Source organism: Mobula birostris, chromosome 10, assembly GCF_030028105.1.
Source record: "Mobula birostris isolate sMobBir1 chromosome 10, sMobBir1.hap1, whole genome shotgun sequence".
Classification (NCBI taxonomy): Eukaryota; Metazoa; Chordata; class Chondrichthyes; order Myliobatiformes; family Myliobatidae; genus Mobula; species Mobula birostris.
Window position 1 is genome coordinate 44,095,381 of NC_092379.1, and position 129,063 is coordinate 44,224,443.

The 129,063-nt window shown below is 44.8% G+C and overlaps 1 protein-coding gene across 1 annotated transcript; it reads right to left on the reverse strand.

Moving 5' to 3' along the window:
* Positions 1-33,186: 33,186 nt before the first annotated feature.
* On the reverse strand, positions 33,187-121,611 carry LOC140203644 (serine/threonine-protein phosphatase 2A 65 kDa regulatory subunit A beta isoform-like). The gene is made up of 16 exons (XM_072269692.1): positions 121,248-121,611; positions 88,853-89,010; positions 82,914-83,004; positions 82,722-82,822; positions 79,095-79,327; positions 77,180-77,327; positions 74,199-74,354; positions 71,019-71,133; positions 68,571-68,641; positions 67,522-67,656; positions 62,272-62,445; positions 54,932-54,992; positions 52,993-53,147; positions 41,170-41,312; positions 38,184-38,275; positions 33,187-33,521 (listed from the first exon to the last, which is right to left on the reverse strand). Exons 1-16 carry the CDS (start codon positions 121,609-121,611, stop codon positions 33,187-33,189), a joined length of 2,532 nt encoding a protein of 843 aa, XP_072125793.1.
* Positions 121,612-129,063: the final 7,452 nt, after the last annotated feature.

Genomic DNA, 129,063 nt, shown 5'->3' on the forward strand with positions numbered 1-129,063 from the left:
CTCCTTTGTCTACCCTGCTTGCAATCTCCTCAAAAATTTGCAGTAGATTTGTCAGGCAGGATTTTCCTTTCAGGAAGCCATGCTGGCTCTGGCCTATCTTCTCATGTACCTCCAGGTGCTCCGTAATTTCATCCTTAACAATCGATTCCAACAATTTCCGAACCACTGATGTCAGGCTAGCAGGTCTGTAGCTTCCTTTCTGCTGCTCCGACCCTTCTTAAATAGCAGAGTGACATTTGCAACTTTCCAGTCATCCAGTACAATGCCGGAATCTATCGATTCTTGAAAGATCATTGCTAATACCTCCGCAATCTCTCCAGCTACTTCCTTCAGAACCCAAGGGTGCATTCCATCAGGTCCAGGAGATTTATCCACCCTCAGGCCATTAAGTTTCCTGAACACCTTCTCAGTCGTAATTTTCACTGCACATACTTCACTTCCCTGACACACTTGAGTGTCCGGTATACAGCAGATGTCTTCCACTGGATTCTAATTCTCGATGTTCCCACACTCTGAGACTCCCACCTTGCATTGTTATCTCTGCACCTCCTTCCAAAAAATGTCAAACCACCTGCCCAATCTCCTGTTCAGTGAGTAACAATTTTTAATCGCCCAAAACACCGCTGCCTTGTTCTAACATGCACCAAGACCTTTCATCCATCTCTTCTGTCCTCACCAAACAACCCAAACACCTGGTTAAACAACATTTCAATCTTAAGACTCTTGCTTCCAATCCCGTCTCCTGTTTCTGCATCCTCTCCCACTCCTACAATTCACCCCAGCCCCAGTCTCTGCACCTCCAATTCCAGCATCTTGTTCAACCATGACTTTAAGCACTCTGCTATTGATGACTGTGCCTTCAGCTGTCTGTGTCTCAAACTCTGGAATCCCTTCCCAAAACCTTTCTGCCTCTCTCCCCACCTCTGTGATGCTCCTATGAAACTTCCCATCGACCAAACTCTGGTCACTTGTTCTAAAATCTCCTTTCATGGCCTGGTCTCAAATTGTATTTGATGATGCTGCTGCTACCAGAGTCTCAGGACCTTTTGCTGTGTAGCTGTCAGTTCCAATTCCGTCATAATTCACCTTTAGGCTCATAGGCCACTACAGCACAGAATCAGGTCCTTTGTCCTGTGCAGTACATCCCAAACTATTATTCCGCTTAGTCCCAGCTGCCTGCACCTGAACCTTGCCCTCCGTACCCCTCCTATCCATGTACTTATCCAAATTTCTCTCAAATGTTGAAATCAAACCCTTATCCACCACTTCCTTTGGCAGCTGATTCCACATTTGCACCACCCTCTGATTTAAGGTTCACCCTTAAGTATTTCACCTTTCACCTTTAACCTATGACCTCTAGTTCTCGTCTCACCCTGCCAGCATGGGAAAAGCCTGCTTGCATTTATCCCATCTACATCCCTCATAATCTTGGATACCTCTATAAAATCTCCCCTCATTCCCCTACACACCAGGGAATAAAGTCCTAACCTATTCAACCTTTCCCTATAGCTCAGTTCCTCAAGTCCTGGCAACGTCCTTGTAAATTTTCTGTGCGCTCTTTCAATCTTACTGATATCCTTTCTTTCAGTAGGTAAACAGGACTGTACACAATACTCCAAATTTGACCTTACCTTTGTGAAAGATTGTTTCTTTACATTATAAACACCAATTGTGTTTTTATCAAACGTATCTGAAAGTGACTTCAGGCATATTACTATCTTTACCTGCTTTTTATTAATTATTTTGGTCGGTTTCCTCTTTTGTGTTCCCATGTCAGGTGGGTGTCACTTAAATGTTCCTTAGGCCAAAGGAAAGGAGTTAAGGGCAATTTATACTTCTGCATTGAATTAGTGCCATAGGTACGGCGTAGCCACGTACCCTACGCTGTAGCCTGACGTACACCTCCCCAAAAATGTAACCACGCGTTGCGGTGACGCAGACAGCAACAACTGATTGGTTGGCTTGATAGCATCGCATTTCCTCCTGTGCATTTCTGGTTGCTTCTTGTCTCTCAGTGGCCGGACAAGCACAGAAAATTCACCCTCCTTCTGCCTCAATCCATTCAATGCTCGTACACACCATCTCCTCCCACGTCTTCCCTCCTTTCTGCGTCGCAGTAACTTCAATAAAAGGAACTCTTGTTCAACATTTATTAGCTCCAACTGCAACATGATGCGCTCAGTTTCAGTCGCCACTGCTTGAAGTACACGAAGAAACTCAACACGGTGGCATAGAAACCCCATCGCCAACTAGCGTTTTGGCGGTGAATTGCAGAGCGACGCGGACACACCAGTGCAGAAGTATAAATGCTCACAAGGGCATAGACCACTTGCGTAGGCTACGGCATCGGCTACAGGTTAGAGCCGATGCAGAAGCATAAATCAGCCTTAACGGTGGGGCGGGTGGAGAAGGGACAAGTGGAGGCCAAGTCAGTCAGATGACGTCTTGCATCTGGCTTCGATCGGCTGTTTCTTTGTGGCAACTATTCACCTGTCTCTGCTGAGTGCACAGATTATTCTTATTAGCACTTGTTGATGTGGAAATGTCTTTGGTACCATAGTATTATATGGGAGTTGAATTCCAAAACAGTCCAATTGGCTCAACTAATCTGTCTCAATGTTTTGCCCCCCACCCCATACAAGAAAATAGTACTGATCATATTTACCCAATCAGCTCCTATCTGTCTTTAGACTTGTTTCCATCATGCACCTGTCCAGTCTTTTTGCTGCAACTGTGAACTGTGAAAACAAATTCCATGGCTTCTCCAATATCTCCGGTCTTTTGTTTGAAGTTTCTTGCATTTACTGCTGTATCCATGGGCCTTTGCAGTCGATCCCATGACTACTACTGGTCCATCTTTGCAACATTTGAGAAAACACTGTCATTGCAGCACACTGGGTTCCCTTTGTCCTTACCTACCAGCCCACGAGCCTCTGTATCCAGCACATTACTCTCCAAAACTTCTGCCATTTACAGTGGGATCCTACCACTAAACACATCTTCTCCCTCCCCCCACCCCCGACTCTCACTTTCTGCTTGTCCACTCAACCCTCCCCACTGATCTCCCTCCTCCACTTATCCCTGTGAACTGCCTCTAGACCACCTCCCTCACCACTATTCAGACCCTTAAACAGTCCTTCCGTGTGAGGCGATAGTTCACCAGCAGGTCTGCCTGGGTCACCTGCTGTAACTTGGTGCAGCCTCCTCTACATTGGTGAGATTCGGCGTAGATTGGGGTATCAAATATTTGAGCACCTTCACTCTATCTGCCACAAAAGGCAGGGTCTCCCAATGGTTATCCATTTCAATTCAACTTCCTATTCCCATTTTGGCGTGTTGGTTGTCTCCTCTACTGCTTGAAGAGGCCACACTCAGATTGGTGGAGCAACATCTCATATTCGATCTGGGTAGCCTCCAGCCTAATGGCACAAACACCGAGTTCTCCAATTTCCAGTAATCTTTCCCCACTCCCTCCTTCTGTCTGTTTCCAGCCCTCATGCGGGCTCCCCTCTTACCCTTCTCTTCACTTCCTCTGGTTCCCCCCTCCTCCTTCCCTTTCTTCCATGGTCTCTATCAGATTACCTCTTCTCCAGCCCTTTACTTCTTCCACCTATCACCTTCCAGCCTCTCACACCCCCCTCCCCCTTCCCCCTCACCTGGTCTCGCCTATCACCTTCCAGCTTGTACTCCTTCCTGTCCCCGCACCACTTTATTCCAGCTTCTGTCCCCTTCCTTTCCAGTCTGTCCTGATGAGGGGTCTGTTTATTCCTGTCCAGAGATGGTGCTTGACCTGCCAAAGTCCTGTGTTAGTGTGACCTGTGCTGTTCCAACAAGAAAGATTCCAGTTTCAAGGTCACTCAAGTTAAGAGCAGTGGGGTAATCAGGTTGTTCTCACTGAATCCTGGTCTTCATTGGTGTGTTTTCTTGCAGGGAGTGCTGTTGGAGAGAAGTGGAAACACACCAAATAAGGAGAAGTATGTGACCTAGCATGGAGCAGTGTGCAGGGGAGCCGGCTGGATTCGAACTGGGGACCTTTCGTCCCCAAGTCCGACTCTGATGCCACTACACCACCAGTCGGGTCACAGAAGGAGTATAGATGGGGAAATGCAAGCAGGCTTTTTCCACTGAGGTTGGGTGGGACTACAACTAGAGGTCGTGGGTTAAGCGTGAAAGGTGACAAGCTTAAAGGGGAACATGAGGGGAAACTCAGAGGGTCATGAGTGTGTGGAATGAGCTGCAAATGCAAGTGGTGCACGCAGACATCCCACCCTGCAAAAACTCATTTCAGGGAGGTAGCACCATCAATTTGCGAGAGACTCCTGGAACTTTCCAGAGAGGTGGGATAGCTGCAATAGAGTAGCTCCTTAGCAGCTAGCCTGCTAGTTTAAATAACGTTAGTTATGATAATGAATGAATGACACCTGTTAAACTCACCTCAACATGTCTTTTACAGTCTTAACCCACCATGGGCAATAGAAAAGTCACTGTTGCAAGCAGTGCAGCAAGCAACACTGTCATTATTTTTGACACCTGTTAGGCAGGGGTACACTTTAGTGTAGTCTGGGGTGAAGTACGTTTTATATTTTCTTTTTGCTTTTTTTGGAACACTCTGCCATCCATCCATCCTCTCTCCCTGCGCCCCCTCTCCCCCCTCCCTACCCCTCCGACTCTCTCCCCCCTCCCCCATCTGTGTGTGTGTGTGTGTGTGTGTGTGTGAAAAAAAATCGATTTCCAGGATATTGTACATAATTTGCAGCCATCAGGGAGCCGCTGTCAATGTGCGGGTGACTCCTGCAACTTCCGGGAGAGGCGGGATGTCTGTGCATGTGAGCTCAATTTCAACATTTAAGAGAAGTTGGGATGGGTACCTGGGTGGCAGTGGTGTGGAGGGCTATTAACCCAGTGCAGGTTGCTGGGAGTAGGCAGCTTAAATGGTTTTCTATGAAATAGATCAGCCTGGGGCCTGTTCCTGTGTTGTATGACCTATGGAAGGCTATCTTAAGTATGAAAAAACAGTTCCAAGGGAAGCTAGAGACAGAATCGGATGCACCTTAGCTTTGGCAGAGTTTGCATGCTATTACTTCCTACAAGGTGAAACCTAACATCATAAATGGCTGAATTAAGATGAATGCCTTTTATGTACACTTTGAAAGGCAGAATAAAATAATACATGTGTAATTCCGTGCAGCATCTTATATCTGTCTCAGAGGCCGACATCTGAACAGCTTTCCAGAGGGTGAACCCTTACAAAGCTTCAGGCCCAATGGTGCACCTGGCAAGGCACTGAAAACCTGTGCCACCCAACCAACCAGTTCTATAGGAAATGTATCTGATTGGCACTGAAAACCTGTGCCACACAACCAACCAGTTCTATAGGGAATGAATCTCATTGGTACTGAAAACCTGTGCCACACAACCAACCAGTTCTATAGGGAATGAATCTCATTGGCACTGAAAACCTGTGCCACCCAACCAACCAGTTCTATAGGGAATGAATCTCATTGGCACTGCACTCACCCTTGCACCAGCTGGTCAACAACAATGCCTACGTCAGCCTACTGTTTATTGATTATAACTCAGTGTTCAACACCATCATTCCTTCATTACCGATCAACAAGCTTCAAAACCTGAGCTCCTGTACCTCCATCTGCAACTAGACCATCGACTTCCTGATCGGGAGATCAAAAATAACATCTCCTCCTCCAAGACAATTATCAAAGAATTATTGTAACTTATTTATTTTGTTTTCTGTATTGCAGCCACAAACAACAAATTTTTACAACATATGCCAGTGATAATAAACTTGATTCTGATTTTATAATGAAGGTCCACGAACAATGCATCATTATGCATTTTAAGCACTAGTTATTTTGAAATTTGTAGCAATTTACTGTCTTTGGGCTGTACTTTTGCAACTTTGCACTTTAAAATTGCTGCAAAGCAGCTAATTTCCTGTCATATGAGACAGCATTAATAGACCTGGTTATGGTGTCATTAGAGACTTTGCTCCAGGAGGTCATCATGCCCTTAACAATAAGTACTGTAGAACTGGTGAGTAAGGCGAACAGATTGAAATTACAAATGAGGCTAGTATCTGGATCCAGACAGCACCAAGGAAACTCCAGTCCTTGTATCTATTCAAGAGACTGCAGAATGGATGAGCAAAATTACCATAGTACGATGGTAGAAAGAATACATTTTCCAAAATCCCACCTCTTTCTTCTTGAGGTTCCCCTCAACTGGAAGGAAGTAAACGTAACCCCACTCTTTAACAAAGTTGGGAGAAGACAATTGCAGAGAAAATACTTAAAGCCTATCATTGAGTGAGTGGCAACAGCACATTTAAAAAAATAGGACTGATCAGAATTGGCGTGTAACTTGTTCAAGTTTGCTGAGAATTGATGAGGAAGACAGCTATGCTGCTCATTAGACTTTCAGACCTTGAATAAAGTGCCACAGAAGAAATCATAAAGCACATGGGATTGAAGGAAATATTCTTGTGTGGGTTGAGGATCAGTTAATAAACAGAAAATAATGACCAGGAATAAATAGGTCACTTTGAGATTGGGAGGTTGTTGACTAGTGTTGCAGGAGTTGATGTTGAGCTCTCATATTCAGTCAATACCAATGATCTTGTTGAGAGGGTTTACAGTAATATACAGTATCCATGTTTGCTAATGATACCAAGTTGGGGTCTGATGATGCAGAGAAGTTTTAAATGGATGTACACACAAAATGGTGAAGGGACTCAGCAGATCTATGGGAATAAATAAACAGCCGATGTTTTGGGCCAAGACCCTTTATCAGGGCTGGAGAGGAAGGGAAAGATGCCAGAATATGAAGGGAGGAGTAAGGGAAGGAAGACAAGTTTGAAGGTGATAGGTGTAGACAGGTGGGTGGAGGAGGGGTGAGGGAGAGAGGAAGTAACAAGCTTAGAGATGACAGGTGGAAAAGGTAAAGGACTGGAGAGTGGACCATGGGAGACAGGGAAGGAGGAAGGGCACCAGAGGGAGGTGATAAACAGGGAGGAGAGGTAGTAAGAGGCCAGAGTGGGGAATGGAAGGGGCAAAATTACCGGAAGTAATTCAAGTAAGAGAAATCAATGTTCATGCCATCAGCTTAAAGACTACTTAGTTGGAATACGAGGTGTTGCAGTGTGGGATAAGGGAACAATGAGGGTTGGTGGCAGTGGTTGGGAGATCTCCAGAGCCGGTGAGGTTGCTGGTGGTGTCAGAGACAATATCCTGATGGTCCCAAGTGAGGTCCTTTTCAAGGGGTCAGTAAGAGGAGGTGTCCAGAGAATTGACACCTGGTCCCAAGATTCACAAAGCTGAATGGTTGGGTAGGCCCATTGTTTCTGCCTGCTCTCGCATCCACATACCACAACTCCATTTTATCCCTCTTGTTTCAGTTGCGTCCCACCGACATCTGCAAGTCACCTTCCAGCTTCTTACATCATTCCCCCCTCCCCCATCCACTTGGCTTCACCTATCACCTTCAAGCTCGGTCTCCTTCTCCTCTCCCTACACTTTTATTCTGGCATCTTCTCCCTTCCTTACCAGTCCTGATGGAATGTCCCAGCCTGAAGCATCAACAGTTTATTCATTGTTGGAGCGTGGACGAAATCATCAGAGAGACAGAGTCACTGGTAGGTACAAAGCAGCCTCTGTATTCGACACAAGCTACAGCAGGCATCTTACGGACGGAGACACCTTCCGCAGAAAGGTCTGCTAGGCCAATGCGGGCTCAATATTTATATGCTAAACACAAAGGCAATCGCTACTTAAAAAGTTATAGACAATGCTTCCTTTTGAGGCTACATACAAAATATCACACCATCCTTTCCTTCCAACGCCAACATGTCTGGGTTGGTATCGACAGCCTTTAGGAATGTAAATTAAGTCTACGATACATTTATTTGGCATTTCCCATGCTAACATAGAAAACAATTAATATTTATAATGCATAGATAATACTGTCTTCAAAACTACAGCATCAGGTCAAACTACGGCGCCAGAAGCATAGGAAGTGCATTGTCAAGTAGAAGTCTGGTGGCCAAAGTCACTTAAATGTAAACAAATCATTACCCCCAAAAAATTCACTCTAACATTCATTTCCATAGATGATGCCTGACCTGCTGAGTTCCTCCAGCGTTTTGTGTGTGTTGTCCTGGATTTCCAGCATCTGCAGTATCTTTTGGGTTTTAAATGGATTCATGCAGGTTATGTGAATCTGCAAGGTCACAGCTGATGGAGTGTAATGTGGAAAAGTGCAAGAGGAAATTTGGTAGGGAAAATAGAAAAGTAGAGTAGTTAAATGATGAGAGACTGTAAGGAGTTGGTGCTCAGAGTGACCTGGGTACCAGTGTACGTGAATCACTGATGCCAAAATACAGCAAACAATTAGAAAGACAAATGGTTTGCTCGTCTTTATTGAAAGAAGAAGGAGTACAAGAATAATAACATTCAAGTACATTTATATAAATATCTGGTAAGATTGTGCCTGGAATATTGTAAAGAGATCTGGTCTCTCGAGCTAATAAAGGATATGAAAACAAACGAGACTGTAGATTCTGGGATCTGCCAGCAAAAACAAAACTCTGAAAGAACTTAGCTCATCAATTAGTATCTGCAGAGGAAGAATACAAGTTGATATTCCAGGCTGAGACCTTGCACCAGGAGTGGACTGGGTGTGAATAAATGATATACTGTACAGTGGATTCTGGTTAGTTATCCTATCAGTTAATCCAGACAGCCACTTATTTGGGACAACTCTAAATCAACATAAACTAATCAAAAAAATAGCCAGAATTTCCTCACTTATTTGGGACACTATGTCTCTTAACTGGGACGGGAGAGTATTGCCAAACAGTTTCTAACTAGTGTCAGTTGTGTGCACTTGTGTGTCATTAAATAGTACACCGTGCTTAGAGTGAACAGTTTTTAAATATCATCAGCTTGTGTTCAAAAAAGCAGTGGTTTATGTCAGGGATAGGTAGAGAGAAATAAGCAGTAAGACAATTCAGAACTGTTTTTCTCACTACAGTTTCAAGCAGTCAGGCTTGGAGATGCAAGAAATGGCTGGGAATGAAAATGAAACAATTTCACTGCTTCAACAAATTAGAAACCACGAAGAAAGTTAAGATATTGACAATCATCTTGAATGCTACAATGAAAATGAGGATTTGGAGAATGCAACAGTTTCTAACTAGCATCAGTTGTGTGCATGTGTCTGGCCATGTGACACTACAGCATGCTTAGAGCACATAGTTTTTAAATACCATCAATTGCGTATGCTTGTGCTATGGTATTCATTTGAGCCGACTGATGCCAAGTGACAAAGCAACAATTTTTGACATGACTTCAACACTGATTTTGTTCATTTACAGTCAATCAAAAAGAACAGAGCAGCGTACACTGTATGAACTCTGCTGTCGAGAACTATTAGGTGTTATCATAGTACTACAGTTATATTGGTAATATTCTAATTTGTTCTGTATTTATTTAAATACATAATTTGTTACTCAGTTGAACATAGTTAGCCTTTTTAAAACTATTTTCATGAAACTTTGGCTAATTGTGGCAGCCACTTCATTGGGCCAAAATGTACTGATCCTGATGTGTCCCCATTAACTGGAATCCACCATTCTGATAAATGGATGCAGGGTTAGTAAGGTAGAAGATCAGCCATGATTGCACTGATGGTAGGACATACATGAATAGGCAAAGTGACCTAATTCTGCTTCGATTTTTTTAATGATCTCAAAAGAACGGTCAAGATCAATAAGCCTACCTTCAAAAGTCATATTCCATTAACTGCACCAACAGCCTAATTGACTAGTAAATCACCAGTTTTGCATCAGACTATAAATCAGGCCTCATATGTAACATTAGAGTACATCACCTGTTCTATCCATGCACCAACATTTGACCCCCAAATCCAAATCTCACAGGTTACACAAACTGCTCGTTTCAACCAAGATAACCATGTCAACCGGGTGACACTTACCGACAAATTGTATTGCCCCTTGCAGAACAGGATGGTGCAGGGTCAGAAGCACTGGGTGCTTACTAAATGGGATAGGTGGACCACCACAGAATGAATGTATCATGACTGTATTTAGTATGCTGGGCACTGACCTACATGATTCACTGCCAATGGTCACGTCAACTGGATCTTGAGGAAATGCTATGACCTTCTAAAATATACCAGTGTTGCCTGCAAATTATGTGCATGCAGTAATTGTGCCCTGTACCCTAGTTCGGCTTGCAACTCCAGTGAAATTACTGCACATTCTCAGTAAATTTGAACAGTCTTAATATCTCTTACACAAGAGGACAACTAACTGTGAGTTATTAAAAACAGCTCCAATCTGAGAGAAGCCAAATGCTAAAGAGTTGTCACCACATTAAAAGGCAATGCTGTTCTTTCCCTGTTGTTGTAATTGTAGCTGGTGATTTATTTCAGTGAGGACTTTGTGTAAGGCAACCTGCACCTCAACTAGGTATCTTACTGAAGTTCAGAGAGGAGAATGTTCCATAAAGATTCTGGGCGTAAACAAACTTCTGCAATGAGCCTTTCTCCACTTCCTCTCATGTCAGGATGAGTGGCTGTCCCAGCTCTGCTTGGCCCCTGTTATTAGTCACAGAATTGTACAACATAGGGACCTCGTACATTTGACCCATTGTGTCCGTTCTATCAAAGAGCTCATTTACACTAATCTGATTTCCTGTTATAATAATCAATTAACCTAGTAACTTGCACATCTTTTGAGTGTGCCTCAGTAGCAGCACAGCAAGTTCCTAATGGGAATGGATGCATCTGGTGGGATCTCAGAACGAATGTGTAGACTCCACAGACAACACTAGAGATCAGGAAGGAAGCTAATGTTTGTACCAGACCTCCAAGGTAATCAGTTTCTCTCTCTTTGATCCAATACCATTCCCTACTACCATAACACACATCAAAGTTGCTGGTGAACGCAGCAGGCCAGGCAGCATCTCTAGGAAGAGGTACAGTCGATGTTTCGGGCCAAGACCCTTCGTCAGGGTGAACTGAAAGAAGAGCTAGTAAGAGATTTGAAAGTGGGGAGATCCAGAGTGATTGGAGAAGACAGGAGGGGTTGGGATAGAGCCAAGAGCTGGACAGGTGATTGGCAAAAGGGATATGAGAGGATCAACTGTCCAGCTCTTGGCTCCATCCCTCCCCCTCCTGCCTTCTCCTATCATTTTGGATCTCCCCCTCCCCCTCTCAAATCTCTTACTAGCTCTTCTATCAGTTCATCCTGACGAAGGGCCTCGGCCCGATATGTCCAACTGATCAGTCCTACTTTTTTAAATGTGCTGTTGCCACTCACTCAATGATAGGCTTTAAGTATTTTCTCTGCAATTGTCTTCTCCCAACTTTGTTAAAGAGTGGGGTTACGTTTACTTCCTTCCAGTTGAGGGGAACCTCAAGAAGAAAGAGGTGGGATTTTGGAAAATGTATTCTTTATACCATCGTACTATGGTAATTTTGCTCATCCATTCTGCAGTCTCTTGAATAGATACAAGGACTGGAGTTTCCTTGGTGCTGTCTGGATCCAGATACTAGCCTCATTTGTAATTTCAATCTGTTCGCCTTACTCACCAGTTCTACAGTACTTATTATTAAGGGCATGACGACCTCCTGGAGCAAAGTCTCCAGTGAGACCATAACCAGGTCTATTAATACTGTCTCATATGACAGGAAATTAGCTGCTTTGCAGCAATTGTAAAGTGCAAAGTTGCAAAAGTACAGCCCAAAGACAGTAAATTGCTACAAGTTTCAAAATAAATAGTGTTTAAAATGCATAATGATGCGTTGTTCGTGGACCTTCATTATAAAATCAGAATCAAATTTATTATCACTGGCATATGTTGTGCAATTTGTTTTTTGTGGCTGCAATACAGAAAACAAAATAAATAAGTTACAATAAGCCTTTGATGATTGTCTTGGAGGAGGAGATGTTATTTTTGATCTCCCGATCAGGAAGTCGATGGTCTAGTTGCAGATGGAGGTACAGGAGCTCAGGTTTTGAAGCTTGTTGATCAGTAATGAAGGAATGATGGTGTTGAACACTGAGTTATAATCAATAAACAGTAGGCTGACGTAGGCATTGTTGTTGACCAGCTGGTGCAAGGGTGAGTGCAGTGCCAATGAGATACATTCCCTATAGAACTGGTTGGTTGGGTGGCACAGGTTTTCAGTGCCAATGAGATACATTCCCTGTGGAACTGGTTGGTTGTGTGGCACAGGTTTTCAGTACCAATGAGATACATTCCCTATAGAACTGGTTGGTTGTGTGGCACAGGTTTTCAGTGCCAATCAGATACATTTCCTATAGAACTGGTTGGTTGGGTGGCACAGGTTTTCAGTGCCTTGCCAGGTGTACCATTGGGCCTGAAGCTTTGTAAGGGTTCACCCTCTGGAAAGCTGTTCAGATGTCGGCCTCTGAGACAGATGTAAGATGCTGCACGGAATTACACATGTATTATTTTATTCTGCCTTTCAAAGTGTACATAAAAGGCATTCATCTTAATTCAGCCATTTATGATGTTAGGTTTCACCTTGTAGGAAGTAATAGCATGCAAACTCTGCCAAAGCTAAGGTGCATCCGATTCTGTCTCCAGCTTCCCTTGGAACTGTTTTTTCATACTTAAGATAGCCTTCCATAGGTCATACAACACAGGAACAGGCCCCAGGCTGATCTATTTCATAGAAAACCATTTAAGCTGCCTACTCCCAGCAACCTGCACTGGGTTAATAGCCCTCCACACCACTGCCACCCAGGTACCCATCCCAACTTCTCTTAAATGTTGAAATTGAGCTCACATGCACAGACATCCCGCCTCTCCCGGAAGTTGCAGGAGTCACCCGCACATTGACAGCGGCTCCCTGATGGCTGCAAATTATGTACAATATCCTGGAAATCAATTTTTTTTCACACACACACACACACACACAGATGGGGGAGGGGGGAGAGAGGCGGAGGGGTAGGGAGGGGGGAGAGGGGGCGCAGGAAGAGAGGATGGATGGATGGCAGAGTGTTCCAAAAAAAGAAAAAAGAAAATATAAAACGTACTTCACCCCAGACTACACTAAAGTGTACCCCTGCCTAACAGGTGTCAAAAATAATGACAGTGTTGCTCGCTGCACTGCTTGCAACAGTGACTTTTCTATTGCCCATGGTGGGTTAAGACTGTAAAAGACATGTTGAGGTGAGTTTAACAGGTGTCATTCATTCATTATCATAACTAACGTTATTTAAACTAGCCGGCTATCTGCTAAGGAGCTACTCTATCGCAGCTATCCCACCTCTCCGGAAAGTTCCAGGAGTCTCTCGCAAATTGATGGTGCTACCTCCCTGAAATGAGTTTTTGCAGGGTGGGATGTCTGCGTGCACCACTTGCATTTGCAGCTCATTCCACACTCTCATGACCCTCTGAGTTTCCCCTCATGTTCCCCTTTAAGCTTTTCACCTTTCACCCTTAACCCATGACCTCTAGCTGTAGTCCCACCCAACCTCAGTGGAAAAAGTCTGCTTGCATTTCCCCATCTATAGTCCTGTGACCCGACTGGTGGTGTAGTGGCATCAGAGTCGGACTTGGGGACGAAAGGTCCCCAGTTCGAATCCAGCCGGCTCCCCTGCACACTGCTCCATGCTAGGTCACATACTTCTCCTTATTTAGTGTGTTTCCACTTCTCTCCAACAGCACTCCCTGCAAGAAAACACACCAATGAAGACCAGGATTCAGTGAGAACAACCTGATTACCCCACTGCTCTTAACTTGAGTGACCTTGAAACTGGAATCTTTCTTGTTGGAACAGCACAGGTCACACTAACACAGGACTTTGGCAGGTCAAGCACCATCTCTGGACAGGAATAAACAGACCCCTCATCAGGACAGACTGAAAAGGAAGGGGACAGAAGCTGGAATAAAGTGGTGCGGGAACAGGAAGGAGTACAAGCTGGAAGGTGATAGGCGAGACCAGGTGAGGGGGAAGGGGGCGGGGGGTGTGAGAGGCTGGGAGGTGATAGGTGGAAGAAGTAAAGGGCTGGAGAAGAGGTAATCTGATAGAGACCATGGAAGAAAGGGAAGGAGGAGGGGGGAACCAGAGGAAGTGAAGAGAAGGGTAAGAGGGGAGCCCGCATGAGGGCTGGAAACAGACAGAAGGAGGGAGTGGGGAAAGATTACTGGAAGTTGGAGAACTCGGTGTTTGTGCCATTAGGCTGGAGGCTACCCAGATCGAATATGAGATGTTGCTCCACCAATCTGAGTGTGGCCTCTTCAAGCAGTAGAGGAGACAACCAACACTCCAAAATGGGAATAGGAAGTTGAATTGAAATGGACAGCCACTGGGAGACCCTGCCTTTTGTGGCAGATAGAGTGAAGGTGCTCAAATATATGATACCCCAATCTACGCCGAATCTCACCAATGTAGAGGAGGCTGCACCAAGTTACAGCAGGTGACCCAGGCAGACCTGCTGGTGAACTATCGCCTCACACGGAAGGACAGTTTAAGGGTCTGAATAGTGGTGAGGGAGGTGGTCTAGGGGCAGTTCACAGGGATAAGTGGAGGAGGGAGATCAGTGGGGAGCGATGAGTGGACAAGCAGAAAGCGAGAGTGGGGGGGCAGGGAGAAGATGTGTTTAGTGGTAGGATCCCGTTGTAGATGGCAGAAGTTTTGGAGAGTGAAGTGCTGGACACAGAGGCTCGTGGGCTGGTAGGTAAGGACAAAGGGAACCCAGCATGCTGCAATGACAGTGTTTTCTCAAATGTTGCAAAGATGGACCAGTGGTAGTCATGGGATCCACATGCACAGGAGGAAATGCGATGCTACCAAGCCAACCAATCAGTTGTTGCTGTCTGCGTCACCGCAACGCGTGGTTACATTTTTGAGGAGATGCACGTCAGGCTACAGCGTAGGGTACGTGGTTACACCGTACCTGTGGCACTAATTCAATGCAGAAGTATAAATTGCCCTTAACTCCTTTCCCATGGCCTAAGGAACATTTAAGTGACACCCACCTGACATGGGAACACAAAAGAGGAAACTGACCAAAATAATTAAGAACCAGCAGGTAAAGATAGTAATATGCCTGAAGTCACTTTCAGATACGTTTGATAAAAACAAAACTGGTGTTTATAATGTAAAGAAACAATCTTTCACAAAGGTAAGGTCGAATTTGGAGTATTGTGTGCGCTTCTGTTTACCTACTTAAAGAAAAGATATCAGTAAGATTGAAAGAGCACACAGAAAATTTACAAGGACGTTGCCAGGACTTGGGGAACTGAGCTATAGGGAAAGGTTGAATAGGTTTGGACTTTATTCCCTGGTGTGTAGGGGAATGAGGGGAGATTTTATAGAGGTATCCAAGATTATGAGGGATGTAGATAGGATAAATGCAAGCAGGCTTTTCTCATGGTGGAAGGGTGAGACTAGAACTAGAGGTCATAGGTTAAAGGTGAAAGGTGAAATACTTAAGGGTGAACCTTCACTCAGAGGGTGGTGCAAATGTGGAATCAGCTGGCAGAGGAAGTGGTGGATAAGGGTTTGATTTCAACATTTGAGAGAAATTTGGATAAGTACATGGATAGGAGGGGTACAGAGGGCGAGGTTCAGGTGCAGGCAGCTGGGACTAAGTGGAATAATAGTTTGGTACGGACTGGACAGGACAAAGGACCTGATTCTGTGCTGTAGTGGCCGATGAGCCTAAAGGTTAATTATGACGGAACTGGAACTGACAGCTACACAGCAAAAGGTCCTGAGACACTCATAGCAGCAGCATCAAACACAATTTGACACCAGGCCGTGAAAGGAGATTTTCGAACAGGTGACCAGAGTTTGGTCGATGGGAAGTTTCATAGGAGCATCACAGAGGTGGGGAGAGAGGCAGAAAGGTTTTGGGAAGGGATTCCAGAGCTTGAGACACAGACAGCTGAAGGCACAGTCATCAATAGCAGAGTGCTTAAAGTCATGGTTGAACAAGATGCTGGAATTGGAGGTGCAGAGATTGGGGGTGGGGTGATTTGTAGGTGTGGGAGAGGTTGCAGAAACAGACAGGATTGAAAGCAAGAGTCTTAAGATTGAAATGTTGTTTAACTAGGAGTTTAGGTTGTTTGGTGAGGACAGAAGAGATGGATGAAAGGTCTTGGTGCATGTTAGAACAAGGCAACAGTGTTTTGGACGATTAAAAATTGTTAGTTGTTAAACAGGAGATTGGACAGGTGGTTTGACATTTTTTGGAAGGAGGTGCAGAGATAACAATGCAAGGTGGGAGTCTCAGAGTGTGGGAACATCTGGAGAATTAGAATCCAGAGCTGGAACAGGGGAAGACAAGATTTGGGATACTTGGCCGGGAAAGGCTAAGTGGGCTAGGTGGGATGAAGCCATGGAAGGATTTGTAAATAAGTGCATGAATTTTGATATCAATTCCCTGTATTGCCAAGTCAATGGAAGTCAATGGGAGTAACTAAGGAGTATGGCATAGAAGCATTTGCAGCTCCTCAGTATGGCCATTTGCAAGGGTGCTACCAGACCTCTTCCTTAAAGCTGTGGATCAAAGTGCTCCCCTCTACCTTTTGGAAGAGGTAATGTGAGTACATCTCCTCCCACTTCATGGAATGGATTCTGAGTCGGAAGATGATCTTGGAGGGTTCTGAGACAAAGACTGAGGCCTGCTGGCTCTCCACTTCTCGGTGTTCCTCCCTAGTATCCACACCCTTGACTGCAACAGGAGAAGATTCTGCAAGCATGTCAGAAGTTGACGCAAGTCCTGCTGACCCTGTCTTGGTTTCTGAATACCTTTTCATATGAAGGATCTCTTGATGATTTCAATGCATTTGTTCTATTATTCATCCAAATCAAACTGGCTTTATGCCAGGTAGATATATGCAGTTTAATTTGCGACATCCTTTCAATACTTTATACACAAAACATGCAGAAGAGGCTGTAGTCATTTCATTAGATGCGCAACATGCGTTTGACCAAGTGGAATGGCCATATATGATGTTTGCACTTAAGAAATTTGGATTTGGACCATCTTTCATTAAATGGATTGAGATAATTTATTCACACCCATCTGCTTCTATTATCACTAATCAGAATATTTCCTCCCCTTTTGCAATTCATCGTGGGACTCGTCAAGGCTGCCCCTTTCTCCATTTTTGTTTGCAGTTATCATTGAGCCACTGGCTGTTAGCATCCGACAGGACCCTTTGATAGCTCCTATTGATATGCATGGACATAAACATCACCTTTCGTTATACGCTGATGATGTCAAGCCAGCGAGCACTGTGAGGGTCATGGTTTTTGACTTCTCCAATGCGTTCAACACCATCCGCCCTGCTCTGCTGGGGGAGAAGCTGACAGCGATGCAGGTGGATGCTTCCCTGGTGTCATGGATTCTTGATTACCTGACTGGCAGACCACAGTACGTGTGCTTGCAACACTCTGTGTCCGACAGAGTGATCAGCAGCACTGGGGCTCCACAGGGGACTGTCTTGTCTCCCTTTCTCTTCACCATTTACACCTCGGACTTCAACTACTGCACAGAGTCTTGTCATCTTCTGAAGTTTTCTGATGACTCTGCCATAGTTGGATGCATCAGCAAGGGAGATGAGGCTGAGTACAGGGCTATGGTAGGAAACTTTGTCACATGGTGTGAGCAGAATTATCTGCAGCTTAATGTGAAAAGGACTAAGGAGCTGGTGGTAGACCTGAGGAGAGTTAAGGTAATGGTGACCCCTGTATCCATCCAGGGGGTCAATGTGGACATGGTGGAGGATTACAAATACCTGGGAATACGAATTGACAATAAACTGGACTGGTCAAAGAACACTGAAGCTGTCTACAAGAAGGGTCAGAGCCATCTCTATATCCTGAGGAGACTGAGGTCCTTGAACATCTGCCGGATGATGCTGAGGATGTTCTACGAGTCTGTGGTGGCCAGTGCTATCATATTTGCTGTTGTGTGCTGGGGCAGCAGGCTGAGGGTAGCAGACACCAACAGAATCAACAAATTCATCCGTAAGGTCAGTGATGTTGTGGGGACGGAACTGGACTCTCTCACAGTGGTGTCTGAAAGGAGGATGCTGTCTAAGTTGCATGCCATCTTGGACAATGTCTCCCATCCACTACATAATGTACTGGGTTTTCAGAGGAGTACATTCAGCCAGAGACTCATTCCACTGAGATCCAACACAGAGCGTCATAGGAAGTCATTCCTGCCTGTGGCCATCAAACTTCACAACTTCTCCCTTGGAGGTTCAGACACCCTGAGCCAAAAGGCTGGTCCTGGACTTATTTCATAATTTACTGGCATAATTCACATATTACTATTTAACTATTTATGGTTTTTTTACTATTTATTATTTATGGTGCAACTGTAACGAAAACCAATTTCCCCCGGGATCAATAAAGTATGACTATGACTATGAGTTTATCTCCAGCCCACAAACATCAATACCCGCCCTTCTGACTCTAATTAATCATTTTGGTAGTTTCTCAGGTTTCTCTATTAATTGGGATAAGCGTGAACTAATGCCAGTCACTGCAGTGGTTTAATACAGCATATTTACAGTCCATTCCCTTTAAAATAACTCATGATAATTTTTCCTATCTTGGTGTGACTAATACAAAAAACCCAGATGACCTTTTGCAAGTGAATTGGCGAAACAAAGGTGAGCAGGTTAAATGCAATATTGACTTTTGAAAAACCCTTCCGATTTCTTTGGTGGGGGGGGTTAATGCAATCAAGATAATTGTACTGTCACGATTTCTTCATCGTTTCCAGTCAATTCCATGATTTATTACTCTGTCATATTTTAAGCAATTGGATTCAATTATTATACCCTTCATTTGGAATTATAAAGCCATTAGAATTACTAAAAAACACTTGTCAAAGCCCAGGGAAGCAGGTGGTTTTTCCCTACTGGACGTTAAAATGTATTACTGGGCTGCCCACCTATCCGTGCTTGCATGGTGGAAAAAAGGCCCACCCTCTACCTCAGCCTCGTGCCCAGCATGGTTACTCAGAGAGCGAGTGCTTTGTAAAAAGACTTCCTTACAAGCTCTCCTTATTTGCCCCACTGCAGTTAATAAGTCACATTTTAGTAACAGCTTCGTGGTTGGCAGCACTACAAGAATTTGGAAGCAGATTCAACTCCACGTTAAGGCCGCAAAAATTTATATTAACACTCCGATTTGTGACAATCATTCCTTTTTGCCTGGCCTGAATGATACTGTTTTTTTCTACCTGGAAACAGAGAGGCATCTGTAGTGTAGGTGACCTATATAGTAATGGAAGCTTTGCCTCATTTGCACAGTTACAAGCAGTTTATAATATCCCTGCATCTAGTTTTTTTTAGATATTTACAAATTCAGATTATGTTAGGAAATATATACCTAACTTCGAAGTTTTAGACAAACATGAGTCCCTGGAGGCAATAAATAAATTTGATCCTGTTACTCGTAGTGCGGTATCCTATCTTTGTCAGATTCTACAGAATGCAGCTCGGATGAATACTGCAGGTCTTAAACAGGCATGGGTGGATGAACTGGGTATAGAACTGACAGAGGAGGTCTGGGATGAGTGTTTAAAGAGTATACATGATTGTTCGGTCAACGTCAGACACACACTTATACAGTTTAAAACAATACATAAACTTCATTGTTCCAAAGTAAAGTTGCACAGTTTCTACCCTGAAGTTTCACCAGTTTGTAATAGATGTAAATCTGTGAGCAGTAACTTGTCACGTTCATTCTGGTCATGTTGTAAGCTTTATGCATACTGGAAAAGTATTTTTCACTCTTTCTCTGCGGCTTATGGGAAGCGACGGGAACCAGACCCGCTCATAGCCATCCTTGGAGCAACAAGCTCCCTATCTTCAGCCAATAGGTATGAAAAAAAGGCTGTATTGTTTGACAGGGTGGTTGCTAAGAAGTTAATCCTGCAAATGCTGAAAATGGACTCTGCGCCTACGTACGATCTGTGGCTGAGAGAACTGGCAAATACTGTACATTTGGAGAGACTGAGACTATGTAATGAGGACAGAGGGGACATCTTTGAAAGGATATGGGGCCCTGTATTGGACTTTCTCACGGGGTGAGGACTGAGGTTTTTTGGTGCGGTGCACCTCTGCTGTGTATGTTTACTTTAGCCTTCATATTTTTCTCCCTTTTGCTGCTCGATATTTAATTAGATTTTGTTAAGGTCGTGGTTTTTGTAGATGTGCTGTTTTTTGTACAATAAAAAAATTAAAAATAATATGAAAAAAAAGAATTTAAGAAATATGTTTTAGAACTTAAGGAAAATACTCAGATTTTAGGGTTGAAGCCCAGGGTGCAGAACTGCAACAACAAATAGAAGTACCCGACAAGAACAACTGTGAATTGGAAAGGAGATTGGGAAATGGAGGAAATTATTACAAGGATACAAAAAGAAAAGGAGTGTGTTACAAAGCGAATTATCTACATTTGGATTATAAAATGAAAACATGGAAGCAAATGAAGAAGAACTCCGAGGTCTCAGTAAACAACTGCAGGCTACGATCCAAGAAAAGGAAAACCTGAAAAAGCAGCAGACTTGGAAAAACAGCAATTTTAAAAGTATAACGTGCAATAATTACTATTCTTTAACAAGACGATTTTAGTCTTACAAGTGATGCAGATGAAATCAATGTAATTGAGGTAATGCAACTACATGAAAGCATGTGAGAAAATTAGGGAGGGATAGCAGTTTGTGGCATTATCTAATGAGCGCATTAAGCAGTCACCAGGAATTGCAACTACAGAGTGATGCTAATAGAGAACTGCAGGCTGAACTAGATTGTCTAAAGTAGAGAACTCCAGGACATATTTGGTTGGAACACCACGAGTCTAGCAGATGGCGGTAATGCACTGAAAAACTGGTTGCCAACTGCCATAAAACACAAAAGAAGAAGAAGTAGAGGTCCAACTACTGGTGAGTCAGTATCCTGGCAAAAACTACACCACGAAGACAAAAGAACACTCCAGGCAACTCCGCGAAAAGGTTATTGAAAAGCACAGGTCAGCAGATGGATACAAGAATATTTCTCAGTCGCAGAATATCCCTTGGAGTACAGTTAAGTCAATCATCAAGAAATGGAAAGGATATGGCACAGCTGTAAATCTGAAGGGAGTAGGCCGTTCTCGAAAACTGAGTGACCGTGCAAGAAGGGGAGTAGTGAGGGAGTACATGAAGAGACCTGTGACAACCCTGGAGAAGTTACAAGCTTCAGAGGCTGAGATGGGAAAGTCTGTGCATACAACGACTGTGCTTCAAAGTTGCAGTTTTATGGAAGAAGAAACGATGAATTATGAAAGGAATCTGGTGACTAACATCAAAGAAGACACTAAAAGCATTTTTAAGTATATAAAGGGCAAAAGAGAGTTAAGGGTAGCTATAGGACCAATAGAAAATGATGCTGGAGATATTGTAATGAGAGACGCAGAGATGGCAGAGTATTTTGCATCAGTTTTCACAGTGGAAGACATCTGCAGTATACCGGACACTCAAGTGTGTCAGGGAAGTGAAGTATGTGCAGTGAAAATTACGACTGAGAAGGTGTTCAGGAAGCTTAATGGTCTGAGGGTGGATAAATCTCCTGGACCTGATGGAATGCACCCTTGGTAGCTGGAGAGATTACAGAGGCATTAGCAATGATCTTTCAAGAATCGATAGATTCTGGCATTGTACCGGATGACTGGAAAATTGCAAATGTTACTCTGCTATTTAAGAAGGGTCGGAGCAGCAGAAAGGAAACTACAGACCTGCTAGCCTGACATCAGTAGTTCGGAAGTTGTTGGAATCGATTGTTAGGGATGAGATTACGGAGTATCTGGAGGCACATGACAAGATAGGCCAGTGCCAGCATGGCTTCCTGAAAGGAAAATCCTGCCTGACAAATCTACCGCAAGATTTTGAGGAGATTACAAGCAGGGTAGACAAAGGAGATGCGGTAGACGTGGTGTATTTGGATTTCAAAAGGCCTTTGACAAAGTGCCCACAAGAGGCTGCTTAGCAAAATAAGCACCCATGGAATTACAGGGACGTTACTAGCATGGGTGGATCATTGGCTGATTGGCATAAAACAGAGTGGGAATAAAGGGATCCAATTCTGGCTGCCGCTTACCAGTGGAGTTCCACAGGGGTCGGTGTTGGGACTGCTGCTTTCTACGATGTATGTCAATAATTTGGACCATGGGATTAATGGATTTGTGGTTAATTTTGCCGATGATACCAAGATAAGTGAAGGAAATAGAGAGCCTGCAGAGAGACTTAGATAGTTCAGGAGAATGGGCAAAGAAATGGCAAGTGAAATACAATGTTGGAAAGTGTATGGTCGTGCACTTGGGTGGAAGAAATAAACAGGCAGACTATTACTTAGATAGGGAGATAATTCAAGATGCAGAGATGCAAAGGGACTTGGGAGTCCTTGAGCAGGATACCCTAAAGGTTAACCTCCAGGTTGAGTTGGTGGTTAAGGCAACGAATGCAATGTTGGTATTCATTTCTGGAGCTATAGAATATAAGAGCAGGGATGTGATGTTGAGGCTGTATAAGGCACTCGTGTAACCACACTTGGAGTATTGTGTGCAGCTTTGGGCTCCTTATTTTAGAAAGAATATACTGACATTGGAGAGGGTTGAGAGAAGAGTCACGAGAATGATTCCAGGAATGAAAGGGTTACCGTATGAGGAACGTCTGGCAGCTCTTGGGCTGTATTCCCTGCAGTTCAGGAGAATGAGGGGAGGGGGATCTCATAGAAACATTCCAAATGTTAAGAGGCCTGAACAGATTAGATATGATAAAGTTATTTCCCACGGTCAGGGAGTCTAGGACAAGAGGGCACGAATTCAAGATTGAAGGACATCCATTTAGAACAGAGATGCAGAGAAATTTCTTTAGTCAGACGGTGGTAAATTTGTGGAATTTGTTGCCATGAGCGGCTGTGGAGGCCAAATCATTGGGTGTATTTAAGGCAGAGATCGATGGGTCCTTGATTAGCTAGGGTATGGGGAGGAGGCAAGGGGAATGGGAATGACCGGAAGAATTGGATGGCAGAGCAGACTCGATGGGCTGATGGGCCTACTTCTGCTCCTCCACCTTATGGTCTTATGATTAAGGGGAGGTTTCTCTGGTGAGGGGCACTAAGGTTGGGCTTGAGGCTTTTGTTAGGAAGAGATGAAGAGAGAAGACGCCAGAGAGAAGAGGTGAAGGGCCTGTTCCCCTGCTGTACTTGTCTCTCCACGTTGACTAAATCTTCAGTGACTAACTCTGATTTGTGTGCAAGACTTTGCTCTCTGAAACCAGGTGAACAGCACAGAAAGCTACCTCAAAAAGAAATTTAACAGAAGGAAAAAATGACAAGGAAATGAAACACATGACATGCTTTTTACGTGTTTCTGCTCTGCAAAAGTCTCAAGGAGGTAAATCCTGCACCTCTCTGGTGTGCAACACAAGGCAGCGTTTACCTTAATCCACACACATAAAAGTTGCTGGTGAACGCAGCACCTGCAGAATTCCTGTTGTTTGCATTTACCTTAATCCACTTTATTAGGGAAACCAGTCAAAACAACGATGTAATGTACAAATTAGGAGAAAGATGTCCACTGGTAACAGGTTAAACGTGCCTAACACAATCTCTAAAATCATTCAGAAAGCTAACAGACATTAAATTACATGATTTGCAATATTGAAATGGCATCCCAAATGTGACTAGACCACTGTAATGATACAATATTGTGTAGTTCTGGTCGGGAGGAGAAGCTCAGCTATTGAAAAATCTACTTTAACTAATACATACAGAAGCAATGGCTGCCTAACCAAACCATCAGGTAATCACAGCATCCACTGGCACTGCTGTTCAAGTCACTGGAATAATGAGGTCGGCATTGAAAGTCATTTCAATAACTGTCTGACGGGCACTCTTTCTTTTAATGTTAAAAATGATTTAAAGGGAAATGAAGGTAGGTCAAAACTTATAGCACATCATTCAGCAACCTGGGGACAATACAGTGCAAACATCCTTCCCCACATGAGGCCCCATTAAATGTGGGCCCCACCTTAGGACCCACCAATGTGGAACCCACCCCTTCACCAGGCCCCATCAAATGCAAAACCCTCTCCTACATCAGGGTCAGGACCCATCAACGTGGACCACTTCCCCAAGCCAAACCCATCCAACGTGGACCCCTCACTGGGCCCCTCCTCTGCCACCCCATCCGAGAACAGTTTCAGATTGGACAACATCTTCAGTTTTAATTTGAGCATTTGCCACTGGATGCTGGGAATACCAGGAAGGGGGGGAAGGGAGGGAAGGGGGGGAAGGGGGGGGAGGAGGAGGAGGAGGAGGAGGAGGAGGAGGAGGAGATGATGATGATGATGGATACAAGTGACTGTCAAGAGAGCAGCAAAGCTAATAACCTCACATCGGGGTTCGGGTTCGGGTTCTAGTATGTCTTTTAAGTTTCTACCCCTTTTGAAGGCTGAGACTATGGTGTATTGTCCCACTGTCCCTACCTTCCACTTTTAGTTCTTCAAAGTGTGTTTTAACTGTCTGTGAATATTCACTGCCATCCCACTGTATCTCGTTATCAAGGGTAGTTTCCGTGTTGTGTTGTCCTGTGTTGGGGGATTTGTGATACTTTTTAAAAAGTCAGATTTGATGTGTCTGAGTCTCTGTCTGCTGCAGCCCCTGTGTCTAAGTGCAGAGAAGAGGATAGTAGTGGCTTGGTGGAAGTCCTCTGCCCTGGTGCAGATGCGGTGAAACCGGGTCAGCTGTCCCTTGACAATGCCTCTGAAGGTGTGTTTGGGATGGTGGCTCCCTGTGTGTAGGAGGGTGTGTGTGTCTGTGGTTTTAAAGAATACTTTGGTGGCTAGTTTCTGGCTGCCATTTTCTGGTGCTAGTTTAAATACCGTAGTGTCCAGGAAGTCAACTTTCTCCCTATTTATTGTGGCCTTAACCTTAATCGATGGATGATGAGTGTTTAGGATTTGAATAAATTCCTCTAATTTTACCTCCGAGTGTGTCCACACTCCCCAGATGTCATCCAGGTATCTATAAAGACACATGGGTATCTTGGGGCACTTTGGATAAACTGTTTCCTCCCATTTTGCCATGTATATTTTGGCATAGGCTGGAGCAAACTTCTTTCCCATCGCTGTGCCCTTGACTTGTAAGTAGAATTCATTATTGAATTCAAAGTCATTTTTAGTTAGGCTGAGGTGAAGGAGTTCTATCAAGGCCTCGTCTGGTCTCTCTAGCTGAGGGTTCTCCCGAAGGGTATCGCTCACTGCCGGTATACCCCTGTCCGTTTCTATATTGGTGTACAGGCTTTCAATGTCCATGGTGAAGAGTACGGCCTCAGGGGACACTGACATGGAATTGACTATCCGGACAAAGTGGTACGTGTCCTTGATGTAGCTGGAGTGTTTCTGCGATAGTGGGTTAAGGAAGGCATCAATGTATTCTGCTATCCTGTATGACTCACTGCTGCAGTCCGACACGATGGGCCTGCCGGGTGGTATTTCTCCCGGAACAGTCCATGAGTCTGGGTTCCTGTGTATTTTGGGGAGGATATGGAACTTTCTTGCTCGTGGCTGTATCCCTGTCAGGTACTCCACCTGCTTCTTCCCCAGGTATCTAGTCCTTTCTAGTTCTCGCAGAATGTTCCTAATTTCTGTGTGTGTTTCCCAGTATATGGGTTCCTTTAGTTTAGTGCAGTGTTCGGTGTTGTTTAATTCTCTGTGTGCCTCAAATAGATATTGCTGTTTGTCCATGATAACTATGCTGCTCCCTTTATCTGCTGGTTTGATAACAATATCCATATTTTCCTTCAGCTCTTTCAGGGCTGTTCTCTCCTTCCTAGTTAAATTGGCCTTATCCTGTACTTCTCCCTCCCTCTCCATTATCTCATCCAGTGTGCTCTCGAATTGTAGGACTGCTTCTGACCTGTACCTCCTCTTGGGGCTCCAGTCTGAGCGAGGGGTGAAATGGGTCTTTCTACCTTCTGCCTCCGCAACAAAGTGGACGAGTACCAATCTCCTATTGAACTTATCCATGTCCTCCTCAATCTGCTCCTTATGGAGTTTTGCAGTTGGTACAAAAGTGAGGCCCCTGTTCAGAACTTTTTGCTGGGTTTCTGTAGGGATGAACGTACGGGAGAGGTTCACGATGGTCTCTCCCAGTCGTGGACCCTGCCTCTCTCGGCTTTGTCTCCACTCTAGTTTAAAGACTGCATCCACCTCTTGACTATGGTCAGGGCTGTGTTCTCTGTCCAATCGATGTGGTCTCTGTCTACCTTAAACTGCCTCGCCAGGACTGCAGGGATATAATTCTTTGTTCTAATAACCTCATTTAGTTGGCCCAGGGTTGCTTGTTCTGCCTCTGTCAAACAGTGGCTAAAGTTCAGTTCTGGCACCCAGATACTGGCATTGGGAAATTTAATATGGGCCATTCTTAATAGTTGCTGAAGCTGTTTAGTCGCTGTTGCTGGTTGATGTGATCTGTTGTTTATTCCAAAGGAAAGGATAACCTTCTTAGTTTCCAGTTGTGGCTTTAACTTTGTCAGGATAGCAGTGGCATGGGTGAATTTGGCTCCCGGAAAGCTGTCCAATTGAACATCCTTATTAGGGCATCTTTTGATCCTGGAAATGTTAGAGTCCCCTATAATTAGTATAGGTTTAAGGGGCCTTAGTTCCCAAGTTACATTTTTCTGTTTAGAGTGAGGATGCCTCCTTACTTGGCCCTCCTGGTTGTTGCAAATAGGGGTTACCTGTCCTCTTGTTTGTCCCACGTCCTCCGACTCTCGGGCTGTGTGGTTCCCTGGGGTGGAAGACTTGCTCGGTCCTCGTGTACTGGCTCCCCTTGTCTGTCTGCCCATCCACACTGGTGTGGGGTGGGGTGCTGATTCCCTGGAGTCTTGGGTCGGGGAGGCCGTGGGGGTGGCGGGCTGGGGCTCCCCTGCTCCTAGGTTGGATTGCGTCTTCTCCGAGGGGCTCATGGCTGGGGAGGGGCTCACCTGGCGTCTTCTCTGCTCCTGTGACTGGGGCAGTGGGGCCGCATCGGCGTCAAGTTAGTTAACTAGCTCCAGCGCCCTCCCGTGGACGATACCGGAACTCCCACTGCAGGCGTCGGCGCCGAGAGGGCTGACCAGCTCCAGCGCCCTCCCGTGGACGATACCGGAACTCCCACTGCAGGCGTCGGCGCCGAGAGGGCTGACCAGCTCCAGCGCCCTCCCGTGGACGATACCGGAACTCCCACTGCAGGCGTCGGCGCCGAGAGGGCTGACCAGCTCCAGCGCCCTCCCGTGGACGATACCGGAACTCCCACTGCAGGCGTCGGCGCCGAGAGGGCTGACCAGCTCCAGCGCCCTCCCGTGGACGATACCGGAACTCCCACTGCAGGCGTCGGCGCCGAGAGGGCTGACCAGCTCCAGCGCCCTCCCGTGGACGATACCGGAACTCCCACTGCAGGCGTCGGCGCCGAGAGGGCTGACCAGCTCCAGCGCCCTCCCGTGGACGATACCGGAACTCCCACTGCAGGCGTCGGCGCCGAGAGGGCTGACCAGCTCCAGCGCCCTCCCGTGGACGGTGCCGGAACTCCCACTACATGCATCGTTCTCAGGACCTGTTGGCCTGAGACAGTCCCGCAGCGCAATTACCAGCCACAACTTCGTTTTACTCGGCGCCGACGGACGGGGTGCAGCGTGGGCGGTCTTTTTCCGGGGCTCGGGTGTGATACGAGTCCGGTCACGGCTGACCCAGAAGCCGTCCCTGAAGGTTCCCCTCTCCCCCTTGGAATGCGGTTTCCATTGTCCGTGGGGTCATTGTGGCCACGTCCGAATTGTGCGGCCCCTCGTGGGCCCGGTCTGCCGTTCTGGCACAGGTCTTGAGACCAGATCCCAAAAATATGCTTTTGGACAGCCTCCAATTTGATTTGAAAATTTCCTTTAAATTTCGTATGTTCCAGATTACGGTTTTGGTGATTGCTTCTGGTAAGCGATCAATCAGATCCGATTCAAGTTCCAATTCTTGCAGGCTACTTTGGTAGTGTCCAATTAAAATTTCTCGTGTTTCTTTAGCCCAAGCGTCCGCATTGGCAGCAATTTTATGAAGCGTTTCTTGGGAGGGGTTTGCCGGCTTTATGAATTTGGTCAGTCTATATGCCTGGGTAGTAATCCCCTTTGGTAGCCTGTTCATTTGTTCCAAAACTCTTAGGTGGTGCAGAGTCTGGATTATTTTATATATTAATCTAACCGTGGTGGAAAAGGAATCCCTGGGAAACCCGAGGTCTCTGCAGTTACCACGGTGGTCTGACGCGCCATGTGCTGACAAGCCCCCGGTCCTCTCTCTCCAATTTCTCCTCCACATCGTTAAAGTAAGACAATAATCACCAAACTTCCCATGAAGTCCGCTTAATTAATGTTCTTACCGCTTGCTCTGCGTCTCGGGTTCAGTGATTTCGACTCCAGCGAATTGCCTTTAATAAAGCGTGTTGCCTTTAATACTCTCCAATTTCTCCTCCACATCATTAAAGTAAGATAATAATCAGAAAACCACAGATGAAGTCCAGTTAATTAATGTCCTTATCGCTTGCTTTTCATCTTGGGTTCAGTGATTTCGACTCCTGTGAATTGCCTTTAACAAAGCATATTGCCTTCAATAAAGCGTATTTCCCGACTGGGAGAGTCACCAATTTCGCCTCTTCTCTGTGGCTTCCTCATGGGGAATTCTGTAAAGACTGAGGTGGTCTCTCCTTTAAAATGTTCCACTCCACCCCCGGCCCCCTCCCACCTCTGTATTGTTTTACCAAACCTGTTTCTCCATTTCTGCTGCAGCCTCTGGCTGTTGCCCAGATCCCGGTCTGCCTTGTTTGTTAAGATTCTTAAAGGCAAATTATCCACTAATCGCGCTGCTCCTTTTTATTGTTCGACCCTCCCCATTCTTTTAGCTCCAAATTTTTCATTTCTATTCCTTTAATACCTAGTTAGAGTTGAGATTCGATTTCATCCTATTTCTCCTTTTAGGGTTACATTGTTTTATTGTGACTTTAGTGTTCAAACTGTGAGTTTACTGTTCTGTGGGTATAATGTGGTCGGAGCTTGTGGCTGATGTATGTTGGGGTTGGGGTTTAACCTCAGTCGTCTGTGCCAGTTTTCCCAGCTCCTTGGATTTACTTTGGCTTATGAGGACCAGGATGATGAGGGACGTGTCACTGCTGGTTAGGATGCGAGTATGCGGGCAGTGGGCAAAATATCCCTCTAGTGTTTGTGGATCTCGTACTGGAGATGCAGTATCACTTTACCCTGCCACTTTGTTTTTAGCCCACGTTGTCATCATCTCGGTCCCCGACTGGGATCTTCCTCCTCTTTAACCTCCATTCTGGCGTTTAAGTTACAATGGAGTTATTGCCTATGGATAGTGTTTTGGATTTGGGGTTTTTTTATAGGGACTGGGTGCTGTGATCTGGGGGTTGTGCGGTAGCTAATTGAGGGGTGTGTGGGGAGGGACATGCCCGGGGGTAGAGTTAGGTAATGGGGGTTGAGGATTCATGGCGAAGGGAGGTGGGGTGGGATGGCAAATGGCATTGCGGGGGGGGGGTCCCCTGCAGTAGGGGTGAGGGCTGAAATAGGATCCTAACTGCCGGTGATATTGGGTGAATTTGGCCCCGTGATGGGGTAAGGGCTTAGGTTTATGGGGGTGTGTAGCAGGGTTGGAGTTGTTAGGTTTAGGGGTAGGGTAAAGGACAGTTATATAAACCCTTTTATGTGGTGTGGTGTGGTTTGGGTTATTTGGGGTGCTGTCCAGTTTAGTTGGGGTGCAAGGTCCATTGGAAGTTATGGTTATGGTGAATGCTAGGGTTGGGGATGTTTGTGGGGTGGCATGGTTCTGGTGATGTGGGGGGAACCTGGCTCCCGGGTGAGGAGAGGGCTAGGGTTTATGGGGGTGTGCTGAAGGGTTGGAGGTGTTAGGCTGAGGTGTATGGCTGGGTAGTGAGGTCACGGGACTTTGCGGTGGTGGGAGGATTAGGGTTAGAGCACCCAAACCGATGGTGTAGTCGGGTGAACTTGCCCCCCCCCAGTGGAGAGGGGGCTCAGGTTTATGGGGGTGCGTAGGATGGGTGAAGTCATTATGTTTCGGGATACGGCCGAGGAATGTGTACGCAGGCCTACCCATGGGGGTGTGGGAAGAAGAGGAACATGGGGTCCATCGTTAAGTAGGCCCCTTTGTGGGGCTGTGGGCAGGGTCCACTTGGGCGCCGTCTGGTTTAGTTGGGGTGTGAGGCCCTTTTGGATGTTACGATCAGGTTGGGGGGTAGGGTTGAGGGGAAGTCCGCTGGGCGGTGGGAGGTATAACTGGTGGTGAAGGGTGAGTTTGGCCCCCTGGCGAGAAGAGGACCTGTGTTTATGGGGATGAAGATGTTAGGTTTCAGGGCAGGGCCATGTGCTGGGGATGCATTCTACCCCATGGGGGCAAGCTGGGAGGTTGGGGCAAGTGCTGTGTCTGGATCAAACTGGTCGTTACAAGTCTATTCTTCCTCATGGTTATCCCTGTAGAGTTATAATCTCTCACATTATCCCTCTCTATTTGGGGAATTAGTTTCTGTTCTGGGGCCTAGTTTTTAGTCTCTATTTCCCAAGAAAGACGTACCTTTCCTATTTAATGGTCACCTGTCTTAATTTTGTTTCAGGGTGGGTGACTGAAGGGGCTCCTCCTCTTCCTCCCTCCCCTCATTTTCTCAATGTTTTTTTTATTATTAATTTTTTATTGCAACACCAACAAATTACATTCAATACAACCAGTTGCCAATTACATTTTGACTGTTAAACCCCGCCACCCCCCAACCTTCATCACCATCCCCCCTCCACCAATCAACTGAATAGTAGTACATACACAGACAAAGCATTCCTATTTTAACAAAAGATCTTTTAAGTTAGATATCAAATTTGTCCACATTAAGATTGTGTTTGGTCGTGCATCATTTACTCTTGCTGATGAAAGTTCCAGGTAAGAAATGTCCAAAAAGCTCCGAAGCCCGTGAGTATTTGAAATATCGTGGGGAGGTTTCCAACGCTGGACTACAATCTTCTTAGCTGCAGTCAGGCCTGCCAGCCAGATTTTGCATGTTTTTTCCGTAAGGGAAAGGTGGGAGACATCATTTAGAAGATGTACAGCGGGGTCCATTGGTAATTGTACCCCCGTTAGTTCTGTAAGAGTACTGATAACCTTCCCCCACAAACCAAAATCCCCTGGACATTCCCATACAATATGTATAAAAGTGCCAATGGCTCCATGGGGCAAAATGAGCAATAAGAGTCAGGAACCAGTCCCATTTGATGTCTAATTCTCGGTGTTAAATATGCTCTATGACAAAAATTTCAAGTGTATATACCAATGATTTGGGTTTTTCGAAGCACCGGCAGCATTATCCCAAATCGCAACCCAGTCCAAGTCTTGTCCCAATTCAGATATGTCCCTATCCCAAGCTTTCATTCCCGATGTGGGCATATATTTCTGGGAGTTTAATTTATCATAGATATACAACACTATCTGTCCTGGAGGACTCTGTATCCAATTTAAAATGGGATGGTCCTTTAAATCTGACCCCCAGGGAACGCCGTAGGCTTTACAAGCTGATCTTACTCGAAAGTAGCAAAAAAGAGAATGTTTATCAATATTATATCGAGATACCAGTTCTTGAAAGCCAAGGATAGTACTTGCCCCATTAATATCTTGAAGAGTAGTAATACCTTTATCCACCCAAGTTCTGTTAGTGAATGGTTTCCCCCCAGATAGAAAACGATTATTGTTCCATAATGGAGATGATTTACACCATACACTTTTAAATTTTAGGAATTTTTCTGCTGCCCTAAACACTTGTAGCATATGGGTTAAAATTGGATCGTAATACAAATCACATTTTTTGGTAGACATACCTATAAGGAGAAAGTCCTTCAACCTTATTGGTGCTATTAGCTCCAGTTCTATATTTTTCCAGGACGAAACTTTATCCTCCTCCATCCAATAGCTAAGACTTTTTAATACAAATGCTCAGTGATACAATTTAAAATTTGGACATGCCAATCCCCCATTCGACTTTTTGAATTGTAGAACTGACCATTTTATATTGGGTCGTTTACCATTCCAAACATAGCATCGTAGTAAGGAGTCCAGTTTTTGCCAATATCCTGCCGGAGGTGCAAGTGGGATCATTGAGCTGATAAAATTAATGCAGGGTAAGATGTTCATTTTAATGACCGAAATACGGGCCGGGACTGATGCTGGCAGGTGTCTCCATCTATTAATATCTTCCTCTTTGTTTTAGAATTAAAGAGTAACTTGTTTCAGCCACAGCTGATATGGAAATATTAACTTTAATACCCAAGTAGAGGACCTCATTTGTAACTTTAATCTGGGGAGGAAGAGACACCTTACTTTTATCCGTATTAATCAGCATCAGGTCTGATTTTAACAAATTAACTTTGTATCCTGAAAGAAATCCAAATTGCTCCAGTGTTTTTAAAACATAGGGGAGAGTTTGTTGAACATTCGCCATATAAACTAACGTGTCATCCGCGTAAACTGATATTGAATGCAATGTTGTACCTATTGTAATAGGGGAGATCTGAGGAGAGTTTGTGCAAGCGGTTCAATAGATATATTAAAAATTAAAGGAGACAAAGGGTCCCCTTGTCGTGTGCCCCGTCCTATGTCAAATAATTCTGAGAAACCTCCTCCCACACATACCTGGGCTGAAGGATTAGCATACCGTGTTTGAATCATATTGATAAATTTATCGCCGAACTTAAATTCTTTTAGAACTCTCAAAAGGTATGGCCATTCAAGGCGATCGAACACTTTTTCAGCATCTAGAAATAGCAGGCCACAGGCAGCCGGGATTTTATGTGTTGCACTCAGTACGTGTAAGAGCCAGCGAATATTATCAGATGCGAGACACCCCCTGATAAAGCCCATTTGATTTGGGCTGATTATTTTCCCAACTACTGTCTCAAGTCTACTGGCTAAGACTTTGGAAAATATCTTGAGGTCGGCATTTATCAAGGAGATTGGACGGTAATTGGCACACTCCAAGGGGTCCTTACCGGGCTTAGGTATAACTGTGATCAGGGCTGTGTTTAATGCCGTTCCATCTCCTCCCGAGGGGCGTGTGGACTTTGCCCAGGGTCTTCTTCCATATCTCCCAGCACCGATGATTTCAGAACTCCTTTTGCTTCCTCTGCCGAGTTAAACGACATCTTCATGCCCTTGATAGTCACTTTCAAGATCGCTGGGTATATGAGGAACGAGTCGATCCCCTTCTGTCGAAGCTTAGCGCGGATCTCCTTGTATCCCTGCCGTTCCTGCATCGTGCCGGGGCTGTAGTCGGCAAAGAACTGTAGCTGGGTGCCATCAGGGAGAGTAGGTTTGGCTTTCCTCGCACCCTCCAGGATAGCCTGCCGGTCGGTGTACCCTAGAAGCCTAAAAACCATGGTCCGCGGTCTTGAGGAGTTGTTGGAAAAGATCCTATGTGCTCTATCGATCTCCAGTGGAGTGCTGTGGGAATTCTTGAGCGCTGGAATCCAATCAGGCAGCATCTTCTGGAGGTAACCTCTTGGATTGTCGCCCTCAGCGCCTGTCGGTAAGTCGACCGGCCGCACGTTGCTTCTCCTGGATCTGTCCTCCAAGTCGTTTAACTTCTTCCATATCTTAGACACCTCCGCAAAACTTCCTCTATTTTATTGAAGACCGTTAAATGTTTTAGCGTGAATGTCCGCTTGCTCCTTTAACGACCGGAGAATGTTGCCATTCTCTGCCATACGCTTCTGTATGGGGTCGTGAGCCTTTTCCAGCAACTCCCTTAGCACGTGGGCTACCATTTCTTGCAGCGACTCCATCTCCCTTACCATTGTTTGTTTAATTAGCATAACTATTTCTTCGGATGAATCGCTAGCTTGTTGTCGCCTGCTGGTATCTTGTTTCCTGGTTGAATTTGTATCTTTTTTTGAAGCCATGTCTTTAGTTAGATCTTTCTCCAACTCAGCCTTGTATTAAGACCGTCTATGAGCCCTGAAGAACTTGAAAAAGGAGGGTTGTATGTCAGCGCTCAGTGCCGTGCCGCCATCTTGCCTTGTGCCTCACCGGAAGTCAATGTTTTTAATTATTGGGTGCAGTGTTGGCCCTCCAGTGGGTATATTTTATATTGTGGGCTTAGCTTTTTAGGCCTTGTTTAGGCTGTTTGGGGAATACGTCTGTAGTCTTTCAATCCATATCCTCTCTGCTCTTTTTAAAATAATAAGAGGAATAGATAGAGTGGATAGCCAGTGCCTCTTTCCCAGGGCGCCACTGCTCAATACAAGAGGACATGGCTTTAAGGTAAGGGGTGGGAAGTTCAAGGGGGATATTAGAGGAAGGTTCTTTACTCAGAGAGTGGTTGGTGCGTGGAATGCACTGCCTGAGTCAGTGGTGGAGGCAGATACACTAGTGAAGTTTAAGAGACTACTAGACAGGTATATGGAGGAATCTAAGGTGGGGGCTTATATGGGAGGCAGGGTTTGAGGGTCAGCATAACATTGTGGGCCGAAGGGCCTGTACTGTGCTGTACTATTCTATGTTCTATGAACTTCTTTACTCAGAAAGTGGTAGCTGTGTGGAACGAGCTTCCAGCAGAAGTGTTTGAGTCAGGTTCTATGTTGTCGTTATTGGACAGCTATATGGACAGGAAAGGAATGGAGGGTTATGGGCTGAGTGCAGGTCGGTGGGAATAGGATTGGGGAAGAGTTCGGCATGGACTAGAAGGACCCAGATGGCCTGTTTCCGTGCTGTGATTGTTATATGGTTATATGGAAGGCATCAATGTATTCTGCTATCCTGTATGACTCACTGCTGCAGTCCGACACGATGGGCCTGCCGGGTGGTATTTCTCCAGGAACAGTCCATGAGTCTGGGTTCCTGTGTATTTTGGGGAGGATATAGAACTTTCTTGCTCGTGGCTGTATCCCTGTCAGGTACTCCACCTGCTTCTTCCTGAGGTATCTAGTCCTTTCTAGTTCTCGCAGAATGGTCCTAATTTCTGTGTGTTTGCCAGTATTTGGGTTCCTTTAGTTTAGTGTAGTGTTCGGTGTTGTTTAATTGTCTGTGTGCCTCAAATAGATATTGCTGTTTGTCCATGATAACTATGCTGCTCCCTTTATCTGCTGGTTTGATAACAATATCCATATTTTCCTTCAGCTCTTTCAGGGCTGTTCTCTCCTTCCTAGTTAAATCGGGCTTATCCTGTACTTCTCTCTCCCTCTCCATTATCTCATCCAGTGCGAGGGTGAGGGTGAGGGTTAGGGTATGCGAGCAGTGGGCAAAATATCCCTCTAGTGTTTGTGGATCTCATACTGGAGATGCAGTATCACTTCACCCTGCCACTTTGAAAACGGAACACATGACATGCTTTTTACGTGTTTCTGCTCCGCAAAAGTCGCAAGGAGGTAAATCCTGCACCTCTCTGGTGTGCAACACGAAGCAGCGTTTACCTTAATCCACTTTATTAGGGAAAGCAGTCAAAACAACAAATTAGGAGAAAGACGTCCACTGGTAACAGGTTAAACGTGCCTAACACAATCTCTAAAATCATTCAAAAAACTAACAGACATTAAATTACGTGATTTGCAATATTGAAATGGCATCCCAAATGTGACTAGACCACTGGAATGATACAATATTGTGTAATTCTGGTCGGGAAGAGAAGCTTAGCTATTGAAAAATCTACTTTAACTAATACGTACAGAAGCAATGGCTGCCGAACCAAACCATCAGGTAATCACAGCATCCACTGGCACTGCTGTTCAAGTCACTGGAATAATGAGGTCGGCATTGAAAGTCATTTCAATAACTGTCTAACGGGCACTCTTTCTTTTAATGTTAAAAACGATTAAAAGGGAAATTAAGGTAGGTCAAAACTTATAGCATATCATTCAGCAACCTGGGGACAATGCAGTGCAGACACATGAGGCCCCACCTTTGGACCCATCAATGTGGAACCCACCCCTTCAACAGGCCCCATCAAATGCGAAACCCTCTCCTACATCAGGGTCAGGACCCATTAATGTGGACCACTTCCCCAAGCCAAGGCCCATCCAATGTGGGCCCCTCACTGGGCCCCTCCTCTGCCACCCCATCCGAGAACAGTTTCAGATTGGACAACATCTTCAGTTTTAATTCGAGCATTTGCCACTGGATGCTGGGAATACAAGCGAAGGTGTTTTGGGAAAGGAGGAGGAGGCATGCTGGATACAAGTGACTGTCGACAGAGCAGCAAAGCTAATAACCTCACATCCTTGTTAACAGTTAAACCCATCGGATACACAATGCCACTGGGTACACTACAGTCAATGAAAATAAATAGGGGGAGTAGACAGCTTGATATCTCAAGCTAAATTGAGACAGCAGAAAGACTGCAGAACTAGAATCTACAAGGCAGCTAAAATCCAGTGACACTACGTATGAGACGTTTACATTTCCAGGGGTAATTCTTTAAAGAGTGTTGTGTGTGTGGCCTGGCTACACAACAATGCTATTAATAAAAATGCTGGAGACAGGAGCGAAGTTTCATGGTTCTTTACTAGTAGAAAATGATGCAGAACACACACATACGTATCAATGTGCGCCTAATAGCGCATGCAACGATGTGTTACTACAACATAAAGTAGTCCCCATATTATACAGTAGGCTGACCCGGCTGATGCTGTAGTGGCGTCACCCCGAGTTTGAATCCAGCCGGCTCCCATGCACGCTTTCCATCCATGCTGGGTTACGAGCTGGTGATCTCTTTGGAAACTCACCCGGCAGAAGGCAATGGCAAACCACTGCTGTAACTTGCCTCGTACGCGGTTCCCCACTCCGTCAGAGAGGCGTGGAGGGAAATCGTCCGGCAACTGGAGAAACTCCGGATGTGACGTAACTTTCCTTTTCCCTATACGGTACAAAGAGAGAGTGAAGAAGGTTTTCAAAGATGTCAGCGGCAGATCTCGTTGCAAGTCTGGAGGGCCGTTTCTTCACTCCTTTCTACGATAAGGCAAGCACTAGATAAGAAGGAAAACATGCAGATTAGATATTAAAAGGAGACAAAATGGGAACGTTTCTGAAGATAATCAGAACACGCATCTATCTGTAAGCTATGATGACAACTTGTGGGAATTCTAGCGATGGAGTATGTCATTTCTAAAATATTGCAAGTGAATTCATACAATTGCCAACTCTTAATTCCTGTTGCTTCAAGACCTATTCGGGGAGATGGGACTCGTCAGCTCATCTAGGAGAAGGAAAATTCTGATCTCAAACCTCTGCTGCCTTGCGGCTGTACCCACTCACAGGGAAGGCTTCGGGAGTAAACCCGGAGCTGGAGTCGCTAAGGCAGTCCTACGCTGAATGACAACTCCTGTGATGCTCCTGGTACCAAACTCAATCTGCCGTTCCTTTGGGTGCATGCAGACGGGGAGCTTGCTACATGGGGCAACAGCTTGCTCTCCATATCGTACTGCTACCTCCCTGAAATGAGTTTTTGCAGGGTGGGATGTCTGGCACTAGATTTTAACACCCGTTCCTAAACCCTAAAAATCACCTAATATAAACACAGAACTCTTTACTGAGGATTGTACTCAAAACTCTGGATTGGTTCTTAAAATATTCAGCTTACAGAAACAGGGAGGCAAGTAAGAGACAGAACTGAGAACTTCATGCTTGGCTCTATAACAAGGTTTATAATTCTGAACAATTAGTAAATCCCTTTAACTGGAAACAGTTCCAAATATCACAGCATTGTTCCAGCAGCTCGAATAACCCTCTTGCTGGTTCAGAGTTTTGAATCCATAATTTGTGTTTTATCCCCTTTAATGAACGTGCTGAGGACTGCATGTTTTTCCCCGACCCTCACTCGTTACACGTGCAGATTACAAAACACACATCTTTATCTTAAGGAGCCTTTTCTACCATCAGTGCCCCCACAGCAGGAACCCAGCAGACACCCATCTTGTCTTGTGCTCATCTTCAGAGACCCAGTGACAGACGCTGGGACAATGCAGGCCACAACTGCTCGAAGGGAGAATGCTCATGCTCGTACCGAGCTGGGTCCAAAGCCACAGCTTACCAGTCATGGCTTCCTGCGCAAAGTACTTTACGTCCATATCTTGGTCCTGACCCAATTTCTCCAATATTGGTTTGAACTCGTTCTGTAAAGTGCTGTGATTTAAAAGCAAGTTTTAGTACCTGTGACCTTCAAAACAAGACAGCAGCACATTCACTTAAATCTAAAGCGATACTGGATATTACCCAGATTAAAATCTCCTCTTTCTGCCTCTCACGCAGGCTCCCACTACAACAACTGATCGTTTACTGGCCAGATACGGGTTAGAGCTCAACTAGCAGAGTACAGTCACAAACTGCAGCTGAGCTCATTTGGGTTAGTGGATGCAAAAGGAGAATAATTCGGATGCCGCATTTTTATGCCGTTGAAGAGAGGGGGCACTGAATGCATAAACTTCCTTTTAATGCAATCCGTCTGTTATTGCTTTCCACACAAATTCCAATCAAATCACAAACGCACAATTTCACAAAAATCGTTCACCGGACGGGTTGGCGGAGATACGTTGCTACCAAAGGAGGTGCAGGGTGCTCCTTCCCTCCGCAGACCTGCAGCTCACCCTTGGGCAAGGTGCAACACCTGCTTAAGACCCCCCACCTGATCAGGGTCACGCAATGCCGTGGGAGCAGATGGTGGACAGTCATGTGTGCAGCCGGTGCAGATCACAAGTCCTGGTTGTGCGACCACTGATGCCGGGCAGACAATCTCTGAAGAGCACTGATAATGGCTGGGGGGTGGGGGGGGGGGGTCACCTCATCTTGTAAAAACACACACGGCCCAGAAGGCGTCAATGGCACAAACCAGTTCTGCAGGATAATTTGCCAAGAACAACCGTGGCCATGGAGAGACCACGATCGCCCACGTCACATGCTGATGAAGATGGTGGTGGCGTTAACTGAAATCTCACTGTGCGGTTTTCACTTCTAACCAGGATTTATCCATCAGTGGTTGAAGGAGAGAGGGAAAATGTATTAAAGAAGATTGGAGGAGCAAACTTTTCATGCAGGAGTTGGTAGCTGAGCTGCCAAAGGAGGTGGTGGTGGTGCAGGCCGGAACAAAAACCTGGACAGTCACTTGATAAACCTCTGGTTAGGTCACATTTGGAGTACTGAATTCAGCTCTGGTCTCCCCTCTAAAGGGCGTGGAAACTTTGAAGAAGGTACAGAAGATGTTTACAGGACGTTGCCTGTGATAAACCTCTGGTTAGGTCACATTTGGAGTACTGAATTCAGCTCTGGCCAGCTCTTTAAAGGGTGTGGAGACTTTGGAGAAGGTATAGAAGATGTTTACAGGACGTTGCCTGTGATAAATCTCTGCTTACGTCACATTTGGAGTACTGAATTCAGCTCTGGCCTCCCCTTTAAAGGGTGTGGATACTTTGGAGAAGGTACAGAAGATGTTTACAGGACGTTGCCTGTGATAAATCTCTGGTTAGGTCACATTTGGAGTACTGAATTCAGCTCTGGCCTCCCCTTTAAAGGATCTGAAAAAGGTACAGAAGACATGCTGGCTGGTACTGCAGATGTTACCGGAGAGGTTGCTTTCTCCAGGGTGATGGAGTCTGAGGGAGGGACGAGTTGACAGAAGTTTACAAAATTCTGAGGCAAAGGCAAACGGCTCACAGTTGAGATGTAAAAGCCAGAAGAGAACAGCTCAAAGATGTGCTGAGGATTTGAGTACCTGGAACACACCGACGGGTCTGGTGGAAGTGGATGCAGGTATGAAACAAGAACAAGTGTTTACGATCCAATGAAGGGTCACGGTCTGAAACAGCGACTGGTTATTCATTTCCATGGACGCTGCCTGATCTGCTGAGTTCCTCCAGCGTTTTGTGTGAGCATTGAAGTATTTAAGACACTGTTAGACAGGCAAATGAACGTGCGGAGAATGGAGGATATCGGCCACGTGCGGGCAAAAGGACACGGTTCAATTAGGCGCTGCTTTATTTATAAAGTCTGCAGGTGTTGGAAACCCAGAGCAACACACACAAAATGCTGGAGGACCTCAGCAGGTCAGGTAGCACCTATGGAAATGAATAAACAGGTGACGTTTCGGGCCCAGACCCTTCGTCCGGACTGAAAAGGAAGAATTAGTTTGGTACAACATTGTGGGCCAACGGGCCTGTTCTACAGGTTCAGTGAGCAAGACAGAGGGATGTGGAGTTAGTGTGGCTGAGTGGGTTTACAATAGCAAGGAGTGATTGTCAGTATAGATGCAATGGACAAGAGGTCATGCTTCTATACAGTACAACTGACTATATCCAGAACCCAAAGGAATATTGCGCATTGCTTGGGAAAGCTGTAGTAAAATGAGGCCCTTGGAATACAAAGGCAGTGGAGAGACCTTAAACAGGTAATTTGGAGGGTAGAAACGGGCTACTAAATGTTCTTGGCGAGGATGTCCTTTCTTTAAAAAAAAGGGGAGAAGGCAGGCGAGTGGGGTTGAGGGGAATAATAAATCAGCCATGATAGAATGGCCGTGCAGTATCGATGGGCCGAACGGCCTGGTTCTGCTCCTGTGTCTTATGGCCTTAACCTCTGGATAGAGAAGAAGATCGTTTAAGGGTACCAAAGGATCAAGGTCAAGCAGGAAAGTGAGGCAAACACCACAGGGGAGGGGGAGGCCCGAGGGTTAAGTTTATGCCCCTCCCCCATGCAGTACATGGAATGAGCTGCCAGAGGAACTGGTTGAGGCAGGCACATTAACAACTTCAATAAGCACAGGTACGCGGGCAGGAAAGGTTTAGAGCAAGGGTGCACAACTATTTTGGTGCCATGGATCATTACGCTAGGGGTCCATGAACCCCAGGTTGAGAACCTGGGACGATGGGACCGGCAGAGACGGTGGTCTTGGCCGGATTGGACCTGTGGGTACAAAAGACGGTGCGACTCCATCACTAAATGCCACCACAGTGGCGTCTCAATTTCCATTCCAAACTGGAGGTGAAACATTCTCCACAGGCCGGGTTATAAGCCCCAACTCAAATACTTACCTGGCATCTAAAACCGGTCCTATTTTCTGCAATGTTTTAGCCACGTTGAAGCGAATGTTTGCCACCTGATCGCCTGCCATCTGGAGAACCGTCGGCAGCATGTGCTTTGCTGTGATTTCTTGGCCACAGGCTTCAGACAACACCTAAAAAAAAACAGCAGAAAATGCAAACGTTCATTCACAGCCCCGAACTTCACGAAGCAAGACTGAAGAAAAGATCATCGATCTGATTTGTGCGACGCTCAGAATGTATTTTGCCCCATGATAAAAAGGCATAGTCCACACTGGCACCAATGATCACCCGCAAGGAGAGAGATGAGGTCCTGCAACGGAGATTTACAGATCAATAGACAAGTTGTAAAGAAAAAGTGCTGGTATATTGTAATCGCTGGACGACCCCTTCTGCCATGTACGAGCGAGTTTAGAAACAGGAAGGCAGGACGGCTGAAATGTACAAAGTGTGGGTGCAGAGCAGACAGCATCACTGGGATCTCTTCCATGACAAGGTGACCCGAGCCAAGAGGGAACCAGGATTATAAGACGCAAGAGCGGAATTCGGCTATCGAGTCAAATATGATGGCAGAATATAGCATTAGTGGTCAGACTCCTGGCACTGTGGAGGATCAGAGGAATCTTGTGGTCAGAGTCCATAGGACACTCAAAGTTGCTATGCGGTTGACTCTGCGGTTAAGGAGGCATACGGTGCATTGGCCTTCATCAATCGTGGGATTGAGTTTAAGACCCGAGAGGTAATGTTACAGCTATATTGGACCCTGGTCAGACCCCACTTGGAGTACTGTGCTCAGTTCTAGTTGCCTCACTACAGGAATGACGTGGAAGCCATAGAAAGGGTGCAGAGGAGATTTACAAGGATGTTGCCTGGATTGTGGAGCATGCTTTATAAGAATAGGTTGAGTGAACTCGGCCTTTTCTCCTTGCAGCGTACGAGGATGAGAGGTGACCTGATAGAGGTGAACAAGATAATGAGAGGCATTGATTGTGTGGATAGTCAGAGGCTTTTTCCCAGGGCTGAAATGGCTAGAACGAGAGGGCATAGTTTTAAGGTGCTTGGGAGTGGGTACAGAGGAGATGTCAGTGGTTAATGAGGTGGAGGATAAATGCGTGGCTGAGAGATTGGAGCAGGGGGCAGGGATTCAGATTTCTACATCATTGGGACCTCTCTTGGGCCAGGTGTGCCCTGTACAAAAAGGACGGGTTGCACTTCAATCTGAGGGGGACCAATATCCTGGTAGGGAGGTTTGCTAAGGCTGCTGGGGAGAGTTTAAACTAGAACGGTTGGGGGCTGGGAACCGAACTGAAGAGACTAGGGAAGAGGGGGTTGGCTCACAAATAGAGAAAGCTTGTAGACAGTGCGAGAGGGAGGATAGGCAGGTGATAGAGAAAGGATGCTCTCAGACCGAATGTTTGAGATACGTCTATTTTAACGCAAGGAGTGTTGTGAACAAAGCGGATGAGCTTAGAGCGTGGATCAGTACTTGGAGACATGAGGTGGTGCCATTAGAGACTAGGATGGCTCAGGGACAGGAATGGTTACTTCAACTGCTGGGTTTTAGATGTTTCAACAAGGACAGGGAGGGAGGCAAAAGAGGTGGGGGCGTGGCACTGTTGATCAGAGATAGTGTCACAGCTGCAGGAAAGGTGGACGCCATGGAGGGATTGTCTACGGAGTCTCTGTGGGTGGAGGTTAGGAACAGAAAGGGGTCAATAACTTTACTGGGTGTTTTTCAGAGGCCACCCAATAGTAACAGGGATATCGAGGAGCAGATAGGGAAACAGATCCTGGAAAGGTGTAATAATAACAGAGTTGTCATGATGGGAGGCTTTAATTTCCCAAATATCGATTGGTGGATCCCAAGAGCAAGGGGTTTAAGATGGGGTGGAATTTGTTAGGTGTGTTCAAAGGTTTCCTGACACAATATGTAGATAAGCCTATAAGAGAAGACGCTGTACTTGATCTGGTATTCGGAAATGAACCTGGTCAGGTGTCAGGTCTCTCAGTGGGAGAGCATTTTGGAGATAGTGATCATAATTCTATCTCCTTTACCACAGCACAAGGCTAATAGGAAGGAGCTTAAGAAGGAAATTAGGAGAGCCAGAAGAGGCCATGAGAAGGCCTTGGCAGGCAGGGTTAAGGAAAACCCCAAGGCATTCTACAAGTATGTGAAGAGCAAGAGGATAAGACTTGAAAGAACAGGACCTATCAAGTGTGACAGTGGGAAAGTATGTATGAAACCAGAGGAAATAGCAGAGGTACTTAATGAATACTTCCGTATTCACTATAGAAAAGGATCTTAGTGATTGTTGTGATGACTTGCAGCAGATTGAAAAGCTTGTGCATGTAGATATTAAGAAAGAGGATGTGCTGGAGCTTTTGGAAAGCATCAAGTTGGATAAATCGCTAGGACTGGATGAGATGTACCCCAGGCTACCGTGGGAGGCGAGGGAGGAGATTGTTGAGCCTCTGGTGATGATCTTTGAATCATCAATGGGGATGGGAGAGGTTCTAGAGGATTGGAGGGTTGCCGATATTGTTCCTTTATTCAAGAAAGGGAGTAGAGATAGCCCTGGAAGTTATAGACCAAAGAGTCCTACCTCAGTAAGTTGATGGAGAAGATCCTGAGAGGCAGGATTTATGAACATTTGGAGAGGTATAACATGATTAGGAATAGTCAGCATGGCTTTGTCAAGGGCAGGTCGTGCTTTACAAGCCTGATTTAATTTTTTGAGGATGTGACTAAACACAATGATGAAGGAAGAGCAGTAGACGTAGTGTATATGGATTTCAGCAAGGCATTTAATAAGGTACCCCATGCAAGGCTTATTCAGAAAGTAAGGAGGCATGGAATCCAAGGGGACATTGTTTTGTGGATCCAGAACTGGCTTGCCACAGAAGGCAAAGAGTGGTTGTAGGCAGGTCATATTCTGTATGGAGGTCGGCCTCAGTTATCTGTTCTGGGACCCTTACTCTTCGTGATTTTTATAAATGACCTGGATGAGGAAGTGGAAGTGGAGGGATGGCTTAGTAAGTTTGCTGAGACACAAAGGTTGGAGGTGTTGTGGGTAGTGTAGAGGGCTGTCAGAGGTTAGAGCGGGACATTGATAGAATGCAAAACTGGGCTGAGAAGTGGCAGACGGAATTCAACCCAGATAAGTGTGAAGTGGTTCATTTTGGTAGGTCAAATATGATGGCAGAATATAGTATTAATGGTAAAACTCTTGGCAGTGTGGAGGATTAGAGGGATCTTGGGGTCCAAGTCCATAGGACGCTCAAAGCTGCTGCGCAGGTTGACTCTGTGGTTAAGAAGGCATACGCTGTATTGGCCTTCATCAATCATGGAACTGAATTTAGAAGCCGAGAGGTAATGTTGCAGCTATATAGGACCCTGGTCAGACCCCACGTATAGTACTGTGGTCGCCTCACTACAAGAAGAATGTGGAAGCCATAGACAGGGTGCAGAGGAGATTTACAAGGATGTTGCCTGGATTGGGGAGCATGACTTATGAGAATGGGTTGAGTGAACTCGGCCTTTTCTCCTTGGAACGATGGAGGATGAGAGGTTACCTGATACAGGTGTGTAAGATGATGAGAGGCATTGATCATGTGGATAGTCAGAGCCTTTTTCCCAGGTCTGAAATGGTTGCCACAAGAGGACCCAGGTTTAAGGTGCTGGGGAGTAGGTACAGAGGAAATGTCAGGGGTAAGTTTTTTACTCAGAGAGTGGTGAGTGTGTGGAATGGGCTACCGGCATCGGTGGTGGAGCCAGATATGATAGAGTCTTTTAAGAGACTTTTGGATAGGTACATGGAGCTTAGCAAAATAGGTGGCTACAGGTAAGCCGAGTAATTTCTAAGGTAGGGACATGTTCGGCACAACCTTGCGGGCTGAAGGGCCTGTATTGTGCTGTGGTTTTCTATGTTTCAATGCAAGTTTTTTTTATGCAGAGAGTGGTGAGTGTGTGGGATGGGCTGCCAGAGGCGGCGGTGGAGGCGGAAACGATCGGGTCTTTGAAGAGACACCTGAAGGGATACATGGAGCTTAGAAAAATAGAGGGCTATAGGTAAGCGGAGTAATTTCTAAGGTAAGGACATGTTCGGCACAGCTTTGTGGGCCGAAGGGCCTGTATTGTGCTGTAGGTTTTCTTTGTTTCTATGAGTCTCCTCTGCCATTCCATCATGGCTGATTTATTTTTCCTCCCAACCCCATTCTTCTGCCTCCTCCCATATCTTTTCACGCCCTTAACAAATCAAGAATCTATCAACCTCCACTTTAGATATACTCAATGACTTGGCCTCCAAAGCCGCCTGTGACAATGAATTCCACCGATTCAGTACCCTCTGGCTAAAGAAATTCATCTTCACTTCTGCTGTAAAGGGACGTCCTTCTATTCTGAGGCTGTGCCCTCTGGCCCCAGACTCTTGCGCTATTGGAAACCGCCTCTGTGCGTCCCTTTTATCCATACCTTTGCTCGAGCACTTTGGGAGGGTTTAAGCTGGTGAGGCAGCAGGGCTGGGACACAGGATACTAGTGTAGCAGGTGTTAACTCAGAATTCTATGTCAAACTCACTGAACAGGCAGGTCCGGTAAGCAGAGAAGGCAGAAATAAGTGGGAAAGCACGAGAGGGCTGGGAGGTTTAACCACATGTTTCCGAACATAGAAATTCACAGCACATTACAAGCCCTTCGGCCCACAATGTTGTGCCGACCAGGTAACCTACTCTAGAAACTGCTTAGAATTTCCCTAGCGCAGCAGTCCCCAACCACCGTGCTGCGGACCAGTACCAAGCCACAAAGCATGTGCTACCGGGCCGCGAGGAAACGACATGATTTGGCGATAGGAGTCGCTGCACCTTTCCTCATTCCCTCTCACCCACTGTTCAGCTTGAACACACGCGAGGTCATTACTCGCACATCATCCATGTCAGCATGGGAATAAGATCAGCTCCTCGAGCTTGCAAATGACGGCGGGCTGAAAAGTATGTTTGACATAAGATCTCTGGCGACATTCTGGATCAAAGTCAAGGCTAAATATCCTGAGATAGCCATGAAAGCACTGAAAACGGTGCTTCCATTTCCAACATATCTCTGCAATGAATGCAACGAAAACTAAATTGCGGAAAAGACTGGACATAAGGAACCCCCTTCGAGTATCGCTGACTCCCATCAGCCCGTGATAGGACCGTCTTGTTGCAGGGAAACAAGCCCAGGGCTCCCACTGAATCAGCGATATTGGTGTGTTGCAATGATTTTATATGCTCATGCGGGGAAAATACGTGCTGTGTGTTTAATATCCAAATGTTACTTAAAATGTTATGATGCTATTGATTTATAAGTCACTTGTAGAACCATACAACAATTACAGCACGGAAACAGGCCATCTCGGCCCTTCTAGTCCGTGCCGAACTCCACTCTCACCTAGTCCCACTGACCTGCACTCAGCCCATAACCCTCCATTCCTTTCCTGTCCATATACCTATCCAGTTTTTCTTTAAATATTTTCTTTTTCTTCCTTCTTGTCATAGGAAGCATGGAGAAGATCTAGAGGGGACACAGGGGAGACTTGCCAGGAGGCTGCCTGCATTAGAGAGCGTGTCTTATGAGGAAAAGTTGAGTGAGTTGGGGCTTTTTCTGTTTGGAGTGAAGGAGGATGAGAAGTGTGGATAGAGTGGACAGCCAGAGACTTTTTCCCAAGGCAGAAATGGCCAATACCAGAGGCATAATTTTGAGATGATTGGAGGAAGGTACAGAGGTAAGATTTTTGTTTCACACACACAGAGTGGGTGGGTGTGTGGAATGCCCCGCCAGGCGTGATGGTAGAGGCAGATGCATTAGGGGCATTTGACAAATTCTTAGATAGGCACACAGATGATAGAAAAATGGAGGGCTATGTAGGAGGGAACGGTTAGATTGATCTCAGAGTAGGTTAAAAGATCAGCACAGCACTTTAACACAGTGCTTTAACGTTCTATGTTCTAGGTACAATTGCTCTGCCTAGTTTGCCAACTAACCAATTCACCATCATTAGCACTAACGCTGCAAGACAAAGCTCACATTTTTATGTCATCTTCTAAACTTCTAGCCACATCCAAATCATTTACAGGAGAGTTCCAGCACAGATTCCTGTGGTACGCCACGGGGTAATCACAAAAGCTGATCAGCAAATCAACTTTGAACCCAATTTGTGAAGTTACTTCGGATCCCTCGGTCTCTTGCTCATTTGGGGATTTTGTCAAAATATTTACCGAAGTCCCTGTAGACAACACCAACTGCATGAGTACACCCGTAACTCCAAGAAACTCAAACTGGCCGACAGAATCACCGCTTGCACGCTGACCATTTCTGATGAAGCTCTGCCCAAGTGCAGCTGAATCCCGTCCCTCGAGACTTTTTACAACACCCTTTCTACCAGTGATGTTAGATTCACAGCTCTGTAGTTACCAGTTGCTGCCTTCGTCGAAGAACGGCACCGTACTGCTGGGATCCAGTTACCTGGCACCTGTTCTGTGACAATTTAGGATTTTAAACAACCAGGATCCTTGAACACACACAAAATGCTGGAGGAACTCTGCAGGCCAGGCAGCATCGGTGGAAAAGAGTACAGTCGACATTTCCAGCCGAGACCTTTCGGCAGGAGTGGAGAAAAAAGATGAGTAGATTTAAAAGTTGTGGGGGGGGTGTGGAAGGTGAGTGGAGAAAGAAATACAAGGTGCTGGGTGAAACCAGGAGGGGGGAGGGATGAAGTAAAGAGCTGAGCAGATATCACAGAGTGAGAGAAGGTTTCACTGACTCCCGTCGAAGGGAAGCAGAGATCACGGAGGGGGAGCAATGAGAGAGGGTTTCACTAAACTCTCAAAGAGACCTTGGGAGCTCAGCCCTTCCTTCCCATAACAGCCAAGGATACATTTCATCGGGCCTTGGAAACATATCCATATCCAACCCCACTAAAGACTCCTAATAACTCGGTTTCTTGCCCTGCTCGAGTTTTCCAGCCACATCCTTCTCTCACTCTGTTTCTCACGAAGTTTTCCTGGATCCCCCCTCCTTTGGGCCATTCCCTTTGAAATCGTTCGTGCTGATATCAGAGAAGTTGAGGTTCTGTACTGCTATAACCTGATAACTCGCACAACTGTGTTTTGCCTTTCTCCTTTGTATCCAGGACATCTTTGAGGAGCGATGCCTCAAAAAGGCGGCATCCATGGTGAAGGACCCCTGCCACCCAGGACATGCCCTCTTCTCACTGCTACCCTCAGGAAGGAGGCACAGAAGTCTGAAGGCACACACTCAGCGATTCCAGAACAGTCTCTTCTCCTCTGCCATTTCTGAATGGACACTGAACCCATGCTCTACTTCACTACTTTTTATTTCTGTTTCCGCACTATTATTTTATATGTTTACTGTAATTCACAGTTTTCTCTATTATTATGTGTTGCACTGTGCTGCTGCCACAAAGACAGCAAATTTCACGACATTATGCCGGTGACGTTAAACCTGATTCTGATATCCTTGCTCCTGTACCTCATGCTGAATACTGGGAGAGCTGTCACATGTGACCACTCCTAGGGACTACCTGTACTCTGTTACTTGAAGCTCTTTTTGCATATTCCTCCAAGGAATGTGTGGGCATCACAGGTTGAAGTGGTATTTAATTCCTTTGTGGTGGGCTGCAGCCCTTGAGGTGTGGGTGCACCCACAATGCAGTTAGGGTGGGTGATCCAGGATTCTGACCCAGTCAGTGTCAATGCCCTGGTTCAGATTTTTACTGCTATGCTGTAGGCATTTCATTTTAGCAGTTCTGTAAGAGCAATCTGTTCTGCTTTCAGCCTGTTTGGGTCTGAGCTCAGGAATGAGGTGTCATCCAATCAGGATGGTAGAATTGGGAGAAGGTGCTAGAGATTACTGGGCAGAGAGGTCTTTGTTTGGCCGGAGCTGGGAGAAGACAGGAGGAAAGATGGTGGACGATGAGGGAGCTTTCTGCAGATGAATGGCTTCAAGGAGGAAGGACCAATAATCCTGTGGGAAAGCCTCTTTGTTCAAGATGGATTTCCAGTTACCTTCGGAAGGTGTTGTGTGCTTTCACGCAGGCCGAGGGAGGGTCCAGTGCGCGATTTACAGAGAAGTTCAAGATTTGAGCTCCACTGTGCAGTTGTGACTTTTTAAGTAGAATGGGCCCTTCTTGTTTTTTCTCTCTTTCTTTCCTTTAATAACTGTTTGCTTAAGTTAACATTCTTAAATATACTCCTGAATAATTCTATGCAGTGAACAATCTGCTATTTTTTGCTGACAGGCGATTGCCAGGGGCAGTAAATCACACAGCATTCACACAAACCGGGGTTTGGGTAGGCGAGACATCCCAACCTCACGGATTTTGCGGGACCAAAGTCACATACACCTTAGATGTACGAAGCCTGAAGTTTCTCCCCGCGGAGTCCGGTGGCTGTTTGCGAGGGGCTAAAAGGCTGCATTTCCAGAGACGCCCAGTGAAAAGGGGGTTTCAGAAGTAATGGCAATATATTTCCAAGTCCGGTTGGTGTGCAGCTTGCAGGTAATATTCCAATGTTTTGCTGTTCTTGGCTGTTTACATCAAGTTCAAGTTTAATTGTCATTCATGAATACCCATGAATACATCCAAACGAAACAGTGTTCTTTCAGGGTCAAGGTACAAAACACAGTACCAACAGTCATACACAGCACGTGGCACATATAGCAGTAAAATATAGTCACACAACAAATATAGTCCAAGTCCCTGAGTCCATGAATGTTGCAGCAGTCTGTAGTCGAACACATACATCCTGCCTTCTGCCAAGCAAACACTTTGGGGGAGAGGGACAGCACCAACGTTAGCTTAAACGCTGCGCTACACCACCTCCAGTGCCAGCTCTTGATGCCTCTCTCCTGGGTGGCTGCAAACAGGCGGCCCCATGGCTTGAGGCCACATCCGCTCACCCTGCAGGGGTGTCAGTCACCCCTGCTGCCAGCCCCTGTAGTCCGCAATAAATCAGAAGACCAGACTTGCAGCATTACACATTAACAATGCCAAACAGGGTTTTGCAATCACAAGAAAACAGACTAAGACAATTGCTCGCTGCCAGTCTGCACGCCAACCACATTGCTGACTCTCTGACACAGGGAGCAGAACGATCTGCCCCAAGTCCAGCTTCTTCAGTTTCTACGCCGTTGGGGTAGGCCGCAGCACTCTTTAAGTGCTTAACTTCCAGCAGGGTCTTGAGATTGTAAAGAAATAAACAAAAGATAGTAACACGTTTGGCTGGCCCTGTAGAACCCGCCGCACCCCAGCACACTGCCATCTTACCGGAAGTTCACCAGTAGAGGCTTGTGGATTAGTAAGGTGTGTCCCAGAATGTCCTCCTCCTTGATATTTCAGTAATATATCAATATTACGGTGCCACGCCCACCACACCATTCACTGAGTGAATCGTTCAGCCATTCAACCCTCTCTATGACAGTAACAATATCACCCTCCTGTGAGCTCATTTGCTTTACTAGTAACGTTGCTTACACCAAAATAAATATAATCTTGCATTTCTTATCAGACTGAGGTTTGCTCTCCTTACTGGGCTTGCTTTGTTTCCCTTCGATATTTAACTCCACTGCCACCTCAACTGTAAATGTGGCCTGTGGCCCATCCCTATGAGTTTGAATCCCAGCGAGCACTCCCGCAGGCTGTTAGCCCTGTTTTGGTCCAGCCCGCGCAGGCATATCTTTCTGAGGTGTTCCTGCTGATCCAGAGGTCTAAATTTCAAAGTACATTGCTACCAAAGTATGAACTCCATATACAAGCAGGAGATTCGTCTTCTTGCAGGCAGCCATAAAGCAAAGAAACACAAGAGAATCCATGGAAAAAGAAAGAATCCTACACAGCAAAGACTGTCAGACACGCAATGTGCCCAAAAAGAACAAATCGGGCAAACAAGAATCAAAAAATAGTAAACCAGTAAGAAACAGAACATGAACCGCAGGGTCGCCGAAATTAGGCCCACAGGCAGGGAGCCAGTTCAGATCAGTAGATGGCTGCAGGCCACAGCAAGGGAGTCAGTTCTGTGCTGAGAGAAGTGAAACCAGTCCAGGGGCCCAATGGTTGCAGTCCACAGCCAAGGAGCCAGTTCAGCATTTTATCTGAGCCAGGGTCCCAATGGTCGCAGGGCACAGCCAGCAAGTCAATTCAGTGCGGAGACAAGTGCTGACAGTGACAGTCGGTTCACTGCTGAGGTATGTAAAGCCTCACAGAGAAGTTAGTCTTTCCCCCTGCGACTCTTTAAACTTTTTAACCTGGCTCGTTGTTGAAATCGACTGAACACCACTTCATTTTCCCCTCTCAGGCCACTCTCATCCAACCTGAAGTCCACTCCCAGCAATGGCCGCGGCCGCTGCACCTGCATTCTTGAGAGTCCAGCTTGCCAAATCCTTGAGGATACCGCAAAAATGCCAGGTTGTGCAGACCTCTCGACACCCTCCAGAACCTATCAAGCTCCACTTTAGATACACCCAATTACTTGGCCTCCTATCGCCGCCTGTGGCGATGAATTCTGTAGACTCACCACGCTTCGGCTAAAGAAATTCTTCATCTCCGTTCTAAAGGGATATCCCTCTGTTCCAAAGGCTGTGCCCTCCAGTCCGAGACTCACCCACTTTAGAAACATCCATTTTATCTGGGCATTTCAACTGAATCTCTCCATCACCTTGTCCAAACTCCAGCAAAGCCCAGGCCCATAAAATAAATCCAGGGAAAGAAGTTAATTCCGCAACTGGAATGACTGTGGGGGCCTTTAAGTACACTTGTAAATTGAAACTAGTTGCGTCAAAAAACTTACAATTCCCTCAGCCAGATAATGTATAATGTCCATTTCAAGGTACTCAGATCTCTAAGCAAAAGACAGAGCCATAGTCCACTACAGCACGGAAACAGACCCTTGTGAAATAAAACTTGAAAGCTGTAAGCCATCTGGTGGGTCAACAGGTCATTAAATCAGTTGTCCTTCAGCTAACACCATCAGTCCATTTCCACAGGGACGGTTAGGAACTCTGCTCCACGAAATCATAAAAAGTCTCACCCTCAACTCAATTTTTACTCCAGACACCTTGCAGATTAAACACAAAACACCACTACACCTCAGCAAATAACGCAAGCACAGAAGCTCGTATCAAGCAGATGTCAATATTGGAAGGAGCAGCTTTGGCAAAGTGTTAATTGATTTTTTGCAGAATCTAAACATTCACAAAGAATATATTAAAAGAACATTTTAAACAAATCCATATTATTTTTGTTAAATTCTTTATTCTTTAGTGTGTGTTCTAACTGTACGTTTTATTCATGAAATATTTTAGCAGCTTGTGAAGTGTAATGGAAGTATTGTCAAAGTTATACTCACGTTATGCAGAACAGAGTGGTCATTCTGCAATGGTAGTCGGAGTCACTAGCCATGGGCAAATACATTGTCAAAGCTATACTCATGTTAATGCAGAAGAGGGTGGTCATTCTGTGAAGGTAGTTGGGGTCACTGGCCATTGCAAGTACATTGTCAAAGCTATACTCATGTTAATGCAGAACAGGGTGGTCATTCTGTGATGGTAGTTGGGGTCACTGGCCATGGGCAAGTACATTGTTAAAGCTATACTCACGTTAATGCAGAACAGGGTGGTCATTCTGTGATGGTAGTTGGGGTCACTGGCCATGGGCAAGTACATTTTCAAAGCTATACTCACGTTAATGCAGAACAGGGTGGTCATTCTGTGATGGTAGTTGGGGTCACTGGCCATGGGCAAGTACATTGTCAAAGCTATACTCACGTTAATGCAGAACAGGGTGGTCATTCTGTGATGGTAGTTGGGGTCACTGGCCATGGCAAGTACTTTCGGCACAATGGCGGATTCTGCCCAGTCTTTGCCAAACTTCTCCACCAACTTGGTCAAGTTGTTGGTCGCGGCCTCGCGAATGGCGTACACTGCAAGACAGCATTGACAGGTCAAGAAATGATCTGATCGCTGTTACTACTTGATTTTCAAATATGTACCTTGCTGATAAAATACAAAGTTCCGAAATGAAATGCTCGTACCACCTTCTTCAAAGTGTCAACCTGTTCCATACCAAGTTACACACAGTGGAGGAAATTATGCACTTGGAAAGTAGCATTTTAATATACTTATTTATCATTGATTATTTATTGAGATACAGCGTGGAACAGGCCCTTCTTGCCCTGTGAGCCACCCCCGATTAACCCTAGCCTAATTATAGGACAATTTACAATGTCCAGTTAACCTACCAACCAGTAGGTCTCTGGGAGGAAACAGGAGCACCCGGAGGAAACCCACGCAGTCAGGCTGAGAACGTATAAACTCCTCACAGGTGGCAGTGGGAATCGAACCCAATTGCAAAGTGTTGCGCTAACCAGACGCCACTGTGTTGCCCCATTAGATACTTAAAAAATACTTCGAATAGATTACCATTATTTATTACTTAGTAGTCTGATTGGTCATTGTAAACTGTCCTGTGATGAGGCGAGGGTTAAATCGGCCGGTTGCTGGGCAGTGCGTCTCGTTGGGCCTGTTCCATGCTATTCTCGAATAATTAAATAAATAAACGTATCGGTCAAAGTCAAGTCTGTTTCTTGTTGCCATGTGTACAAGAGTACGACAAGATTGCTTGCAGCAGTAATAACTGGGGGGGAGGGGGGCGCCGGTGTTTGAACTATGATGGTATTGGACATTGGACAGGAACCTGGGAGTACAAACTGGGATGAATGCACTCAGAAACACACAATTGAAATGTGGAAGTCGTTTTGGGCTTCACTTGGATGGAGCTCTGCAGAGTTTTGTCCCACTGAGACAGGGAAAGAACAGAAGGGTGAAGGAGCCATGCTTGACAAGAGATGTGCAACAGCTAGTCTAGAAGCATAGGATGCAAAGATCAGCCTGGGCTCCAGAGGGTTACAATGTGGCCAGGGAGGGAGTGAAGAATGGACTTCGGAGAACTAGGAGGGGCCACGAGAAGGACTTGGCGAGTTGGATTCAGAAGAACAAACTTGAAGAACAGGTGGATGGCCAGAGTGAGAGTCTGGGCCGGCCAGAGCTAAAAGAGGCAAAATGTTTGGAGTCGGTGGACTTTGGGGGAGATCCGCAATGAATACTTTTCTTTAGTAATCAGCAGTGAGAGGGACCTTGATGCTTGCGAGGGCAGTGATATGCTGCAACATGTTGACATTGAGAAAGAGGATGTTCTGGAATTTTGAAAAGCCCAAGGATAGATAAGTCCCCGGGGCCAGATGTGATATACCCAAGGGTTACTACGGGAAGCAAGGGAAGAGATTGCTGCACCTTTAGTGATGATCTGGGCATCCTCACTGGCCAGTCCTCACCGGAGGAAGTACCAGATGATTGGAAGTTGGCAAATGTTATTTTCTTGTTCAGGAAAGAGAGTGGGGATGACCCTGGGAATTATAGACCAGTCAGTTTTACTTCACCGGTGGGCAAATTACAGGAGAAGATTCCTACAGACAGGATTTACAAGAAGCATAGTCTGATTCGGGAGAGTCAGCATGGCTTTGTGAGGGGCATGTCGTGTCTTGAGCCTGACCCAATCCTTTGAGGATGTGACAAAGCACAATGAAGGATTTTTGGTTCGGCACCTGGTAGGGTCACTCAGCATCATGGAAGCACCAGTAAGATGACATGGACAACTCTGAAGGACTTTCGTTCAACAAAAGTAACGATTCATCAAGGCTTTACTCACCGCGATCCACCAGCCACGTCATGCACAAGGAGTTCAACTTCTCATCAAAAAACTCCACTCCCTAAACAGGTTTTGACAAAAGAAAGAATGTTGATAAAATAACCCCTCGAATTTCTAGTAGAACATGCCAACTTGCCACACTTGCATTCTAGCCGTCTTCACCTTTCGCTACTTACCAGTACAGTTTGCTAACTCCTTTGAGCCAATGGTGAAGGGGTCACACAAGAAAGACTGGCAACGTGCTCTAATAAACTGCACAAAACTAGATTGTGCCGTGGCAGAAGGCTACACAGAAGATACCCTATCTAAGGTACTTGCATCTAGTATTTTGACTATCCTTAATTAATTTCTTTGTGTCAATACCAGAACTATGATCCATGAAAAATAGGAAAAATCTTAAAAGTGTCCGATGGTTTAATGCAGACAGTAAGAACGTTACTGACCACTATCGGTGGCGTAGCAGTTGGCCTGACACTGTTACAGCTTGGGAATTCTGATGTCACCTGTAAGGAGCCAGTACATTTTCCCTGCGGAACGCGCGGGTTTCCTCTCACAATCCAAAGACGCACCAGTTGGGAGGTTAATTCATCACTGTTACCTGTCCCTGTTTAGGCTAGGGTTGGATCAGAGATTGCTGGGCAGCACGGTTCGAAGGGCAGGAAGGGCCTTATTCCTCCATGTACCTTTAAATAAATAACCCAGTGAATCCTATGCTACCACATCCACAGCAGGGTGCTATTTCAACTTCACCATTTAAACGTAATTATGCATGTGCTGGATTATTTAGATTACAGATCCCACACTCCTGACCCGCACAGTATCTCTCTTCGTCATGACAGTGCAGCATTCTACATTCACGTCTCCCATGTGGTTAAAACATTCCACTTTCTACATTCAGTCACTGGGAACAAGTTAGCCTTTGCATAATTCTCAGGTTACTTTGCTTCATATCCAGCACAGCTAACAATTCCCAGGGTAACCACGTGGCTGAGTAGCCCAACCACAACCTCTGCCCGTGACTCTGACTCAGACCTTGACAACTCTTTACCATAGAAAGTACAGCACAGAAACAGGCCCTTTGGCCCTTCTTGGATGTGCCGAACCATTTTCTGCCTAGTCCCACTGACCTGCACAAGGACCATATCCCTCCATACACCTCCCATCCATGTATCTGTCCAATTTATTCTTAAATATTAAAAAAGAACCCATATTTACCACCTCGTCTGGCAGCTCATTCCATACTCTCACCACTGTCTGTGTGAAGAAGCCCCCCCCAATGTTCCCTTTAAACATTTCCCCCCTCACCTTTAACCCATGTCCTCTGGTTTTTTTCTCCCCTTGCCTCAGTGGAAAAAGCCTGCTTGCATTCACTCTATCTATACCCATCATAATTTTATATACCTCTATCAAATCTCCCCTCGTTCTTCTACGCTCCAGGGAATAGTCCTAACCTATTCAACCTTTCTCTGTAACTGAGTTTCTCAAGTCCCGGCAACATCCTTGTGAACCTTCTCTGCACTCTTTCAACCTTATTGATATCCTTCCTGTAATTTGGTGACCAAAACTGAACACAATATTTCAGATTCGGCCTCACCAATGCCTTATACAACCTCATCATAACATTCCAGCTCTTATACTCAATACCTTGATTAATAAAGGCCAATGTACCAAAAGCTCTCTTTACGACCCTATCTACCTGTGACACTACTTTTAGGGAATTTCTATCTGTATTCCCAGATCCCTCTGTTCCACTGCACTCCTCAGTGCCTTACCATTAACCCTGTATGTTCTACCTTGGTTTGTCCTTCCAACATGCAATACCTCACACTTGTCTGTATTAAACTCCATCTGCCATTTTTCAGCCCATTTTTCCAGCTGGTCCAAGTCCCTCTGCAGGCTCTGGAAACCTTCCTCACTGTCTACTACACCTCCAACCTTGTGTCATCAGCAAATTTGCTGATCCAATTTACCACATTATCATCCAGATCATTGATATAGATGACAAATAACAATGGACCCAGCACTGATCCCTGTGGCACACCACTAGTCACAGGCCTCCACTCAGAGAAGCTATTCTCTACTACCACTCTTTGGCTTCTTCCATTGAGCCAATGTCTAATCCAATTTACCACCTCTCCATGTATACCTAGCGATTGAATTTTCCTAACTAACCTCCCATGCCGGACCTTGTCAAAGGCCTTACTGAAGAAAATCTACTTTGTGTTTGCACACCGAAACTGAGAGCGATTTGCTTCCTTAAAACCAAATACATACTAAATCCGGTATGATACAGGAGAGCTTAAGTAAGCTACAGAGAGTTATAAAATTAGTCAGCTCCATTGTGTGCTCCAGCCTCCATATTATCCAGGACATCTTCAAGGAGCGGTGCCTCAAAAAGACACTGTCCATCATTAAGGGCCCCACCAGCCTCTTCTCATTGCTACTACCAGAAAGGAGGGACAATTTGTCTGAAGACACACTCACTGATTCAGGAACAGCTTCCTCCCCTTTGCCATACGATTTTTGAGTGGACACCGTACCCATGAACACTACCTCAGTACTCCTGCTAGTTACCGACACAGAGGAGGAATCTACAACAACCAGTTTACAACCAGCACGTCTTTGGGATGGAGGAGGAAATCGGAGCACCTGGCAGAAACAGAGATGAGGAGTGATTTCTTCAGCCAGAGGGTGGTGAATCTGTGGAATTGATTTCCATGAACAACCGTGGAGGCCAAGATATTGGGTATAATTAAAATGGAGGCTGACAGGCTCTTCATTAATCAGGGTGTGAAAGGATATGTGGAGAAGGCAGGAGAATAGGGTTGAGAGGGATCACAAATCAGCCATGGTGGAATGTTGGAGCAGACTCAATGGGCTGAATGGACTAATTCTGCTCTCAAGGTCATTTGCTTCCAAACAATTGGTTTATTGATCATTACAGAATATCTCTCTGGTGCTTCCCTCTCCCTTCCCCTTTTCCCAATCAAAGATTCAAAGGTTCACTTATTTGTTTTCAAACATCTCTTTATTGCTTTTACAGAATGAAAAATAAACACATTCGATCATCCATAGGTTTGAAAGTGCAACAAGGTTAAAGAAAAAGGGAAAAATAAAATACATCAGAAATAAAAGGAAAAACAACGCACAAAAAAAGCAAACACCCGGCCATTAAAACCAAGCTGTCAGTTCAATTTGTTACTTTCATCATCCCAAATATTGTTCTCCAGAAACTTGTGGAAAATATCCCAAATTTCCCGACATTTGCCAAGTTTGTTTTTCTGTGATGTAGTTGATCTTTTCTAGAGCAAGATACAAAGTCACTCCTTTCAGCCATTGTGAAAGTCCACTGGTTGTGGGTTTCTTCCATGAATAGGCTATGCAACGTCTGGCTTTCAAAAAACAAATATTAAGCAGAGACCTTGCATTTTTGGAGGTTACAAAGTCCTTTGGATGAATGTTCAGAATACATAATTTAGGATCAAGGAGCACCTTTTTTCCAATAATCTGACTAATCAAATCCAGCACCTTCTTCCAGAAGCAGATTATCTGGGGGCACTCGCACATACAATGGAACAGAGACCCCTTTTAGTGATTACATTTAAAGCATGTTTCTGGAATGTTGGGGTTAAAGTGACGAAACCTGACTGGAGTAATGTACTGTCTGGTTATCCGCTTAGAATGAGTGTTCACTGACTGGGTTTGAACGAAGGAACAAGCTTCTGACCACTCTTTTTCTGACAGGTTCTCATGCAAATCAGTTCTCCATGCTTGTAGCATGTTGTTTGATGACTCTTTGCATTTACTTGCAAACAATTTGTATGTAGCCCCCTGGTAAGCCTCAGACTCGCTCAGCTCGCTTTCGTCTAGGGGGAGCAGCCTTCAGCCCCGCCAAACGGGGAGATCAGGTCTGTGTGGATGCTGTGTGATGTACCCCACACCGCCAATTAACAGACAGTACGCCATATGCCATTAAATGATTACACTTTATAAGTATTTCTTGCTGATGGGTTAGTAGAAACAAATAGAATAAAGGTGCCAAGTCAGTAACTATCAGTTCGGTGCACACTCGTTGGAGCTCTTACAGAACCGGGTCCCCCTTCCTCCAATCAACGTCCTCTGAACTCCGCCAACTCACGAATGGGACCACCCTCGGTGATCCACCAAACACTCCACACGAGTCTGTCCTCGTCTCCACTCCTCGCCGAAGACCCTGGGCCTCGGACTCCCGCTCGGGGTCCGTGCCGTTGCCCAGCTTACGGCATCTCTCTCCTCGCGTCTCCTCTCTCTGTCCCCATCACGCCTTCTGCCCAAAGCCCACGAAAAAGAATAGCTTACAGACACACAAGAAAGAATACCATCTATCCCAATTGGTTAGCAAATGAATACAATTCCTGTATCAGTAATTATAACCCAAACAAGCTGCTCTAGAGAACCACTGTCTCAGCAGTTAACAGTACAGAGAAGCCATTTTATTAGCCTTAGCAAGTAACATAAAAGAAGAAACCCTTACATGTATAATTCAGACACTTGTCCCCTAGCTTCAGATAATTTCAGAGTGATGTCTTCTAGGGTAAATAAAGGAGGGAGCTTCAAACTGTAACTTTGCCTGGACATAATAAAACTTTGCAACTAAAGGCATTTAAAAAAGTGTTTTGTTGGAATTCCATATGTGGCCTTGAGTTCTTCAAAAGACATAAGTGAATTGCCATTATAAAGATCAGACACCTTAGCTATGCCTCGGGGCGACCAAGTTTTAAAACTAGGATCCGCTCTGCCGGGCTGGAGCTATCATTACCAAAGGTAGGAGTAAACTGGGATAACTGTGATGTCTCACCCATTTACGCAAGAGCATCGTGCCAAATCATTGTTGTATTTTTTAAGAAAGGGATTTTAGATTGTGTGACCAGGTTTTTCTTATTTGCTGAATACATATATAGTTCTAGAGGGATATTGATCAACTGGGATTCCATTGAGACCCAAGGAGGGGAGTGATCCTTAACAAAATAAAACATTCCTGCTCTAATTTGGGCCGCCCAGAAATACCATATAAGATTTGGTAGCTGTAAGCCACCTCTATCATACGGCAGATATAACAGGGAAAGCCTGAGTCTTGGACATCTATTATTCCAGATGAAATTAGAAAAACATTTCTTTAATAAATAAAAGAAAGAGTAAATAACTACATAGGGATTGGATAATTATGTCTGCGGGCAGGAGCAAGCATGAACAAATTAGGATATAAACACCTGCAATGGTTGATACTTAGGCTTATATACAACATTTTGGACCAGTGGAAATGGTCCAGAAGGGTTATATGGAAACTATTATTACCATTTTTCTTAACAACTAATTCCATTACTTAGCCTAATTGGTTAGATTTACCACAGTACATAATTATCTATTTAAATGTTTATTTTCCTTTTATATCATCTCAATGTGTACTTAATGTATAAATAATTGTAGTTTTATACATATAAAAAAATGGAAAAGGTTATATGTGTGAAAAAAGTACGTGATATTTGTGAATTCCTTATCCAAATAAAAATAAAATTAAAAAAAAATAAATAAAAGAAAGATGATGGAGGAGAAAGTGGGATAGATTGGAAAAGGTACAGGAACTTCAGTAAAATTGACATTTTTAGAACGTTTATGCGTCCAATCAAATTTATGAGCAATTTCGTCCATCTGTTTGTAAGTTGAGTAACTGAGTCTGTGAGAGGTTTATAATTAGTTGGGATAATTTTACCAATAGTAGGAGTAATTTTAACACCCAAATAGGTAAACCCTGTTCTGACAAAATTACGTCATCCATGTACAGGGCTATGCGATGTTCTACATCTCCTATAGTTATTCCTGCTATGTTAGCCTGTTTTCAAATTGCCATAGCAAGTGGCGCAATGGCCAGGATAAGCAGGAGGGGAGATCCCTGTCTTGTTCCCCGTTGGAGTTTAAAAGATGCCGAAAAAAGCAGGTTAGTTAAAACTTCAGCCTGTGGGTTAGAATACAGAAGCTGTATCTTAGAAATTTTCCCCCTATTCCACTCCACTCTGTCGAAGGCTTTCTTGGCATCCAATGACAGAATAGCGCTATCGGAGCTTCCAGATTTTTCATAAAGTATATTAAGCACTCTTCGAATGTTGTGGAAGCCCTGCCTTCCCTTACAAACCCATTTTGGTCAGGGTGGACCATTTTTGGCAAGAGTGGCTCCAGCCTCCTAACTAATCCCTTACAGAGAATTTTGAGATCATTGTTCAGATGTGAGATTGACCTATAAGATCCACAAAGGGATGGTGGTTTTCCAGGTTTTAACAGTAGTGTGATTGCTGCCATATTAAGAGAGGAGGGAAGGGATCCATTGTCAAATGACTCCTGATACATATCAAGCAGAGGTGGTATTAGTTTAGTCTTAAAGATTTTATATATTTCAATCGGAATTTCCATTGGGCCCAGGAGTTTTCCCTCCCTTCATGTTAGTTATAGCTGCAGACAATTCTTTAGCCTCTAAGTTAAACTCCAGTGATGTCAAGGACGTTTCATCTCGGGGTATAAATTGTAACAAGTCGAGAAATTCCGTTTGTATTTGTGGAGCTGAATCTGAATATTCTGAGCTGTACAGATCTTGGTAAAATCTCAAAAAGATATTGTTTATTTCCTCTGCGACAACCGTTGTCACCCCCTCATCTGATTGTATGGAGTTTATTGCCCTTTCTGTTTGTGTCTGTTTGATGTGCAGGCCAAAGGTTCACTTATTATCATGTACAACTCTGAAATTTGTCTTCCCCAGATAGCCATGAAACAAAGAAAAAACATGAAAGTCATTGAATGGCATCCTGATCATCAGCCCCCCCCCCCAAAACCACCCCTCCCTCCACACAGAAAATGGAACAGCAACAATCCCAGCCCACCCCCCACACAAAAACTAACAGAACATTTTACCCTGAAACACCCTCCCCTCGCACAACAAAATGAAAAGAAACAGACAATATAAAAACAGAATATAAAATCCCCAAGTCTGACAAAGTCCGCAGTCCTTAAACAGGGGTCTAAACCTGATTGTCTAAACCAGGGGTTTCCACCCCTACTTGGTTAATGGTCAATTAAAAAAAAGGTTGGGAGCCCCGAGTCTAAAGTAAGACTACCCATGTCAGTGGGCTACAAGTATAATTGTTACTATCGCACATTTGCTTCTGGTGCAAAAGGAAAGAAGATGTTCAAAGTTATTTCCGTCTTTAAACTAAAGTATCAATTTGATATGGGCAATCATTTCCATTCTGCAAATCATCCATATGGAAGCATTGCTAATAGACTATAAAAACATTTTAGAATAAACCACCCACCAGCAGCCCTGCAAGCAGAGGCATGTACTCGATTATCGCAAGGCGCACTCTCCATTTGGCATCTTCTGCTAATTCTACAATGGCTGGCAGGAGAGACTGTGCTAACTGGTGAATTCCAATAACTTCATTCACGCAGTCCAGATTGGAGATAATGTTCAAACGGACCTCAGGGCACTAGGAAGGAAAGGCAATTTTCTGAGTACAGCAAAGGTGAAAAACATTCATACTGCGAACGCTGTCTGACAAACACACTGGCGCTCCCCAGACTCTCTGCTTTCAAAGTATCATCTTGGACATTTATGAAATATTAATCCCACAAAAGAAATATGAATGCCACTTTCACACTTACAGTACTTAGGCACATGCACATCTAGCCAGGGTGCCAATGACTTTTGCACAGAACTGTACTTGCCAACGTGCAGTGGAGAGCAAGTTTGTAAATCTGGCGGGAGCACAGGATGTTGGGAATGGTGAGAGTGGAGCACCCACGGGAGGGGTGTGAGAGAGGTGGCTGAGGTGGACTGCCAGGGGCAGGAGGGTGTGGTGCGAGTGGAGACACACTCAGCCCTAAGAACACAAGCAAGGGCATTTGATTCCAAACAATTGGTCTATTGGTCATTACAGAATGTCTCTCTGGTGCTTCCCGCTCCCTTCCCCCTTTTCCCAACCAAAGAGTCAAAGGTTTGTTTATGATCAAAGCACGTATCCAAATACAACCCTGAAATTTGTCTTCTCCAGATAGCCACCAAGCAAAGAAAGAAGATGAAAGTCACTCAGAGAGAAGCATGAAACCTACACCTCCCCAGCCCTGGTACAAAAAATAATGGCATCCTGATCATCTGATCCCCAAAACTACCCCTCCCGCCACACACAAAACGGAATAGCAACATTGACCCCCCCCAACCCATCCCCCGCACAAAAAACTAACAGAGCATTTTACCCCCAAACACCCTCCCCTCACACAACAAAACGAAAAGAATAAGGCGATGAAGAAAACAGAATATAAAAACCCTAAATCTGAAAAAGTCCACAGTCCATAAACACAAATGCAGAACCAGGATATCATCCTACGCTATCACCGACATTCACCAAAAGAGGGGGACAGGGACACAACTCCCCTCTCCCTGCCCCCTTCCCACTCTCAGTCCACATCAGAGACCCATATCAGACATCTGTGAGGTTTATCATCACTCACAGATGTCAAGAAATTTGATTTTTTTTTGCGGCAGCAGCACCACAGTGCAATATATAAGAATTACTACAGGACCGTGCTAAACTCAGACACCCTAGCTATATACACCTAAGACTTTTGCATAGTACTATACATTATGGTCCAAGTTATGGTCACACGAGCAGTATGCCAGAAATTCGAGAGTCAGTTAGCAGAAGTGAGTGCAGTTGCTTTTATTAAGGAGAAGGTTCTTGGGAAGCTGAAAGTTTTGAAGGTAGTCAAGTCACCTGGACTAGATGGGCTACACCGCAGGGTTCTGAAAGAGGCAGCTGTAGAGATTGGGGAGGCATTAGTAATAATCTTTCAAGAGTCATTAGAATCTGGAATGGTTCCAGAGGACTGGAAATTTCCAAATGTCACTTCACTCTGAAGGGAGGGAGGCAAAAGACATGAAACTATAGGCCCTTCAGCCTGACTTCAGTGGTTGGGAAAATGTTGGGAGTCCATTATTAAGGACGAGGCTCCCAGTACTTGGAGGTGCATGGTTTCCTTAAGGGGAAATTACAGGCAGGATAGACAAGGGAGGGTCAGTGGATGCTGTTTACTTGGAGTTTGACAAGATGCCGCACATGAGACTCCTTAACAAGTTAAGAGCCCATGGTATTACAGAAGATATCCTAGTAAAGATAGAAGATTGCCTGACTGACGGGAAGCAAAGAGTTGCAAATGAAAGGGGCCTTTTCTGGTTGACTGCAGGTGACCATTAGTGTTCCACAGGGGTTGGTATTGTGACCGTTTCTTTTCAAGCAGATGTCAATGATCTGGACAACGGAATTGATGGCTTGGTGGTCACATTTGTGGATGATACCAAGATAGGTGGAGGGGCAGAGAGTCTGTAGAAGGACTTAATAGATTGGGAGAATAGCAAGGCAGTGGCAGTTGGAATATACTGCACTGACCGAAAGTGTTTCTGGTAGGTAGGATTCCTCAGCCTTGGACGGCACCCGCTTAGGAGAGGGAAAACCCTGATTTTAAACCTCCACTGCCTTGCAGTCATGCCCACCCATGGGAAAGGCTTTGGGGGTAAACCCCTAAGGCAGTTTGATGTCGTTTACAGCTTCACTCTGGCAACCTCTGCGATGACACTGGTGCCGAGCTGTATTGGCGCTTGCCCTTCCCTTCGACAACATGAGTGATGTGGAGAGGGGGAGCCTGCTGCATGGGAAGAGCCGGTCCTACAAACCTTCCTGCCCAGTAGAGGACACAGTCCACCAGAGGCACAAACCCATCATCCCCGGGATCGAAGGGTGCCTACTACCAGAAACGTATGGCCATGCACTTTGGTAGAAGGAGTAAAGACATGTACTATTTTCCAAATGGGCAGAAAATTCAGAAATCAGACGTGCAAAGGCAATTGGGAGACCTCGTGCAGGGTTCCCTAAACGTTATCTTGCAGGCTGAGTTGGTGGTACGGAAAGAAAATGGAATGTTGGCATTCATTTTGAGAGGACTAGAAAAGATATAAGGGTAATGCTGAAGCTTTATAAGGCATTGGTCAGAACGCAGTTGGGGGTATAGTGAGCAGCTTTGGGCCCTTTATCTAAGATGTGCTGATATTAGAGAGGGTTCACGAGAATGATCCTGGGAATGAAACATACAGGAGGAGTGCTTGACGGCTCCGGCTCTGTCCTCGATGGAGTTCAGACGGGAAGGAAGAGGGGTGAATCTCATTGAAACTTATGGAATATTAAGAGGCCTAGAACAGAGAGGAGGTTTCCTGTGACCAGAGGGCACAGCCTCAGAATACAGGGACGTCCATTTAGAACAGAGCTGAGAGGAAATTTCTTCAGGAAAGGGCGGTGGATCTGTGGAATCCATCAACGCTGAAGGCTGTGGAGGACGAGTCATTGGGTATACTTAACGTGGAGGGTGACAGGTTCTTGATTAGTCAGGGTGTTAAAGGTTACGGGGGAGAAGGCAGGAGAATGGGGCCGAGAGGGTAATAAGCCAGCCATGATGGAATGGCTAAGCAGACACGATGGGCTGAGTGGCCTAATTCTGTTCCTGAGTCTTAATTTATTGTCCGTTCACTCTCCCTGAGTGCAGGCGAGCTCCTCGGGAGGGCCATGGGAGGAAACAACGGTCATTTTGTGAAAAGCTGCATTTCACAAAAGAAAAACACTTGAATTTCTGTGTTTGAGAAATCTTTCTGCACCTTTGGCATAAATAGATGCAAGATACTAATTACTATTAAATTATCCAACAGTTCAAATCATGATTCGGCAGGCTTTTTTCTTGATTTCATTTCAAACTAACAAATAATTCAAGGCTTGAATTAACAGCTGCCAATTTGAAGATGTACACTTTGAATCTGTCAGCTGTGCCTGGAAAATCGAGGCATTTCTGACATTTGGGGAATCTTTTCGGGTGTAGCACATGAAGGGAATCAAGTCTGCAGACATTGGAAATCCAGAGCAATTCACCCAAAACGCTGGAGGAACTCAGCAGCTCAGGCAGCATCTATGGGAATGAGTAAACAGTCGGTGTTTCAGGCCGAGGCCTTTTATCGGGACTGTAAAGGGAGGCAGAAGATGCTAGGATATAAAGGTGAGGAGAGGGGAAGGAGGCCAGCTGGAAGGTGTTAGGTGAAGACAGGTGGGTGGGAAAGGTCAATGGCTGGAGAAGAAAGAATCTGAGAGAGGAGAGGAGAAGAGAGTGGACCACAGGAGAGATGGAAGGAGGTGGGGACCCAGGGAGAAGTAATAGACAGGTGAGAAGTAAAAGCTCAGAGTGGGGAATTGAGGAAGGAGAGGAGAGGGGAGAGATTTTTTTTACATTTTTAAAAATAATCTTAATTCTGTAAAAATAATGAAAGAATGCAAATTTCCATATAAATTAAAAAAATCCAGAATTTGCACATGCAACAGTTTTGTTTAAGTTCACGCCAAAATAAACAAGGAACTTGATGGATGGAGAAATAACAGCTCCATCACACCATTAACCGATTCATCTTTAATCCAATATGCACTCAGATTACAAACCAGCTCACATCACTGCTTCTAAAGAACGCACTGCACATTTGCTCTTATCTGAAGCTCTCTAACTAAAAGAACAGTTCGAGAGACTCCGGTGGAAGAAACAGTTGTTATTCCATTCATGATTCAGAAAAACATAAGAAATCGGAGCAGGAGTAGGCCATCCGGCCCATCAAGCCTGCCCCGCCATTCAGTAAGATCATGGCTGACCTGTCCATAAACTCAGCTTCACCTACCTGCCTTTTCCCCATAACCCTTAATTCCCCTACTATCTATCCTCTCCAGCCCTTTACCTTTCCCACCCATCACCTGCCTTCAACTCCCCTCCCCTACACACCAACCTTTCCCATCACCTGGTCTACCTATCACCTACCAGCTTGTACTCCCCCCATCCTCCCAACCTTCTTATTCTGGTGCCTTCCCCCTTCCTTTCCAGTCCTGACGAAGGGTGTCAGCCCAAGGGTTCATTCCCCTCCATAGATGCTGCCTGACCTGCTGAGTTCCTCCAGCATTGTGTGTGTGTGTATGTGTGTGTGCACGCGTGTGGCTGTGGATTGCCAGCATCTGCAGAATCTGTGATTATAACACTTTAGAATGCTGGACATCACCGCACAGCTCCAAGCAAACGGCAGTTACAATGTTTGTCAACAGGAAAGAAAGCAGATGAACATGGGCCAACTGCTGTCCCCTTCCAGGAATCGATATCAGTGAGAGTAAAAGCCTAGACACATCAGTCTGTGTTGCAACACGTCCCATTCTGGCACACTTATCCAGATACCTGTATCTTGTGGTGGAGCATGGACTGCTCGTCACCTTCAGCAGATGTACAAGTTCCAGAGATGACAACCAACTTTTTGATCGCCTAATGAACAATAAGCGACCTTTCCTCAGCACTCTGGACTTGACAACAGCTTCCAAACAGCACACAGAAGAAAGCTCTCCATTGGTGTTAGCCTGATTTCGGTAGGCTAATCAAATATTATCCACGATGGCCACCAGTCACGCAAGGGGTATGTTAAAGTTTGTACTTCATGATAAAATTACCTTATCTTTGAGCTGAGCCAAGACCAGGGGAAGCAGGTGCTCAACAGTGCTGTCCTTGCCCAGGATGGTGGACAAGCCCATAATAACAGAGGCCAGAGCTGACTTCACGTGTTGATTGGTGTCAGACACAAGTTCCTGGAAAAGAAACACAAAAAATGATCAAATGAAAACCCAGACAGGTATCTCAGTCAACACGCACAAAATGCTAGAGGAACTCAGCAGGCCAGGCAGCACCTACAGAAATGTCGACTGTACTGTTCCCCATAGAAGCTGCCTGGCCTGCTGAGTCCCTTCAGCATTTTGTGTGTGTTGCTCGGATTTCCAGCATCTGCAGATTTTCTCTTGTTTGTCATTTGATATCTCACTCATGATGCCATCCTGATCCACGTTCTTATGATCCACCTGGTCAGTCATGGATCATTCTTAAATAATTTCTTTTACAGTTTGATATTCTAGTTTATATAAATCATGGAACAGAACCGGCCCCATAACCCACAATATTATACTTAAATTCCTAATCAAGTGGGCAATCTAATCTACACGATGTCCATATTCTTCCGTTTTCCTCACATTCGTGTGCTTATCTAAACGTCATTAAAAGTCCCCGATATATCTGCCTCTACCATCACTCCAGGCAGCCAACACCATGTTAAAAAACCAGCAACACACACAAGATGCTGGAGGAACTCAGCAGGCCAGGCAGCACCTATGGAGAAAAGGACAGTCGACATTTCAGTCCAAAACCCTTCGGCAGAACTCAGCCCTTTGGGAGAGGGGGAGGGAGCAGGAGAGGGGGATGGGGAGGGAGTGGGAGAGGGGGATGGGACAGGAGAGGAGAATGGGACGGGAGAGGGGGCAAGATGTGACTCGTGCTTGGACACTGAGCTTTTCCAGTTACAAACAGTTCACACTGATAAATGGTGCCTGAATCCTCGTTTCAGACCCACCCAAAATACTGAGGGACTTTTTTCTGAAGTGAATGAGATGAGTTGCTACATTAATTTTAGATAGACTGTATAACCAGCCAAGAATTTGAGAAGGCATATTACCTTAACATACGGCAAGATGTGACATATTATGACAGTCTCCCTGCAATCTACTGGCAAGTTTTCACAGAAATCTGCAAGATAGAGTACTGCATGTTAGAGAGTTATTCTCAAACAAAACAATGGAGTCAGAGAAAAGTACAGCACAGAAATAGGCCCTTCAGCCCATCTATTCTGTGCCGATCCATTTAAATTGCCTACTCCCATCAACCTGCATCTGGACCATAGCCCTCAATACCACTACCATCTGCGTACCCATCCAAACTTATCTTAAACGTTGAAATCGAGCTTGCACGCACCACTTGCGCTGGCAGCTCGTTCCACACTCTCACCACAATGATAAATCAATAAAGTTTAACAGATTAAGCAATTGCTGAAAAGCATCTGCCTTAGTATTTGTATCTTCTCACAAGATAGTGGCAAGAGAAAACATACATTCTGAAGCACTATTTAAGTCGCACAAGGAAAAGCAAGGCCAGCACCTACAGTGTAAACATCAAGAGTCAGCACAGGTTCAATTTTGGTACATCTGTACATTTTCCCGGGAGTAAACCCCGAGGGAAAAATCCGGAGCCGGATTCTCCGAGGCAATCCTACGTTGAGTTCAACGCTGACTGGCAACTCCTGCGATGCCACTGGTACCAAACTGTATCGGTCTCTGCCGATCCTTTGGACTCATCAGATGCGTGGAGAGGGGGAGCCTGCTACATGGGCAACAGCTTACTCTCCATATCATACTGCCCTGGCTTACGTATCACGTAGACAGCTGCACGTAACATCCATGGTGGACCCTGACCAACGGAGGGCCTCGGGTTAGGCAGTCAGTGGTACAAACGTAAAGAACAGCATTCACTCTTTTTCACAATCTCACAACCTTTCAAGACTCTGCACAAGCAATGAAGTGCACTTTGTAAGGAGCAGCCACCATCGAAACATGAAGTCAAGTGGCACACAATTCCTTTCCATTTGCTGTCATCCAGTTCTGGGATCAGATCAGGATGCCAAAGGGGAGGCATGCTGGCATGCTGTTCTCACTTGGAGAAGTGTCACCTGGATATGTGGTACCACATTAAATAGAGTCATAGAAAAGCACAGCGCAGAAAAGGCCCTTTGGTCCCTCTTGTCCATTCTGAACAATTCAAACTGTCTACTCCCATCTGCCTGCACCAGGACCACAACCACCCCCCCGCCCCATATCCGTACTATCCATGTACCTATTCAAACTTCTCTTAAATATTGAAATCAAAACTGCATGGGCCACTTGTGCTGGCAGCTCGTTCCACTCTCATGACCCTCTGTGTGAAGAAGTTTCCCCTCATGTTCCCCTTAAGCTTGTCACCTTTCACCCTTAACCCATGACCTCTGGTTGTAGTCCAACCCAATTTCAGTGGAAAAAACCTGCTTGCATTTATCCCATCCATACGCCCCCATAATATTGTACCTCCATCAAATCTCCTCTCAGTCTTCTGCATTCTGAAGAATACAGTCCTAACCTATTCAATCTTTCCTTCTAAGTCAGGTCCTCCAGACCAGGAAACATCCTTGTAAATTTTCTCTGCATTCTTTCAACCTTGTTTACATCTTTCACAGGAGTTCAAAGTTCAGGGGTGTCCAGGGAAGGGGTCGCACCTCTGGTGAAGGGGCTTGTCGTGTCCATTCCGGGGCAGCTCACTCACCTTTGCTCGCCACCGGACACTCATCTCTCCCCTGTGGCTGCAAGCAGCCATTTGCACGTGACAGCAGTCTCATACTCCAGTGAGATTCGGACAAGCCAGTCCTAGCACGCAAAGTCAACCTCAGCGGACTGGGCGGGTGCGATCTACAGTAAAGCCCAACGGCCAGGAAGGTGGCTCTGCATCGCGCTGTGGAGAGCGAGGGGCATGAAAAGACACAGAAAGCGTCCTGGTCATCCACTGCAAACAAGAAGACCCCTGTTTCTTCTGGCGCTTGTTCATACCACTGGACCCGGACTTCTGAGGCCAAGAGAGTGGAACTGCCACAGTGCAAAGGCTTTTCCATTTTAAAAACTCTCCCGCACAGGTTTCCTGTCATCGTCGGACAAAATGTGCAACCACCATGCGTACTATACACAACCTTGACATTTGTCTCCTTACAGGCAGCCACAAAGCAAAGGAACCCAACAGAACCCATTAAAGACAGAAAACCATCAATCACACAATGCGCAGGAAAAAAAGACAAATTGTGCAGACAAGAAAAGTAAGCAAATAATGTTCAGGACTGCACTGCAAAATGCCAGGTTGTACAGCTGGATCAAAGGCCTCGTCTCCACTAGGAAAGTCACAGGCACAGATTGCAGTGTCATTGCCCAGAACAAGAGTCTATTAATGAAGTAATTGATAGTTGTTTCTGCTGCCAGAAAGTTGTCACTGTGCTTCACCAACAACATCTTAAACCGGATGGAAAAGACAAGAATGAGAATTCCCAACCAACCTTTAACTTTGTTGGCCCCAGCTGCTCGCACTTCAGCCTCACAATCTTTCAACAGGTTTTGGAAAGCAGGAACCAGATCATTTTCCACAATTTCAGGACCCACGGTTTTCTGAAGCTTTAAAGGCAAGAGAAACCAAATGAGTAACAAAGATAGAGCGGGTTTCAATAGCAGCAATCTGTGCATTAACACGTGAACAGAGGAATCACAAAGACAACACCATCTTTCTTTTCCACGCTCGTGTCGCTGCTGCCATCAGGTAGAAGCTGCAGGAGCCTCAGGACCCACACCACCAGGTTCAAGAACAGTTATTACCCTTCAACCATAAGGATCTTGAACTACAGGGGATCAGTACACTGAATCAATTGAGATGTTCCCACGAGCAATGATCTTACTTTAATTACTCTTTATCTTGTTATTTCATACTCCTGTTATTTATTGCTATTTATTTATATTTGCATTTGTACTTTATCTTTTATTGATCCTGTTTACAGTTACTATTCTATAGAAATTGCTGAGTATGCCCACAGGAAAATGAATCTCAGGGTTTTATGTGGTGACATGTATGTACTCTGAAAATATGAACTTCAAAATTAAAAATCTGAACTATACTTTAGCTACAGACTTCATTGCAAGATTAGTTTATACGTGATCTTGAGCATAGAAAGTGCCTTTTGTGATGGTCTGTCATTAGCAATGATAGCAGAACTTTATAAATACAATAAACTCTGTATCGTTCTAATGCAATTGTTTTCCAATAATGGGTTGGTGCCAATTTCACAAGTGCTCTGGCAACCTTTATCTTGTTCTGGCATATTTCCCCTTCCTTTCCAGTCCTGATGAAAGGTCTTGGCCCAAAACGTCAACTGTTTATTCACTTCCATAGATGCAGCCTGACCTGCTGAGTTCTTCCAGCATTTTTGTGTGTGTTACCTTATATGGAGCTTATTTTTGAACACGGGTTAGTTATCGTATAAAGACAGACAATATAACGTCTTTGCCTGTTCCAAGGGTAACAATCCTAAGATGACAAAATGGCTGTGTTTTCTGTGTGCTTTTGAACACTGGTCCATCTGTAATTTGCTTTAATTTTCGATCAGGTTTACAGTTTTTAATTATGTAATTTTATCATGGGTGGCAGGGTGGAAATACATCTCTACCAAGAGACATGTAAGGCGTTCCTTCCCTCCGCTAGCCTGCAGGTCACCCTTGGGCAAGGTGTAGCACCTGCTTAGCCAACCCCACCCCCCCAATCAGGGTCACGTGAAGCCATGGGGTAAGAGGAAAGAAACCCAGAGAAATGTTGCCATTGTGTTCAGATGTTTATCAATGAGTGGATACCCCATGCTCTGGTAAAGAAATAAATGAGTGGGGAGAAAAAGGGAATGGTCAGATAAATGGTGTCCATTTAGAAGCAGCAATCTTTAGTGTTACCCAGGTAAAACAGCTGTAATGATCTATCCTTGATAAAATATCCACAGATAAACCAGCTGCTTCAGTACAGATTTTACACTCATACAGAACAGAAAGATTTAATCTCAATGCTTTGGGGTGGGACCAGATTTTCCTGGCCTAAAGAGACGGAATTTTAAATTTTTAAAGAAAGGCAAAGTTGAGAAAATATTGTCGTTGATGGCTCTGAATCCGAAAGTATGGTACACAGACAACAACGTGAGCAACTGTAATCAGCTAATTTCTCAGGTCAAAAGAAACAACTAAATAATGTTATTTAATCATTAAATAATGCTTCTTAATTGTTAATTAATGTTAACCTGATTGTTAATGTTTGCAATTAACCTGTGTAGGCAATGTGCCTTTATTTTGAGGACTTGTATTACATTGTGGTGAGAAAAGCACGGAGATTTCAGTTGATCCGAGTGTTTTCCCAGGCTGGGAAAGTCTAAGACTAAAGGGCATAGATTTAATTGGAGACACAGAACGCAACAAGCTGTTCCGGCCCTTCAAACGGCACCGCCAGTAACCCACCAACTTGTGCAACAATCTACAATGACCCTTTAACCTACTAACCGGAATGCTTTTGGACTGTGCGAGGAAACCGGAGCACCAGGAGGAAGCCTGAGGCAACAAGTTTTATACTGAGAACAAAGACCATCTGGTTCAAAAAACATAAACACACAGGAGATTCTGCAGATGCTGGAAACTTAACACAAAATACTGGAGGAACTCAGCAGGCCAGGCAGCATCTATGGAAATGAAATAAACAGTCGATGTTTCGGGCCAAGACTGCTCTTCAGGGCTATAAATCTGCCGATGACACAACTATTGTTGGCAGAATTTCAGATGGTGACAAGGAGCCGAAGAGGAGTGAGATAGATCAGCTGGTTGAGTGGTGTGGCAACAATCTGGCACTTTGTCAGTCAGACCAAGGAACTGATTGTGGACCACAGGAGGGTGAAATTGAATCACCACCTCCCTACACCATACCTGGTTTGTGTGAAGTCAGCAGTGGGAAGGAACCAGCAAAGTCCAGTCCATCAAAATTTTAATTAAATTAATTAATTAATGCCCTACATCACAAAATTTACCACAATGACAGTAAAACCAATGATTGTGGACGTCAGGAAGGGGAAGTCAAGGGAACATACGTCAGTCCTAATCAAGGGGACTGTGGAAAGGGTGAGTAATTTCAAGTTCCTGAGTGTCAAAGTCTCTGAGGATCGTCCTGGCTTTTCAACCTTTCGGCTCATTTTTAAACAGAACTGAAGTTCCCCTTAACTTCCTCCAGTCAAAAGTGAAAAATATCAGTGTCATCAACCTGTGCACGTGCTGAATCCCCAGATCCCTGGCACTATGCCAACAAGTTTGTTCTAAACCCCTGTCACAGGATTATCCTTCAGATACACTGAAAAAGATCTGAGCTCAATTCAGACCAACTTTGTTCTATTTCAGATCCATGTTTAAAAACAGGCTAATTAAATGAATCTGGAAAGAAATCTCAGCACCTTTTGGCATGTCAGTCAATTATATTAAAAATACGCAGGTGCTTGATTTAATGATTTTTTAAAACTATATTAGAGGAACTAATCGTGTTTTCATGACTTTTGACAGAATCAGAAGGGATTCCAGCTGGAACAGAAAACTTAAAGACTAGCTTTAAAACATAAATGCACCATATCATCATACCAAAGAGATGCATTTTGTGCTTTAGCAATAACACGTACCTCAGAAAATTTGTCTGCCACCACATAGCGAACACGCCAGGATTCATCGTCCACTGCCTGCCGGAGGGTCGGCATCACCAACGCTTCCAGGTCTTCCTGGGGCAGCAGCTGGGCTATGCTCACACAAGCCTCAACTGCCAACAGCCTCACCGAATCCTGTGAAAAAGATGTTCAAACCGGGTTTGAGCTGGTTCTTCATTAAAAAACAAAATTAATTTCCTGAAGTTAACATTAGGAAGAACTAATCTCATCAAAAAAATCATAAAAATAAATACTGACAATATAACAATTGTTTCCCAGATGATATCCGTTCAGATCACCTAGAAAGTAGCAACAGGTTTCATTACTTTGCAATGTGTGCTGGAATCTTCCCAGGATACAAGTACTGGAATGGAAATTTGGAGTGTATCAACATGCAACCTTTGATGGAAGCATTCCTTGGATTAGTATATTAGCAAATGTCATGACAGTGCAAAAATTTATTGATAAATCAATTTTCTTTCTCCTGCTCTTGAAGCACCATTCTCTGCTGAGTGAATCTCCAAGCTAATCACCCAAGTGGTCACTTTTCACCGTAGGATGTAGGAGCTGAATTAGGCCATTTGGCACATCGAGTCTCCTCTGACATTTCATCATGGTTGATCCATTTCACCTTCAGCCCAATCTCCTGCCTTCTCCCCATATCTCTTCATCGAAACACGGAAATCTACAGCACTTTACAGGCTATCCAGCCCCAAAGTTGTGCCGACCAAGTAACCTACTCGAGAAACTGCCTAGAATTTCCCTACCGCATAGCCCTCTATTTTCCTAAGCTCCATGTACCTATCTAAGAGCCTCTTAAAAAACCCTGTATCCATCTCTACCACCTTTGTTGTCAGTGCATTCCACACACCCACCACTCTCTAGGTGAGAAACTTACCTCTGATGTCCCCCTTATACCTACTTTCAAGCACCTTAAAACTATGCCCCCTCATGTTAGCCATTTCAGCCCTGGGAAAAAGTCTCCGGCTATCCACACGATTAATACCTCTTATCATCTTACACGCTTCAACCAGGTCACTTCTCATGCCCTGACTAATCAAGAATCTATCAACCTCTCTGCCCTGAATATACCCAATGACTTCTCCTCTGTGACAATGAATTCCACAGATTCTCTGGATAAGGAAATCCTTCCTCATCTCCATTCTAAATGGACAAACCTCTGCTCTGAGATTGCTTCCTCTGGTCTTAGGCTGTCCCACCATAAAAAACATCCTCCCCATATCCACTCTAGAGGCCTTTTAGTATTTGACAGGTTACAATGAGATCCCTCCCCCTCATTCTTCTGAATTCAAATGACTACAGGAACAGAGCCATCGAATGCTCCTTGAACGACAAGCCTTTCAATCCTGGACCTTTCAATCACTTTCGTGACCCTCCGTTGAACCCACTCCTGTCTTGGCAAACCCTTTGTTAGATAAGGGGCCCAAAACTACCTTCAATATTCCAAGTGAAGCCTTATAAAATGTGAACATTACATCCTTGTTTTGATACGCTAGCCATCATTGGTGGGGTCTGAACCTGGAGCAAGTGTGAACATCTCCTTGGCTACAGATGTGAAGGTTTATTTCCAGGAGTCACTGGACAGTAACCAGAAGAGAAGCTTACTCAACACCAAGGAGCACACGTCCAACCGTTAACCAGAAGCTAGGTGAGGGTCAAAGTGTCCATCCCAGCTCCCCTTCAGCGTACCATTTCTGTACGACTCTGGCTCCTTAGTACACGAGGATACTGCGGACTGCGTCAAGCCTTTTGCCCGGGATACTTTAGGTTGGAGGAATATGAAAGGACACACACTGATTAAACAGTTCGCTCTTCAGGCAAAAGCCTCAAGATAACCACCTTCTTGGAGGAGCATCTCCAGCTGGAGTACTGGAATGGTGTAATCATGCCAATAGATTGACAGGCACTGCTTCCATCTGCTGTGGACAAAGGAAGTTTATAAAGCAGGGGCTCCCAACCTGGGGCCCCTCGGTTGATGGTAGGGGGTCGATGGCGTAAAAGAGGGTTGTGAACCCGGTTACAAAGGTGAACAGATGGTGCAGACTACGACAACAGAAACTTTGCAAGCAGGAAGTGGCATTAACAAGGCGTAGCATATTGAGTACATGGACGTATTAACCGGATGCAACTCAGTTCTTTGCCACGGACACACCATCCGTACTAATCTTTCCCACCTCCAGCTCATCCATACAGTAAAATGCAAGCGGTAATGTGGGGTGGGGGGGGGGGGAATTGCTCCAGTGAGCGGAATGACAGACAGCCTGTTACCGGAACGAGCCAAGTGCTCTCCGTTATTTCACACACTGCCATGACGTGTGGGATACAGAGGCTCCTCAGTACAAGCAATTGATACACATGTGACATAAAGCCAAGGTGACAGCAGCAGCTTCAGCAAGATAAATCATGACAAGCCATGGGGAATAAGATCACCTTTCTTCACTATAATCCACGCTTCCTTCATCCACGTCACCTGCATTTCCACCCCACAAGCCTTTCCAGCGCATCAGTGTCTGTAGCCCCCACCACCCACAATAGACTCCTAGACTAATCTCAATCCTCCGCTATCTGCAAGAGGTCTCTGCCACTAATCACACCCCACTTTCCCCACCCCACCCTTCAGGGTTCCACGCCACTCATTCATCCTTGTCGCTCTCCCCGAAAGCAAGACAAGGTCTACAGTCGCCCATTTGCCTCCGTTCAGGGCTGCAAACAGTTCTTGCAGGCGAAGCGGTGCTTTCCTCTCGGGGCTATTCGCTGTATCTGGAGCTCCTGCCGTGGCCTCCTCGACATCGGAGGACCAACACAGATGGGGTTGGGGGGGCGGCTTCTTCAACGAGCACCTTCTCTGGTTCCGCTGCGACAGCTGGGGTATCCCAATGGCCACCCACTTCAATTCGACTTCCCGCTGCCACCCCAGTACCTGCTCTACAACTACATACCTGCTCATCAGAAGCCAGGGAAGTGAAGAGGGGTATAATGTCACTTTTCAAAAACTCCAGCTCCACAACCTTTGCAAATTCACCCAACTTTGATGCTGCTGCCTGGCGGACCACTGGTGTGTCATCTGAGCACAAGCTGTGGAAAAGTCTGCAGAAAAAATAAAATTAAAGGTCACATAGGAGTAGTCGCCCATTGATGCAGAACTTAACAAATCGCAAGCAGAAATACAAGCACTAAAAATTGACATTTTTGCAATTAATGTTTCTAAATCAGAAGCTACTAAAATATTTTGCTAAACCCATCATCATTATGTGCTGTGTCATATGCTATGGGTGGTCACGGTCTTTCCATGACCCTGATTGTTCTCCGTAAAGTTTTCTACAGAAGTGGTTTGTCATTTCCGCCTTCTGGGCAGTGTGTGTCTTTACAAGGTGGGTGACCCCCAGCCCATTATCAATGCACTTCAGAAACTGTCTACCTGGCGTCAGGTGTCGCATAACCGGGACTTGTGATCTGCACCGGCTGCTCATCCACCACCTGACCCCATGGCTTCACCTGACCCTGATCGGGGCGGGGGCGGTCGGGAGGGGTCGATGGTATCGAAGCAGGAGCTACACCTTGCCCAAGGGTGGCCTGCAGACCAGCAGAAGGAAGCCTTACACCTCCTTTGGTAGAGACGCATCTCCACCACACCACCCAAAAATCCAATATTTGTGGTATTCAGATTTTATCCTGAGAAATACTTCAAGATAGCAACAGAATATAGAAATTTACTGCACATTACAGACCCTTCAGCCCACAATGTTGTGCTGACCACGTAACCTACTCTAGAAGCTGCCTAGAATTTCCCCACCATACAGCCCTCTCTTTTTCTGAAACAACTGACTGTATCTGAAAGTTTACACAAATGACACCACAAAAAATTTTAATTCAGGGAGTAAAGCGGCTGGAAGTGAACCCCAGATGTGAGACTCCTGCACTTGGAGCAGAACAGAGCCATTGGTTGTGGACTGCAGGGGCACACAGTTACCAAAGCAACCTTCTCGTCCGACAAAACTCAAACACCTCCGAACAAGTGAAATCCTCTGCGCGCCAGATTAATCAAAATGGCCCTGAAGCAGAGCAACAGGCTTGACAAGACACGGCTCTCAAAAAGAGCACGCCTTTGTAAATGACAAGGCCACTTCAACCCCACAGCCGAGAGTAAGCGATGAGCACCACTCGACTATGATGCACCTCGGCTTTTGCTCCTTCCTCACTAAAACCACACAAAAAACCTTCAGTTTATGTCATTAAAAACAAAAATGCCACACTTTCTGTGCTATTTTGGGGCTGATTATTCTCTAAACTAGAAACTTCTACCCACTCAGTTAAAACAAGGTCCCGTCCACCATGGTGGTAGCATGTTATCGCCAATAAAACCAAATTATACCGAAATTGGGTGGCAGGAAGGAAATACGTCCCTGCCAAAGGAGGTGTAAGGCACTCCTTCCCTCCACTAGCCTGCAGGTCACCCTAGGGCAAGGTGTAGCACCCGCTTAGCCTCCCCGATCAGGACTATGTGAAGCCGTGGGAGCAGGTGGTGGACGGTTGTATGAGCAGCAGGTGCAGATCTCAACTCCTGACACTGACACCAGGCAGACAGTCTCTGAAGCGTATTGATAATGGGCTGGGGGTCACCCGTCTTGTAAAGACACACGCTGCCCAGAAAGAAGGCAATGGCAAACCACTTGTGTAGAAAACTTCGCCAAGAACAATCCTGTCCACGGAAAGACCCACGATCGCCCGCACCATACGACACGGTACATAATGAGCGATACTACAGGATGTAGATTTTCTACAATAATACTGTAATATCCCTAGCCAACTTCAATCATGTTCATCTCCAGCATTCCAAGGGAGGAAAGTACTTACTGACGCAGCTCGGTCTTTACACAGCTGGATACCCGAGGGTAGCAGACACTGAAAAGGCTGCATGCCGAAGTCCTGGACGTGAACCAGTCACCACAAGTCAGGCGCTTGACCAGTGGCACAAAGTGGACTTCTAGGTCTGCAGGAGAGTGCTCGTGGGAGATGGCTCGCAGTGAATCGATGGCTTTATTTCGTACTACCGATTTTTCCACCGTTGCCAGGTTCTCCAAGGGAGGCTGATTAGTGGGAAAGAATTAAACTGAAACACATCTTCTTTTTACTCTACTTCTAAGAAACACAATATTTAGAAACAATCTTTAAGATAAATTCTTAAATTGCTGAGAATTAGGAATTCTCATAAAGAAAATGAGACAGAGAAACATTTAAAGGCAGAAGAATATAGAGCCGTGCTGGAGGACAAAACACAAACTACCAAAAACTGTATAAATCAAAGGACATATTTTCTCAATCACAGAAATTCCCAAGGTTCCTAACCAGAAAACTCTGTACTAATATTAAATGGAAATTACACTGACACATTCCTAATTACCAGTAATTACTATTTCATCTTCAAATTAAGTACCAATAATTGTTCATCCTATGAGGTTTTAATATGCAAATAAACATGAAGCTGCCTGTCAGAATAATTTTGCCAAAGTTTGAGGGAAGTCCATGGTCATCCACTTTGTTAGAAGAAATAAAAGTGTAAACTACTTTCTAAATTGGGAGAAAATTCAAGAATCCGAGGTGCAAAGGGACTTGGGAGTCCTCGTGCAGCATTCACTAAAGGTTAACTTGCAGGCTGAGGAAGGCAAATGCAATGTTAGCAGTCATTTCCAGAGGACTAGAATATAAAAGCAGGGATGTAATGTTAAGGTTTTATAATGTATTGGTGAGGCATCATTTAGAGTATTATGAGGAGATTTGGGCCCCTCATCTAAGAAAGGAGGTGCTGACAGTGTGCAGAGTTTCAAGGAGATTCACAAAAATAATACTGGGAATGAAAGGCTTGTCACGTGAGGAGCGTTTGATGGCTCTGGGCCTGTACTCGCTGGAGTTCAGAAGAATGAGAAGAGACCTCATTGAAACCTATCAAATGTTGGAAGGTCTGAATAGAGTGGATGTGGAGAGGATGTTTCCTATGGCAGGGGAGTCTAAGGCTAGAGGGCACAGCCCCAGAATAGAGGGATATGCTTTTAGAATGAAAATGAGGAGGAATTTCTTTAGCCAGAGGGTGGTGAATATGTGGAATTCTGTGCCACAGGTGGCTGTGGTGGACAAGTCAGTGGGTATATTTAAGGCAGAGATTAATAGGTTCTTGATAGGTTCATGGCATCAAAGGTTACTGGGAGAAGACTGGGGAGTGGGGCAGAGGAGGCGAAAAAAGGATCAGCCATGATTGAAAGACAAATTGATAAGACTCTTGATTAATCGCAGCATGGAAGGATACAGGGAGAAGGCAGGAGATTGGGGCTGAGAGGGGAAAATGGATCGATGGGCCAAATAGCCTAACTCTGCACCTATATCTTATATAACTATTCAAACAACAACTGTGCCCACGTTTCAGTTTAGAATTGCAGGCATCACAGGGGCTCCGAGAAAACGTTTCTGAATTGCTATTTTCTATAATACAAAGCCACGCCATCTCAGCGTTCTTCAAGAAACACTGCTAAAAGTTTGTGATATTTTATATACAGCCCCCACCCACACATGAGCAAATTGGATTCCTTACGTAAATGCTTTAAGAATTCTCTGCCTGTACTCGCAGGTAATTTTACACAAAAAGAAAACATTTTTGAAAGGAGTATCAATACAAAAGAACGTACACACTCTATACGCAACATACTGACGCTGGAATGTCTAATTTGAAACCACTGCAATCAATAAAGTAAAACATGGAATAGTAAAGTACAGAAACAGGCCATTCGGCCCACAATGTTGTGCTGAACCAGCTAAAAAGAAAATCAAAAACCACCAAGAACTAATCCCTCCTACCTACACAATGTCCATCTCCCTCCATCTTTTTCATACCCATGCGCCTATCCAAAAGTCTCTGAAAAGTCTCTACCATCATACCAGTCAATGTATTCCAGGCATCCACCACTCTGATGGTAAAAAAAACTTACCCCTCACATCCCCCTTGAACCTACCTACCCACTCTCACCTTTAATGCATACCTCTGGTATTAGACATTTAAATCCTGGGAAACAGATACTCCTCTTTACTTAATCTATGCACATGCTCCTCATAATCTTACAAACCTCTAGCAGATCTCCCCTCGGCCTCCAGCGCTTCAGAGCAAACAACATAAGTTTATCCAGCTCTCATGATCACACGTCCTCTAAACCAGGCAACATTCTGGCGAACCTCTTCCGCATCGACCCCAAAGCCCCAACATCTTTCCTATAGTGGGACAATCAGAACTGCATGCAATACTCCAGACGTGGCCCACCCAGAGTCTGATAAAGTTGCAGCACTTCCTCTAAAGCAGGCAGCATCCTGGTTAAACCTCATTGATCGAGCTACTTTGGTGGTTTCATAAATTGATTTCATTGTTTTAATTCTGAATTGTCCTATGATGAACTGATCACTGAAAATCATTTCAATTTGATCTATGCCCTGTAATAGCCTGAGGCCCTCGTTATTTAATTTCAGAATCTTGTTCCCCATTACGGGTATTTAAAAACAATACAAGTATGTTATTTTAAATAAATATTTAATGCATAGGACCATTGCATCTGGGCATTAAAATCTGTGTTTTGTTTCCCCCAGTTGGGCTCATGTTGAACGTATATTTGGTCAATACAGAGCAGAGGTTTCAGTGTTCGGGGGACGGTATCAGTCCGTGTATGTTTTCCAACAGGCTGCGTGGGTGAACCTGGATCAGGGGTAGAGTAACTACACTTCACTGTAGCAATTCTCAATGATACACCCCTCCAATATTTCAACCAGGTCCTGAAGAAGGGTCTCGGCCAGAAACATCGACCGCTTACTCTTTTCCACAGACGCTGCCTGAGCTGCTGAGTTCCTCCAGCGTTTTGTGAGAGTTGATTTGGATTTCCAGCATCTGCAGACTTTCTCGTGCCTACAAATATGTTGGGGTGGCACAAAGCCTCATCTGCCTCAAAGATTTTATTGCAAACAATAAAAGCAGAGAGGGTTCTGTATGTGTCCGTTTACCCCTCATTCATGCAACCCATCATAACAAAGAAAGATTACAGGGCCATTGCCGGGTTTGGAGGACTTGAGTTATATGGAAAGATTGAATATGTTAGGACTTCTTTTTATCTTGGAACATAGAAGATTGCAAAGAGATATGACAGGAGGAGACAAGATTACGAGGGGTTTAGATAGGGTAAATGCAAGCAGTCATTGTCCACTGAGGTTGGATGAGACTGCAGCTAGAGGTCATGGGTTAAGGGTGAAAGGTAAAATGTTTAAGGGGAACATGTGCTGAACTTTTCTATGACTCATTATAAAGTCACTTACTTTATCATTGCCTGTGGAACCCTGCTGCTTTGAGAATCATCTTCTGGAAATTAACCTTTATTAAGACAGTAATACCACTTCAATGGCATTAACCGCGTGTCTGTCTTGTGCAGTGCTTTGTAAATGTACGACCGCTCTTACCAGCAAACAGTGAACATACTCCGGTCCGCCAACGAGCACCGTGAAGCTCCCTAGTTGCTCCGCTAATGCCAGCAGTGCCTCGTCTTCATCGAAAATGGTGTCTGCATCTAGACGAGAAATCAGTGGCAAGGTGACTCTGAGAGGCGATTGTTCAAACCGAAGCAGCCCAACCACACGCAGCTTTGTACCTACCAGTCAGAAGTGGGAGCAGCTCATTCCGGGTATGCTCTACCCCCAAGGCCAAGGCAATTGTGGACAGTTGCTTTATGTTGTTCAACCGTGACTGGGGAAAGGAAAGAAATGAAATTGATCAATGCCATCCAACCCGGAACAGAATTCTGGAAAAAAAAAGATATTACTGGCCACTCCACTGGGCACCGCACAACATTATTCTCGTCAGCACAAGTCCCGAGCCCAGTCATTAAATGGTTTCTCTTTCTACAGATGCCGAGCCTCTGCTTTGGTCATCCATTTCCATGAATACAGGACCATAATTCACTGAAAGTGGTGCCATGGGTAGATATGGTCATGAAGAAAGCTTCTGGCACCTTGGGCTTCATAAATCAAGGTAAGTTTGGATGTTATGTTGAAATTCTATAAGACAGTAGTAAGACCTAATTTGGAGTGTCATGTGCACTTTCAGCTGCCTACCCACAGGAAAGATGTCAGTAAAGTTGAAAGAGTACAGAGAAGGTTTAGAAGGATGGTGCCAGGACTGGAGGACCTAAGTTATGAGGGAAGATTGAATAGGTTAGGCCCTTATTGCTTGGAACATAGAAGATTGAGAGGAGATTTGACAGAGGTATGAAGGATCTAGGGTAAATGCAAGCAGATTTTTGCCACTTAGGTTGGGTGGGACTACAACCAGAGGCCATGGTTTAAGAGTGAAAGGTGAGAGGTTTAAGGGGAACATGAGGGGGGAATTTCTTCACTCAGAAGGTGGTGAGAGTGTGGAATGAGCTACATACTTTTCAAAAACTTGTGAACGTCAGAAGCAATATAGCAATGCAAAGGGCCTTAAGAATAAGTTGAGGGTGATATGAAGGATCTTCCAGCAATGGAACAGAAACAAAAAGAATAAAGCTAGATCAAGTCCTTTGAATAACCATATACTTAATTTCCTCAACAGTTTTCCAAATTAAACAATGAATATTGTGGATAGCAAATTGATTTTGGAGTAGTATATACAGACAACTTTCTTATTGCCCTAATCAAAGACTGGCAGGACAGTCAAGGTAAGAAGGTATAACAATAATCTTACCTCTAGTTTTTTACTGAGTCTGGCCTCCTGTGCCTTCAATCTCTCCTCCTGATACTTTTCATGCACTTCCTTCAATTTGTCTACACTAGATCTCTTGGCAGATGCTGTCCCTGTTAGGGATGCAATCAAATCAAAGTTATAATAGGTAGTAGCTTCCAATTCAACCAATTCTTTATCATTCAAAATATACACCTCAGCAGGGAGAAATCAACTAACAATTTTACTTAGTTTCTATTCATTTATCGCTACCTGAAGCTTAAGTTTCCAATTAAAATCTATCTGATTCAACGCAGTAATAGCTGCCAGAATTAATTGGAAACTCTCACATACCATTTTGTTTTGTTTATCACACATGTACTGACAGCCCCAGTCTTAGAACACATACCAACTAACACATGTAGGGTTCTTGGTAATGTTAACTGCTAAGGCTAATGAAATGGCGTCTCTGTAATGCTAACTGCTGATGTAATAGTTTCTCTGTAGCTGCGATATTTGGGTTTTAACTACAGATAACAGGGAACTAACCAAATGAGAGACACATTATTCTATCTTGTTTGTCTGGGAACCGAGCTTTTGTGGTTTTTCGGTCGAGGCGAGTGAGGAGGTAGAACGAGTGCGGAGAGTGCTCGGTGATCACCGGACGGAGTCTACGGGAATTCGAGGGTCCAGCGGTTGGCAACGTTTCGGCGGAGGTCATTGAGGAGGAACACCGGAGGCGTGAGCTCCAAAGATTTTTGTGCACAAACTGTTAACTTTAACAAGAGTGGCGTCTTTGTCTTTTATATTTGGTTTCTCTACTAACCACACAACAAAATAAGGGTTATAAAGGCCATGTGTCAGTTTGCCATCACCGTGAAGGCCGACGAAAAGGAAAGGGCGGATTGAGCAGTGGATCATTTGGGGGCTTCTGATGATGCCCTACCTCCAGTTTACTGTAACCTGACTGCTCTGAAGAGCAAGCAGCTGCCGGAATTGAGTTCTGGAGGAGTGGCAGCTGCTCAGTGAGGTGATCCGGGCACTGGCACTACCTGGTATGTATTTGGAAAGGGGGATATGGCGCAGGCGGAGAAGACAAAACCAGCTTCAGTACCTCCATTACTGAGAGAATAGCCTCGTTTGAAGTTAAAGAACCAAATTTTATACCGGTCATGTCAGCCCCGGACCGACCTCGGCGTTGCCAGCTGGTTCTGCCTGAGAAGTATCGGAGCATTGCGTTGAGTTCACTTCATGATGATCCTGGACATTTGGGGGTGGAAAAGACCTATGGTTTTTCTGGCCCTGAATGAAGTTGGAGGTTGAAGAGTACTGCAAGTCGTGCATTCGCTGCATACGCTGGAAGACACTGCCTGTGCAGGCAGCTCCTCTGTCATACCTGCAGAGTGCAGGGCTCCTGGACCTGGTGTGTATGGATTTCCTGTCTATAGAACCCGATGCCAGCAACACGGCCAGTGTCTTAGTCATCACGGACCACTACACTGGATATGCTCAGGCTTTTCCTATCAAGGACCAGAAGGCGACTACGGTGGCAAAAGTGTTATGGGAGAAGTATTTCATGCATTATGGCCTTCCCCAGGCGGATACATAGCGACCAGGGATGGGACTTCGAGAGTAGACTCATCTACGAGTTACTGGGCATGCTGGGAGTTGAGAAATTGAGGACCATGCCCTATCACCTGCAGGGCAATCCCCAGCCTGAGAGGTTTAAGCTTGGGACCCTGGAGATCAGCAAGGAGAGCAGGTGGAGTTAACATATCGGGCATCTGGTTCACTGTACCCGAAATGAAGCTACTGCGTGCACGCCATATGCAGGAAGCCAAGGCGTTACTAGTGAAGGCTTGAAACATGGATTGTCCCATATAACTGCTGAAAAGGCATGTTTAATTGGGGCCCATGCAACTGTCCGAGGCTTCACCTTTAGTTTGGAGAAAGTGGGAGAAACCTAAGTCAAACTTGAGAGTAAGAACTAGTTCTACCAGGTGAGGAAAGATGGTGATGAAGGGGAACTGATGAGGTCTGTTGTCTAGAAAGAAGCAGAACATTAAGGACTTCCTGGAAGGGGATGAAAATGTATAAACACTAAACCCATAGTGAAAATAAAGTGATCTGGGCCAAGTAACTGAAAGTGATTGAAGTGATGGAGAGATTGCAGACCAGATAATGTTCTAAGTGTCGGTTGCCAGAAAAACATTGGCAAGAACTGGAGGAAGAACACTTCCTACTTCTTTTTAAAATTAGGACTACATTATCTGTTACATTGATAAAACCAGACAGGTTTCCGGTTACCATTGCATCTCTATTGGTAGAGTAATCCTTCAATACCGTACCATATGAATAGCCTGGATTGTGGGAGCCCAGGTCGGTCTTACAAGAGATAATGTTAAGCCTGGAAAATTGTAGCTATGGAGGAAAGATTGGATAAGCTTGGGTTGTTTTCTAGTCTTGAGATGTATAAAATTGGGAGGATCAAATGGCAGAAATGAGAAGAGCTTATTTCCTGAACAGGGGGATTAAAAAAAAACTGAGGTCCATCGTAACTGCTAGTAGTATTAAAAGTATTTTCACTCAGAGGATGGTAGAGGGATCTGAAATACTTCCAAGGCATAAATTCCCCTCATATTTAAAAAGTAAATGAATATCTGAAGCGCTGTGATCAACTGGGCTACAGAGCCTGAGGTAGGACGTGGAATTAGAATGGGTAGCTCTTTTCTTGACCATCACAGATGCAATTCCCAACATATTTATTTTTATGGTTCTATGAGCTTGGCTTAGGAAATAGGCAGGTAGGTTTTATTTTTAGAAACACAATTTAGTTGTTCAACTAATTTTTAAAAGTGTTTATACTTGTAAACTTTCAACTTAAAAAACTTTCTTTTATCAAGTGTTTTTGGAATGTGTCATCTCAGGTGTTTACAGAGAGAACATTTTGAGATGCAGACGTACCCTTTTTAACAAAGCAACTCAATGACACATTAGATCCTTCACCCTCAGGAAGCGATTTCCAGCTCTTTTCAGATTCAGCCCTGAAAACAAAAAGTAGAAAACTAATTTTGAGCTTAAGAGCTTGGCAGATAAATATCATATTGTCTTTGGAATTTTGCAGTGACGAAGGATCGCAGATCGACATTGCAGACTGCTTTTCTTTTCACAAATTCTGCCTGATTCCGTGCGTGTTACAGCAAGCTACTCACAACATTTCTGAGCCAAATCCCACAGACTCAGGAGCACAGCAAATATCATAGATTATCATTAAACTGCAGAATAGAATGAATTATGTCACTGGATGGAACAATCAGCTCTTGAAAGAAAACCTGCTAGAAATTTAGTAAACTTTTTGAAAACAGAAATCAAAATATCACAGATGCTGGAAATGTAAAGAGAATGACAAAATATTCAGCAGGTGAAGCAGTGTCTAAAAAGAGAGAAACAAAATTACTGAAATAATATTTCAAAAGTCACTGTCATTGTTTCATGCTCCACCTCCTCAGTAGAAAATACTGTACTACTCTTTAAAGAAGTCTGCTAAATAAATGAACAACAGTCACGTGCAACCTAATTTAAAAATAAGTACTTTCAATAGGGGAGAAGGCATCCCATTATGTTTAACTTATAAAACAGTGATACTACCAATATTCTGAGAAGTCCTTTTCCAACTAAGGCTGTATTGCCCAGTGACATTACCTTTGTAGAGAAAGTGGTTCAGCCTTGGGCTTCTCAGCAGCAATGGAGGAAGGGGTTTTGATTTGTGGTTTGGTGGAACTGGACACTTTGCTTAGTTTTGCTGGAGTCCTTTTAATCGATCCATCACAGGACTGGTAATACAAGAGAAAGAAAACGGTGAAATGTTCAAAGGTTCATTTTATTGTCAAAGTATGCACGTACAACTCTGATACTTGTCTTCTCCAGATAGCCCTGAAATACAGAAAGACCATGAGAGTTGATGAAAGAAAAGACACCAACTCTCCCCACCATCAGTACGACAAAGAAAAGAAACAATAACAATCCCCGACCCCCTCGCCTGCAAAACAGACCAGTCACAGTAACATCGAAACCCCCAACCCCACCTTACACACAAAATATTTACAGCTCACCCACCCACCAACCAGCCACAATTAACAAAACACCAAAACCTGAAGGAAACCAATATGAAGTACAGTCCAAAATTCACATATGTCTCAGGATATTGGAAACAGCTTTCCATCGGCATACGAAGACAGTGGCTGCAAACTCAACAAATCAGCAAAAGCATTTTCAACTTAATCAATCCAATTTTAGTTGGTAAATTAATCAAGGCTGACAACTGAAAATATTCAGAGGATGGCAAATCAATTTGGCTAAATGCTGTAAAAAATAAATTGTAAAGACTGCAACAATCCAGATTTCCCCAAACTTTCAGAAAGCATTGCCTCCTGCTGCTTTAACATAGCAGATACAAAGCAGGAGAATAGCAGCAACTGGGGAAAGACAACCGAACGCACTATTGAATGCTGCATACTTTTCAAAGACTTTTGAAAGTCAGAAGCAATATAGCAATGCAAAGGGCCTTAAGAATGAGTTGAGGGTGATATAAAGGATTTTCCAGCAATGGAACAGAAACAAAAAGAATAAAGGTAGATCAAGTCCTTTGAATAATCATGCACTTAATTTCCTCAAACACCAGGAAATCTGCAGATGCTAGGATTTCAAGCAACACACATAAACATTCACCAGCAACTTTGATGTGTGTTACTGAATTTCCTCAACAATTTTCCAAATTAAAAAATGAATATTGTGGATAGCAAATTGATTTTGGGGTAGTATATACATACAACGTTCTTATTGCCCTAATCAAAGACTGGCAGGGCAGTCAAGGTGAGTACGACGACAATCTTACCCTTAGTTCGTTAATGAGACTGACCTCCTGTGCCTTCAATCTCTCCTTCCGAAGCTTCTGCCCTTTCTTCAATTTGTTTACAATAGGTTTATGTTTCCTCAGATCATCTTTAGGTGCATGAATCCTGCCCTCGATATCACTCTGCTCAGATGCTTTCTCTGTTCAGGATGCAATCAAATCAAAGTTATAATAGGTAATAGCTTCCAATTCAACCAATTATTTATCATTCAAAATACATACCTCAGCGGGGTGAAATCAACTAACAATTTTACTCAGTTTCTATTCATTTATTGCTACTTGAAGCTTAAATTTCGAATTAAAATCCACCTGATTCAATGCATTAATAGCTGCCAGAATTAAATGGAAACTCTCACATACGATTTTGTTTTGTTTATCACACATGTCCTGAGATCCCCAGTGGCAGGAAATGCATTTTGATTTTGACACTGTCCTCCTGGTACCATTCTCCCGTAAATATAATCAAAAGCTGTCACTGTACAGTGCAATCAGATCCATAACTCACTAAATGCACTCTTAAAGCTCAGAATACTACTAACACACAGCTGAGCAAGGCAATAGACTCTTAAATGTCTTCTTAATTGGCCCAGTAAGCCAATAGATGAAGGGCAAACAGGGAAGGAAAGAAATACTGATATCCCCCAAAATACCAATTACGCACATAAAGCCCCAACCTCGTCGGACACCGACCGGCCAGAGTCACGGCCTCGTTGGAGACGTGGCTCACACTCTCAACAGCAAATACAGTTGTGGACTCATTGAGATCATAAGCAGGGAAACATCAGGAAACAATTTAAATATAAAATCAGATTTTTAAAAAAATCAAAGCTAATGGTGAGCATTGCATCAATAGGCAGAGAAACACTTGCTGCAAAATAGATTACATGCAACATTTCACTAACCAAAGCTAGAACTCACTGACCACTGCTTTTAAACCTTTTCCTTTGTGTGGTACAAATCTTGCCAGTGTAGTTTTCATGTTGATTTCCAGAGTTCAATTTGATTCGGGCTATTTAATCCCACACCCTGTCAAATACAGCCTCATTAAAGGCAGTCACTCAAATCACCTGTAAATACTGCACTAACTCTGACCCTGGAAAGTCAAAATGGGCATGGGGGAACAGATTACTGAAGAGCAAATGTCCCTTAAGAGCACAGTTGGTGACACCTCCCATTACTTTTATGATTGGACAGTAATTAGCCAGATCGGATATACTCTGTTTTTGGTGGATAGAACGTAACTAGGGACATGTAGTTGCCACTGACAGACCTGTACTGGATATGCTTGGCTTGCTAGGCATTTAGTTCTGAAGTGCAACTTTAAGCACGACACATCGGAGGTTGTCCATTTTCATTATTATTGCTGTTCCTGCTACTCGCTCATTCTTTGATTTGGCTGAAAACTACCATTATAACAGTGAGGACTTTGGGAGGAAGCACAGATGCATCATTCAATCAGTTCTTCGAGTTGAATATAGTTTCACAAAGTTCATTCCAGGCTCTGGTTTAATTGAAGGTGGGGATCTTCACTGGAGAAGTGTCCTCATGTTAGCTAACCTATCACCATCACGACTGTGTGATCCAGGGTGGCAGAACTTTGATCAGATCCATTGGTTGGGGAACTGCTGAACTCTTCATTGAAGATGAGAAAATCTGCAGATATAGGAAATCCAAAGTAATACCCAGAAAATGCTGAAGGAACTCTGCAGGCTAGGCAACAGCTACGGAAGAGAGTTAACAGTCGTGGAACAGTCCATGTTTCAAACCTAAACGGGCATCACTCCACAACTCTTCCTACGCTACAAAGATAACTGCATTGGTCCTGCTTCCAGCACCCATGCTGAGCTCATCAATTTCCTCAACTTTCTCCAATTTCCACACTGCCCTCAACTGGCCCACTTCTGACACCTCTCACCCCTTTCTCGATCCCCGTCTCCATCTTTGGAGACAGTTTATCTGCTGATACTCTTTACAAACCCACTGACTCTCACAGCTCTCTGGACAAGACATCTTCCCACCCTATCACTTGCAAAAATGCCATTCCCTGGCCTCAGTTCCTCCATTTCCACTGCATCTGCTCCCAGAATGAAGCTTTTCATTCCAGAACAACTGAGATATCCTCCTTCTTCAAAGAAAAGGGCTTCCTTTCCTCCACTATCAACGTAGCCCTCAACCACATTGCACAAATCACCCTGAACCCTTCCACCTGCCGCCACACGAAGGATAGGGTTCCTCTTGTCCTCACCTATCACCACACAAGCCTCTGCATCCCGCACGTAACTCTCTGCAACTTCTGCTATCTCCAAAGGGAGCCCACCACCAAGCACATCTTTCCGTAGGAATCACTCCTTACACGACTCCCTTGTCCACTCATCCCTCCCCACTGATTTCCCTCCTGGCACTTATCCTTGCAAGCAGAACAAGGGCCACACCTGCCCCTACACCTCCTTCCTCACTACCATTCAGGGCTTCAAACAGCCCTTCCACGCCAGGCGACACTTCACCCGTGAGTCTGTTGGGATCACCTATAGTATCTAGTGTTGCCTCCTATATATTGATCAGACCAGACTGGGAGACATTTGTCAAGCAGCTTCGCTCCATCTGCCACAAAAAGCGGGATTTTCCGGTGGCCAGCCATTCCAACTCTACTTTCCATTCCATTATGTCAGTCCATGGTCTCCTGTCACTGTGAGGCCACCCTCAGGTTGGAGCGGCAAAGAGCTTATTTTTTGTTTGGGTGATCTCCAACCTGATGGCACAAACGTCAATTTCTCAAACTTCCAGTAACTGCCTCCTCCTCCTCTCCATTCGTTTCCCTCTCTCACCTCATCTCCTTACCTGCCCATCACCTCCCACTGGGGCTCCTCCTCCTTCCCTTCTTCAATGGTCCTCTGTCCTCTCCTATCAAATACCCCCTACTCTAACCCTTTACCCCTTTCACCAATCAACTTCCCAGCTCTTTACTTTAACCGCTCCATCTCTCCCAGTATCACCTATCACCTGCCAACTTGTATCTCTTCCTTCCTTTCCCCCACCTTCTTTTTCTGACTCCTTCTTCCTTCCGTTCCAGTCGTGAAGGTTTTCGGCCTGAAACATCGATTGTTTACTCTTTTCCTTTAATGCTGTCTGGCCTGCTGAGTTCCTCCAGCATTGTGTGTGATGCATCTGTTTACTGCATGCTGCTTTTGCCATTTAACAAGCTGATGGTTCTGTGTAGCAGCTCTATTCAGTTCAGATCCACCCAATGCAACTTGTAAAACTTCTTTCTATACTCACCACTGAACTGGCATTGGTCCCTAGCTTGATAGTAATGGTCAAAAGGAGTGATAGACCAGGCCTCGAGATTACAGTTTGCAGCTGAATACAATTCTGCTGATATGGACAATTGCAACCCTTCATGAGCAACTAGATTTGCTGAGACTCTCCCATCAGTACTGAGCTGTAACGTTAGCTGTGCTTACATGGAATTCTGTGAGTACCTGCCGAGTATAAATACTGAAAAGCTCACACATAGCTGTCAGAAACTTCATACCTGATTGTGTCATGGATACAGATTCGTCAGACGAGCTGCAGGATCCTTGGCATGACTGTAAACTAGGGCTGGTGTTAGTCTTTCTATCAGCTTCGTTTGATGAAGGGGCACTGTCTTCTGAGGAAGCAGACTGCACAAGGGCAAGAGAATGGAAATAGATTAGTTCCCGAGCTGTTAGTATTTTCTGATTTGATAAAATAAAGATTAGATGGGCAGGAAGCTTGCAAACATTTAACATCCAGCAACTTAAATTCTGTACATCCGTCCACTGGATTGCCCCCTCCCTGCCCTTTCAATGCATCCCATTATATCCTTCCATATATTTCACTAACCTGCTGCAACCGATTAGCCCAAACCCTCAAAGTTTAATGTTCATCTCAAACATGTTACCCTTGAAAGAATCACACAAGAAATTCCCAGCCTTTTCTTTGTGCCCAGTGATCTCATTTAGACCCTGCCATAGTCTACTGGCATCCCTTTGGTTAACCTGGGCTTCCAACTCGGCTCGATATTGCCTCTTGGCGCCCCTAATGGCTTTCCGGAGTTCACGCCTGGATTCTGTGTAGCCACTGGTATCCCCGGACCTAAAAGCCGCAGCTCTAGCCTTTAAAAGGGATTTGACCTCATAATTCATCCATGGTTTCCGGTTAGGGAATACCCGGATCGTCTTGTGAGACACACAGTTCTCCGCGCATTTCCAAAGAAGTCTGTGACAGCTGAGGCATACTCATTGAGGTTAGCTGCCGAGTCCTTGAATACCTGGTCCATTTCCGACACCTCCCTCCCCTTTCTAGATCTTTCTGTCTCTATCTCTAGAGACAGCTTATCTACTGATGCCTACTATAAGCCTACAGACTCTCACAGCTATCTGGTCTATTCCTCTTCTCACCCTGTCTCTTGAAAAGATACCATCCCCTTCTCGCAAATCCTCCATCTCCGCCGCATCTGCTTTCAGGATGAGGCTTTTCATTCCAGGACGAAGGAGATGTCCTCCTTTTTTAAAGAAAGGAGCTTCCCTTCCTCCACCATCAACTCTGCTCTCAAACGCATCTCTGCCATTTCACGCACATCTGCTCTCACCCCGTCCTCCCACCACCCCACTAGGGATAGGGTTCCCCTTGTCTTCACCTACCACCCCACCAGCCTCCAGGTCCAACAAATAATTCTCTGTAACTTCCGCCAGCTCCAACGAGATCCCACCACTAAGCACATCTTTCCCTCCCCCTCCGCTTTCCACAGGGATGGCTCCCTACGCGACTCCCTTGTCCATTCGTCCCCACCATCCCACCCCACCGATCTCCCTCCTGGCACTTATCCTTGCAAGCGGAACAAGTGCTACACACGCCCTTACACTTCCTCCCTTACCACCATTCAGGGCCCCAGACAGTCCTTCCAGGTGAGGCGACACTTCACCTGTGAGTCGGCTGGGGTGGTATACTGCGTCTCGTGCTCCCGATGCAGCCTTCTATATATTGGTGAGACCCGACGCAGACTGGGAGATCGTTTCGCTGAACACCTACGCTCTGTCCACCAGAGAAAGCAGGATTTCCCAGTGGCCACACATTTTAATTCCACGTCCCATTCCCATTCCGATATGTCTATCCATGGCCTCCTCTACTGTAAAGATGAAGCCGTACTCAGGTTGGAGGAGCAACACCTTATATTCCGACTGGGTAGCCTCCAACCTGATAGCATGAACAGTGACTTCCCTAACTTCCGTTAATGCCCCACCTCCCCCTCGTACCCCATCCATTATTGCCCATCCTCTGGGCTTCCCCCCTCCCCCTTTCTTTCTCCCTAGGCCTCCTGTCCCATGATCCTCTCATATCCCTTTTGCCAATCAGCTGTCCAGCTCTTGGCTCCATCCTTCCCCCTCCTGTCTTCTCCTATCATTTCGGATCTCCCCCTCCCCCTCCCACTTTCAAATCTCTTACTAGCTCTTCCTTCAGTTAGTCCTGACGAAGGGTCTCGGCCCAAAATGTCGACTGCACCTCTTCCTATAGATGCTGCCTGGCCTGCTGCGTACACCAGCAATTTTTATGTGTGTTAATTAATTAGGTGCTGATTGCATCGTCTCTGATCTGGGCCGACATTTACATGCCAGGCAGCACCTAATTAATTAGCTTGTTTATTTTGGCTTTTTTCTGGGTGCGTTCCGGCTATCGCTGCACCACTGCATGCTTCGCGGATCAGTAGCGGTCCGCGGCCCGGAGGTTGGGGACCACTGATGTACAGCGTAGTTTCACTTAGCAGAGTCAAGAAGACAGCCAGCACGCTGGAACATTCACACATCTTTCTATCAGACAGTTCTTTGTAAGCACTCAAAACATCCTGCAAACCTGCCCTGAACCTACGTGCCCTTTCAAGGTTAAAGTCATACTTTTCTGCAATCATTGCAGCATTGTCAATTGTAGCGAAAATCTCACGCAGTTCAAAGCTATGGCAGCTTAATGCTGAGATGCTGAGTGTAGTTCCCGGGGAAGAAGCTTGGCTTTTCGCCACTCTCGCAGCTCGGGGTGCGCGCTGCCTCTATAACGGCTCGCTTCACAACAAACGCTGAACGCTATTTCACTTTTCGCTGCTCAGGGTGCGCGCTGCCTCTATAACCGCTCGCTTCACAACAAACGCTGAACGCTATTTTCACCACTCTCTCTGCTCGGGGTGCGCGCTGCCTCTATAACGGCTCGCTTCACAAGAAACGCTGAACGCTATTTTCACCACTCTCGCTGCTCAGGGTGCGCGCTGCCTCTATAACGGCTCGCTTCACAAGAAACGCTGAACGCTATTTTCACCACTCTCGCTGCTCGGGGTGCATGCTGCATTTTTTTGTAACAGTGAAAACACCTTCTTGTCAGCGAAAACCGGTAACTAATTTGGTCTTTCACAACAGCGAGGAGTCGTAAAGTGAACGTTCCAAAAAACGGGGGCCAGCTGGACACTGAACACTTGCTGACAAGTTTGGAATTACCTGAGATCTTTCCTCTTCATCCTGCCTGAGCAAGCATCTGGTCCATCTCAACCCCATTTTGTTCGGGAGTTATCACCTCTTTAGCTCTCAATAGACTGAGACACAACAGTTTGTGCTTCTTATCTGATATCAACACCAAAATATTTCTCATGGTTTCTGATTTGGCCACTGTGATGTCATCAGCTATTGTGATGTCATCAGCCACTGTGATGACATCAGCCATTGTGATGTCATGACCCACTGTGATGACATCAGCCACTGATTAAAACTAATTAAAACATGCTATCCCAAATATTTGAAGCACTTCATTATTTGAACCTTCCCATCATTGATTATAATCATTGGCCACAAATTTCAGTTGGGGTGGGTCTTGTGATTTATTGAATGAAACAGTTGTGTCTGACAGACTTTTTGTTCCAATGTACACAGAAAAGAAAACGACACAGAATTACATTCGTGATCCCAGTGCATTAATATTCACCTCTTTGGGCAAGTTAGGATTAAAAAAAAGAAATCACTCTAAATTGTTCTCCGAGGCAAAAGAATAATAAGGGGAAAGTTGACATTTGTCCGTACAATTGGCTTTAATTGATTCCTAATCTAAATTACCTTCCCACCAATGGTTAGCCAAATAGCCTCACACCTCCTTCCTGCAGGAAGCAAAGAATCTTTAAAATATAGAAATGGTCTTTGAGGAAAACAAATCCTGGCACTTCTAGAAGAATTGCCAACTGAAGAAAACTCAATTCTACCATTGACTTGTTTCCAAAATGCATCAGGCTTGTTTAGATGTTCCTTTGCAAACTTCTGATGCTGAAATTTGTGGTAACGATGCAGGAAAAGTTTTCTTCTGATGACTCTTCCATGAAGGTCATATTTCTTCAGTGTCGCTGCACAGTAGAACAGTGCACCACCACTCCAGAGTCTGCTAAATCTTCCTGAAGGTCTTTTGCAGTCAAACAGGGGTTTTCATTTGCCTTTCTGGCAATCCTATGAGTAGCTCTCTTGGAAAGTTTTCTTGGTCTTACAGACCTCAACTTGACCTCCACCGTTCCTGCTAACTGCCATTTCTTAATTACGTTACGAACTGAGGAAACGGCTATCTGAAAATGCTTTGCTATCATCTGATAGCCTTCTCCTGCTTTGTGGACATCATTTATTTTAATTTTCAGAGTGCTAGGCAGCTGCTTAGAGGAGCCCATGGCTGCTGTTTGTTGGGACAAGGTTTGAGGAGTCAGGGTATTTATAAAGCTTTAAAATTTGCATCACCTGGCCTTTCCTAATGATGACTGTGAACAAGCCATAACCCTAACAAGCTAATTAAGGTCTGGAACCTTGGTAAAAGTTATCTGAGAACTCAAATCTTTTGGGGTCCCTAAACTTTTCAATGGTGCTCCTTTCCTTTTTTTCACTCAAAAATTGTACAAAACCAAAATAATACACTAATCTTGCTCAATATGTTGAAAAGAATGTTTCATCTTCAACGTTATGATTTTTGGAGATCAGTTCATCTTCTACTCACTTAACTATTCACAGTAACAGAAATTTTGACCGGGGTGCCCAAACGTTTTCCTGCCACTGTATGTCAATTTAGGCAGCTGCAGGTACCATGATGTTTACTTCTGCATAGACTGCAAGTCAACGTTATATTTTTTTTCAATATTACTGGTATTGTGAAAATGGTATTCTTCATCATCCACTTCAAGGTTCGACATGTGTGTTTAGAGATGCTCTTCTGCACACCACTGTTGTAACGTGAGGTGATTTGAGTTACTGTCACCTTCCTGTCAGCTTGTACCAGTCAGTTGTCGTTTTGGGCCAAGATGCTTCATCAGGACTAGAAAAAAAAAGATGAGATCAGAGTAAGAAGGTGGGGAAGACGTACAAGGTTGTGGGTGATAGGTGAAACCAGGAGATGGGGAGTGGTGAGGTAAAGAGCTGAGAAATTGGTGAAAGAGATAAAGTGCTGGAGAAGGGGGAATCTGATAGGAGAGGACAGAAGGCCATGGAAGAAAGGGAAGGGGGAAGAGCACCAGAGGGAGGTGATGGGCAGGTAAGGAGATAAGGTGAGGGAGCAAAATGTGAATGGAGAATGGTGAAGTGGGGGGGTCATTACCGGAAGCAGGAGAAATTGATGTTGATGCCATCAGGTTGGAGGCTACCCAGACGGAATAAGGAGTTGTTCCTCCAACCCGAGTGTGGCCTCATCGCAGCAGTAGAGGAGGCCATGGACCAACATGTTGGAATGGGAATGGGAGGTAGAATTAAAATTGGTGGCCACCAGGAGAAGTGCCACAGCTGCCCCTGGATCTCCTCCCTCACTACCATTCGGGGCCCAAACAGTCCTTCCAGGTGAGGCAACATTTCACCTGTGAGACCCGGCCCAGATTGGGAGACCACTTTGACGAGCACCTACAGTCCATTCAGCAGAAGAAACCAGGACCTCTTGGTGGCCACCAATTGACTTGGATGAGGAAGTGGAGGATTAGGTTAGTAAATTTGCTGATGACACAATGGTTGGCGGGGTTGTGGATAGTGTGGATAGCGGGACATTGATAGGATGCAAAACTGGGCTGAGAAGTGATAGATGAAGTTCAACACAAATAAGTGAGAGGTGGTTCATTTTGGTAGGTCAAATATGATGACAGAATATAGTATGAATGGTAAGGCTCTTAGCAATACGGTGACCTTTTATCCAATATTTTCATTTAATTATTTATTACTCTTTCAGTCTTTTTTTCAAAGTTTTAGATTTCATCAGAAAGTCTTTCTTTCTTTCTTGATCGTATCCTGAAAATGGACTGCCCAGTCCTCTTTTTTTTTGTTTCTTTAGTGTAGTGGGTTCTTTTTCCTTTTCATTTAAAACCCAATGTTTTTTCCTTTCTCTTCATAAACTGCTAAGACAATTGTTATTTTCATTTTTTATTATATATTTTATACTAGTTTAACAATATCTATGATTTTGACAATGTCTATCTTAATCTTGGATTATATTGTTACCGATATATATATTTGAATGAATTCTCCTCTTGATTTGTATTTAAGCTTTTTTTAAATCAATGAAAAGATTAATGAAGAAAAAGACTCTTGGCAGTGTGGGGGATCAGAGGGATCTTGGGGTCCGAGTCCATAGGATGCTCAAAGCTGCTGTGCAGGTTGGCTCTGTGGTTAAGAAAGCATACAGTGTATTGACCTTCATCAACCGTGGGATTGAGTTTAGAGCCGAGGGGTAATGTTGCAGCTATATAGGACCCTGGTCACACCCCACTTGGAGTACTCTGCTCAGTTCTGGTCGCCTCACTATAGGAAGGATGTGGAAAGCATAGAAAGGGTGCAGAGGAGATTTATAAGGATGTTCCCTGGACTGGAGAGCATGCCTTATGAGAATAGGTTAAGTGAACTCAGCCTTTTCTTCTTGGAGCGACGGAGGATGAGAGGTGACCTGACAGAGGTGTATAAGATGATGAGAGGCATTGATCGTTTGGATAGTCAGAAGCTTTTTCCCAGCTAGCATGAGAGGGCACAGTTTTAAGGTGCTTGGAAGTAGGTACAGAGGAGATGTCAGGGCTAAGCTTTTTATGCAGAGAGTGGTGAGTGCGTGGAATGAGCTGCTGGCGATGGTGGTGGAGGTGTTCTAAGAGTAAAGTTAAGAGTAAATTGCTAAGTTCTAAGAGTAAACCTAGCAATTATCAGCCTGTGAGTTTGACGTCAGTGGTGGGTAAGTTAATGGAAAATATTCTTAGAGATGGTATATATAATTATCTGGATAGACAGGGTAGCTGTTTAGGAACAGTCAACATGGATTTGTGCATGGAAGGTCATGTTTGACAGATCTTATTGAATTTTTTGAAGAGGTTACTTGAAAAGTTGACAAGGGTAAAGTGGTGGATGTTGTCTATATGGACTTCAGTAAGGCCTTTGACAAAGTTCCACACGGAAGGTTAGTTAGGAAGGTTCAATCGTTAGGTATAATATTTAAGTAGAAAAATGGATTTAACAGTGGCTGGATTGGAGATGTCAGAGAGCAGTGGTGGATAACTGTTTGTCAGGTTGGAGGCCGGTGACTAGTGGTGTGCTTCAGGGATCTGTACTGGGTCCAATGTTGTTTGTCATATACATTAATGATCTGGATGATAGAGTGGTAAATTGGATTAGTAAGTATGCAGATGATACTAAGATAGTTGGCATTTTGGATAATGAAGTGGGTTTTCAAAGCTTGCAGAGAATTTGGGCCAGTTAGAAGAGTGGGCTGAAAGATGGCAGATGGAGTTTAATGCTGATAAGTGTGAGGTGCTACATTTTGGTAGGACTAATCAAAATAGGACATACATGGTAAATGGTAAGGCATTGAAGAATGCAGTAGAACAGCGTGGTCTAGGAATAATAGTGCATAGTTCCCTGAAGGTGGAATCTCATGTGGATAGGATGGTGAAGAAAGCTTTTGGTATGCTGGCCTTTATAAATCAGAGCACTGAATATAGGAGATGGGATGTAATGTTGAAATTGTACAAGGCATTGGTGAGGCCAAATTTGGAGTCTTGTGTACAGTTGTGGTCACCAAATTATAGGAAGGATGTCAACAAAATAGAGAGAGTACAGAGGAGATTTACCAGAATGTCACCTGGGTTTCAGCACCTAAGTTACAGAGAAAGGTTGAACAAGTTAGGTCTTTATTGTTTGGAGCGTAGAAGTTTGACCGGGGACTTGATAGAGGCATTTAAAATTATGAGGGGGATAGATAGAGTTGACTTGGATAGGCTTTTTCCGTTGAGAGTAGGGGAGATTCAAACAAGAGGACATGAGTTGAGAGTTAAGGGGCAAAAGTTTAGGGGTAACAAGAGTGGGAACTTCTTTACTCAGGGAGTGGTAACTGTGTGGAATGAGCTTCCAGTAGAAGTGGTAGAGGCAGGTACAATTTTGTCATTAAAAAAAAGTTTGATAGGTATATGGACAGGAAAGGAATGAGGGTTATGGGCTAAGTGCAGGTAGATGGGACTAGGTGAGAGTAAGCATTCGGCACGGACTAGAAGGGCCACGATGGCCTGTTTCCGTGCTGTAATTGTTATATGGTTATATGGAAAGCAGGAGATTGCGGCTGAGAGGAAAAATGGATCACCCATGATGAAATGGCAGAGTAGACTTGATGGGCCAAGTGGCCTAATTCTGATCTGCATCTTATGCTCTTAACCACATTCTCTACTACCCCTTTATAATCCCTCCTCAATCCTATCGCTCTCTTTCTGATCCCACACCAGTTCCCCACTACCCACAACACAATTGTGTCGCGTTCTGGTTGCCTCAGGATTGGAAAGGTGCAGAGGAGGTTTGTAAACGTAACTTTGCTGGATCAAATAACAACAGTACAAAAAGATCGTTACTTATCTTTCCACCCGTTTAGTTCTTCGAGCTCAGCCGGTGAGTGAATTTGGACCTGACATCAGGGAGAGAACCTTTCTGATCTCCCCAGCAGTTCAACTAATTCACTGCCTGATGTCAGAATTGTCAGAGGTTATAAGGCCACCGATACAAAAGAACAATCAATTTGATAAGCATTCCAGCCAAGTCAATGGACTATGGATACAAAGAACAATCAGCTTGATAACCATTCCGGCCAAGTCAATGGACTATTGATACAAATGAACAATCAGTTTGATAACCATTCTCTTGGTTGACGTGCTAAGTCGTCTTAGGTGGGACGAATGATTTAATCTACGAGATGTAGATGATTTCAGCTGAGCTGACATCTTGTAGATGATTTACAGCTCAGCTCAAAGCAACCTCTCAGCTAAGTCAAGATTGGGAATTAAATATCCAAGGATATCAGGTTATACGGTATGATAGGCAGGAAGGTAAGGGAGGTGGGGTAGCGCTGTAAGGATGAGATCAGTGCGACAGTGAGAGACGATATAAGATCTAAGGAGCAGAACGTTGAGTCCATCTAGGTAGAGATTAGGAACAGTAATGGAAAAAAAATCCCTAGTGGGAGTTGTCGATCAGCCACCAAATAATCACATTACAGTGGCACAGGCAGTAAACAGAAATATCTCAGGCACGGGAGAATGGAACAGCAGTTATCATGGGAGACTAACTTGCACAGAGATTGGGTGAATCAAATTGGTCGAGACAGTCTTGTGGAGGACTTCATTGAACGCATAAATGATGGCTTTCTTGAACAGCGTGTTACTTAACCTGCAAGAGAATGTGTTATCTTAGATCTGGTCCTGTGCAATGAGAAAGGTAAGATTAGTGATCTTGTAGTTAGGGATCCTCTCGGAAAGAGTGATCACAGTATGACTGAGTTTCCCATACAAATGGAGGGTGCAAAAGTAGTCTGGGAACACAGGCTATATGGTGGGACTATTGAGGAGCAGTGGAAGACTTTCAAAGAGATTTTTCACGGTGCTCAACAAAAGTATATTCCAGTTAAAAGCACGGACAGTAAGGGTGGGGAGAGCCAGTCTTGGATAACTGAGGAAATTAAAGAAGGTGTCAAACTAAAAGCGTGTGAATAGAAAGCCTCCAAGGGTAGTGGGAAACTGGAAGACTGGGAAAATTTCAAACAGCAACAAAGACCCATCAAGCAATTAATAAAGAAAGGGAATAAGGAAAGAAAATAAACTAAAATTCTCTGGACTGTGGGCAGGTTCTGGTGGATTAGAAGACGGCGAATGTCACGCCACAGTTCAAAAAATGATGTAGGCTAATGCAGGTAACTACAGGTCAGTTAGTTTAACATCTGTAGTTGGAAAATGCTTGAAGCTATCATTAAAGAAGAAATAGCGAGGCATCTGGCAAGAAATGGATCCATCAGGCAGATGCAGCATGGATTCAGCAAGGGCAGATCCTGTTTGACAAACTTACTGGAGTTCTTTGAGGATATAACGAGCACAGTGGATAGAGGGGAACAGATGGACGTTATTTACTTGGATTTCTGGAAGGTGTTTGATAAGGTACTGCATAAAAGACTTATCCATAAGATAAGGATGCAAAGAGTTGGGGTGATGTATTAGCATGGATACAGGATTGGTTAACTGAAAGAAAGCAGAGTTCGGATGCATGGGTGTTACTCTGGTTGGCAATCAGTGGTGAGCAGTGGTGCCATATGGGTCGGAGCTGGGCCCGCAACTGTTCACAATATATATTAACCATCTCAAAGAGGGAACCAAGTGTAGTGTATCGCTTAAGTTTGCTGATGATACCAAATTGAGTGGAAAAGTAAATTGTGCAGAAGATACAGAGAGATACATATCGATAGGTTAAGTGAGTGGGCAAGGGTCTGGCAGATGGGGTACAATGTTGGTAAATGTGAGGTCATCCACTTTGTTAGGAAAAATAGAAGAGCAGATTATTATTTAAACGGTGAAAATTTCCAGCATACTGCTGTGCTGAGGGACTTGGGAGTACTTGTGCATGAATCACAAAAGCTTAGTTTGCAGGTGCAGCAGGCTATCACAAAAGCAAATGGAATACAGTATTGGCATTCATTACTAGAGGGACTGAATTGAAGAGCGGGGAAGTTATGCTGCAACTGTACAGGGTACTGGTGAGGCTGCACCTGGAGTACTGCATGCAGTTCGGGTCTCCATACTTGAGGAAGGATAGACTGGCTTTGGAGGCAGTTTGATGGTCAGGTTGGGATTGGTGCGGGGAGAGTAGAGGGCAGTGCATTCAGTGGAGGAGTGAAGGAGTGATGAATTCGATGTCCCGTCGGCAATTCGAGATGAGAAGATCCAGAGCAGGCAGAGAACCAGAGCGGGGAGGCCAAGGAGAGGAGGAGGTGAGTGAGGGTAATTTCAGAGATGTGAGAGCGGATCGTTTACACAGAGAGTGGTGGGTGCCTGCGGTGGTGGTAGAGATAGATGCATTAGAGATTTTTAAGAGACGTTTAGATAGGCACATGAATGTGAGGAAGATGGGAGGATATGGACATTGTGTAGGCAGGAGAGATGAGCTTAGTTAGCTATCTGATTACTAATTTAATTGTTCTGGCACAACATTGAGGGCCGAAGGGCCTGTTCCTGTACTATACTGTTGTATGTTCTATTAAAGGACTCCTGCCCTCAGCTGCAGGGATATCCTTGAAGGAACGTCGGAGGGTCACGCCAACGGGTCTTTTCACTGCTTTAGCCTTCAGCACAAGCAGGGCTTTGGTTCGGAGGTTGGGAACGTGAGCTGGATTTCAAGTTAACAACCAAACCTGTTGGCAGATGTTTGCCCTGGCCAGACAGCTTGGTGTCAGTGTGAGTGAGAGAGAGGATTCCAGTCTTTCTGCATGTAAGGATGTAATGCTGAGGCTTTATAAGGCAGTAGTGAGGCCTCACCTGGAGTCTTGTGTGCATTTTTGGGCCCCTTATCTCAGAAAGGATGGACTGACATTGGATGTTTGAATAGGCAGCTCAGGCAACGCATCACCAAATAATTAGATAGGGCGTCAAAGGTTAAAGGGAAAATGGGTTTGAGAGGGAAATGGATCAGCCATGATGAAACAGCGGAGCAGACTCGATAGTCTGAAAGGCCTAACTCTACTCCAATGTCTTCAGTTCTTCCGGTCTTTCATATGGAGGCTGTCCTCCAGTCCGCTGAAGGAGCCTGTTAATGAGCTAGACCTGGAGGTTCTGCATTGGTCGGAATGGACCATGGATGTTGTGTCCTAGCTGTCTACATGATGTGAAAGCCAGGGAAGTACAACACGGAGAGCAAGTTGTTGCCCACACAGCAGGCTAGCTCTCTCCACGCAGCAGATGAATGCAAAGGAATGGCAGAGGTCGATAGTTTGGCATCAGCCCAAAGCAACTTGTTTTAAGGCGTCAGAAACCCACCTAGGTGCCTTCTCCTGTCAGTAGAAACGGTTCCACCAATCTTAGTAGCTCAGCCAGACGTGAAGGCCAGGAGCTGGACTTGGTTGTCAGAAGCCTGCCCTGCCGTGCGATGTAATCATGTCTGCTCTATGCTGACCACAATTCTTTTTTTCCTGTACTGGTTTACGTATTAATAAACAGCCAGTAGGTGGAGATTGTGTCTCTCTCAGTCCATCAGGGTCAAGCATATTTTGCTTCCAACCCACAACACACACACCAAGTGCTGGAGGAACTCAGCAGGTCAGGCAGCAACTCTGCTGAGGAATAAAGAGTCGATGTTTCAAACCGAGACCCCCTCATCAGGACTGGAAAGGAACTGGGAAGAAGCCAGAATAAGACTGGGAGGTGTTGGGAGCATGGAGGGAAGGACTTCAAGCTGGCAGGTGATAGGTGAGACCAGGTAAGGGGGAAGATGGATAAAGTTAGAAGCTGGAAGTGTTTAGGTCAGGGGTTCCCAATATCCTAAAACCACAAGATATGGGAGCAGAATTAGGCCATTAGTCTGCTCTGCATTTCATCATGGCTGATCCATTTTCCCTCTCAGCCCCAATCTCCTGCCTTCTCCCTTTATCCCTTCATGACCTGACCAACCTCTGCCTTAAATATACAAAAATACTCGGCCTTCACAGCTGACTGTGGCAATAAATGCCACAGATTCACCACTCTCTGGCTAAAGAACTTTCTTCTCATCTTCCTATTCATCTCTAAAAGGACACCTCACTATTATGAGGCTGTCCTCTGGTCTTAGACTCCCTACCATAAGAAACATCCTCTCCACATTCACTCTGAGACCCCTTGCTTAATTGTACTGGTCCATGGCAAGTAAAAGGTTGGGAACCCCTGGTAGAGGTGGAAGAGTTAAAGGGCTGAAGGAGGAGGAATCTGATGGGAGAGGAGAGTGGGCCATGGGAGAAGGGGGATTAGGAAGGGAAGAGGGTGAAGATGGGAAGGTCTTCATTGAGTTCACAACATCCAATCTGCTCTGGTACCACAGTATTTATGTGGGCTGTCCTGCTGAGACTCTGGACAATGTTGGCCCCTCCAGGACATTGACAGTTGGGTAATTCAGTGACGAAAGGGCTGACGAACACAGAGGTGTGTATTGGCGATGTAATACGGCTGTCTGAAGCCAGCTTGATAGTGAACCTTGGAAAAAATGAGTTCGGCCACACGAAGGTCACTTACCTGGGAATTGTGGTGACACAGGGGCAGCTGGCGGCGATGCAAGCTACGGTGCAGGCTATCGCTGACATCCCAACCCCGACAGACAAGAGGACCCTCAGAAGGCTCTTGGAGATGGTGGGGTACTGTAGGAAGTTTTGCAGTAACTCTGCGGTTACCACCCCTCCCCCTCCGACTAAGCCCTTGCGAGAGAAAACTAAGTCGGAATGGGACGACCCTTGTTATTGTGGTCCGGGACGAAACCCAATGAGAGGTACATTGATCGCAATTCATCAGTGTTTTTGGCCACTATGAAGTTTGCTAAGTTGGAGCCTGGTAAGAGGGATTATTAATAACACATATAAAAGGAACAGAAAATGTGATGGCTGACTGTCTGTCAGGTGTTGACAACTTCAAACTCGCTGTATTAGCCAAATAGCTGATAAAGATGTATATCTGTGTGTACCAAATAATGTATTCATGTTTGTAATTTTTACCCCCGGTAAAAATCCTTAAAGGGGGGAAGTGTGACAAGAATACACATAGATTAAGATGTAGCTGTCCTGTGCTGGCACCAGTGGGATCAGTAGTTGGTCTGCCACCTGTCTTCAGGAGAGAGAGAGATAAGGAAAACAATGGAGCAGCATTGGGAGATGTGTAATGAAGGGACGGGAGAGAGAGTAACAGAAGGAGAGAGCTGTCAAGATCGGCTCCCCCTTTGAACCCTGAACTGTTTGAAGTGATGGACAGGCGATACCCCAGCAGGGGGATAAAAAGGGACAGGTTCACTAAGGCAGCACACACACGACACCCGAGGTAACGAGACCCTGGAAGCGGTGCGTCTCTCACAAGTCGGTGGGAAGTTTTGGAAGGCCGGTTGCGGGACCAGGCCATAGACGCACAGGGTGGAAAGGCATGATCGGCGGGAACCTGGTGTGTGTCCACCCTTGCCTGGGTGCCGGGTTCACCGCAGAGAAACGATCGTATCTCGAAACGGAGGGGGTCACGGTCAGTGACCTCAGATGACATCACAAAGGGCTCGCCCGAAAGCTGACTGCGAAGGTCTGTGTGTGGAAGCCCTTTTGAATATTCATTCATTTTGCTCTCTCTCTCCTTCCCTCCACTGTCTGCGAACTGAACTGAACTAAACTGAACTGAACTTTGCGTCACTTTGAAACTGGGCATTTACCCCTAGACAACGATAGAGCTTGATTGATCCTGTTATCTTAATTCTGTGTACATGCATGTTTATCATTGCTGAACTGTTGCATTCATTATCCTTTTGATTAGAGTACTGTGTTGCTTGTTTCTTTAATAAAACTTTCTTAGTTCTAGTAATCCAGACTCCAACTGAGTGATCCATTTCTGCTGGTTTGGCAACCCAGTTACGGGGTACGTAACAAAGACCAGTGGTCCCCAATCACCGGGCTGTGGACCGGTACCGGGCCGCAAAGCATGTGCTACCGGGCCGCGAGGAAACGATATGATTTGGCGATATGAGTCAGCTTCACCTTTCCTCATCCCCCCTCACCCACTGCTGAGCTTGAACACACGCGAGGTCATTACCCGCGCGTCATCCATGTCAGCACAGGAAGAAGATCAACTCCTCGAGCTTGCAAATGAAGGCGGACTTAAAAGTATGTTTGACATAACATCTCTGCCGGCATTCTGGATCAAAGTCAAGGCTAAATATCCTGAGATAGCCACAAAAGCACTGAAAACGGTGCTTCCATTTCCAACATATCTCTGCAATGAATGCAACAAAAACTAAATTGCAGAATAGACTGGACATAGGGAACCCACTTCGAGTATCGCTGTCTCCCATCACCCCTCGATATGACCGTGTTGTTGAAGGGAACAAGTTTTCAGCCCAGGGCTCCCACTGATTCAGCGATATTTGTGTGTTGCAATTAATTTATATGCGGGGAAATATGTGCTGTGTGTTTAATATCCAAATGTTACTTAAAATGTTATGATGCTATTGACTTATAAGTGACTTATATAACCATATAACAATTACAGCAAGGAAACAGACCATCTCTGCCCTTCTAATCTGTGCTGAACGCTACTCTCACCTAGTCCCACCGACCTGCACTCAGCCTATAACCCTCCATTCCTTTCCTGTCCATATACCTATCCAATTTAAGGTTAAATGATCATATCGAACCTGCCTCTACCACTTCCACTGGAAGTTCGTTCAATACTTACTTCAATCTCCCCTGTCCTCCCCTATAATTGACTTATTCATGCAAGGAAAATATGCGCTGTGTGCTTAATATTAAATTTGTTAGATAAACCCTTTTAGAAATGAAATTCAGTGTATTAGCCACTTATCACCTATATTCCGGTCGTGATTAACACCCCGCCCCCGTACAGAATCGCCAAAAACGATTTGTAGAAAAAAAATCGGCACGTACACGCATGCGCAGGTCACGCATGCGCACTGGAGCCCACGCAAGTCTTCATGGTCATTGTAGCCTATCTCGAGGTAAACACAACGTATCCGTTGGTAACCCTACACCCCACCCCTCCACCAGGTCGGCCAGTCCGCAAGAATATTGTCAATAAGAAACCGGTCCGCGTTGCAAACTAGGTTGGGGACCCCTGCTGTACAGTTGTGTTGTTAGCAGAACCGCAGATATTACATTTATTTTTCTGATCTTCGACATGAAAATATATTAAGAATGCATGGATTACTGATTCCTTCAGTATCCCTTCTGGCCACTGCCTGCCACTTGAAAACATACTTATTCTTACTCAAATCCTACAATTCCTAGCCGTTTGTCTACTTGCACATGCAGAGGAGTTGTTAGGCTGGAAGATAGACAAGTATGGAGAGGGAGGAGTTCAAATCAAGATTTTGTTTTTATAAGTTTTTAAAGAGTAAAGTCCTGTCAGAATATGTTAACCTGGGTCTCATTAATTCTGATCCATGTTTATGCCAATAAAATTAGAATTTGAACTTGGACATTGCACCTTCGGCTCTCTAAAATCTCACATGGTCGAATAAAGCAGTTGAAAGCAGCTATAAGTGTACGAAATGCAAACGAGACCAATCACTATTGTCAATAGTTTTAGCCTGCAAAGTCGATCACGTTCGAAAGGACTATCGGTTCCCTTTTCATGAAATGAAACATGGTCATAATGCTTTTGATGTGAGGTCGATTCATCTGAGAAGCCAGGTTAACCCTCAACACATTTCCCAATACCAAAAGTAATGGGTTCACAGTGAGGGATAAACTTGGACAACGATCTGAGATCTCTTAAGTTTGGAAGAAGGCAAATGTAAAAAGAAAATACAAACGCTTCGAAAATGTCAGCAGTCTTTCAGATAGAAATCACCTATGTAATTAGATTAGTTAGTGGGAAGTCAGAAGATTCGGCAGTTTCTGAGAAATAGCAGACGGCAGCTGAAAAGCCATAGGGAGAGAAAAGTTGAAATGTGAAGGAATCTACTCAATGACACAAAGAGGATGTCAACAGTATTTTGTTTTTGTCAGATATACAAAGATTACAAGGAAAGCAAGAGTAGATATCAAATTCCAGAAAATGACACTGGAACGGTAGTAATGAGGGACGAGAAAATGGCGGAAGAACTGATTAAGTACTTTGCAGTATCTTCACTGTAGAGGACACTAGCAGCACACCGTATGGTCGGAAGTGTCAGAGGGAATACGTGAACGTAGTTGCTATTATTAGGAAGAAGGTGCCCAGGAAGTTGTAAGGTCTGAAGGCAAGTAAGTTACCTGGACCAGATGGACTACACCCCAAGGTTCAGAGGAGGTACCTGAATAGTTTGTGGAGTAATAATAATCTTTCAAGAATCACTACATTCTGGTATAGTTGCAGAGAAATGCAGAATTGCAAATGTCACTGCACTCTTCAAGAAGTGAGCGAGGGGGAAGAGAGGAAATTATAGGCTAGTTACCTTGACCTCAGTGGTTGGGAAAACTTTGGAGTCGCTTGTTCAGGAAGAGGTTTCAGGGTACCAGAGGCATGGTAAAATAGACATGGGTTTCTTTATGGGAAATCTTGCCAGGCAAATCTTATGGAATTATTTGGCGAAATACCAAGTAGGACAGGCAAAGCAGAAACGGTGGATGTTGTGGATTTGATTTTCAGAAGGCCTTTGACAAGGTGCCGCACATGAGGCTGCTAAGCAATTAAGAACCCATGGTACCACAGAGAAGATTCTAGCATGGGTAGAACATTGGCAGATTGACAAGAGGCAAAGAGTGTGAATAAGCAAAACCTCTTCCGATTGGTTGCCGATGACTGGTGGTGTTGCACAGTGGTCAATGTTAGAACCACTTATTTTTACGTTCTACTTCAATGATTTGAAGTGATGGTTTTGTGGCCAATTTTGCAGATGACACAAAGATAAGTGGACGGGCAAGTAGTGTTGAGGAAGCAAAGGGGCTGCAGGAAGACTTAGACAAATTAGGAGAATAGGCAAAGAAGTGGCAGATGGAATACAGTGTCGGGAAGAACATGATCATGAACTGTGGTAAAAGGAATAAAAGCGTAGACTAAAAGGGGAGAAAATTCAAAAATCCGAGGTGAAAAGGGACTTGGAAGACCTCGTGCAGGACTCCCTAACGGTCTTGCTGGTTGAGTCTGTGATTAGGAATGTAAATACAATTTTAGCATTCATTCTGAGAGGACAAAAAGAGAAAAAAGAAACATATCATGCTGGGAATTTATAAGGGACTGGTGACACCACACTTGGGAGTCCCGTGAGCAGTCTTGGGGCCATTATCAAAGAAAGAATGTACTGCCGTTTGACTGGTTTCCAAGAAGGTTCAGGAAAACGCAAAAATGATTCCGGAAATGACAGGCTCGCCATATTAGTGCCGTTTGACGTCTCTGGTCATGTAGTCGCTGGAATTTCAAGGATTAGACGGGGGTGGTGTGGTTAGTGTAATTTCATTGAAAGCTATCGAATGTTGAAAGGCACAGATGGACTGGGATTGGAAAGGATGTTGCCTCTATCTGGGATAGTCTAGCACCGACGTGCACAGGTTCAGAATAGAGGGACGTGCATTTACAACGGAGATGAGGGGGTTTTCCTTTAGCCTCAGAGTTGTGAATATGTTGAATTCATTAGCACAACACAGGCGACTGTGGAGGCCAGGTCATTCGGTGTAGATAAGGCGGAAGTTGCTAGGTTCCTGTTCAGTCAAATGCTGAAAAGTTACAGGAGAGGGCAAGAGAATGGAATTGAGAAGAAAAGTGATAAGCAATGATCAAATGGCAGAGCAGTGGCCCAATTCAGCTCCTATGTCTTTTGCTTTTATGGTCTTAAGGTAACGAAAGAACAAAAAAAAAACAATTTCTACAGCTAAAAAATGCTGAGGAAGGATATCCCTAATAAAAAGAGATTACCTTTGGTATATTTAACAGGTCCGTTAATACCTGACGAGAGAGAAAGAGAGCTATCGCTTCATTCCGATGGTGTTTCATTAGAGCTGAGGGGGGAAGGCTGGCCAGAAACAGGGGGAATTATTGAAATCATGCATGGTTCTATCATAGAACATAGAACATTACATCCTTATATAAAGACCCTTCAGCCCACAATGTTGTGCTGAACTATTTAAACTGACAATCAAATGACTAACCGATCTGTTCTGCCTACAGAATGTGAATATCCTTCTATTTCCCTCACATTCATGTGCCTGTTGAAATGTTGCTTAAAAATCCCTAAGGTGTCGGACTGTACCATCAACCCAGAAAGCTCATTCCAGGCACCACCCAGTCTCCGTGTAAAATATTGCCCCTCACATCTCCTTTGAGATTACACTTCTATCCGAATGCAGGCCCTAGGAAAGAGATAGTCTGTCTACTCTATCTATGCATCCAATGATCTTATAACCTCCATTGCGCGTGCCTTCTGATCTAGATAGCATCTTGGTAAACTTCTTTTGCACCCTTTCCAAAGCCTCGACATCTTTTCCGTAATGGGGCAACCAGAAATGTATGGAATATCCAGATGTGGCCCGAAAGTCGCAGCATAACCTCTTGACTTTTGAACTCAATGCCTCGACTAATAAAAGCAAGTGTTCCGTAAGCCTCCTGAACCACACTGTCAAGCTGTGTAGCTACTTTCCGGTATCTACGGACTTCGACCCCAAGATCCCTCTGCTCATCAAGATTGCTAAGATTGCCCTTGACAGTATTATCTCTTTCCATTTGGACTACCAAGGTACAGGATTTGTCCCGGTTAACCTCCATCTGCCATTTCTCCACCCATACGTACAATTGATCTATTACTCTCTGTATTTTTTTGCCAGTCAACTACACTATCCACAACAGCACCAATAAAGATAGAGAGGGAGATAAAAGGAGAGGTGTGTTGTCAAATCAGCGACAATGTCACAGTTGCTCTCAGTGAGGAAACATTAGAGGGTTTATCCACTCAGACTACTAGACTAGACATTAATGTTAACGAAGGTGCAAACACTCAGGTGGCTTTGTACTACCCGCTTCCTATTAGCGAACTAGAGTTTGAGCATATAGATACTGAGATATGCACAGGTAAATATGGGGAAGTTCGAAAAGCAACACGTTTGTTGCTGTGGGTGACTTCAGCATCTCCAATATTAACTGCAACATCCTCAGTGCAAGGACTTCACGCTTGGCGGAATTCATTACGTACATCCACGAGGGTTGCATATATCAACATATCGACAGTCCATGAACCGGGTAGAGGGGAGGGGTGAGGTAGGATCTGCTGTAGGGAAATGAACCTAGCCAGGTGACTGTTAATTCAGTGGGAAAACATATAAGGATCTGGGAATCCTTAGTTTAAGCAATGCATTAAAATGCTGGAGTAACAGAGCGGGTGAGGCAGCATTAAAAGTGGGAAATGTACAGTCAAGGCTTAGGGCTGCGACGAATCTCGACTGTTAGTTTCCAGATGAAAACAGGCCTGGAACCAATCCCTAAGGAACTCCATTATGCATCGACCTCCAGTCTGAAACGTAAACTCACACCATTGTCCTCTGCTTCCTACCATCAATCTAATTTTGTATCCAACCAGCTGAATCTTCCTGGAAGCCTTTCGATCTACTTTTCCATAACAACTTTTACGGGCTTCACTATTTCAAAGGTATCACTAAATCACTGAAGCTCACTTCTCTATAGGTCTGCTCTCCTCAAAAGCTGAAATCTCTGTTCAAAAAACAAAGTGGATTTCACAGATGACGAATCATATTTTACTAATCTGCACAATTATCTTTGCTCTATCTAGCTTGAAGGTTCAGTCATAGTCATACTTTATTGATCCCGAGGGAAATTGGTTTTCGTTACACTTGCACCATAAATGATTAAATAGTAGTAAAACCATAAATAATTAAATAGTAATATGTAAATTATGCCAGGAAATAAGTACAGGACTAGCCGATTGGCTCAGGGTGTCTGACCCTCCAAGGGAGGAGTCGTAAAGTTTGATGGCCACAGGCAGGAATGACTTCCTATGACGCTCAGTGTTGCATCTCGGTGGAATGAGTCTCTGGCTGAATGTATTCCTGTGCCCAGCCAGTCCATTATGTAGTGGATGGGAGATATTGTCCAAGATGGCATGCAAGTTGGACAGCATCCTCTTTTCAGACACCACCGTCAGAGAGTCCAGTTTCTTCCCCACAACATCACTGGCCTTATGAATGAGTTTGTTGATTTTGTTGGGTTTGTTGAGTTTGTTAACCTGTACATGCGATAGGTTTGTTGTTGTGCCCGAAGTGATTAGCTGTATCTCCGGAGATTAGTTGTCTGTTAATAAAGGACGATCAAAATGCTCTTATCTTTGTTCCGGCTTCCAGAGAATGGAGTGTTGGGGCAGAATTTCTCTTTGTTCCAACGAGGATATATAAAGATATTTTTCGAATGGAGAGGTTATATAATAATATGATTTTGTAAAAAAAAAGTACGTGATGTATTTCTGCCGATTTGTAAGGAGTTGTGAAACGCAGACATTGATGCATATTGCAGTAAATTAATACAGCCATTTCTTCTACCATAAAAAAATCAACCATATGCTTTATGGCATTTACTGCCTTTTATTCGCCTTGTAGCTCTTTCTCGCCTTGAACTATCATTCACGGCCTCTGTAGTACGAAATAGATCATCAGTTAGTCAAATGAAATATTTGTCCGACAAATATTAGGGATGGCTGCTGTCATTACATTATTAGAGAAATATATCCAACTTGGCCATTTCACAACAATTTCATTCTAATATTTTTATCCCTGTATTTGCAGAAGTGGTTTTGTGATCGAAGATAAAAGTTTCTGGTTCACATTTAACACAAGACAAGTTATATTTAAAACAATGTTGCACATTCGTGGTTGAATTAGCTTCATCCATTATTTCATACATTTACCTATTATATTTACTAGATATTGTACCGTGGTTTTCAGCTGTTCCCTGAACTTTCTCTGAGTGACTGCAGAGATAAATGTGTTTGTGCAGCAACTTAATAGTTGGAGCATATTGACAGTTTCAATAAATATAGACTTGGGATCACTGTAACCGCTAACTTGATGGTCATTGGAAATTCTCTCATATAGGAACTGTAACAAATGTGTCATCCACAATAGTATGGAACTGCCTGAAACGGCGAAGAGTAACACAATAGACTTCCTCCTGCTCTCCATCCCTGCGTCAGTCTGATTGTTCCCACTGTTTTGGACTTGGAGTCTCTTCCGGGCTCTACTAGCTTCTAAAATGTGTCTGACAGTGAGAAGATTGAGCAAAAGGATCGGGAAACAAGGAGTGAAGAGGTGGTTGAACCAATCATAAACGCCCCACAATAGAGAAGTATAACGGACAGCTTTCAGTTTGCAATACCATGGTACATTGTTAATTATATAGCTGGGTTCATGAATGAAGTAGCATGGAATATTGATAAAACAACTAAGTAAACAAACAGTTGCTATGACCACAGATGCCGTTTTGTCGGTGCAATACTTCGCCTTCAGTTTCTGGCAACAAATGACGACAAAACGGTCAGAGGTGAAAGCGACGGTTAACCAAACAGAACTGACCCTGGCTGCATAGGTTATTGCAATAATGGCACTACACACTGGGGTGATGGAGAGGAAACTTCCTGGGAAATAAATGCCACAAATGCGGTTGATAATCACAGCGGTAATAATGAGGAGCAAATCCGTTACTGCCATGGAGACCAAATAGCGAGTGATGCATTCAGAGAGGCCACACTTCCCGCGGGACAGGATCAGAATCGCCACCAAATTAGCTTTAGGGAAAAGAAAGGGAGACACGGATGTTTATACCATAGACTGTCAACAGCAGCAGTACATAGACAAGAAAAATATACATTTTAGAACTCTGACACATAAAACGCTCATGGTAATATGAAAATGGAAAAGTTTAAGTTAAATAAGTTAGGTTAGAGAACGCATATGCATGAACCGGCGTTCTCATAGGAAAAGTCATAAATACGAGTCGCTTCAACACTCGAGCCCACTCAGTCGAAATCATTGCTTATTATCCACATTTTTGTCATTTTCCTGCTCGCCTCTATATTCGTAATACGCAGTAAAAACACCGGTGTGTGTTTCAGATGATTCAATGACTGAGCCTGCATGCTGCGCTGAATTAATTCAGCATATTTATTTCCATACTGGTTATAAATGACCTCATGATATTTGGAGATTATGTTCCTGGTTTCGAAACACCTCGCCCTTCCCGGCCCCGACTAATAGCATCTTACACTGCCAAACTACACTTGCTTTTTTTTCCAGAGCTACTCATTTATTAGGTAGGGAAACCAAGACGATGAATAAAACTCCAGTTAAGGTCTGAGGGAGGCCTCGCATAATTTGAACAAATCAGAGTTCGTCCGGTACTAGAACTTTCTTGTAATGTCTGCTTATACAAGGATCGCCCTTCCCGATGACATGACTTGTGTTCCAGGACAACGAGGTTCCAATTAACTGAAAAAAGACCAATCTTTGGGAAACTAAAACAACATGTTTTGGAATTAGATCACTTCAAATTTATCTATATTATATTCTATCTTCTATTTACTTTTAGAATTATTCAGAGATGTAATTTACTGACACATTTACTTGAATTTACCTTGCAAGCTTTCCGAGAATTGATGTTGAGCAGTGAGGAATTCAATTGGGAATTACACAAATCTGAGATCTTACTATATATAGTTTTCCACAGAAATCTTACATCAGTTTAAAAAAATCCGGTTTTATTATATCCTACTGATGTATAGCCTCGTCGCTAGCACAGTTTAATAATAGGTCTTTAGTTTTCGTTGCTGTGTGAAAGTCCGAGACACCGAGTAACGCAGGCTTACCCGTTTTCCAGTAGCAAAATATGAAAATCCAGAAATTTTAGTCCTGGGAAAAAGCCCCTGATCATCCACACGATCAATGACACTCATCATCTTATACACCTCTATCAGTCCACCTCTCATCCTCCATCGCTCCCAGGAGAAAAGGCCAAGTTCACTCAACCTATTCTCATAAGGTACGCCTTCCAATCCAGGCAACATCCTTGGAAACCTCCTCTACATACCCTCTATAGTACCGACATCTTTCCTGCGGTGAGGTAACCAGAACTGAGCACAATACTCTAAGTGAGGTCTGATGAAGGTCTTACATACCTGTAGCATTATCTCACGTCTCTAACTCATTCCCACGGTTGATGAATGCCAACATACCACAGGCCTTCTTAACAATACTGTCAAAGTGAGCAGCAGCTTTGAGTGTCCTATGTGACCGCAAGATCTCTCAGATAGAAACATAGAAAATAGGTGCAGGAGTAGGCCATTCGGCCCTTCGAGCCTGCACCGCCATTTATTATGATCATGGCTGATCATCCAACTCAGAACCCTGCACCAGCCTTCCCTCCATACCTCCTGATCCCCGTAGCCACAAGGGCCATATCTAACTCCCTCTTAAATATAGCCGTTGAACTGGCCTCAACTGTTTCCTGTGGCAGAGAATTCCACAGATTCACCACTCTCTGTGTGAAGAAGTTTTTCCTAATCTCAGTCCTAAAAGGCTTCCCCTTTATCCTCAAACTGTGACCCCTCGTTCTGGACTTCCCCAACATCGGGAACAATCTTCCTGCATCTAGCCTGTCCAATCCCTTTAGGATTTTATAGGTTTCAATTAGATCCCCCCTCAATCTTCTAAATTCCAACCAGTACAAGCCTAGTTCATCCGGTCTTTCTTCATATGAAAGTCCTGCCATCCCAGGAGTCAATCTGGTGAACCTTCTTTGTACTCCCTCTATGGCAAGGATGTCTTTCCTCAGATTAGGGGACCAAAACTGCACACAATACTCCAGGTGTGGTCTCACCAAGGCCATGTACAACTGCAGTAGTACCTCCCTGCTCCTGTACTCAAACCCTCTCGCTATAAGTGCCAGCATACCATCTGCCTTTTTCACTGCCTGCTGTACCTGCATGCCCACTTTCAATGACTGGTGTATAATGACACCCAGGTCTCATTGCACCTCCCCTTTTCCTAATCAGCCACCATTCAGATAATAATCTGTTTTCCTATTTTTGCCACCAAAGTGGATAACTTCACATTTATCCACATTAAATTGCATCTGTCATGAATTTGCCCACTTACCCAACCTATCCAAGTCACCCTGCATCCTCTTAGCATCCTCCTCACAGCTAACACTGCCGCTCAGCTTCGTGTCATCCGCAAACTTGGAGATGCTGCATTTAATTCCCTCATCCAAGTCATTAATATATGTTGTAAACAACTGGGGTCCCAGCACTGAGCCTTGCAGTACCCCACTAGTCACTGCCTGCCATTCTGAAAAGGTCCCGTTTATTCCCACTCTTTGCTTCCTGTCTGCTAACTAATTCTCTATCCACATCAATACCTTACCCCCAATACCGTGTGCTTTAAGTTTGCACGCTAATCTCCTGTGTGGGACCTTGTCAAAAGCCTTTTGAAAATACAAATATACCACATCCACTGGTTCTCCCCTATCTACTCTACTAGTTACGTCCTCAAAAAATTCTATGAGATTCGTCAGACATGATTTTCCTTTCACAAATCCATGCTGACTTTGTCCGATGATTTCACCGCTTTCCAAATGTGCTGTTATCACATCTTTGATAACTGATTCCAGCAGTTTCCCCACCACCGATGTTAGGCTAACCAGTCTATAATTCCCCGGTTTCTCTCTCCCTCCTTTTTTAAAAAGTGGGGTTACATTAGCCACCCTTCAATCCTCAGGAACTAGTCCAGAATCTAATGAGTTTTGAAAAATTATCACTAATGCATCCACTATTTCTTGGCCTACTTCCTTAAGCACTCTGGGATGCAGACCATCTGGCCCTGGGGATTTATCTGCCTTTAATCCTTTCAATTTACCTAACACCACTTCCCTACTAACAGGTATTTCACTCAGTTCCTCCATCTTACTGGTCCCTCTGTCCCCTACTATTTCTGGAAGATTATTTAATAATCAACATTGCCAAGAGTCTTACCATTACTATTATATTCTGTCTTCAATTTTGGCCTACCAAAATGAACCACTTCACACATCTGGGTTGAAGTCCATCTGCCACTTCACAGCCCAGTTCTGCATCCTATCGATGTCCCATTGTAACCATTGCCAATCCTCCAGACTATCGACAACACCCCCAACCTTCGTGTCATCAGCAAACCTACCAACCCACCTTTCTACTTCTTCATCGAAGTCATATATAAAAACCACAAAGAGGACACAAAAATCACAAATCTCAGGGCTTCATGACTGTCCGCTTTTCAATACGCCAAGGACACAGCCTGGAAGAATAGCGTGCCTTCAGGGTGCCGGAATTTCATAGCTCTGGAGGCAGGCAGATGTGAGGTCGGTGTCACCGCCTAATGTGCTGTGGAAGATCGAAAGCAGAGAGCTGGCTGCTGTCTATGTGACCAGAGACCAGACTTCCTTGGACACAGAACTCGGGGAAAAAACGACGCAAAACACCTTTAACACCATAAATCTGTGAGTCATTTTGTTATGTTTCCCCTCTCTCAGTGAAACTGGGACACCTGCTATTCCCTTATTAGGGAGAGACAGAGAGCCTGTGACTTCGCGAATTACAGGGCGAAGGAGAAGTCTTCGGGGGTACTGAAATTCTGTGTCTTTATTACTGCTTTGCTGCACGTTTGACTGCTCCGTGAAGGGAGCAGATGCTTTTTTTATGCTGGCGATTGCGTTGCTTTGCTGCTGCTTATGCGTGGGTGGGGAAAGTTCGGGGACTTTGAAGTTCTAACATTTAAATATCATTCACTCTTTGGGACAATGCTCTGTTTTCGTGCATGCTTGTGAAGAAAAAAATTTTCATGATGTACGTATATTGTATACATGTCATGGTCCGGTCCGTGAAGGTCGCATTCCAGTTCACAGTCCGGTCCATGGTTCCTTATTCCAGGTTTTCCAGTTTTCCCTTGTCCTGTTGTGTGCCTCAATCCAGGCACATGATTCCTATTTTTGGTTGGCTACATAAACAGCTCCTGGGTTCAGCTTCAGTTGCTTGACTGTTCCTTCCCCATCCTTCTGTAGCCTCGCCTGCTACCTTCGCCTGTAACACCGTCATGTTCAACCGCCAGGGCAAGACTGGGGCCTTGCTGTGACTAGATAAAGAACTATCTTTCTTTGTTTGGAACTGTCTCTTTGTGTCCAAGCCTTCGCTAGGTAGGTCTGGCTGTTTGCCGCTACCTTGTGTTGGGAACCATCTCTTCGTGCTCTTGCCTCCGCTGGGTAGATCCAGCTGTTTGCCGCTGCCTTGTGTTGGGAACCATCTCTTCGTGCTCTCGCCTCCGCTGGGTAGATCCAGCCGTTTCCCACTACCTTGAGCTCTGAGTTCCTGTTCTCCCTCGACCAAGGCTGAGTTCTTGTTCTCCCTCGAACAAGGATCTGCATTCCTGTTCTCCCTCGAAAATAGCACCGAATGGCTGGCACACCATTCCTAAGTTGGAAAAAATAGCTCCTAATTTTAGCCAAATCCAAAACACTTCTTTATGAAGCTTGGATGTGGGCTATGTGCGGGATATATTACACGGGAGGGTATCTTTGTACAATTTCATTGCCAGGGAACTACACGAAAGATGCAGTGTTATCACTTTTAGTAGCAATAATTTAAAGGCAGGTTGTTAAATAAACAGCGAAAGATTATGTAATGAAAATGCAAACAGCCTTTGGTATCCTTGCGCACTGGGTTAAGAATGATATCGGCCAAATGTGGACAAATTTGCAAAGGTAAATAGGTATCTTGGTTGGTATGGTCCGGTTTGGCCAAAAGGCCCGTATCTCTGCTGTATAGCACTATGACTCTAGTCAGTGACAACGGATATACAGAACTAGAAGGCGAATAAGGATGAAAATGCTAAGTCCAAATGACGAGAAAATTTGAGTCCAGAAGTAGGGATAGAGGTTTTCATAAGTACACCATGATTACAGTGTTTACTGCAGGTCTCCCTGTCTGAGAAAAGTGTTCAAAATCGGGATTATAGCAAAGGTTCGCCAGGTTTATTCCTGGGCTGACAAGACTGATGTCCGTCAAGGGATTGATTCGATTCGATTCGATTCATATTCGCAAAAGAACGAGAGAGGGGTCTCGTGGAAATCTCGTTATATATAATCACGAAAGTGGGGCTTTTCACCCACCTCGTCAGAAAGTGATGACAATCTGTCCAGATAGCCTGCATTTCTTCTGCACAAGACTCACATTCCTGCATGTCTTTCCTGTAACCTGCCCATGAGCTTTCCAAATGTTCTACTTCGTTTCTTCATCCACCATAGTCTCTGCATTCTCGTTCGAGACAGCCATTACCGTCTATCAGGAAAACCCTGGTCATCGACTTTCAATTAAAATCCTCCTCCTCCCATCTGTGGCAACGAATACCGCAGATTCGCCGCCTCCAGGTTAAAGGAATTTCTCGTCTTTCCTGTTTTAAATGGATATTCCTCTGTTCTTTTCGAAGCACAGTAGCATAGCGGTTAGCGTAACTCTCTTACAGCAACAGCCACCGGGATTCTACCTTCTCCAGGAGGCCGTGTTTCCTTCAGATTATCTGGGATGCCCCGCCCACCCCCCGCTTAACCAGGGGTACACAAAAACGATAGGAGGTTGGATCTGCACCCGGGTTCGGGGGACAGAAGGGAATGTTGTCTGACTCACGAGGGTCCCCCTTTCTACTGGTCAACCCTCCCTTTTGGCCGAAGGGAACAGGTAGCACGGAAGTGGCGGGACTGGCCGCAATAGAGACATTTCCCCGCTCTCAATTTCCGGAGTCGCTCTGTGAGAGAAAGGCGGTTCCGTCCCAGCTGCATGGGTTCCTCTCCTGGGTGGTGGAAACGGCTGGACTGGGAGCTATTCCAGGAGAGGGAGGGGAAGAGAGGCTAGGGCTGGTGGGAGACGGTAAAAAGTGTCGTGGAGTTGCTAAAGGGAGTGGACGACCAGTTCTCTCCCTATGGCGTTCTCGAAGACAATTGTCCAACCTGGTGGCTAGGGAGATCAAACAATCCAGGCTGTTGGTGTCATCCCTTGCCGCCAACTCGTCTTTCACCATGTCGCTGAGGCCTTTCTAAAATACCCCTTGGAGTGCCTCATCATTCCACCCCGAGTCAGCCACTAACATCCGGAAATCCACGGAATAGGCGGCAACACTGTGTGAGCGCTGACGGAGAGTGAGTAGTCGCTTAGCGGCATCTTTACCACGGACAGGGTGGTGAAAGCTCCTTCTCATTTCTGTGATAAAGGTGGGGAATGAAGAGCAGTTAGCCGGTTGATTATCCCAGATAGCTGTAGCCCACACTAAGGCACTTCCCCGCTACAACCCATATAACCCATCTTTGACTTGCCTGTGGAGTACTTGGATGACTGCTGTTCGAACACCAAGGAGCATTGCAGAAGGAAGGCCCGGCACTTCCCCAAATCCGCAGCATAGTGTTCTGGTTCAGGTATGTGTGGCTCTCTTGGCGGTGGTGTTACCGACACGTAGGGGGTTGCCACTTCCGGCTGTCTGGGCTGGGCTGACAGAGTTCCAGGAGTGGATCGGGTAAGATGAACGGATACTCGGTCCACCTGGTCACTGATCTTCTTTACGTCAGCAGACAGGGAACGGAGGTTCTCCATGACATCCCAGAGAAGTTGATCGTGCAGATCCAGTTGGGAGCCCTGGCTGGCGAGGGCTTGTTGCAGGGTATTCGTGTCCGCTGGGTCCATAGTGGCCAGATGGTTCTGTTGCAAGGAGCGACTACGGCGAACCCAAGTGCAGGACACAGGCACGGAGATTAAGGTAGGATGCTTACACGGGCGTAAACGCCGAACAGCAAACAGCAGGGATCTTGACACGGAGCCCTGATATGGAGCCTTGACTCAGAGAGACGGAGTTTCATAGATAAACCTTGAAATTGCAGCTAACTTAGAACAAACAGTTCTAAGCGGTCGGGAAACGTTAGTTATCACACAGGAAAAAGACCACGATCTGGTAACTCGGTTTTGTAACGCCGGGGGGTTCTTATACTGCAGGTCCTGATGGAAACCAGGTGTGTCATCATGAAAGAAAATTAGAAGTAATTGGGAAATTAACGGTCAGAACCATGGCACAATTAAAGGAAATTAGAGGAAACTAGGGAATAAACAATCAGGACCGTGACAATATAACATTCCTCACGTTCATCTTCAATCACTGCATTTACTTGTTTCATTTTATTCCTATTTCTGCAACAGTGTGAAAAGTAGTATGATTACTCTTATTGCATGCATATTTTTCCGTACGCTGAACACTTTTTTGCCTGGTGCTGCTGTCCGCAGCAATCACAAGACGTCTTGCTCTCTGCCGGTTTCGTTGCCTTTTTAATATTTCTTCTAATATGTTCGCGCTTTTTTACAGTATCTACGCTGCAGCTTTCAATGAAAAGGTGTTCAGCCTGTGTCGTTACGGTTTCCGAAGCTTTGCAAAATATCAAAGCTTTTTCCAAATCCAGGTCTTGCTCTCTTAACAGCCTTTCTCTCAGACCATTATCCCGAATGCCACAAACAATTCTGTCTCCAATGAGAGAGTCTTCCAGTTCTGCAAACGCACATGATTTACTTCGGCGTTTCAACTTCGTAACATATCGATCTATTTTCTGCTTACACGTGAAAATCTTGAACACCTCATACGTCACATTACGCTTCGGTATACAAAATGCTTCCAATTTGTCCATTATCGACTTTAAATTGAAATTAATTTCATCTTCAGAAATAGAATGATTATATTTCAATTGCGTCGTCACCTATTACGTGGAGTAGAATCGCCGCTTTCATGTTTTCTGGTTTTCTATCGGCTCTGATCGCCGATAAATAGATTTCAAAATGTTGCTTATATTTCCTCCAGTTTTCAGCTGCATTCCTAGTCAGCTGAAGTGTCGGTGGGGATTGTAGATGTTCCATTTTTAAAGCTGTTAGCAAACCTCGAAAACAGTTCGTGCGGTTTTCTTTTGGATCATCTTCGACTCTCCCGTACTAGCGAACGTATTATTCTTCCAGACCGACTTCTGACACCATGTTGTGTTCTTTATACGCATCGTGGTTTAACAATAACAAAACATATTCTGTTAGAATAGAACTCGAACTTCTATTTACTACAGCAACTGCAACCACGTTTACCATAGAAGTTTCTCGATGATTTCTCCGAACACTGTTCAATCACGTTCTGACACGTGATATCACCACACGAGACACCGAGTGCTGCGAGCAGGGGAACTGGGTCACGCCATCCTGATCCCCGGCCAGGACACGGGAGAAAGGTCCATGGGATTCGGTGCAATCTGTGAGCTGAGCCGGGATCGGAGCCCATTATAATCTGCCCAGCGCAGGTGGAACTACGGCGGCTTTATGGCTGCAGGAGGTTCAGCAGGGTGACGAGCCCCACCACTCGTTTGGCGTTGAGGATGCCGAGCACCATCAGGCCAGCAATCAGCCGAGACTGCCGCCCATTTCTCCACTCCCAACACCTCCAGGGCTTGAGGGCGACGGCAGTGCCAACCTGCTGTTCGACGAACGCTTCCCTGTGCTGGCGACCAGCCGCCAGGAGAATTACAGCGAGGAAGTAGCAGCCGGTAGCCCCGGTATCGAGGACCTGCTCTCTCAGCTTCGGCAAAAGGATAACGATCTCATCCTGGCGGCTAAGCTCGGCAAAGCCTTGCTGGAGAAGAACCAAGAGCTTACCGATCAGTACGAGATAATGCAGAGAGAGGTCACTGACAAACTAGAGGAAAGATAATGTGGCAAATATAAGGGAATCCTTTCATCCTGCTCACCTCCCCTCTCCAAGCGTCTTTGACCCTGTTTCACATCGCATTCGTATTTCTGCCCAATTTGGTAGGGTCATTAACCATCAGCACCCCAACTTGTCATCCTTCCTATTCGTAACCACTACTATGTCATTGGACTCCACCGCTTCCCACACCATTGCATCCCATTTTTACGCTAATATATTGCGTCCACTACATTAACATCTCGCAGACTCGCCCTAACGCTGCGCTGACGCCTGAGTTCTGATGATCTGACGTCATTACATTGGCCGGGAACCGAATCCAAGACCCTCAAACACTGGTAATATATTTGGAAATGCGCTCGTGTCCACGCTTTAATGTTCCGTGATTAATCTCGAAAATGCTATTGAGACGTGTCGAATATATCAATTTAATAGCAATAATATTACATAGTAAGGATAAGAAAAGTAGTTCGCCCCCTTTCATCTTGAGGTACAGGGTCAGTCCTGGTTTCGGTGTGCATTGATCGTTGCAAGGGCTTTTAAAGGCGGTAACTCAGGAAAATGTTGTTGCCGTGGTTAGACTACGAATGTAGCGTTTGTCCTTGCTGTTCGGCGCCTTCCCGAGGTTGGCAATGTCTGTTCTGAAATAGTATCTGTCTACCTGTTGCAGATACCTGAAACTACATGAGGCCCCGCTCCATCTTCTCACTTTCAGTCAAACAAGCGAAGTGGGCATGTCTTACTCATTCAAGCTTGGTTCAACGCTCAAACCGAATCAGTGTGCGGGATGTGCGCTATTTATATACAGCATGGTGGGGAAATGATTAGCAGCAAAATATTTCTTGTATGCAAATTAATATTTTGTCTTAGGTTTTCTTAAAGAATTTTAAAGATAATGAAGGAGAGTCAAAGTAGACAAGTTGTGGCGAAGGCTGGAATGGTGGTTGGAAGGGAGGAGAATGGTATTATGGTAGTAGAGCAAACACGAGGAATTCTGCAGATGCTGGAAATTCAAGCAACACACATCAAAGTTGCTGGTGAACGCAGCAGGCTAGGCAGCATCTCTAGGAAGAGGTACAGTTGACATATCGGGCCGAGGCCCTTCGTCAGGATGAACTGATAGAAGAGCTAGTAAGAGATTTGAGAGGGGGAGGGGGAGATCCAAAATGATAGGAGAAGGCAGGAGGGGGAGGGATGGAGCCAAGAGCTGGACAGTTGATCCTCTCATATCCTTTTTGCCAATCAACTGTCCAGCTCTTGGCTCTATCCCAACCCCTCCTGTCTACTCCGATCATTTTGGATCTCCCCCTCCCACTCCCACTCCCCAACCCACTTTCAAATTTCTTACTAGCTCTCCTTTCAGTTCGTCCTGATGAAGGGTCTTGGCCCGAAACGTCGACTGTACCTCTTCCTAGAGATGCTGCCTGTCCTGCTGCGTTCACCAGCAACTTTGATGTGTGTTATGGTAGGAGGGAATGGTACAGGATCAAACAGAGAGAAACTGATTACCTTGGAGGTCTGGTACAAACATTAGCTTCCTTCCTGATCTCTAGTGTTGTCTGTGGAGGCTACACATTCATTCTGAGATCCCACCAGATGCATCCATTCCCATTAGGAACTTGCTGTGCTGCTACTGAGGCACACTCAAAAGATGTGTGAGTTACTAGGTTAATTGATTATTATAACAGGAAATCAGATTAGTGTAAATGAGCTCTTTGACAGAACGGACACAATGGGTCAAATGTACAAGGTCCCTATGTTGTACAATTCTGTGACTAATAACAGGGACCAAGCAGAGCTGGGACAGCCACTCATCCTGACATGAGGGGAAGTGGAGAAAGGCTCATTGCAGAAGTTTGTTTACGCCCAGAATCTTTATGGAACATTCTCTTCTCTGAACTTCAGTAAGATACCAAGTTGAGGTGCAGGTTGCCTTACACAAAGTCCTCACTGAAATAAATCACCAGCTACAATTACAACAACAGGGAAAGAACAGCATTGCCTTTTAATGTGCTGACAAATCTTTAGCGTTTGGCTTCTCTCAGATTGGAGCTGTTTTTAATAACTCACAGTTAGTTGTCCTCTGCTGTGGAAGAGATATTAAGACTTTTCAAATTTACTGAGAATGTGCAGGAATTTCACTGGAGTTGCAAGCTGAACTAGGGTACAGGGCACAATTACTGCATGCACATAATTTGCAGGCAACACTGGTATATTTTAGAAGGTCATATCATTTCCTCAAGTTCCAGTTGACGTGACCATTGGCAGTGAATCATGTAGGTCAGTGCCCAGCATACTAAATGCAGTCATGATACTTTCATTCTGTGGTGGTCCACCTATCCCATTTAGTAAGCACCCAGTGCTTCTGACCCTGCACCATCCTGTTCTGCAAGGGGCAATACAATTTGTCGGTAAGTGTCACCCGGTTGACATGGCTATCTTGGTTGAAACGAGCAGTTTGTGTAACCTGTGAGATTTGGATTTGGGGGTCAATTGTTGGTGCATGGATAGAACAGGTGATGTACTCTAAAGTTACATATGAGGCCTGATTTATAGTCTGATGCAAAACTGGTGATTTAATAGTCAATTAGGCTGTTGGTGCAGTTAATGGAATATGACTTTTGAAGGTAGGCTCATTGATCTTGACCGTGCTTTTGAGATCATTAAAAACATCGAAGCAGAAGTAGGTCACTTTGCCTCTTCATGTATGCCCTACCAATCAGTGCAATCATGGCTGATCTTCTACCTTACTAACCCTGCATCCATTTATCAGAATGGTGGATTCCAGTTAATGGGGACACATCAGGATCAGTACATTTTGGCCCAATTAAGTGGCTGCCACAATTAGCCAAATTTTCATGAAAATAGTTTTGAAAGGGCAAACTATGTTCAACTGAGCAACAAATTATGTATTTAAATAAATACAGAACAAATTAGAATATTACCAATATAACTGTAGTACTATGATAACACCTAATAGTTCTCGACAGCAGAGTTCATACAGTGTACGCTGCTCTGTTCTTTTTGATTGACTGTAAATGAACAAAATCAGTGTTGAAGTCGTGTCAAAAATTGTTGCTTTGTCATTTGGCATCAGTAGGCTCAAATGAATACCATAGCACAAGCATACGCAATTGATGCTATTTAAAACCTATTTGCTCTAAGCATGCTGTAGTGTCACATGGCCAGACACAAGCACACAACTGATGCTAGTTAGAAACTGTTGCATTCTCCAAATCCTCATTTTCATTGTAGCATTCAAGATGATTATCAATATCTTAACTTCCTTCGTGGTTTCTAATTTGTTGAAGCAGTGAAATTGTTTCATTTTCATTCCCAGCCATTTCTTGCATCTCCAAGCCTGACTGCTTGAAACTGCAGTGAGAAAAACAGTTCTGAATTGTCTTACTGCTTATTTCTCGCTACCTATCCCTGACATGATCCACTGCTTTTTTGAACACAAGCTGATGATATTTAAAAACTGTTCACTCTAAGCACGGTGGAGTATTTAATGGCACACAAGTGCACACAACTGACGCTAGTTAGAAACTGTTTGGCAATACTCTCCCGTCCCAGTTCAGAGGCATTGTGTCCCAAATAAGTGAGGAAATTCTGGCTATTTTTTTGATTAGTTTATGTTGATTTAGAGTTGTCCCAAATAAGTGGCTGTCTGGATTAACCGATAGAATAACTAACCAGAATCCACTGTACAGTATATCATTTATTCACACCCAGTCCACTCCTGGTGCAAGGTCTCAGCCTGGAATATCAACTTGTATTCTTCCTCTGCAGATACTAATTGATGAGCTAAGTTCTTTCAGAGTTTAGTTTTTGCTGGCAGATCCCAGAATCTACAGTCTCGTTTGTTTTCATATCCTTTATTAGCTCGAGAGACCAGATCTCTTTACAATATTCCAGGCACAATCTTACCAGATATTTATATAATTGCACTTGAATGTTATTATTCTTGTACTCCTTCTTCTTTCAATAAAGACGAGCAAACCATTTGTCTTTCTAATTGTTTGCTGTATTTTGGCATCAGTGATTCACGTACACTGGTACCCAGGTCACTCTGAGCACCAACTCCTTACAGTCTCTCATCATTTAACTACTCTACTTTTCTATTTTCCCTACCAAATTTCCTCTTGCACTTTTCCACATTACACTCTATCAGCTGTGACCTTGCAGATTCACATAACCTGCATGAATCCATTTGAAACACAAAAGATACTGCAGATGCTGGAAATCCAGGACAACTCACACAAAACGCTGGAGGAACTCAGCAGGTCAGGCATCATCTATGGAAATGAATGTTAAAGTGAATTTTTTGAGGGTAATGATTTGTTTACATTTAAGTGACTTTGGCCACCAGACTTCTACTTGACAATGCACTTCCTGTGCTTCTGGCGCCGTAGTTTGACCTGATGCTGTAGTTTTGAAGACAGTATTATCTATGCATTATAAATATTAATTGTCTTCTATGTTAGCATGGGAAATGCCAAATAAATGTATCGTAGACTTAATTTACATTCCTAAAGGCTGTCGACATTTTGGCGTTGGAAGGAAAGGATGGTGTGATATTTTGCATGTAGCCTCAAAAGGAAGCATTGTCTTTAACTTTTTAAGTAGCGATTGCCTTTGTGTTTAGCATATAAATATTGAGCCCGCATTGGGCTAGCAGACCTTTCTGCGGAAGGTGTCTCCGTCCTTAAGATGCCTGCTGTAGCTTGTGTCGAAAAAAGAGGCTGCTTTGTACCTACCAGTGACTCTGTCTCTCTGGTGATTTCGTCCACGCTACAACAATGAATAAACTGTTGATGCTTCAGGCTGGGACATTCCATCAGGACTGGTAAGGAAGGGGGAAGATGCCAGAATAAAAGTGTAGGGAGAGGAGAAGGAGACCGAGCTTGAAGGTGATAGGTGAAGCCAAGTGGATGGGGGAGGGGGGAATGATGTAAGAAGCTGGAAGGTGACTTGCAGATGTAGGCGGGATGCAACTGAAACAAGAGGGATAAAATGGAGTTGTGGTATGTGGATGTGAGAGCAGGCAGAAACAATGGGCCTACCCAACCATTCAGCTTTGTGAATCTTGGGACCAAGTGTCAATTCTCTGGACACCTCCTCTTACTGACCCCTTGAAAAGGACCTCACTTGGGACCATCAGGATATTGTCTCTGACACCACCAGCAACCTCATCGACTCTGGAGATCTCCCATCCACTGCCACCAACCTCATTGTTCCCTTATCCCACACTGCAACACCTCGTATTCCAACTAAGTAGTCTTTAAGCTGATGGCATGAACATTGATTTCTCTTACTTGAATTACTTCTGGAAATTTTGCCCCTTCCATTCCCCACTCTGGCCTCTTACTACCTCTCCTCCCTGTTTATCACCTCCCTCTGGTGCCCTTCCT

Excerpts from the sequence above, each read along its gene's own strand:
- LOC140203644 (XM_072269692.1), bottom strand. The coding sequence starts at position 121,611 with ATGGACCCAGCGGACACGAATACCCTGCAACAAGCCCTCGCCAGCCAG. Across the intron at positions 54,993-62,271 it reads CTCTGCTTGCAGGGCTGCTG|GGAGTGGAGTTTTTTGATGA; the intron begins GTGGGTGGTTTA and ends AAACCTGTTTAG. Across the intron at positions 38,276-41,169 it reads GGACCGGTTTTAGATGCCAG|CACTTTACAGAACGAGTTCA; the intron begins GTAAGTATTTGA and ends TTTAAATCACAG.